The sequence below is a fragment of the Ovis canadensis genome, chromosome 2 (assembly GCF_042477335.2).
Source record: "Ovis canadensis isolate MfBH-ARS-UI-01 breed Bighorn chromosome 2, ARS-UI_OviCan_v2, whole genome shotgun sequence".
Lineage (NCBI taxonomy): Eukaryota > Metazoa > Chordata > Mammalia > Artiodactyla > Bovidae > Ovis > Ovis canadensis.
The window spans coordinates 222093855-222238033 of NC_091246.1; the positions used below are offsets into that span (position 1 = coordinate 222093855).

Sequence of the window (144179 nt, forward strand, 5' to 3'; positions counted from 1 at the left end):
TCCATCTAGTCAAGGCCATGGTTTTTCCAGTGGTCATGTATGGGTGTGAGAGTTGGACTATAAAGAAAGCTGAGTGTAGAAGAATTGATCCTTTTGAACTATGGTGTTGGAGAAGACTCTTGAGAGTCCCTTGGACTGCAAGGAGTACCAACCAGTCCATCCTAAAGGAAATCAGTCCTGAATATTCATTGGAAGGACTGATGTTGAAGCTGAAACTCCAATACTTTGGCCACCTGATGCAAAGAGTTGACTCACTGGGAAAGACCCTGATGCTGGCAAAGATTGAGGGCAGGAGGAGAAGGGGACAACAGAGGATAAGATGGTTGTATGGTGTCACCAACTCACAGGACATGGGTTTGGGTGGACTCCGGCAGTTGGTGATGGACAGGGAGGCCTGATGTGCTGCGGTTCATGGGGTCGCAGGGTTGGGCAGGACTGAGCGACTGAACTATACAGCTTTATCTGTAATAGTGAAGTGAAATGAAGTCACTCAGTCATGTCCCACTCTTTGCGACCCCATGGACTGTAGCCTACAAGGCTCCTCTGTCCATGGAATTTTCCAGGCAAGAGTACTGGAGTGGGCTGCCATTTCCTTCTCCAATCTCTGTAACAGAAATAACCCAAATATTCAATAGCATGAATTTGATAAAATTGTTAACACGTTTGTAGTAGGCAACTATACAAATAGGAAATTACATATAAAAATATTTAATCACATGGGAAAATATGGGAAGTACATTTAGGATTTAATTCCTTAGTTATAAAAGTTGTATGTGTGTGTGTGGTTGAATAGAAAAGAATGTTAATAACTGTGCTTCTGAGTTGTGGACTAACTCAATACTCCCAAGGTCCAAGAAGTGGAGAGGCAGGAGAGTAAGGAATGATGGAGGCTGTGGAAAACTGAAGCACTCAAGCCCTTTTAATAGCGTTCATTCTATTTTTTTTTCACATTATGAAAGCCAAAAACTAATTTGTCAGTTTGATTCCTGAATCTGGCTACTATTGTCTTCCTTGTGTTTTATACCTTGCAAATTTTCTACAGTAATTATGTAATATTTCTGTAAGAACTTAAAAACTTGAAGGTAGTACGTTGGTAAAATTCAGAAAAAGACCTATATATTTCACTGATGGAAGAATATTTTGGCACTATTATTTTAGCAGCAGGCAATGGGGAGTGATTTTGAAAATTCTGTAGTATTCATAATGAAAATATGATTTTCACAAATTATTTTACAAATTATTAACTAAAGGTAGAAAAAAAATCAACTTTCTTTATTTAAGCGATGTGTAAAGATTGGGCCAGGTGGTGCTAGTGGTAAAGAATCCACTTGCCAATGCAGGAGACACAAGAGACATGAGCTCGATCTCTGGATTGGGAAGATCCCCTGGAGGAGGAAATGGCAACCCACTCCAGTATTCTTCCCTGGAGAATCCTCATGGACTGGAGCCTGGCAGGCTCCAGTCCACGGGGTCACAAAGTTGGATGCGACTGAGCCCAGAAAGTAAGGTTATCCTAAAGTCATACAGCACAAAGACTGAAGTGCCCAGAAAGTACTGTGACACAAAGCCGACAGGAACGGTTTGGCCAGTGCTTTCTAAGGTGTACATAGTAAGGATAGAAGCCTAAGCAATCTTGGTAACCAAAGCATAATACACACAATTCAGGGAATGAAAGCTAAATAAAACCTTACCTGAATGGGCAGGAGAATCTACATAGCTGGGGAAGCTTCACTTAGCCGGGGAGAGAAGTCAGAGGAGAGAAATTAGCCAGAGAAGCCAGGTCCTGGACGCTGTTAAGGCTAACGTGAGTTAAGTGAAGACAGCACAGGCAGCATTTAAGCTAGAGCCGATGACGATGGCAAGAATGAATCAGGACCAAGACGATCAAGACCAGGACCGACCGACTTCTCAATGAGCTGCTTTTAGAGAAGTCTCTGATCCATCTGCTCACAGAGGAATGCAAAGTGATCCTGTGAGTGCCTGCACGGTGCTGTGCTTTCATCCACCTTGACATCCATGGGCGACAGACAGCATTTTCCCACCTTTTTAACTGTAGACACAGGTTAACTAAACTAGTAAAGATACAGTAAACAAGTCCAACTGACTTTAAAGCCTGTGCAGGAGGCATGCCCTTCCTGGGTCTTTAATCCAATCTTCATGCCTGCCATTAGGCTTACTGACCCTTCTCAGAATGGCATGCACAGGCAAACTGGAGCACTGTGGCCAAAGTAATCCTTCTCTAACCAGGTCAGAGTCTGAACAGTTAAGTGTTTTCCCCACTTCTCCCACATCACCATTCTAATAGAAACTTCCAGGTATCAAAAGTTGTGTTTCCATATACCAAAAACAAGGTACCAGGAATAGAAGAAAACAGTCTAATTTACAACTGTATAAGGAGAATAAAACACCTAGGAACAAATTTAACCAGGCGGTGAGACCTGTATTTTTAAGCAATTTGAAGACAACATAATTAAATGGGAAAATATACCTTGCTCATTGATTTGAAGAATTAACATTGTTAAAATGTTCATACTACCCCAGGCAATGTACAATCAATCCCTATCAAAATACCCATGGCATGTTTCACAGAACTAGAACAAAGAATCCTAAAATTTGTATGGAACCACAAAAGACCCAAATAGTCAAAACAACCTTCAGAAAGAACAAAGCTGGAGGGATCATACTCCCTGCTTTCAAAATATACTAGCTGAGAAATAACCATGTATATATGGTCAATGAATCTATGGCAAGAGAAGAGAATATGCAATGGTGAAAAGACAATTTCTTCAATAAAGATATTGGGCTCAGCATATCTTTATTACTCAAAATAGGAACCAGTAAAATCAACACATTTTTGCCAATGAGAAATGTTTGTTTATTCCTGTAACATAAAAAATTTGTGCTTTGGGATTCAACAAACTTTTGGGAAGCATTTTCTGCCTCCTGGTCATTGTGGAAGCATTTTCCCTGCAAAAAGTCATCAAGATGCTTGAAGAAGTGGTTGGTTAGTGGTCAGGTGAATATGGTGGATGAGGCAAAACATCACAGCCCAATTTGTTCAACTTTTGAAGTGATGGCTGTATAACATGTGGCCAGGCGTTGTCCTGAAGAATTAGGCCTATTCTGTTGACCAATGCTGGCTGCAGGCCTTGTAGTTTTTGGTGCACCTCATCAATTTGCTGAGCATACTTCTCAGATGCAATGTTTTCGCCAGGATTCAGAAAGCTGTAGTGAATCAGACCTGCAGCAGTCCACCAAACAGTGACCATGCCCTTTTCCTGGTGCAAGTTCAGCTTTGGGAAGTGCTTTGGAGCTTCTCCTCAGTCTAACCACCGATCTGGTCATCATCACTTGTATAAAATCCACTTTTCATTACGTATCACAATCTGAGAAATGGGTTCATTGTTGTTGTATAGCGTAAAAGACAACACTTTTAAATGACAATCTTTGATTTTCAGTCAGCTCATAAGGCACCTACTTATCAAGCTTTTTCATCTTTCTAATTTGCTTCAAATGCCAAATGACCTTAGAATGGTTGTTCTTTGACACCTTCTAGTATAGCTTTAAGAGTATAGCTTTGATGATTGCTCTCATTTGGTTCTTGTCAACTTCTGATGGCCAGCCACTACACTCATCTTCAAGGCTCTTGTCTCATTTGCAAAGCTTCTTGAACTACCACTGCACTGTACATTTGTTAGCAGTTTCTAGGCCAAATGCATTGTTGATATTGAGTTGTCTCCAATGCTTTGTGACTCATTTTGAACTCAAATAAGAAAATTGCTCCAATTTGCTTTTTTTCTAACATCATTTTTATAGTCTAAAATACATACAAAATATATAGCAAGTAATGTCATTAGCAAAAAAACATAAAGCAAGCAATGCTCATTAAAATGATGTATAACATTTAAGAATGTATTCTAGTATCAAACAGCAAGATTCAACAACTCAAAACCACAATTACTTTTGTACCAACCTAATTTTTTTTTTTTTTAAGTGTTGGAGAGAATGAGGAGAAAAAGGAATACTTGTGCTACATTGATGGGAATGTAACTGGTGAAAAGTGAACGTTGGTCAGTCATGTCAAACTCTTTGCGACCCCATGGACTGTAGTCCATGGAATTCTCCAGGCCAGAATACCAGAGGGGGTAGCCTTTCCCTTCTCTAGGGGATCTTCCCAGCCCAGGGATGGAATCCCACATTGCAGGTAGACTCTTTACCAGCTGAACCGCAACGCAAGCCCAAGAATACTGGAGTGGGTAGCCTGTGCCTTCTCCAGGGGAACTTCCCGATCCAGGAATTGAGCCAGGGTCTACCTGCATTGCAGGCGGATTCTTTACCAACACTATCAGGGAAGCCCTGTAATTGATGATGCCACTATAGAAAACACTACAAGTTAAAAAATAGAACTACCATTATGATCCAGCAATCCTACTTCTGGGTACTTATCTGAAGAAAACAAAAACATTAAACTTGAAAATATGCATGCACCCCAAAGTTCACTAAAGCATTATTTACAATAACCGAGATATAGAACCTAAGTGCCTATCGACAGATAATGGAAAAAGAAGTGACATATACGTACAATGTAAATGTATAATACTGACAAATTCAGCCATAAGGAAGAATAAAGTCTTGTCATTTATGACAACACGGAAGGCTCTAAAGGGTATTTTGCTAAGTGAAATAAGACAGAGAAATAACAACCATTCTATCATTTCACTTATACATGGAATCTAAAAAACAAAACAGAAAATGACTCACAGATACAGCAAACAAACCAGTGGCTGCCAGAGGGAAAAGGGGTGGGTGGGTTGGGAGTCAGGCAAAATCAGTGAAGGGGATTAAGAAGTAAAGACTTCTAGTTATAAAAGAAATTTAAGTCACTGGGATGTAATATGCAGTGTAGGAAATATAGTCAATAATATTGTAATAACTGTGGTGATAAACAGCAACTAGTTAACAAGGTGACCATCTGAAATGTATAAAGTACTGAATCACTATGATGCACACATGAAACTAATACAATACTCTGTCAATTACATTTCAATTAAAAAAAAACCACAATGGAATCACTGTGTAATAAATGACACTCTTAATCACGATTCCAAATTACCAACGTTACACTGTATTCAAAACATTTTATTTAAGTAATAAAGTACTTAATATACATTTGAAATATAGTACTCAAAAAGATTAAGCTTTTGTCAGCTGAAAGATTTCCTCACATGTCTTGCTGAGCCTCGTTCTTCAACAGTGCAGAATAGGCCCCTTCTATAGAAGAAACAGAGATATGCAAGCACAAACCACTGTAATGGTTTACGGTAATTAAGAAGGAAGCTTGAATCTCTGGCTGAAAAATGAAAATAATTACAAGTGTATCTATACAGAAAATATAAGAGCTTAACATCAATTAGCTGCTGTCAAAATAAACAGTTAAGGAAACCAAATATAAAAATGCTTAATAGTGGGGCACAAAGAGGGAGGACAAATCAAGAGAATGAACGAAGGAAGGCGAGATGTAAATATCAGAAGTGTTTTTACAAATAGGGATTCAGATCAGAGAAAACAAACACAAATTTGTCTAGGATATGACCAATGAGGCAATAGAAAGCAACCAAAAGTCAGTTATAAATCAAAAATGACAACCAAAATCCCAGAGAGTCTTAAATTATTTAATCCAGACATTATCTAACCCCTCAGAATGGCTTCCTGCTAAATATGTTCTTCATCTTTCTCCATTAGAATGAAATGCAAAACAAACACATTACTGGTTGAAGAGAGTGTTTCAGAGCTAATTCACCCTTTGAAGGTCAGGATCAGCAGTATTGTGTTCACATAATACATTTCTTAATATGGAAAAATAACATTGCAAAGAAGAAATTAAAGTAAACTTTATTTTGAAACAATCAGCCAAATTTCAAACTTCAAATAAATGGATCTTAAAATATTCATGAACTTCAGACTGTCCATATTCTAACCTAATGGTTACCAAAAGGGACAACGCTGGCAAGTCTCAACAGTAACACCCTTCCCATGTTTTCAATATTGTAAGTACATTAAATTTCTAGAAAGACTATTAAAGAATTCTACTTCTTAGAAAAATGTTTTAAATGGTCCAATCTACCTTGCTGATTCACAAATAAGAACACTCAGACCACAGCAACCTTCCCAGGTCTCCCCATTCTCAGAAGATGTCCTGTCCACTACTCTGCAGCCTTGGCAGTACTGGAATCATGAGTGAGCCCTTTTTGTTGCTATCATTAAACTGATTGTCACAACCATTTGTATCATCTGGACAAACTCTGTTCAAAATCAATTACCAACTTCTGCCCTCCCAGAAACCTAAACATGAAAAACAATTTATGAAGAAAGAAATTAAGATCCATGAAAAAATTATGTTAAGGATGTATGTTAAGGTCTACCAGAAAGACTGCATTCTAATTCACTTATACTTGACTAAAAATTTGTTAGTCTAGTGAGACCTCCTAAGAAATACTGAAATTAAAATGTTAAGAGAAAATGTTCTACACAGATAGATACATATACTATTAACACAGTTATAAGCTGATTATTAATAAGCAAGTATATACAATAAAATATCACGAGCCCAATGTTGATTTTCACCAAAAAGCAGTAATGTGAAGATTCAAATCATGATTTTCTGATTAAAAGACTTTTTTTTTAGAAAAGGGGGATAAAAATGTAGGAACAGACATCCAGGTAAATTGTAAGTAATTAAAACAGAACTGTAGAAAGCAAAAGAATTTTAACACCTATGGTGACACATTTAGACCAGGTAAACTATTTTCATTATAATAAAACCAAAATAAATTATTTGACAGTATTATCTGCTTACTAAACAAATGCAAATATTTTTGCTGGTGGCAAGTGTGGATTTTTTTTCATCAAAGAACATTAAAAGCGACAGACATGATGATACCACTTGTAGATGTAACCAACAGTTCTGATATTGTCTCATAAATCTTTGACATCTAATAACATGAATAGTGACTTCCCAGGTGGTGCTAGGGGTAAACAATTTGCCTATATGAGATGCAAGAGATGCGGGTTCTATCCTTGGGTCTGGAAGACCCCCTGGAGGAGGAAAATGGCAACCAACTCCAGTATTCTTGAGAGGCGAATCCCATGGACAGAGGAGTCTGGTGGGCACAGTCCATGGCGTTGCAAAAAGCAGGACATGACTGAGTATCTGAGCACAATGTGAATAGAAAGACATGATGAATCAATACATATGCTTGTTTTAAAAAGAAAAATTCTCTAAAGCAGTCTCAGCACTCAGTATGTGAATGTAAATGGTAAATACAGAACGAATTCCTACTCTGGCAAAGAATATATATATTTTTTTTAATTCAAGGGAAAAAACTATATGAATGAGTCTGCTACTGTTGCTGCTGCTAAGTCACTTCAGTAGTGTCCGACTCTGTGTGACCCCATAGATGGCAGCCCACCAGGCTCCTCTATCCCTGGGATTCTCCAGGCAAGAACACTGGAGTGGGTTGCCATTTCCTTCTCCAATGCATCAAAGTGAAAAGTGAAAGGGAAGTCACTCAGTCGTGTCTGACTCTTCGAGACCCCATGGACTGCAGCCTACCACGCTCCTCTGTCCATGGGATTTTCCAGGCAAGAGTACTGGAGTGGGGTGCCATCACCTTCTCCAATGAATGAGTCTACCTATTTGTAAAAATGTGACTGATGAAAACAGTGCAATCACAGGTTATCACACTGTGCGAGTTCAGTTGTCAAGAGGGAGCAACTCAAAGGACATCACACAATCTATAAACCAGCTGGAAGGAGCCATCCAGACTTTGCCCTGCCGAACCCTTTCTGGGCGATAATTAGACAAGTCCTCATAGATGATATACTGTGTGCAGAAGCGCTGATCAGAATCAGGTTTGGCATGGTACGCAACTGTATTGATGGTTTGAGTCACGTCACTGTCTGGCTTGGGCTTTCTAATGAGGATCTGGCCCCCACCGGCAGCAACAAGCTTAATAAGGTTGTCCTTTGGATGGTGTTTGAAGGTTCCCCCCAAATAGAAGTAACATCCATCAAACAGCTTTGGCAACTGAAAAAAAAAACAAACAAAAAAAGCTCATTAAAAGCAGACAAAAATATTTTAAAACACTGCACATGAAATAAGGGAAATAAAAGTCATAAGCAGTTAAGAAGCTATTTAATGAGGTGCAAGGACAAGACACACTTCAAGAACTCTTTGGGTTAAGTAACTCTTTGGGTTAAGAAAAATACTCATGAAAATAAAGGTTTCCTATAATTTTTTTCTCCTGAAGACTCTGGTCCTTTTCACTCTTCTCACATTTTAGGTGTGTTATGAATGTGTGTGTATATGTGTGTTTGGTACACATCCACGTTCCTCAAACTTCTTGTATCAGAATCTTTATTCATACTTGTTAGGACTTAAAGCCTCAAGAGTTCCTCCCTACTGTATCTAAAATATGCTTTGCGTATACCAAGCTAAACTTCACTGTAAGTGTGACAGCTTGTCCATGGATCTTTCCAACTCTGCCCATCCACATTCAGGTCCCTATATACTACCAACCCAGGTTCCCCCAGGGCAGCATGTGGGAGGGTGGCCTCCAGGGTTCTAGAAACATTTTCCTTACAGCACAACACATTAGAAAGCCACAGCCAGAGAGCCACTTAGCTATAAACACATTTCTGTGTTTACAAAAAAAGCTTCACAAGTCCCTTCTACAAAAATTCTTCTTCAACATTTTTAATACACTTGTTTGTCAACAGAAAAATGGAATTTTGTCCATTAAAATCTCAATATGTGGTAATAAAGACATGGTTAACTAAACCTGAGCAGCAGCTCTGTCTTCTCTCAAACTACTTGTATCTAAGACTCCTCAGGTTCTGAAAGGTTTATGGTAATGTTTGAAATGCCCAAACTGCAGTACCCATATGAAATTATTACCTTCTGGGTTTTACTGCTCATTGTTATCATCTCTCAGAATCAAGCACTCGAAATGAGCACAATTAATATTTTAACCAGGGGTTTCCCTGGTGGCTCAGTGGTAAAGAATCCGTCTGCCAGGGCAAGAGACATGGGTTCAATCGCTGATTGGGAAAGATCCCACACGCTGTGGAGCAAATTAGCCAGTGTGCCGCAACTATTGAGCCTGGGCTCTGGAGCCCGGGAACAGCAACTACCGAACCCCGCAGGCCCTACAGCCTGTGGTCCACACAAGAGAAGCCACCACAATGAGAAGCTGGAGCACAACTACAGAGTGTAGCCCCTGCTGGCTGCAACTAGAGAAAAACCTGCATAACAATGAAGAACCAACACAGCCAATAAATAAATAATTACAAAAATTTTTAATCAGTCACCTGTACTTGTTAAAAGGGCAGAAGTTTTTCCTGATGGTAATAACCGTATTAATTTATGATAAGAACAATGAAAGTAGAATCAAAAGGAAAATACCAGCTGTTCTCTGTTGAGCCTGCTTTTCTGTGGTCCTTCAGGAATTTCATACTTTTCTTCCTGTTCACATTCTTTGCTTTGTAGACATGCTTTCACCCCTGGCAAAAACCAAGGATAAAAGCAAAATAAATATCAAGTGAAAACTATTTCTTTCACAGTGAAATGAAGCCATTTACCTAAGCGATTTTTCTTCTTCATGGTTAAGTATTGCTCCGAAACAGAAAAAGAAACCTAACTTATGCCAAAACAAAAGGGAGTAAAACTGATCTTTCCTTCAGAAGAGTAAGCAATGAGGCAGTACTGAATACAAATTTGAGTTTTCTTTCTAAAAAACCTAACTCAATACATTATTCCATGTACAAAGTAAAAATCTAAATTTTAGTTTATGGCCATGATCAAAATTAGAGTGAATAAAAAGTCCCACGTTAAGTTCAGCTCACAATGATCTGACTCTGAGATCTAACCATCTGCCCCACTCATCCTGGCAATCCCATGTCTAACCTCCTGTTAGACTATAAGTGATCTGACATACAGGGGCTCTATAGCACTTGTTAAAGTAAACAGTAAAGCAGAGTCTGACATGTTTGGAATCAACAGGTACACACCGCAGTCACCAAGGGATGACTGGTGAGTATTTCAAATGCCTTAGAGCCGCTTCAAGGAAATCAGTCCTGAATGTTCATTGGAAGAGGACTGACTGATGCTGAAGCTGAAACTCCAATACTTTGGCCACCTGATGTGAAGAACTGACTCACTGGAAAAGACTCTGATGCTGGGAAAGATTGAAGGCAGGGGAAGAAGAGGATGACAGAGGATGAGATGGTTGGATGGCATCACTAACTCGATGGACATGAGTTTAGGCAAGCCTCAGGAGTTGGTGATGGACAGGGAAGCCTGAAGTGCTGCAGTCCATGGGGTCGCAAAGAGTCAGACATGACTGAGCAACTGAACTGAACTGAACTGACAGCTGCTTCAGTTGAGATGTTCCAAGATATTATATAGTATAACAAAAGTCAGAATATTTTAATGACTGAATACTCCATCTCTTCAAAAGCATATCTTTGTCAAGGGACTGAATTTTTCTTAACTTGGAGCTATGAATGTACATTACAATTCAGTGCTCAGCGCTAGCATAGCTGTACTTCTCTATCATGTGATTCTTAATTTTCTGCTAGTTTTGCCTGTGTTTTGAGGTCCCCTTCCCCCAATGTTTTCAATACAAGAATTCTATTTAGCTAAGTCTGCTATGCTGAATCCTATTCTGATCAATAACTTATAAATATGATAGTTTTATAAAAACTGTTTTTTTGTATGTACTTAAAAACTTTATTTTAAAAATATAATTTTAATAACCACTCACAGGGTATGAAAAACTATCTTTCCAATGAAGCTAACACTAAACTATCAATTTTACCATTTATTAAAAATGAATGTCAAAATAAAAATTATGACTAGGTCAAAATCATACCAGAAATTCTGACAGTGTGCTTACATGATATCCTATATTAAATATCAATACAAAAAACATTACCAATATAACCAAATAACTGAGTTACCTCAGACTTATTATTTCACATATAAATTACTCCTTTTACTTTATGTCACTTAAATATGTAGCCCCCTTCTCCTAATGACATTTGCAGAGCATTTATTTATACTGGTTTCTTTAGATGAACTGTACATGCCAGTACATAAAGCCAAGAACTGAACATTGAATACCCCTATGATATCTAACTGTAACAAGTAAACAGCTAATGTATAACTACAAAAATAAATAAATACACTGTGCCTGTGCTGGCTGCTTACCCACCTTATGGGTTTATAAGATTGGTTATTTAAACTATCAAAAAATCATACTAAAATTATTTTAATTGACCCAAGGGATATGCCAGCATTAGTCAATTAACAGAATATAGCCTTAACAGATAGCAGAATGAGACAAGCACGGCATCAAGAGAAATGAGACGGCAGACACCAAGAGGGCAGCTTTTTCAGTGTAAATATGCCTCAAATCATAAAACTTCCAGCTTTATTGTAATTGGTCAGTACATTTCTGTAAAGGTAGTCAGAAAAATCCAAGGCTCTAATTATAATTGTTGAGCTAAATGAAGAATGCATTCCTCTGATATTCTCTTATTACAAAAAGAAACATTTTGCCAACTCCCTCTGCCATTTAATATCAACTAAAGAAGGAGACTATATAGTTTCCCACACCCCCCTGCTGAAAACTAAGGAACAGTTTCCAGTTCTATGATAACATGATAGAATTACTGCTGCACGGAAAACATGGAGAAGTTTTTGAAGCCTGGGTGAGAATGATGCCTACAAGAGCCTTTCAAATGACGTAACCATGTTGGGTATCTCATGTTAACTGGGAGGAAGTTATAGAGCCTGTAATCATAATATGCACATCTTACTCAAAGACACAGAAATTAAATGATTATGATGAACTAAATCACATAAATTGTACCTGTTTTGGACTAAAGACTGCCAATTTGAAACTCCTGATGCTTCATCTAATCAAATTCTTCATTTCACAGGTAAAGGAAAGTTAAATTCTTTAAGTGACATAAGTGGGAAAAAAATTCAGATATCTTCCAACTCCTAGATCAGTTTTTTCCTATCTTTATTTTATTTAAAAAAATAAAGCATCTTAGGAAATGCCAGGTACTCTCTACTCAGATTTAATATATTATAGCTCTCTTAAAATAAATGACCTAACCACTAAACAGATGACTAAATAGGAGGATCCTTATTTTTAAGAGATTAGCCAAAAAGTGTATCAAAATGTCAAAAACTGCTGACTACCTGGGAGATTGGGAGCAGAGAGAATAGTGCATTTGGCTTTGTCTTTAGTGAATCAATGAGTTTGTTTAATTTGAAACCAAAGCTGCCACTCTCTCATTTGTACCCTTTGAGTTTCAGAATAGTAATACTTGTCAGTAGACATTTATAATTACACTTCATATCAACTTCCTAGTTGACTTCTTTTGCAATAAACTAATTGAACAGATTTACTACAACATGAAAAGAATACTTTAAACTTTCAGTAACTTAAATGGTGATATTTATCTAATCCAATTTCATTTATCCAAAGCAATGAAATGGATGAATCTACAAGCCAAAATACTATTTAAAGTTACTACTTTAACAAACCTAAATAGATAATCATTAAGGTAGTTATTATTAAGATTAAGATAATTATTAATAATAATCAGTTTTAATTACTCAATACTATAAATTAGTTAACTAAACTGCAGCAAGAATTATTAAATCTATTTTCCATATTAAACAATCAGAACTTTCAAAATATTCCTAGTCATAAACTCATCTAAAGTAATAATATATACTGTAATCATTAATCTCTATAAAGACTTTAAAACAGGCCATTTTCACCAACTTAATATTTCCTTACTGTATAGCAGAGAGACAATACTTAATATCCTATGATAAACCACAGTTCAAAAGAATATTTTTAAAAAGGATGCATATATACATATAACTGAATCACTTTGCTGAAAAGCAGTAATTAGCACAGTATAAACCAATTATACTGCAATAAAAATACTTTCTAAAACTGAAACAAATTACATTTTATATTTGTACTTAATAAAGTCCATATTATTTCATCATCTGCAATAGTTCAGCAGAAATAAAAATATATGCAAGATCACTGCTTAACTTTCTCAGCTAAATAGGAGGATCTGAATCCAAACTGAAATGACTTTACATGAGTAACTTAATATTGCTTATATAAACACAGATTTCTGAATATGCCAGAAAGATACATACTTTAAAATGTGTCAAGCCACTACTCTTGTAAAATGTATGCTTTATAACATCTTTACTTGTCACATGTTGTATTTTAAGACTGTGACTGAAGCTATCATTTTGCAGAGACATAGAAATGAACTAGCTATCTTATTAAAAGGAAGAGATTCTTTTCAGTTCAGATGTATTCTTGATCATGTGTACCATTTTAGGTAAGCTTTCCTTGTGCCCTGATTTTATTACTTTTTGATATAGAAGTAAGCAGCCCAATTCCCAAACTACTGCTTAACTCAAAGTCATTAACTCTAACTCATTAAGGCAGCTCCAGCTACCTAAGCAACGTCTGGAACCTGCATACTAATGCAGCTTATGAATTCTGGGATATGATGTTTTTTAAAAAGAGTCTTGTACCATCCAGAAATGTACTTCTTTATTCTAAATCTCCAGTAACCACTCTTGCCTCCTACTTCATAAAACCATACAAATCTATGGGTGTGTATTTTCATTTTAGCTACATGAACCACTGATGATGTTCATTAATTTCTATTAAGCTTAGTCACTTTTCCTAGTTTTAGAAGGAAAAAAAGGATTACACAAATGGGAGTAGGTTCCTGAATCCACAGCTATAGAATTCAATGAAGACAGAATAAAGCTTTAAAATGGAAATCTGTCAAATGCTCCAAATTCCAAATGTCCAAAGGGGAAATGATCCCTCAATGAAGCCACAGAACGTGCTCACTCTCTTCAAAAGCCAGAGCAATAAACAAACTCTTATTTTAAAGAACTGTTATTCTTCTGGAGCCAGTGGCTATTTGCATTGACAATTAGAATTAAATATTACTCTCAGCCAACGCTAAATGGTATCCTAAAAAAAAAATAAAAATACAGAATCAAAAATTTTATGTCAAAATCAAAAATCCTAATAAATATGTCATTAGATCCAAACTAGGCACTAATATAACTCAAGAAAACTGCATATTAGTAAATTTCCTTTCTATGAACACCCAAGTTGTAAAAACAAAACAAAAAATTATTTTTTAGGTTCTTTTCTAGTGGGCTTTTTAGTCAAATAGGCTATCATATCACTAAATTTTAGACAAAAGGAAATTGTTTTTAAGAGGAAACTTTCTACAACAATGACAAAAATGGGAAAACAACTTTTATTCTTACTGTTATTTTTAAAAAATTGGATGGCAAGTAAAAGCTAAAACCAATATTATGAAATTCCACAGTGAGGATGGAAGGCCAATAAAATGAAGGCTGAAAACATAAAAGGTAAATGCTCCTCTCATGACATCATAAACATTTGAATTTAGAAATCAACTGTCACAAATCACTAGATTTTGCATTTTCATATAAATATCATTGAACAATTGTTTATTTTTGGCTACATTTTAAGCCAATATTCTAATTACAAGCATATTTATACATAAAAATATGTTTCTTCATAAGACAGTGTGCTAAGTTTATTTATTTTACTTAATGCATACTGAGAAGCAGGTCAACTTCTATCACAAAAATATATTACTGTATCATAAAATTTGCTTAGGCAAAATTTGGTATCAATTCTAAATCCTTGTATTATGAATAATAATATTAAAACAATCCTTTTCTTTATAACTGTGGTTAACGAACAAAGTCATTCTAATGGCCAAAAGTTTTCCTAATAAAATACTTTAAAAACTCATACTTGGTGCTCTTTTCTTATCATATTTTTAACACAAATTATTTATGTAAGATTTCTATGTTCATTGGACAATAATCATATTAAAATGTATCTGGCTAGATCTACCTAACAGGTATAAACAATTCATTGTATCAGATTCAAGCAATATACACACATAGGTTCTAATTTCCCTGATTAAGAATGAAACCATTAACTCCTCAATAAATTTTGAGAAAAGATCAAAAAGAAGATCTAATTGTTATTAGAATTTAAGAATTTGAATTTCTTCCTAAAACATTTAAGAGACATATATTGATGTTAAAACTGTTATAAACAGACCTCTACCTAATCCAATCCATGACTGTTTACTTCTTTCGCCTGTACATACTCACACATTTATGTAATATTGATAGAAGAGACATAAATGTTTTATGCTCTTTAAAAAGTTTAAACAAATTTGCTTTTCATATTTCAGACCTAAGTTATCATATAAAAATATAAATTTTTTTCAGAAAATATCTTTAAGTATTTCAGAATTTTCTTAATTCTCTGAGAAATAACAATAGAAATCAGGTTTTTTTCCGTCTCTATTACTTGCTTGGGGTATATCTCAGAAATAGGACTATTATTATATTAACAGATGTTATTATTTTTTTTCTTAGACAATCTTTGGTAAAAGATTTCTGCAAGCATGAAGTTGCCTAACTAATCTTAGTTGATAGAAATGCTTTGGTATATTTATTTTTTGATAATTAGCAAAATATGAATAAAATTTTTCTTTATTTTAAAAATTCCACAGCACTCTTAATATCCATTTAAAGAAAATTTTAATTAAAAAGCATGTTCATTAATCTGATTATGAAGTTATTTATAAAATGATGTAGTGATTGCCTTTTAGGTTCCATCTTCCACATCTAAAACTAAAACAAAGCAATACTGTATCTGGCCCTTCCTTTCCTCACAGATAAAAGTCCAGAGTAAAATGTTTGGCACATTCCCACACCAATTTCCTTAGGTGCTAAGGTCTTTCAAAACTTCTACATTTTATTTCAACTCAGATGATAGTGGGGAAGACAAAGAGATTATGAAAGAAAAGATGACAGCCATCTGCTCTCCCCTCCACAATGAGATGAGAAGTGAAGAGGCAGAATTCAATTTAAAAAAAAAAAAAAAAGGTTAGACTAGAGGAGATTTGAAAGCAGTGTACTGAAAGAACAGTTCAGTAAAACACATTTTCTCTTTCTGAAGGTTAGTTTACACCTTTAGGATGCAGTTCCATCTTCTTCATTCTCTAAGAGATGAATACAATTTATTCATCTTCCATTTTTCATTCTAGCCACTTCTTTAATTACCAAAATCACCCTGTACAGGGATGGTTAGTAGCTTCCTGTGAGCAACTGTCACCAAAACTAGGACGAAAGTAGAATCTCAGGCACAAACTCAAATCTTGACAAAGGAATTTTCCTATCTATACCTCCTGTTTCTACAAAATAAATACCATCCAATAAAATATCTGTAAAATAAACATGATGAGAAAGAATGCCTGGTACAATAGCATAATTATGGCCTTTTCTTAGAATGTTCATGCACAGTTCATTAACTAAGACACTGCTCCATATGCTCCATATATATATGAAATAGAAAAATAAGAGATATTAACCAGTTAAGAGAAAAATACATTTAAACAGAAAACCTCCAGTTAAATTTGGATCCAAGGAATCCAGACTGTTTTATATTTTTGTTAATTTATTTAAATTTGTTTAATTTTTAAAGTAAGTCAATTCCCTACAGAGAAAGTTTACATGAAACTTCCTTTTCAGTCTACTTGGTTTATAGAAAATACTGAAAAAGCTAATACTAAACATTCTACAGAGTTCAGCCAGTAAAGATTTTGTCTTTCAGGCAAGTCAGTGAATATCTCAAACACAAAATCTAGTTTTAATAACTCACAGATCTTTGTGATTAGTTTTGAAAGCTTTGGCCCACCATATCATTCCTTAATATAGATGATTTTCAACTAATTTTGAATAGCTCTCAACATGTTTTTAAAAATCACACTAAGTTGCCTGACATTAAGAACAACACAAAACAATAGAAAAATATATTAGGAAAGAAAGTGTTCTTGCAACTATTTCTTGCAACTAAACCCAGCAACTATTTAAATTCATTGTCTCCAACCCTGAACCTATTCCTCTTTGCACTTTGAATTAGAAAATATGGGGATATGAAGTTCAGTAAGAGATTCCATCCACCTTTTATCCTAAAAGAACCATTGATATTAGAGTCTGTTATTCACTACTGTGACAATCACCAAATGGCACACTATTAAGTCAGCTTGAGTCCATTAGTGATTCTATAAAAATGACATGGCCAAGCCATTAAAGTGACAAAACCTCCATTTCTTAAGAAGGCAGATTTTATGGAAATGAATCATGTAGTCTGTATATGTAACAAGATGCAAGTTCAGCAAATTCACAACTAGACTTACAGGGTTAAGTGGTAAGTGCCTTAATATTTAAAATTTTACACAGCTTCTTTATTACTGAGATTCTTGTTACTATGAAAATCCATTTCTTTCTATAACCACTGGCAAGCTTTCTGGCAAAAGTTCAGTACAAAAACATCTATAATCATGGAAACATTTTAGGTCAATTTTTAAAATACTGAGGCCCAATAAGACTTGATACAGGTCTGAAAGGGAAACAAAGGACCAAAAATAAGGGACTAGAGAAAAAACTTTTTTTCTACATAAGTGGCCAATCAGTCCAACTCATTCTCATAGTTTTTAGCTTGGCTGACTGGCAGAGTGGAGTAACAGGCACAGACTAGAACAGACAAGAGTGGCACTGCAGTTATATATGTCACAGACCAAATCAGTGGAGACAACCATCAAAAGAAAAGTGGTAGCTGTACTTCACTGAGATGAATACCAACTGCTAAAAGAAAACTTCTTACCAACCAAGTTAATTTAAAACAACAGATTAAATTAGTAATATAATTAAGGCTTTGATTCAATCAAGCAACTCTACCATAAAACCTTGAAAGTACAAACCTTAAAAACAAAAGATTTTTCAAAACTAACTCTAACCCATCATTTGCTTCTTACAAAGAAAGTTTCATTAAAAACACTCACTATTCTTTAATTTTTAAATTTGAAATAATTATAGATTCACAGGTGATTGCAAAGACATGCACAGGAAAGCATCATGCACTCTTTTTCTAGTATCTAGTGTTAATATCTTACACAACAATAGCACAATTATCAGCACCAAGAATTTGACATTGATACAGTCTGAAGAACTTATTCAGATTTCACCAGTTATACATTCACCATCTGTGTGTGTGTGCACACACAGACTTGACATTTAATCATAGATGTAGACTACATAACACAACCACCTCTAAGATCAAGATATTCAACTGTATCATGACAGGACTTCTCAGGTCCCTCTTTAACAGACACTTTTCTTTTTACAAACAATCAGTTAGCAAAAAGGTCATTTCATTCTCCTATTTTAGTTGTCATATCAAAAGCAGAAGATACTTTAGTGATTGAGGAGTAGAAAATAACCTTGTACAAACTTTCTTTTTATTTTGTTAAGTCCTAGGTAAAACAAACAGGTGAGAGCTGGGAAGGTGAGAGGCAGCAGCAAAGGTGAAGGTGGTTGACTGCTAACTGGAAAGGAGTAACAGGAACACATTTTCATCAGAGGTTTTGAGAATTGCTAGTGTAATTGCCCCCAATCAGGTGGTACAATTGCCTGGAAGATCCCGGGGACCGGGGAGCCTGGTGGGCTGCCATCTATGGGGTTGCACAGAGTCGGACACGACTGAAGCGACTTAACAGCAGCAGCAGGTGGTACAAGGCACTCTCAATTTCCAAAGACCTTCCTAAAACAAACCATATTAGCAGAGAGAGCTAAAGAGAGTTATGCAGGTAAGTTTTTAGACATCACAAGGAAAAGCAATAAACTAATTTCATTTAATAGTCATATGTAAAACAAGCATTTATTGAGTTAAATATATCATACATTGGTAATACGGACTTCCCAGATAACTCAGTGGTAGAGAATTCATCTGCCAAGCAGGAGATATGGGTTTGATTCCTGGATCAGGAAGATGACTCGGAGAAGGAAATGGCAACCAACTCCAGTACTCTTGTCTGGAAAATCCCACTGACTGACAGAGGAGCCTGTCTGGCTACAGTCCATGGGGCCACAAACAGTCTGACATGACTGAGCGACTAAACAACAACAGCAACAATAATGGTAACACAGATTGCTTAAGCTTACAGGTCTATTACAGGATCCATTTACTCTGGATTAAAATAGTTGGTATTACAGGAAGGTTTTGAAATGAGAACATCCTTGTATACTTTTACCAAGAATACCTAAATGATACCATTAATATGAAAAGCTTTTTCAAATGTAGGAACTAAACAGAGGTAAAAAACATTAGCATAAGGTCCTTAAATAATTACTGGCAATACTGCAATTAAAAAATGAAATTAGTCTATTTAATTCCCTTTGTAATTCTCCCAAATCCAGTACTTACATTCAAATTTTAGGATCCAGCATCCACTGAGAATTCCAAGCATACATTTCAGGGTGCTTTGAACTGTATCACCAGGAACAATGACATGAGTTACTACAATACAAAAAAAGCAGTAAGAGAAACAGAAATATAAACCAAAACAATTATTTAACTAGTCCACTTACATGTGAATTTTCTTCAAAGGCAACAATTTTTATACTTCGGTAAAGACTTATTTAGTTTCATTCTCTATTATGGCTACCAACATGAAAAATTAGATCATAAATCATAAATCTTAATGCCACAGAGTGTATGTGTATGCTCACTCGTGTCTGGGTCTTTGTGATGCTATGAACTATAGCCTCCCAGGCTCCTCTGTCCACGGGATTCTCCAGGCAATACTAGAATGGGATGCCATTTCCTCCCCAAGGAGATATTCCCAACTCAGGAATCAAACCCACATCTCCTGCATTGGCAGGTGGATTTTTTTTAATAACTGAGCCACCTGAGAAGCCCAAAGCCACATTGGCCAAAGCAAATTTCTTTTCTATTTCCAATTACAACTAAGGAATTAAATAAAGCCATTACATTGTTTGACCATTTATCTGTCATTAGCAAACTCATAAAATTGCTCTTCTGACATATGCCCTAAAATAGGGGCAAAGCTTTAAACTTTATATTTCCTGATTAAATGAAGACTGTAAGTAATTTATAACTGTAGAAACATTTTAGAACTTATTACCAGATTCAAAGTATATAGTCAGATTCCAATGGGTAAAATGTATAAATTATCAAGGTGAGTTCTACAATGGAATTACCCATTTAAAATTCTCTTCTACCAAAACTAAATAAATCAATAATCCTCACCTGTACTGTCAAACTCAGCACATTTTTTAGCCTTAAGAATCGTTACAAGCTCACTGAGCATTTTCTGTTGTTCAGAAGAAAGTCCACTGCCTATAAGTGCAAGAGGCCCATCCCGACGCTGACCAGTGTTTACCTGTCAATAGAAGAGGCGATGCCATAGTGTCAAAAACATTTAAAGGCTAAAGATTAAACTGAGTTTCACTTGATATGAGCTTGGATTTCTCTACTTTATCTAGTAATTCCCAATAATTTCCATTGAACTGTCACTCAGAACCTTAAAGCTCAATGCATCTGGATAACTGTTTTTCTATTTCTTTACCCCTTGCCCCCAGTAAAACACCATTTGGGACACCTCTCTATAGCTAGGGTGTCTTGTTTCCTCGATTCTAAAGTGGATCTCTCTAGGATTTTCTAACTTCATTCTGTTACCAGTAAGCCCCACCTTTTTATAAAATAACCCCAAATACCAACTTAAAATGATCAATTCTCTACCCTCCCTAACTTATTCCAACAGAGCTAAATCCAGCCTGATGTGTTTAATTTAAACTGAGATTAAGTAAAAAAAAAAAAAAAACACCAAGGCTTCTAGAACAGCACTAATTTCAAAAACAGAAAACAAAATTTTAACAATGAAAGAATTATTTTTCAAAACCAACAAAGTAAAAACAGACAAGGGAATACTGAAGTTATTATATCGGATTTACCAACAGAAATAAGTCACTGCAGTTTATGAAAAGGAAAGTGCTCTAACAAAGAATAGTATTTTTACTTTAATAGAAAGAATTTACAGGAGACAAAAAAAGACAAGAAATTTAATTCCAAGAAACTGGGATGAGAGTTAGCCAAAAGCTACCTGATGAAAAAAAGCAATGATCCAACAGATGAGAAAGAAAGGGTAAATGAGCACTACTGTATTGCAAGATAAAAAGCAAGACATAATACTTTAATTTTCAAATACAACACAAAGGACCCTCCTACATGTATGAATGGGCTCTCAGAAGTTCCACAGAACATGAGTGAAACACTGCAGGTATAATTACCAGTATAGTTCAGCAACTAGATTAGAGAAAATTTATATTTAAATATTCACTTCACATATCTGAATAATGATAATTTATCTGGTCTGATGCCCTACAATATTACATGTAAATTGCTGGCTACATCTCTAAACAGACTGATCTCAATAATTCATTCACCCAAAATGCATTAAATAGGATTCTATTATATATTAAGCCAGTATGTATTCATGACATTTTAAAAAACATTTCTATACAGTTTTTTTTATGACAATATTCAGCACTTAAAGTTTCAGCTTCCTGAACTACTTTTCTCAAAGGTTCAAATTACAGAGATTTTACTGGACATGCTGTGCAGACACCACACACATACTGACATCACATTTCTGTCCATTTATCTTTCCTAGTCACTCAGTTATAACATGAGGTAACTATGTTTAACCTAAACACTGTAAACACTCCATAGCATGAAAATAGTTCAGTCTACTTTATCAATCAATTACTATATTACAATCATGTTAAAAAACAGTATTTCAAATATTCCTGTCAGTTTACAAATGAGCATCATAAAGTAGTTCTAAATGGAACACATTACTTTTCAATTTTTATAACTCCACTTCAGCTAAATGAGTTCTCTGCACAAAATAAAAAGTGAAAATATATCAATTGTAAATATAGCATATGGTACTACTTCCATCAAGCTCAGGAAAGCACCAAAGTGGGTCAAGCATTTTTCTATCTAGTTTCTAAGTTTGAATAAAAAATAGACACTGGCACTAATTTCTCATAATTAAGGAAAGCTATTAAAAATAAATAAACAAAATCAAGCAAAGAGCTGTCTGAGCCACATGTTTAATTTGGGGCAGGAGGTGGGAGTGTGGAGGCATTTGAGTTGAGTAAGCGGAGGTCTCAGAATCAGGAGATTCAAAAGCTGTTCAGAAAATAATCCAAAGGGTCAATAATCTGTTTTTAGAGATATTAGATACTATGTACACTGGCATTAAATAAACTTATCTAAGGAATAATTTGATATGAAACTTTTTCTTGGAAAAATTAGTTACTCTGAATTTATCAAAATTAATGAGTTTATAAAAAACAGTTTAAAAAACTACAACAAGAGCAAGAGGGAGTGAGGAAGCATGCCACGTGTACATCTGGCTTCCTACATTTGTTCCTGGTGGAGAAAACTGCTAGCACCAAGGACTTGAAATGGGGACGTGTCTGAGGGATTCAAGAAACAGCAAGGCAGCCTATGTGGCTGAAAGAGGTGAGTGAAAGGGAGACTGATGCTATTTGGCAAAGATTTTGTCTTTAGTGAGTATACACAAAGAAACAACTCTTTAAAACTTAAGGAATTGTTACCGTTCATGATCATTTCCTTAGCCAAGTATCTACCATTAAGAGAGTAAATAACGATACTCACTCACGGGCAGTGTCCATGTGACAGGCAGAAAGTGTAGGTTTCTTACATTTAACAAAAACACAAGAGTAACTGGAAGGCTAAATTAAGAGGAAGATTGCCACTCTCAGATTCCAATAATACCATTAACATATCTTTATTTTTGACACATCTAAAATAATCCTTTTCCCGTTTCTAACATAAAAGAAATATTGGCAAATGACAACTTAGTTACATTATGTTCTGCCAGCAGAATCCAAGTCCAAACGAATAGAGTAAGGATCAATTTATAGTTAAGTACAATAGGACCGAATCAATACTGACCTAAAATTTTCTTAATATTCTGAATTCACTCAACTTCTAATTGATCTATTGGGGGGAAAAATTGTGGGTTTTTTTTTTTTTTTTTCTCCTGTGGTGCGCTAACCCTGACCAAATCACACTACATATCAGTTTTCTCATTTATAAAACAAGGAAATTAAACTGCTGATTTCTAGGTTCTCTTCCAGGTCTATAGGTAGGGCACACTTCCAAGGCTGATGCCTGGAGCAAGAAGATTAAGAGTTTTCAAAGAATAAGGGCAACCAGCCTGTGATAGCATCTACTGTTCTTCAGTTGCTCAGTCATGTCCAGCACTTTGCGACCCCAGGGACTGACTGCAGCACGCCAGGCTTCCATGTCCTTCATTGTCACCTGGAGTCTGCACATACCCATGTCTACTGTGATGATGATGCCAGCCAGCTCTCTTATCCTCTGCTGCCCCCTTCTCGTCTTGTCCTCAATCTTTCTCAGCATCAGGGTCTTTTCCAATGAGTTGGCTCTTTGCATCACATGGCCAAGGTATTGCAGCTTCAGGATCAGTCCCTTCAGTGAATATTCAGGGTTGATTTCCTTTTAGTTTCAGTTCAGTCGCTCAGTCATGTCTGACTCTTAGTGACTCCACGGACTGCAGACTGACTGGTTTGTTCTCCTTGTTGTCTGAGACTCTCAGTCTTCTCCAGCACCACACTTCAAAAGCATCAATTCTTCGGTGCTCAGCCTTCTTCATGGTCCAACATTCACATCTGTACATGACTACTGTAAAAACTATAGCTTTGACTAGATGGACCTTTGTTGGTAAAGTGATGTCTCTGCTTTTTAATACACTGTCTAGGTTTATTACAGCTTTTCTTCCAAGGAGCAAGTGTCTTTTAATTTCATGGCTGCAGTCACCATTTGCAGTGATTCTGGAGCCCAAGAAACAACCACCTCAAAAAATAAACACCTTCAATTACCTCCTTATCTTAAACAATCAGGTCAATCACTACCCTGCTGCCCTTACTGGACAAGAAGCCTTCTCTGAACAGTTCTAGATCTCAGTTTACCCTTTTCTCTCATTCTCGCCCATCTGAGCAGTTAAGATACACTGAGTCCATCACCCCTCTCTCTTTAAAGCCTCTCATCTTCACTTCATACCCCCATCCCCAACACCACTTGTAGTTCCAATCCTCTCCACTTCACATGGACACACAACAGCCTCCTCACCAGTCTTCAGTCCCAGCCCACCCTCACTATCCCCCAGAGTCCCATTCTACTGAGGGTGCCTCACTAACTGGGGAATAAAGTCTCTGTTCCTCCACAGAGAGCTCAAGGTCTTTCACAATCTGATCCCAACCCAGGTCTTTACTTCCAATTTCTCTTTAATGCACCTCATGCTCCTCTCACACTAAATTCTAGTTTCTCAAATTTCTAAGGTCCTTTATGTCTCCTTGTCTCTGAGCAGCTGTTCCTTAGATCTAGGCTTCTATTTCTGCTTCGTGTACCTGACTGCAGTGGGCAATGAAAATCCATTCCTCACGCCCTCTAGACTCTAGTAGAGTCCCAATTCTGTTCAGATCTTCAAAGACTGACCCTACCTTCAACCACAATGTATGTCAAAAGTAATTATGTGACCAGTTCTGACCAATAAGACATCAGAGGAAGTTCATTGAAGGCTTCTGGGAAAGGTTTCAGTCCTAATGCTGGACACTGTTGTATCTGGAATTGTGGCAATCACCCTACAATCACCAGGAGGGAGATTAGTGAGGACACAGCCACCACACTGAAGATAGTGAAGCAGAAGAACAGAAAGAATTTAGATCTTTGGTGCAGCCTTGTAATTGCTAAGCCAAATTATAACAAGAGCTGTGGTATACTAAGATTATTTAAGAGAATACACTCTTTAAGTATTTGAATGAATGTTTTCTGTTATTTGCAGCCAATATAACACAGTATTATATATCTTGCTAAAACTTGTACCTTTAAAGGCTTACTTAGACATCATGTTACCTTCTCTTCCGATCCCTCCTAAAATCAGCTTCTTTCTTTAAGACTCTACTATATATTTGTATGGCATCTATTACAAATTCACTGCAGTGTATATTAATTTTTTTTACATCCATATTCCCGACTAAACTACAGGTTCCTAAGAAATAGGCATTCTTTCCACAAGGCAGCAAATGGCACCCACATCTCCTCCATTGCTAAAGTAAAAAGCAGAAGTGTTAGTCGCTCAGTGGGGTTTGACTCTTTGCGATCCTATGGACTATAACCCGCAGGCTCCTCTGTCCATGGAATTCTTCAGGTAAGAATACTGGACTGTGTTGCCATTTCCTACTCCAGGGGATCTTCCTGACCTAGGGACCAAACCTGGGTCTCCCATACTGCAGGTAGATTCTTTACCATCTGAGAAAACAGTGAAGCCTAAGTCATATTAATTCTACTCTTTCTCCACACTTCGCCTATAATCTATCCAAAAGTTCTGTTGGCACTAACTCAAAAATACATACCAATCTCATTACTTCTCACAGCTTCCATTGCTGTTCCCTTAATCCAGGTCATCATGGTCTCTCTCTCTTCTTTACCAAGAAAGAGTCCAAGTAATCTCCCTGCTGCCATTCTTGCTGCTGCCTCATCTTCTGATTAGAAGCTGCCAGAGTGAACTTTCTAAAGTATAAATCAGATTATACCATTCCTTGCTTTAAATTCTTTCAGTGGTTTTCCCATTACTCTTAGACATGCCCTGTGCCAGAGCCTTTGACTGTGTGGATCACAATAAACTGGAAAATTCTGAAAGAGATGGGAATACGAGACCACCGGACCTGCCTCTTGAGAAACCTATACGCAGGTCAGGAAGCAACAGTTAAAACCGGACATGGAACAACAGACTGGTTCCAAATAGGAAAAGGAGTACGTCAAGGCTGTATATTGTCACCCTGCTTATTTAACTTCTATGCAGAGTACATCATGAGAAACACTGGGCTGGAGGAAGCACAAGCTGGAATCAAGATTGCTGGGAAAAATTTCAATAACCTCAGGCATGCAGATGACACTACCTTTACGGCAGAAAGTGAAGAACAACTAAAGAGCCTCTTGATGAAAGTGAAAGAGGAGAGTGAAAATGTTGGCTTAACGCTCAACATTCAGAAAATGAAGATCATGGCATCTGGTCCCATCACTTCATGGCAAATAGACAGGGAAACAGTGGAAACAGTGTCAGACTTTATTTTTTTGGGCTCCAAAATCACTGCAGATGGTGATTGCAGCCATGAAATTAAAAGATGCTTACTCTTTGGAAGGAAAGTTATGACCAACCTAGACAGCATATTAAAAAGCAGAGACATTACTTTGCCAACAAAGGTCTGTCTAGTCAAGGCTATGGTTTATCCAGTGGTCATGTATGGATGTGTGAGTTGGACTGTGAAGAAAGCTGAGTGCTGAAGAATTGATGCTTTTGAACTGTGGTGTTGGAGAACACTCTTGAGAGTCCCTTGGACTGCAAGGAGATCCAATCAGTCCATCCTAAAGGAGATCAGTCCTGGGTGTTCACTGGAAGGACTGATGCTGAAGCTGAAACTCCAATTCTTTGGCCACCTGATGTAAAGAGCTGACCCACTGGAAAAGCCCCTGATGCTGGGAGGGATAGGGGGTAGGAGGAGAAGGGAACGACAGAGGATGAGATGGTTGGATGGGATCACCGACTCGATGGACATGGGTTTGGGTGGACTCTGGGAGTTAGTGATGGACAGGGAGGCCTGGCATGCCGCGGTACATGGGGTCGCAAAGAGTTGGACACGACTGAGCGACTGAACTGAACTGAGTCACCAGTAATAATGACTTTCTCTCTAACCTTCAAACACACCAAGGTCACCCACTGAGGGACCTACACACTTGCTGTTCCCCCTGCTAGAACACTTGTCCTCCAGACATTCACCTGGGTGCTCCCTTGACATCAATCAGGTTTCCGACCAAATATCAGATGTTTAAAGGCTCTCCTGGATGACCCAGGTAAAATGGTACCTTTCTTGAAGCCCACAACCTCCAGTCTAGTTACACTTTATAAAGTCTTCTTCAAAGAACTCATTTGTAAGTTTCAAAAATTATTTCATTTATATTAGTATATATATCAACAGTCTGTATCTTTCCTAGCTCTCATTAGAAAGTATACTTCTTGAGAATAAGAGTTCTATCAGTCATATTTACTGCTATATGAATGCTACCTAATATATGGAGGGGGGAAAACAATAAATATTTGTTGATTTATTCTGATTATGTCTTTGAAATCACAACAGCTACTTTATAGAAAGTGCTCAACTGGTGAATGAAAGCAGTTCACTAACTAGAAATTTTATAACCAATTTAAATAAAACACATAAATGTCCCAAGGCTACATCCATACTCACTACTGAGCAATGGCTGATTGATGAGGACGCCTTCTTCTCCGGTAGCAGCAACAGTGATTTCATATCTTTACTGTCTGCATAATCCACAGGCCGCAGACCAAATATGTTGCTGGTAAAATAAGTACAGATGGGTTTAAGTAAATAAAATGTGCGATCTGATTTTTAAATAAATGAATACACTAGCGGAACAATTTTTTCAACTTCCCTAATAAGACACAATTTTTTGAAAATAAATGACTAAAGAATTCATATAAGGCATAAGAATCAAGAACTACAATCTGCTGAAAAATAGAAAAAATATGTGAAAATAGAAAAAAAGATGTGAAATTTCAATTTAACACCAGACCATTATAGGAACTATTCTTAACTGAATATATTGTTACTTAAACATGATTTTTTTTTTTCACAACTCCGTACTGGTATTCAAATTCTTATTTGAAAATATAGCTTCATAATCATTAATCACTATGGGCTGATTACATGCTTCCAAATGCAAATAAAAATCACTTACTATAGCTGTTACAGGCTCTGTAGTCTATATAAACAAATACAAAAATTAGACAAATTCACAAGATAGGTATTTAGATTCACTAGAAGGAAAACTATGCCACATGACAATTTAATAAAGTAGTAAACAGGGCATTTTAAAATTAATTTTTAATGTGTATGTACACTACAATCTATAATAATTACAGCCATCACAGAATAAACTGATGGAGTTCAGAAAGCGACCCAGACTTCCCTGCTGCACTAATTTGAGAGTCACAGAACATTACAATGCAAGAGACCTCAGACACATGATATGGCTGTTACTTCACTGAAAGAAAGCTTCCACTGACTTGACAAAGGTCTCACTTTCCTTCTATTCTTTCTAACAATATTCCATATCGCCCATATTTCAATAAGGACACTGTTAAAATTACAGCACTTTGTCTAATAGTCTACTTCTTTACATACAGTTTCAAAATGATTTTAATGCATTATATCATGGCAGAAAACTTTTCTAAACTGAACCTGTCTTTTGAAACCTTCTCTGGTTTTCAGAGTACGGGATATCCATACAGCAGTCATTATTGTTCATGTAAAAAAAATGCAATGTGTTAAATAGGATATAAAATTATAAACTTGGTAAAATATGAGCTTTTAAATTTGTATCAAACATGCAGGAAAAGATCTGCATGGAAACAGGGAAACATTAAGAGGGAGAGAAATGAAGGTGTCAAATCTGAGAGCGCAGGGATGAGAGATACGAGCACCTACTGGGTTTAGAGTCAAGGTCATTAATGATCTTAGAGAAAGCTGTTTTGATGGTAGATTGGGAAAAGAAATGAACCACAGCAAATGTTTCTCTAATGACTGCTATTCACGACTATCAGGCTCAGTCACTCTTTCTCCTTGGGCAAGTGCTATGTAAACTCTGATCAACGTGTATTCTCAGATTCCCTTACATGCTCAAGTCTTATAGCATGTGTCTTTCTTCTGGCAATAGTTTTTCTCAAACCAAAGTATAATACAATCATCTGTATTTCAACTTTCTGACTACAAAAAGAATGACACCAGTTATTGCACTGGAAATTGGGTCCTCCCAAATTATTATACATTTAAAGCAGAAGCGGGAGCTTCCCTTGTGGCTCAGCTGGTAAAGAATCTGCCTGCAATGCGGGAGACCTGGGTTCGATCCCTGGGTTGGGAAGATCCCCTGGAGAAGGCAAAGGCTACCCACTCCAGTGTTCTGACCTAGAGAACTTCACGGACTGTATAGTCCATGGGGTTGCAAAGAGTCGGACAGGACTGAGCGACTTTCACTTTCACTCTCAAAGCAGATAAGTTCGTTTTCTTTCAAAAGAGAGCTGATCTCATCTATTACACTTGACATTTCTCAATTTTATTATCTGTTATGCCCATGTACCAAATACACAATCTCCTCACATACATACGTTGTAAGTATGACAATCAAAAAGGAATCAATATGCTAGATCTTCTATCCCCAGATGCAAAAATAAACAAAAAAAGTCACACTATATGCATTAAAAAAATCAATCAGTGCAGACATAGAGACTGTTTATCAAAGACAAATGTAGATTTCTCCAAGGAAATGAAATTTAAGAGCCCAATCAAGTGTACTTTAATGCACAGTAACTACAGCATAATTATTTTATACAAATACAAACTGAAGAGAACCATGACAACATTTAAAAATGTTAAATGAAAGTACTTTCCAAAGAACCAAATCAGCTTAAAAAGGCTTTAAATTAAAAAAAAAAAAAAAAAAGGTCTCTGAACAAGGAAGATGCTTTTACAATTTTTAAAAAACTGCTTCATAAAATGACTAGCAAGATTCTAGTCATTTAGAGTCCTTACTACACAAAGCATACTACCTCAATATTGTTTTTAAACATGTGATTTCTCTTCCTGGATTATCGATGGCTTCTGCTTATACACAATTTGCTAAACGCTTAGCCTTCCTGCATTGCTAATGAACTGGAGAATGGCACATTAAAAATGCTACTGAAATAATCAGTTAACCCTTAGTCCTGCATCATGGGAGATGCAGTCTATTAAATTCTGTCATGATACTGCTTTGCCATGGACCACTGAAATTTGGAATTAGGCACAAGTTTTTATGTGACACCTTCAAAAACCATAGCAAGAGAAGACAGAGCATATGTAAGATTTCTCCTTTATTATGTGGGCACAAAAAAGGCATAAAACTTTTTCCCCAGGATGATATATTTGAATGAATACTTTGCTTACATTTTATGTCAAAAATCAGTTTAAAATATACTTAGATTTACTCTTTTTAAAAAAAAATAGGTAATACATAGAGGAAAAGCCACAAGGGACTGTTGATGTGATCAAGTATTAACTGACGACATGATAAATCAATCGTTCCCCATCACTATATAAGGAAGAAGTGTTTTATGTTTGCTTTAGATTTACTGCAATATCATGGATGCAGAACAAGTATCAATAATTTGCTATTAGAATGGGTTACCAAGGGAGCTTATAGAACAATTTTTTTCCTAAATGTTCTTAAATATAGCATGTTCTTTATTTTCTGACATACTTTAATCTAAAACCTTAACCTTAAAACAGATTATTTTGGAGGAATACATAATACTTAGAAAACACTGTCTTTGCCTGTAATCCTACTGAGGACAAATACTCTTCCAATAGGTAAGTATAAAACTAAAAAGTATTAATCAAGGCACAAATAATGAGGTGAAATGTGAGATGGATTTTACAGGAGGTTAAAAACACACACACACACAAATAAAATGAATTCAAACTCAGGACTAGAAACTAGAATTTGGAAGATGAATGTGAAGGGCTTGTTGGGGGAATAAGCAATGTGATTTATGAAATGGATGGAATTAATGCAGGTTAAAGAGCCTAATTACTTTTTGCTCATGTGTCTAAGCCAAATAGAACATGGAAAATTGAAAACTGTATGCAGGTCAAGAAGCAAGAGTTAGAACCAGACGTGAAACAATGGGCTGGTTCCAAATAGGGAAAGGAGTACGTCAAGGCTGTACACTGTCACTCTGCTTACTTAACTTATATGCAAAGTACATCATGCAAAATGCTGGGGTGGATGAAGCATAAGGTGGAATCAAGGCTGTGAGGAGAAATATCAGTAACCTCAGATATGCAGATGACACCACCCTAATGGCAGAAGTGAAGGGGAAGTAAAGAGCCTCGTGATGAAGGTGAAAGAGGAGAGTGAAAAAGCTGGCTTAAAATTCAACATTCAAGAAATGAAGATCATGGCATCTGGTCCCATCACTTCACAGCAAACAAATATAGGGAAACAATTGAAACAGTGGCAGACTTTATTTTCTTGGGTGCTAAAATCACTGCAGAAGATGACTGCAGACATGAAATTAAAAGATGCCTGCTCCTTGGGAGAAAAGCTATCACCAACCTAGACAGTGTATTAAAAAGCAAAGACGTCACTTTGCTGACAAAGGTCTGTACAGTTAAAGCTATGGTTTTTCCAGTAGTCATGTCCAGACATGAGAGATGGACCATAAAGAAGACAGAGCTCCAAAGAATTGATGCTTTCGAACTGTGGTGCTGGAGAAGACTCTAGAGAATCCCTTGGATTGCAAGTTCATACCAGTCAATCCTAAAGGATGTCAACCCTGACTTCATTGCAAGGACTGACGCCGAAGCTCCAACACTCTGGCCACCTGATGCAGAGCCAACTCACTGGAAAGACCCTGATGCTGGGAAAGACTGAAGGCAAGAGGAAAAGCGGGTGACAGAGGATGATAGGGACATGAGTTTAAGCAAACTCCAGGAGATGATGAAGGACAGGGAACCCTGGAGTGCTGCAGGCTATGGGGCTGCAAAGAGTCAGACATGACTGAGCAACTGAATGTCACAAATAAGGCATAAAGCAACAGTCATCAGAGACAAAGACAGCATGGAGCTGTGAAAGCAGAAAAACATAAATGTCTACTGGCTAAACTATGGGTCAATGTAACACCAGTATAATTAAAACTATTTTCAGAATATAGGAACACATCAACATCTTCAGTGCTGAATTTACACGTAGTGCAGGACGGTATATTAACAACTTTCATATGCACCATTTTTGACAGTTCAGTTCTCTTACGACCTATCAAAGAAATCTCTTTATGATTCAGTGAATGGCAAATGACTACATATAGATAACATACTTTATCAATACTAAATCATAAAAACTGATAAGTAAAACATTTTATATAGTCACTAACCAGGGAAGTATCTTTCTGGTTCCAATTTTTTTTGGTTTCTTCACAACACGTTATATTAGCCAATTTGACCACCTTTTTTCCTCTGATATATTCCTGCTCTATTTCTTTAGTGCTGATTGTAAATAATTTTAAATATATTTCACATAAAAGTTTTGAAGGTACGACTGACGATTTTAAATTTCTCTTCAAAAATTTAGTTTAAAATCTTGACAATCTAAGTGTCCATAAATTACTGCTTTTTTACTACAGAAAAATTAATAAGAAATGTTGGAGGGTCATTGTTGCTGACCTGTAACTGACCGAGGTAAATAGATTCAACACAAAAGTGCATATATGTATTAGTATACATAATGTATATATATCACAACTGGTAATAATCATTTATTTATTTACTTATTTATTTAACACACATAGACTGAGTATATGTGCATGCAGCCTGCCCTCCATTTCCACAGGTTCCATATCCATGGATTCAACTAACAGTGAGTGGATCAAAAACATGAAAGAAGAGAAAGAAAATTTTTTTTAGGAAATTCCAGAAACAAAATGAATTTGTCATGTACTAGCAACTATTTACATAGCATTACACTGTATTAAGTATTATAAGTAATCTAGTGATGCTTTAAAGGACACTGGAGGAAGTGCATGGTGGCACTAGTGGTGAAGAATCTGACTGCCAATGCAGGAGATGCAGAAGACCTGGGTTCAATCCCTGGGTCAGGAAGATACCCTGGAGTAGGAAATGGCAACCCACTCCAGTATTCTTGCCGGGATGATCCCATGGACAGAGGAGCCCCTAGTGGGCTACAAGCTATGGGGTCGCAAAGAGCTGGACACGACTAAAGCAACTTGACACACAGGGGCACGCACATGTGTAAGTTATATGCAAATACCATGCCACTTTATTTAAGGGACCTGAGTACCAGATTTTGGTATCCATGGGGGGACGGTTCCAAGTCCTTTGTGGACACCAAGAGGCAATTCTGTCCACCTAGGGGAAAAGCTACAAACGTCATTTTGTGATCAGTTTGGCAAACAGTCATGCACTCAAGTACTTCTAAGTTCTCTTAGTCACTAAAGAACCAACGAGATAAAAGGGCCTCACAGAGCTCAGTGGGGCAAAAGCCAAGGAAAGAAAACAAGAAGAACTTTAAAGCTTGGTAAAGGTGCATAGACATGAGAAGAGAAACAATAAAAGGAGATACAGAAGTACAATAAGAATCTCCCGGGAGAGAGAAAAGCTTGTGTGAAGGCCTTGACATGAGCTAGTGTGGAAAATGAGAAACACCAAAAAATATAGAGAGAAGACCAAGAAAGAAGAAAAGAGGAAGAAAGACAGAGAAGACAAAGAATGCAGTGTTCTGGAAATGTAAACTGTGACCTGAAACGAAAAGGAAGGAGCTGAAGAGGTGGACTAAGGAACCTGAACAGCTCCCTGAACGGCTATCAGCAGGCGGGAGGCATCAACACAGCAGGACAGCTGAGAGCTGGGGTTATACAACCAGACAGCCTGAATTTAGAAAGCGTCCTGTCTACAATGCAGGAGAACCAAGTTCGATCCCTGGGTTGGCAAGATCCCCTGGAGAAGAAAATGGCAATCCATTCTAGTACTAAAGCCTGGAAAATCCCATGGACAGAGGAGTCTGGTAGGCTACAGTCCACAGGGTCGCAAAGAGTCGGACACAACTGAGCGACTTCACTTTCACTTTTCACTCTGCCACTCAATAGCTGTATGACTTTAGAGGTAGATGGGGAAACAGTGGAAACAGGGTCAGACTTTATTTTTTGGGGCTCCAAAATCACTGCAGATGGTGACTGCAGTCATGAAATTCAAAGACGCTTAATCCTTGGAAGAAAAGTTATGACCAACCTAGATAGTATATTCAGAAGCAGAGACATTACTTTACCGACTAAGGTCTGTCTAGTCAAGGCTATGGTTTTTTCTGTGGTCATGTGTGGATGTGACAGTTGGATTGTGAAGAAGGCTGAGTGCCGAAGAATTGATGCTTTTGAACTGTGGTGTTGGAGGAGACTCTTGAGAGTCCCTTGGACTGCAAGGAGATCCAAGCAGTCCATTCTGAAGGAGATCAACCCTGGGATTTCTTTGGAAGGAATGATGCTAAAGCTGAAGCGCCAGTACTTTGGCCACCTCATGTGAAGAGTTAACTCATTGGAAAAGACTGTGATGGTGGGAGGGATTGGGGGCAGGAGGAGAAGGGGACGACAGAGGATGAGATGGCTGGATGGCATCACGGACTCGATGGATGTGAGTCTGAGTGAACTCCAGGAGATGGTGATGGACAGGCAGGCCTGGCGTGCTGCGATTCATGGGGTCGCAGAGTTGGACACGACTGAGTGACTGAACTGAACTGAACTGAACTGAATCTCCTATGTCTCTTTTCTCATCTGTATGATGAGAATATAACTCACTTTGTAGGATTAATATATATAAGGACCAAATGAATTAATGTATCAAGAGCACTTAAGACAGCACCTGGAAAACAGTAAGAGCTCAATATTTGTTTGTTATTAATATTATCAGATTGGCATTTTTGAGGAGACAAAAACAAAATGAAGATTTGGGAATATAAGTTATATTTCAAGTATTGGCCTCTTCATTTTTCCCCAATTTTATGACATACTTCATGCATGTACAGTAATGACAATATGGATGTGCACTAAAGGGAAAGAAAGACAGAAGCCTGGTTTTTTAGCAACATTAAAACACGTGCAGATTTATGTTGTCCTACATGCTTCCCAGGTGGCTCAGTGGTAAAGAATCTGCCTGACAATGCAGTAGACACAGAAGACACAGGAGATGCAGCTTCAAACCCTGGGATGGGAAGACCCCCTGGATGAGGAAATGGCAACCCATTCTAGTATCCTTACCTGGAAAAGCCCATGGACAGAGGAGCCTGGTGGGCTATAGTCTATGGAGTCACAAAGAGTTGGACATGACTTAGTGACTAAGCACACACACATAGGATACAATACAAGGATAAAAAAAAATGAAAGACACAATCCTCACTCGGATTCTTTCTCATCACTAAGGCTAATAAAAAGAAAGTACTTATTGGAGTGTGTTTTAACATTTCAGCCTTTTTTTCAGGTGTTTAACATTTCAGTTTTACCCCAAAGGCAGAGATCAGAATATAGTATAGGCCTTCAATGTCCTCCCCCTCATGAATGACAGAATAATTAATAAGGACCTACTGTGTAACACAGGGAACTCTTCTCAATGGGAAAAAAATCTAAAAAGGAGTGGTTACATGTATATATTTTGAGCAAACTCTGAAATTCAGTGAAGGACAGAGGAACCTGGTGGGCTACACTTCATGGGGTAGCAAAGAGTCAGATATGACTTAGCCACTGAACAACAAGAAATATGTATATGTTTATTTGATTTACTTGGTTGTACAGCAGAAACTAACACAACATTTTATATCAACTATATTCCAATAAAAACTTAAAAGAAAAAAAGAATGATGAATAGACATGCACCTACAGCTGTCCCGGAGATGAACTTGACCACTAGTACAAGGGGAGAAGGAGAGATGGGCTAATTTAAACTTGCACTTGCACGTATAAATCAGTCTATCCCAAATAACACATGAAAGAGCACTTTTACTAATACTAAACCTATAACATATGACAGGATACCAAGACGGTGCACGATGAAATCCTTTATGAACAACTATGAAACTGCACACACACAGATTTTAATTTTTCAAGTCACTTAATTTGTGATGAAACAAGAAACGGCAGAGAAATTCAAAACAGCAACATGATTCCTAACAGCTATAAAATATAAATTATCTGTTATTGAAGATGAATATTTTAAAAATTAACAACAGTAGTGGAATAAGTCCAATGTATATACTATACTCTAAGAATTCTACATCTTTCAAATGAAAATTCTGTTAATAGCAGTTCAGTTCAGTTCAGGTGCTCAGTCATGTCCGACTCTTTGCGACCCCATGAATTGCAGCACACCAGGCCTCCCTGTCCATCACCAACTCCCAGAGTTCACTCAGGCTCACGTCCATCGAGTCTGTGATGCCATCCAACCATCTCATCCTCGGTCGTCCCCTTCTCCTCCTGCCCCCAATTCCTCCCAGCATCAGTCTTTTCCAATGAGTTAACTCTTCGAAAGAGGTGTCCAAAGTACTGGAGCTTCAGGTTTAGCATCATTCCTTCCAAAGAAATCCCAGGGCTGATCTTCAGAATGGACTGCTTGGATCTCCTTGCAGTCCAAGGGACTCTCAAGAGTCTTCTCCAACACCATAGTTCAAAAGCATCAATTCTTCGGCGCTCAGCCTTCTTCACAGTCCAACTCTCACATCCATACATGACCACAGCAAAAACCATAGCCTTGACTAGACGAACTTTAGTCAGCAAACTAATGTCTCTGTTTTTAAATATACTATCTAGGTTGGTCATAACTTTTCTTCCAAGGAGTAAGCGTCTTTTATTTTCATGGCTGCAATCACCATCTGCAGTGATTTTAGAGCCCAGAAAAATAAAGTCTGACACTGTTTCCCCATCTATTTCCCATGAAGTGATGGGACCGGATACCATGATCTTCGTTTTCTGAATGTTGAGCTTTAAGCCAACTTTTTCACTCTCCTCTTTCACTTCCATCAAGAGGCTTTTTAGTTCCTCTTCACCTTCTGCCATAAGGGTGGTGTCATCTGCATATCTGAGGTAATTGATATTTCTCCCAGCAACCTTGATTCCAGCTTGTGCTTCTTCCAGCCCAGCGTTTCTCATGATGTACACTGCATAGAAGTTAAATAAGCAGGGTGACATTATACAGCCTTGACGTACTCCTTTTCCTATTTGGAACCAGTCTGTTGTTCCATGTCCAGATCTAACTGTCGCATCCTGAGCTGCATACAGATTTCTCAAGAGGCAGGTCAGGTGGTCTGGTATTCCCATCTCTTTCAGAATTTTCCACAATTTATTGTGATCCACACAGTCAAACGCTTTGGCATAGTCAATAAAGCAGAAATAGATGTTTTTCTGGAACTCTCTTGCTTTCTCCATGATCCAGCAGATGTTGGCAATTTGATCTCTGGTTCCTCTGCCTTTTCTAAAACCAGCTTGAACATCAGGAAGTTCACGGTTCATGTATTGCTGAAGCCTGGCTTGGAGAATTTTGAGCATTACTTTACTAGCACGTAAGATGAGTGCAATTGTGCGGTAGTTTGAGCATCCTTTGGCATTGCCTTTCTTTGGGATTGGAAGGAAAACTGACCTTTTCCAGTCCTGTGGCCACTGCTGAGTTTTCCAAATTTGCTGGCATATTGAGTGCAGCACTTTCACAGCCTCATCTTTCAGGATTTGAAACAGCTCAACTGGAATTCTATCACCTCCACTAGCTTTGTTTGCAGTGATGCTTTCTAAGGCCCACTTGACTTCACATTCCAGGATGTCTGGCTCTAGATGAGTGATCACACCATCATGATTATCTGGGTCGTGAAGATCTCTTTGGTACAGTTCTTCTGTGTATTCTTGCCATCTCTTCTTAATATCTTCTGCTTCTGTTAGGTCCAGACCATTTCTGTCCTTTATTGAGCCCATCTTTGCATGAAATGGTCCCTTGGTATCTCTAATTTTCTTGAAGAGATCTCTAGTCTTTCCTATTCTGACCAAGTATCAAATCCTGAACTCTATCTATTTCTGTTAAAACAAACAAACAAACAAAAAACAGCATATGATATGCTCCAAACACTCAACATACTTCTCATGTTTCTGGAATAGTTCTGTTTTAGGTTCACTCTGAGACACATAGAAAGCCGTGGGAAAGGACAGTCTATGAGGTTTTAAACACTTATCAACATATTTCTAAGCAACAAAGAAACACAGAAGATATGAAATTTATTTTCATATATGAAGTTAAAACTAGAACAAATTTTCCCTCCTGGGTAACAATGGGTAAATGTCTCATGCAAAACACAGTAAATTCAGAGCTAAGCTAATTTATCAGTTCAGTTCAGTTCAGTTGCTCAGTTGTGTCAAACTCTTTGCGACCCCATGAACCGCAACACGCCAGGCCTCCCTGTCCATCACCAACTTCCGGAGTCCACCCAAACCCATGCCCATTGAGTCAGTGATGCCATCCAGCCATCTCACCCTCTGTCATTCCCTTCTCCTTCAGCCCTCAATCTTTCCCAGTATAAGTCAGCTCTCTGCATCAGGTGGCCACAGTATTGGAGTTTCAGCTTCAACATCAGTCCCTCCAATGAACAGCCAGGACTGATCTCCTTTAGGATGGACTGGCTGGATCTCCTTGCACTGCAAGGGACTCTCAAGAGTCTTCCCCAACACCACAGTTCAAAAGCATCAATTCTTCAGTGCTCAACTTTCTTTATAGTCCAACTTTCACATCCATACATGACTACTGGAAAAATCATACCCTTCACCAGATGGACCATTGTTGGCAAAGTAATGTCTCTGGTTTATAATATGCTATCTAGGTTGGTCATAACTTTCCTTTGAAGGAGTAGTTCAGTTCAGTAGCTCAGTCATGTCCGACTCTTTGCGACCCCATGAATTGCAGCACGACAGGCCTCCCTGTCCATCACCAACTCCCAGAGTTCACTCAAACTCATGTCCATCGACTCGGTAATGCCATCCAGCCATGTCATCCTCTGTCGTCCCCTTTTCTTCCTGCCCCTAATCCCTCCCAGCATCAGGGTCTTTTCCAATGAGTCGACTCTTTGCATGAGGTGGCCAAAGTACTGGAGTTTCAGTTTCAGTATCAGTCCTTCCAATGAACACCTGATGTCCTTTAGGATGGACTGGTTGGATCTCCTTGCAGTCCAAGGGACTCTCAAGAGTCTTCTCCAACACCACAGTTCAAAAGCATCAATTCTTCAGTGCTCAGCTTTCTTTATAGTCCAAATCTCACATCCATATATGACCACTGGAAAAACCACTGCCTTGACCAGATGGACCTTTGTTTCCAAATTTGCTGGCATATTGAGTGCAGCACTTTCACAGCATCATCTTTTAGGATTTGAAAAAGCAAATTAATACTATATTCAAATGCAAGAGCCATTTGAAAAATGCCAGTTTGCACAGCAAAAGCTCAAAGCACATTATGAAAGTATTCTAAGCAAAATGTGACTATAAGAAAACAGTAAAGAAATAGAATATTAAAATTAAATCAAAATCAAAGATAAAGTAAGAAGTATACATTTATATGGTCTCAGATTTAACTACAAAACAGATAACTTAGTTTCATAGTTCACAGGGACAATTTCAGGATAAATTAAAAGGATAAGAAAAAGTCCATCTTCTCTTTAGTACCTATATTAACCTAGTAGAATATAGGTTAATGTTAATACATTAGAATTTCATTAATTAATTTCATTAATTAATTCAATACATTAAATTCTAATGTTAATACATTAGAATTTCAGAGAGATAACTACTAGTAGTAACCAAATTGAGAGATATTTCCAAATATACTATATGAAAGTGATCAAAATAAATAATGTTATGTCAGGTTGGGGACAAAGGACAGGGAATGAGAAACAGGAAGTAGGGTGGGAATTATTTCTGTTAGATACTCTATTCACATACCCAAGACCAGAGAAGGTGGAAAGCATCCTGGTTATTTTTAAGAACTATAAGTATCATTTTAACATCGAAACCTGAAAGTAAAAAATGGAAGTTAAAAGAACAAATTATTCTAATTTATAGCTATAGATGCAAAATCTTAAATAAATCCTAGGAAACTAATACGAACTATTTGTGTAAAGATTAACACAATACACTAAGTTTATCCCAACAATGCAACATGGAGTAATATTTTTAAATGTGGTAGTAACATCAACAGGCAAAAAGTGCAAGATCATCTCAAAATCACTTAATAAAATAAAATCCAGTCTTGTTTAAAAATGGTAAAATAACCGGAAGGAAAATCTTTTTTTAAAATTGAAGTGTAGGTGACTTACAATGTGCTAGTTGCTGGTATATAGCAAAGTGATTCAGTTATACACACATACATACATTTATAAATACATACACATATACACACACACACACACACACACACATATATATATATATATATTCTTTTTCATATTCTTTTACCCTATGGTTAATTACAGGATATTGATTACAGGAGTTCCCTGTGCTACACAGTAGGACCTTGCTCTTTATTTTATATACAGTGGTTTGTATCTGCTAATCCCAAACTCCTGATTTATTCCTCTCTTACCCCCACTGCCCTTTGATAACCATAAGTTTGTTTTCTATGTCTGTCTGTTTCTGTTTCATAAATAAGTTCATTTGTATCATATTTTAGATTTCACATGTAAGTGATATCATATGCTATTTGTCTGTTTCCTTCTGATTTACTCAGTATGATAATCTCTGCTGTGATTACCTCTGATATGACAACCTAAGATAAATAGCTCAGTAGGATAGTACCAAAATCAGATTGTTTATATTCTTTGCAGCCAAAGAAGGAGAAGCTGTCTACAGTTAGCAAAAACAATACCAGGAGCTGACTGTGGTACAGATCATAAACTCCTTACTGCCAAATTCAGACTTAAATTGAAGGAAATAGGGAAAACCACTAGACCATTCAGATATAAACTAAATCAAATCTCTTACAATTTTACAGTGGAGTGAGAAATAAGATTCAAGGGATTAGATCTCATAGACAGAGTCCCTGAAGAACTATGGACAGAGGTTCCTGACATTGTATAGGAGGCAAGGATCAAGACCATCCCCAAGGAAAAGAAATGCAAAAAGGCCAAATGGTTGTCTGAGGAGGTCTTACAAATAGCTGTGAATAGAAGAGAAGCTAAAGGCAAAGGAGAAAAGGAAAAATACACTCATTTGACTGCAGAGTTCCAAATAAGAGCAAGAAGAGATAAGAAAGACTTCCTCAGTGATCAATGCAAAGAAATAGAGGAAAACAACAGAATGGGAAAGACTACAGATCTCTTCAAGAAAATCAGATACCAAGGGAACATTTCATGCAAAGATGGGCATAATAAAGGACAGAAATGGTATGGACCTAACAGAAGCAGAAGATATTAAGAAGAGGTGGCAAGAACACACAGAAGAACTATACAAAAAAGATCTTCACGACCAAGATAATCACAATAGTATGATCACTCACCTAGAGCCAGACATCCTGGAATGTGAACTAAGGGGGCCTTAGGAAGAATCACTATGAACAAAGCTAGCAGAGGTGATGGAATTCCAGTTGAGCTATTTCAAATCCTAAAAGATGATGCTGTGAAAGTGCTGCACTCAATATGCCAGCAACTTTGGAAACCCCAGCAGTGGTCACAGGAATGGAAAAGATCAGCTTTCATTCCAATGTCAAAGAAAGGCAACACCAAAGAATGCTCAAAGTACTGCACAATTGCAATCATCTCACACGCTAGTAAAGTAATGCTCAAAATCCTCCAAGCCAACAGTACATGAACTTCAACAGTACATGAACCATGAACTTCCACACCTTCAAGCTGGATTTAGAAAAGGCAGAAGAACCAGAGATCAAATTGCCAACAGCTGCTGGGATCATCAAAAAAGCAAGAAAGTCCCAGAAACACATCTACTTCTGCTTTACTGACTATGCCCAAGCCTTTGACTGTGAGGATCATGACAAACCATGGAAAATTCTTCAAGAGATGGAAATATCAGATCACCTGACCTCACTCTTGAGAAGGAAGCAACAATTAGAACTGGACATGGAACAAAAGACCAGTTCCAAATAGGGAAAGGAGTATGTCAAGGCTGTATATTCCCTGCTTATTTAACTTATATGCAGAGTACATCATGAGAAACGCTGGGCTGGATGAAGCACAAGCTAGAATCAAGATTGCCTGGAGAAAGATCAATAACCTCAGGTATGCAGATTACACCACCCTTATGGGAGAAAGCCAAGAAGAACTAAAGAGCCTCTTGATAAAAGTGAAAGAGAAGAGTGAAAAATTTGGCTTAGAACTCAACATTCAGAAAACTAATATCATGGCATCTTATCCCAACACTTCATGGACAAATAGATGGGGAAACAATGGAAATAATGACAGACTTTATTTTTTGGGGCTCCAAAATCACTGCAGATGATGACTATTGCCATGAAATTAAAAGACGTTTGCTCCTTGGAAGAAAAGTTATGACCAACCTAGACAGCATATTAAAAAGCAGAGATATTACTTTGCCAACAAAGACCTGATTAGTCAAGGCTACCGTTTTTCCAGTAGGCATGTATGGATGTGAGAGTTGGACTATAATGAAAGCTGAGAGCCAAAGAATTGATGCTTTTGAACTGTGGTGTTGGAGAAGACTCTTGAGAGTCCCTTGGACTCCAAGGAGATCCAACCAGTCCATCCTAAAGAAAATCAGTCCTGAATATTCATTGGAAGGACTGATATTGAAGCTGAAACTCCAATACTTTGGCCACCTGATGCGAAGAAATAACTCATTTGAAATGATCCTGATGCTGGGAGGGATTCGGGGCAAGAGGAGAAGGGGACAATAGGGGATGAGATGATTGGATGGCATCACCGACTCTATGGACATGAGTTTAAATAAACTCTGGGAGCTGGTGATGGACAAGGAGGCCTGGTGTGCTGCAGTCCATGGGGTCGAAAAGAGTTGGACAGGACTGAGCAACTGAACTGCACTGAAGAGAATCTCTAGGTCCATCCATGTTGCTGCATATGGTATTATTTCATTCTATTTTATTTTGGAGTAATGTTCCATTAGTATTCCAGCTTTTATTATTTCACTGTATACATATCCTACCTCTTCTTTATCCGTCTGTGTGGACGGACATTTAGGTTGCTGCCAAGTCTTGGCTACTGTAAATAGTTCTTTTATGAACACTTGTAGGCATGCATCTTTTCAATTAAAGTTTTCTCCAGATATATTCCTAGCAGTGGGATTCCTGGATCATATGGCAGCTCTAGTTTTATTTTTTTAAGGAATTTCCATATAGCTTTCCATAGTAGCTGTACCAATTTACAGTCCCATCAACAGTGTTTCCTCCACACCCTTCCAGCATTCACTATTTATAGACTTTTCTTATGGTGGCTATTCTGATTGGTGTGAGGTGGTATCTTATTATATTTTGATTTGTATTTCTCTAATAATTAGTGATTTTGAGTATTTTTTCATGTCTCTGTCAGCCATCTGTACGACAAGATCATTATTTTTAATACAACCTTAATATTGACCTGTAAACCTATGGCCAATATTTTTTCTAAAATGAGAATAAAGCAAGTATGCCAAGATTATCACTATTATTTTATAATATTGCTCTGGAAACTGTGACAAATGCAATACAAAATAAAAGCTAATATATGATCATTTGATCCTTCTCTTTACTTCTCCCCTTGATTATTGAACAGACCTTTTCAATTGGATTCCTTCCCAGTGTGGAGGTGAAAATTTTCAACTTCATATGTGAACTCTTTAGCACACAAGGCCTTTCACTGCCTCTGCCCACCTTCTCTGGCCTCTTGTCTCACCGTCCTCCCTCCCTTCATTCCAGTCTTGTATCAGCTCCTAGAAGTGAAACAAGTGCCTAGTACCTTAGCAACCATCATCCTCTTTCTGCAAAGTCCACCCTCTTATCCTTCTTCTTCAAATTCAGTTGAAGTGCTACATCCTCTAGGAAACCTTGCATGATTTCCTCTAGTCATTATTTCTAGCCCCTATCCTAGATACTCATGGAATCTTGGGGGCATTGAGCTATGAAGACATGTATCATACTATTCTGTAACCACTAACATAAATGTCTGTTCACATCTACTAGAATAAAAGTAGCAGATAAAACAATTGGGGAGAAGAAGATGTAAAGGATAAGAGAAAAATCTAACACGCATTCTGTTGGAAATTCAGGAAAAGAAAGCATCTAAATAGAAAGAAGCCTTTAGCTTTGAGATAATGAAGATTCCAAAATGTCTCTTCTAGAGCTAAAGAATGGTATTTAGAATAGGCAAAAGGACACTATTTATCTACAACTTCAATTAGCCAAAGCACCAAGGGCCAAAGAAGGAAGGATAAAAGAACAGTTTTTGCCCTTTCTCGTCTCTACCCTTCTTCTAGAGATGGAAAAAGTCTAGTCCTGGTTACTCTGAGACAAGATATATTAAGAGTAAAATACATGGTAAGCAGAGAAAAAAGTGGAAGCACACCTATCAACTCAGATTTCAGAGTCTGAGATATTAACAGCTTAAATGGAAAATGAACTTAAGGCGAAAAAAACACAAGAGTAGTAAAAACCCTACAAAGTCTCCACGAGCCCCTCCCCATGCTCTATTTCAGATATGGAGGAAAGCACAGGAACAAATTTCATCTGTTCTCACCTGTTAATACTTAACTCTAGAAAAACAATATATAGAACATTGGCAGAAAGAAAAATAGACCTTAAAAATGTCAAGGCTAGAATTACTTTGGGCGGCCTTGATCCCACAAAAGGGAATAGGAATGAACAATGGACAAGAGACTAACAATTCTGCCCAGGGAGCATACATCGTTTGTTCACGCCGATGAATACCGGGAACCAGTTCTACCATCCGAGATAAGGTGCAGCTTACGGAAACTTAGATTTACACATTCTCTTCATAGTTATAGTGAAGTTGGGAGCAGAGGGAGGCAATTCCTATTTTCACCTTGTCTGTCCCTTTAACCAAGAGATGAAAAAACATATCATCATTTTATGGATTCAGAAAAGTGCAAGTGTTAGTCGCTCAGTCATGTCCGGCTCTTTGTGATCCCATGGACTGTAGCCCACCAGTCTCTCCATGGGATATTCCAAGCAAGAATAATGGAGTGAGTTGCCATTCCCTTCTCCAGTGGATCTTCCCAACACAAGGAATGAACTGAACTTCCCAGGTCTCCTGCATTGCAGGTAGATTCTTTACCATCTGAGCCACCAGGGAAGCCCTTTATGCATTCAGAAAAATGAAAGTAAAAGTTGTTCAGTCATGTCCAACTCTTTGCACCCCCATGGACTATACAGTCCATGAAATTCTCCAGGCCAGAATACTAGAATGGGGAGCCTTTCCCTTCTCCAGATCTTTTCAACCTAAGGATCGAACCCAGGTCTTCCACATTGCAAGAAGATTCTTTACCAGCTGAGCCACAAGGGAAACTCTTTATGCATTCAAAGACTTACCAATTCACTCTACAAATAACTGTGGGTTCAGACTACCTGGCATGCTACAGTCCATGATGTCGCAGAGTTGGACACGACTTAGTGACGGAACAACAACAGACTACATCAGGCACTCAGGAGGGCCTTATAACCAGGAGGAAGCACCATATACGAAGGACTCGCAAAGGCCAGCGAAAAACAAACCATACCTCAGATGAAACCCAAAGGAAGAACATACCACACAGACCAAAAGCATATTTGATGGTTAGGAGACAAAACAGCTTTGCACATCTTAAGGAAATAAAAATTTAGAAAGGCTAGTGCAAAACCTGGCCAGAGTGCCCTGACCAGTAAGGAACAAGAGACTCTATTGCCCTCTCTCCCCTTCCCTCTCTCTTTCCTCTCCTTAACCCCTCCTGTCCTTCCCTGTTTTTCTAGTCTCCAGGTCCTGGACACAGGAATCTGGTCGAAGGGCCCTCAGCCTGAGCTGAGGATTGGAGACTGATCACCTCCTCTGGTTCTGGTCTGGTCTGATTTCTGGTAGGGCCGAGTTCCAGTCCTCCCTTCTCTGGAGGCCCAGGGAAAAGTCCCATAACACCTGGGTGTCTGTAGGTGGCAGGAGACGTCTGTAAGGCCAGACGGCCCCCCACTCCCACCTCCTCCCCCTCGTCTTTCAACCTGGCTTCCTTTCCTCCCTTGAAATCTTTGATGTTAGCACTTGAATCTGAAGTTCTGTGTCTCTATAGGAGGTTTTCTGAGAGACTATATTCTTGTATTTAAGGGCTTCCCTGGTGGTGCAGAGGTTAAAGTGTCTGCCTGCCATGTGGGAGACCTGGGTTCGATCCCTGGGTCAGGAATATCCCCTGGAGAAGGAAATGGCAATCCACTCCAGTACTCTTGCCTGGAGAATCCCATGGATGGAGGAGCTTGGTGGGCTACAGTCCACGGGTCGCAAAGAGTCGGACACAGCTGAGCGACTTCATTAGTGCAAAAAAAGTTGAAGAAGGGGGACAGGAGGGACTAGAGAGACAGAGCTGGAGAGACGAGGAAAGCTGGACCACATGAGGCTCTACAAATCAAGTTCTTAAGTCTGACTTCTGTTTTAAAAACGTTAAGAGTTACCGGGAAGAGTTTTAAGCAAATAAGTCATTTGGCCAGAACTGTATATTTTGAAAGCTCTTGGGCTGTGTAGTATGAAAAGTAATCTGAAAAGGAGATGGCGAGGCTAATCAGGTCAACAGCAATTATCACAAGATAAAACAGAAACCAAGAAATACAGAAAATACTTAAGTATGATGACCAACAGTCCAGAACAGAAGGAATAATGATGTTTAGAAATAGCTCCCGGTCTGTTACACCTTAAATTAAATCAACTCTTGCAATTGTCCTACAGTTCCCTTAGTAACCTCTACCCCAAATCATTCCTGACTTCAGTCACCAAATAAACCTGCCTTCCCTGCTATCCAAACGGTACCAACCAGCTCGCCAATGCAGTAACCATCTGGCGTATATGACTATTTAAATTAATTAAAATATATTTTAAAATGTATTTCCTCCGTAGCAACAGCTCCATTTCAAGTGCTGAATAATAAGAGATGTCCAGTGGCTACTGAGTGCCTGCACCTGTCACGGAGCGTTTCCATCAGTGCAGGAAGATCTACTGGACAGTAACGGGCTAGCGGTGTGCCGACACCTGCTGCTTCACCCCATAGCCCTGTTGGGAACAACACAGCCATGTGAGAAGGCACTTCTGAAAGCAGACCCGCTTACCGTTTTAGGCCCACACCCTGTGTATTAATGAGCTTCACAGTGTAGTGAAGAATCACGGTGTACAAACCATACAACTGACCCTGTGTTTTGGCTCATGAATCCCCACTATACTCTGAAGAAATAGAAAAGCAGCAGGCATCACCCATGTTTTATAGGTGAGGACACCAAGGCACAGAAACGACCCTGACTGAAGCCATAAAGGCAAAAATGGAGTCACAAATAAAAGCTGGAATCCCTAACACCCTGACCAGTGCTCCATTCGTTAGAGTAGTCATGGCTGATTTAAGCGCCCATGAACAGGAACTATTCTGCTTCACCTGAACAAAGCAACCACCTGCTCTACCAAATGGATCGCTATCCCAACAAGAGGGTCATACCTGTTACACATGTATATATGTACACATACACACAAACACACGGCCTAGTCTAATACACATGTATGTGACGTGTGTGTAAAAAATTTTTTTAAAAATTTAAGAAATAGAAGAGATGTATTTTCTGAGCTTGCCCCAACCACCTTATCACGTGATGAGAAATAAAGGACATTAAAAGCACCAAAACTAACAGCACCAAGGTATAGTAGATTCCTGCATTATTATCTTTCAACTATGTTTTATGATTACCTATTTTTTTATAAAATGAAACCTAGAAGATCTGCATTTTGTAATATTTATTCCCTTCTGTAAACAGAGCAAGTCCTGACTTCTGTGTGCTACTTCCAAACCTGCAGCAGTAATGGGTAAACAGAGAGGCAATGCTTGCATTTTCATTCCAACTACTTCATTAATTAAAAAGAGTAAAATAATATATAGGGAGACATGAACCAAGTTAGAGATTACAGATATAAAATCCACATGCAGCATTTACTTGTGACACTCCTGACAACAGCAACTTTAAAATGCAGCCGCCAGCATTCACTGATGTGTCTCTGTGCTCCAATACTGGGAAACAATTTACCTGTAGGTTCACTTGAATGATTTGAATAATCTAAGAAATAATTTGACTGCACTTCCCTAACATCTGAATTCTTACATATTTTAAATGGGGTTATACTAAATATTCAGGAAAAGAAAAGGAACAGAAGATTTACAACAATTCTAAAGTGCTAGGGAACATACAAAGTAGTTATTTACAGGCTTCTAACTCTTGCCTTACTAATAAGTATGAGTCAATCTATATAAAAACTGAATGACTTTTTCCAGAAACTCGAAGCTTCCAAAATTAATCTGAAAACTTTCTGAATTAAAAGAGTACACCTCCCTTCGACACGTAAGAATTATAAAGGAAAAGGGCATGAATGCTGATTTTAAGTCTAGAATATATTGGCCACATTTAAATATAGTTGTGAAAAAAAAAAAGAAACAGTCATCAACTTAGGTAGTAAAGTCTCTGCTTCATCAAAGACCTGGTTTCAATAAAAAGTCAGCAGAAAAAAAATGGGCTTTAAGGTGAACTACTTACACTGCCTCCCTGGAGGCTCCATAGGCGAGCAGCAGCTTGACAATGTCCACATGCCCATTCTTCACTGCGTCGTGAAGGGGTGAGTCGTTCTGATACCCAGTGGTGTTCACCAACGCCTTGTGCTGGAGCAGCAATTCCACTACCTTCAGGTGCCCGTGATTGCAGGCTTCATGCTGATTAAAGGAGAGTGAGAAGAGTAATGAGGAAGACCAATGAATAATAACAAAGCCCACACTTCAGAAAAACAATACGAACCTCGAATCAGAAAAGTGGTCCTTACCTAAATACTCACAGAGACCATAAGTTATTGACAGAGTGAAATCACTCTTAACAGTCTTAAAGGTAAGACAGGTCGCAACCAACACTTACGCAATTCATGAAAAAAGATTTTTCTCATTTAAGCCTTGGGTCAAACGCTCTTTACTTGGAAGAAAAAGTAGCTTTAGTCCAATTACAGCTCCTAAATTGCTCTATAGCAAGAAATTTAAAACAAGGGGCAAAAGAAAAAAAACCACAGAAAATATTTCAAAACCAGATCATGCATAAAATCTGAAATCCTTCAAGGCTGAACAGTATTCACTAAATCAACTGCTTAGTCATAAGCTAAGTGGCATATATATACGTAAGCACCCAGCAAAGTGAGTATCTTAGAATGAGAACTGACGAGACAAGCCTCTAGTTGTGGAAGCTACAGATATTGTACGGCTGGTGTCAGTGACAAAAGATATAACATAGAGGAGATGCTCAGAAGGAACTTAATGAATGACATAACTGGGAATGGTGGAATGTTCAAAGACGCTTCACACTGCAAATCTTCCTTATGTTTAATGATCTGCTAACGATGCCACTGTGTCGTATTCTAAGAAATCTCTGGCATACCACGCCTTTAAGTACATACCTTCAAATCTTAATAGGCAAAACACCACACTGAATGCTTCTGGTCTATTTCTATTTCCAAATTAGGTCTCATGTCCCCTAAATTATTCTCCAATTTTTATTAAAGTTTGCCTTAGTTGTTTAAAAGAAAAATCAACCTTTCTTTGAAAAGGTTAGCCAGACTGTGTGTGGAGTCCAAACAACAAAGTGACTCTAATCCAGAATAAACACTCCCAGCTTAAAACATTGCAGGGAGAAGTCAGTATAGACGAGTTTAAAACCTTTTTTGCACCTGGTCTAATGAGAATCTCTCCATTTCTTTGAATTTACAGTTCACAGAATAAGGGTATCCATCTCATCTCTTGACATTCTATGGTTGTATTCAAACCACATGCTAACTGTCCCAATGGTCCATAGAGCACTTGTTTCCATGTACTTGTGCCATCCTTTTTCCAGACTGTCCTTTACATTGTATTTTTAGCAATAAAAAGCAAAGACTTTAAAAATTATTTAATGTGAGCAAAGATTTCTACTACCTCTGTGTGTCTGTAATGGGACAGGCTATAACTGAGGCCAAGACAGATCCTCAGTAACAACCATTGCCTTGTGCTACATTCCTATACCCAGTTCTTGACTTCTTTTTCCCGAAAATTGTGGTTCCAATGACATGCAGTGCTGCAGAACAGAGCCTAATGTCTGTTGTAGCAGTTAGCTTTCCATACATGTGGTAAATTCAGCAATACAGTGGAACCAGACTCTTAAATCTAGAAGCAGTCAGTCAAAAGGTAGGCAATTTTTCACCTGGCACAACTGAAAAGCTCGATGAAACATGACATTTACCCTTATTTATTTAAAATATGAGTTCTTCAGATTAAAAAGAGACTATATATATGGGAGGGGGGATATATAGAAACCTACATAACTATGGTAACTATAAACCATAAACAGAAAGATAATAAAAAACAAACAAGAAGAAAACTACCATTGGTGTCCATCCAGCATGGTCTTTAACATTGGGGTCGCTTCCACTTTGTAAGAGGTATTCAACAGAAGGGATGTCACCCTAGTAGAACAATGAGAAAGTAAAATTAAAAATTGTAAAGGAAAGAAAAAAAAACTCACGATTTTGTATTTCTTCTTTAAGATTTCTGTCTTCTTCAAGATACAATTTAAACCTGTTCTATACCCATTGCTCATGAGTCAATAAATAATAAGTTACTCATTCATGGATTGTTCTGAGATACCAACTCAAACTCATGTAGTCCATCTCTGAACAGACTCCAATATCTCTGATATTAGCAACCTGTATCAAAATTCATGTCAAAATACCAAGGACAGTAGCCAAAGTTCATCTGATCATAATGAAGTTTTTAAAGTCACCATTTCATTTGTGAAAAACATCCTTTTTGAGCATATAAGAAAATGGTTTCTTATTATCATTTAAAACAAAATTAAAGCCAAGAGGACATCTTGGTGAAGCCAATGTTAAACCCAAAACTGGAGTCTTACTGGTAGTTAATCAACTTATCCTCAAAACACCAATTTAGTTTCAGTTCAGTTCAGTGGCTCAGTCGGGTCCGACTCTTTGCGACCCTATGAACTGCGGCACGCTAGGCTTCCCTGTCCATCACCAACTCCCGGAGTCCACCCAAACAGATATCCATTGAGTCGGTGATGCCATCCAACTGTCTCATTCTTTGTTGTCCCCTTCTCCTCCTGCCTTCAAACTTTCGCAGCATGAGGATCTTTTCAAATGAGTCAGCTCTTCGCATCAGGTGGCCAAAGAACTGGAGTTTCAGCTTCAACATCAGTCCTTCCAATGAACGCCCAAGACTAATCTCCTTTAGGATGGACTGATTAGATCTCCTTGCCATCCAAGGGACTCTCAAGAGTCTCCTCCAACACCACAGTTCAAAAGCATGAATTCTTCGGCGCTAACCTTTCTTTATAGTCCAACTCTCATATCCATACATGACCGCTGGAAAAACCATAACCTTGACTAGACGGACCTTTGTTGACAAAGTAATGTCTCTGCTTTTTAATATGCTGTCTAGGTTGGTCATAATTTTCCTTCCAAGGAGTAAGCATCTCTTAAGTTCATGGCTGCAATCACCATCTGCTGTGATTTTGGAGCCCCCCAAAAATAAAGTCAGCTATTGTTTCCCCATCTATTTGCCATGAAGTGATGGGAGCAGATGCCATGATTGTAGTTTTCTGAATGCTGAGCTTTAAGCCAACTTTTTCACTCTCCTCTTTCACTTTCATCAAGAGGCTCTTTAGTTCTTCTTAACTTTCTGCCATAAGGGTGGTGTCATCTGCATATCTGAGGTTATTGATATTTCTCCCAGCAATCTTGATTACAGCTTGTGCTTCCTCCAGCCCAGTGTTTCTCATGATGTACTCTGCATAGAAGTTATACAAACAGGGTGACAATATACAGCCTTGATGTACTCCTTTTCCTATTTGGAACCAGTCTGTTGTTCCATGTCCAGCTCTAACTGTTGCTTCCTGACTTGCATACAGGTTCCTCAAGAGGCAGAGCAGGTGGTCTAGTATTCCCATCTTGTTCAGAATTTTCCAGTTTATTGTGATCCACAGTCAAACCCTTTGGCATAGTCAATAAGGCAGAAATAGATGTTTTTCTGAAACTCTCTTGCTTTTTCGATGATGCAGCACATGTTGGCAATTTGATCTCTGGTTCCTCTGCCTTTTCTAAAACCAGCTTGAACATCAGGAAGTTCATGGTTCACGTATTGCTGAAGCCTGGCTTGGAGAATTTTGAGCATTACTTTACTAGTGTGTGAGATGACGGCAATTGTGTGGTAGTTTGAGCATTCTTTGGCATTGCTTTTCTTTGGGACTGGAATGAAAACTGACCTTTTCCAGTCCTGTGGCCACTGCTGAGTTTTCCAAATTTGCTGGCATATTGAGTGCAGCACTTTTACAGCATCGTCTTTTGGGATTTAAAATAGCCCAACTGGAATTCCATCACCTCCACTAGCTTTGTTCGTAGTGATGCTTCCTAAGGCCCACTTGACTTCACATTCCAGGATGTCTGACTCTAGGTGAGTGTGAGTGATCCTATTCACCTTATTTTCTCAAAGTTATTTTTCAGGCAAAGGAAAGGCTTATTTTCTCCAAAAAAAAAAAAAAAAAAAAAAAGACAGCTTACTCTGAAATGCTGAATAAATAAAAGTTACATGTGATAAAAATTACATACACCAATGTTGTGTTTTGAGAAGAGCTTCTTCGGGGAGAAGGAAATCTCTCTCCTACAATAAGCAGCCCCAACTCTATGAAATAAGCTATTCTGTAATGGTTGGAAAACGTAGAAGTCACTAAATCCCCTCAAGACAGTAACATTTGCTTTTACTGGGCTGTTTCAGACTACCTCGCAAATACAGCAAATCTAAGCTGGTAGCTTACTCAGTTTTCGAAAATACAAAAAAAACAAATCTTCATGCAATATATATTCTCAAATTCCTAGATTACCAAAAATACCTTAAATACTCAATGGGTCTAAAAAGCAAGCACTCCACATGTTTCAAATCAGTTGCACCACATCCAATAAAAAAAATTTTTCCCACAGTTCCTCAGAGGAGCAATTCTACACCTGTGGTGCAAGTTAGCGTACATTTAGCTACTGTTGCACTATGTTTAAGTCAGTTCCAAATGAGCTCAGGAACATCTGTCAAGATACAAATTTTATTTTTTAAAACAATCCCATGAATACAGAGGCAGATGAACTGCCAGAACCATACACATTCCCAATCTTCAAAATCAAAGTATACACAAAAAATACACAAAAACCTTCTCAAAAATATCCTCAGTCTAATTCTACACAGCAGTCACAAAAACATATTAAAGAAGCCTGTAAAATAATACAAACACAACTGTGGAACAAAGAGTCATATGGAAGTCACATAGACAATTAGAGCGACAATTTGGAAACTAAAAGGAGAATCTCTTAAAGTTGCTAGCTGGTGGCAGTTTTCTTTCAAGTCACCTCTTCATATTATCAAAGGTGTCTTATGTTAACATTTTACCCCTAGACTACCCTGAAATGTACAAACAAAGTTAGTGGCAGTGACGGAATTCCAGTTGAGCTGTTTCAAATCCTAAAAGATGATGCTGTGAAAGTGCTGTGAATATGCCAGCAAATTTGGAAAACTCAGCAGTGGCCACAGGACTGCAAAAGGTCAGTTTTCATTCTAATCCCAAAGAAAGGCAATGCAAAAGAATGCTCAAACTACTGCACAATTGCTCTCATCTCACACACTTGTAAAGAAATACTCAAAATTCTCCAAGCCAGGCTTAGGCAATACATGAACCATGAACTTCCAGATGTTCAAGCTGGTTTTAGAAAAGGTAGAGCAACCAGAGATCAAATTGCCAACATCCACTGGATCATCAAGAAAGCAAGAGAGAAAAACATCTATTTCCACTTTATTGACTATGCCAAAGTGTTTGACTGTGTGGATCACAATAAACTGTGAAAAATTCTGAAAGAGATGGGAATACCAGACCACCTGACCTGCCTCTTGAGGAACCTGTATGCAGGTCAGGAAGTGACAGTTAGAACCAGACATGGAACAATAGATTGGTTCCAAATAGGAAAAGGAGTATGTCAAGGCTGTATATTGTCACCCTGCTTATTTCAATTATATGCAGAGAACATCATGAGAAACACTGGGCTGGAGGAAGCACAAGCTGTAATCAAATCAAGACTGCCAGGAGAAATATCAATAACCTCAGATATGTAGATGACACACCCCTTTATGGCAGAAAGTTAAGAAGAACTAAAGAGCCTCTTGATGAAAGTGAAAAAGGAAAGTGAAAAAGTTGGCTTAAAGCTCAACATTCAGAAAACTAAGATCATGGCATCCAGTCTCATCACTTCATGTGAAATAGATGGGGAAACAATGGGAACAGTGGCTGACTTTATTTTGAGGGGCTCCAAAATCACTGCAGATGGTGACTGCAGCCATGAAATTAAAAGACGCTTACTCCTAAGAAGGAAAGTTATGACCAACCTAGACAGCATATTAAAAAGCAGAGACATTACTTTGTCAGCAAAGGTCCATCTAGTCAAGGCTATGGTTTTTCCAGTGGTCATGTATGGATGTGAGAGTTGGACTATTAAGAAGGCTGAGCGCCGAAGAATTGATGCTTTTGAACTGTGGTGTTGGAGAAGACTCTTGAGAGTCTTTTGGACTACAAGGAGATCCGAGCAGGCTATCCTAAAGGAATCAGTCCTGGGTGTTCATTGAAGGACTGATGTTGAAGCTGAAACTCCAACACTTTGGCCAACTGATGCAAACAGCTGACTCACCTGAAAAGACCCCGATGCTGGGAAAGATTGAGGGCAGGAGGAGAAGGGGACAACAGAAAATGAGATGGTTGGATGGCATCACCAACTAAATGGACATGAGTTTGGGTAAACTCCGAAAGTTGGTGATGGACAGGGAGGCCTGGCATGCTGTGGTTCATGGGGTCGCAAAGAGTCGGACACGACTGAGCAACTGAACTGAACCCTGAAATGTATAGCTGATTTGCAGATTGCTTCTTTTTCATACTCAATCTGTTTTTTCCTCCCTAATTCTGAAAAGTCTGTCATATTTTCTCCTTCTCCTTTATGTAGATGTAATGTCATGCGCATAAATAAAATTATGATAATTTGATAGCATCCACAGTAACAGGGTAAGCTTGGACCAATATATAGTTTCCAGGAAATAAATTCACTTCGGCTTCCGATTTCTTGGAATTACTTTAAAACAGAAATACTCTCAAACAGAATATTTTCTGAGTAATAAGAACTTCTAGGCTTCTTACAACTTACAAGAATTGAGATTCTCTTAAACCACAGAAGGAGGAAAAATCAGAGGAAACAGTATTTACCAAGGCTTATAAAAATTTTTAAACAGACTTGATGTTTTCAAATAATACCTTAAAGGGAACATGTGTCACACTGAATCTTCTTATTGCTAACCTTTCATTCAAAGGAAATATTCTTCACGTATTCATGCATATGGCATCAACATAAATTAACTTTTCAAAAACAAACACACTCACACACAAACAAAACTTTTTCCTTATAAAGGTAAGCGCTTTAGAATAAATATCTGTATAAAAATAATACAGGACAGTAAAGTACAACAATAATAATACCTACCCAAAGTGGCACTTGTTGTAAAGAAACTGCCTGCCATCGTGATAGATTCAAGAGATGTGGGTTCAATAACTGGGTCGGAAAAGTTCCCTGGAGTACGAAATGGCAAACCACTCCAGTATTTTTGCCTGGAGAATCCCATGGACAGAGAAGCCTGGTGGGCTAATGTCCATGGGGTCACAAAGAGTCAGACATGACTGAGTACTTACACACAGCAACACCCAAAACGGTTAAGTTTTTACACATAAATGAATTAACCAGGTACCTAACGTTTCTCCTTTTAGCAATTAAGTACTGTTGTTGCCAACTTGAAGACAAAGGAAAAGGGTCACATACCCAGGAATATGAGTCTCTAGAACCTGAGAACAGCTCTTAGCTATGAGCCAGCAAGAAAACAGGATCTCAGCACTATAACCACAAGGAAGTATACAGTTCCTGCAAATAAACCAGATAAGCAAGGAAATGGGTTCTCTCTTAATGCCTCCAGAAAATAACACAGCCGATGAACTGATTATAATCTGGTGAGACTCACACCAGACTCTGACCCAGAAAGCTGTAAGAAAACTAATTTGCTTGTTTAACTCACTAAATTTGTGGTTACTAGTTATGACAGCAACAGGAAGCTATTTCAAGTGGCTAGGGCAAGAAAACACAAGTAACTTCCACTAGGGTGATAGCTACGGCCAACAAAGATGCCCAAAGTAGGTATGGGGCAAGATATTAAAGAATTTTAGTAATGATGTGGCCAAGCTCAAAGGTCCTTCTATAAAGCCATCACTGTAGCAAGGGATGCTAACCAGCCCAACAGAAGAGTAGAACTCCTATGGGATTCTCAGACCTCAGCACATCCACCAGGTGTACACCGTGCAACGGTGCACTCTTAGCATCTGGGGGAAACAAGAATGTGGGTACTGCATGTTTACAAGATGTTTCTCGAGAAAATAACAACGACAACAAAATCTGTCTCTGACAGCAAAACACTGCATCTGTTCTGTCGACCTCCAATGCCATCAGATCCGTTTTCATCACGCGGCTGCTGTCACTCCTTCCTTTTCCCTGCGCTTTGTCCCACGTTATAGTATAGCTGACCCTTAAATAACACAGATTTGAACTGCATGGGTCCACTTAAACACACATTTTTTTCAATAAATATACTGGGAAAATTTTCAAAGTTTGTGACATTTTGAAACAACTTGCAGACACACCAGGTAGCACAGAACTGTCGAAAAGAATAAAGAAAAGTTAGGTATGTCATGAATGCATAAAATATATGTAGATAACAGTTGATCCTTACCCTGATCTATGCTGGCATTTAAATTAAATTAATAATGCATTAGTATTCTTACTCTTTTATAATTTTGCTCTCAAAGAACTACACTACCATTCAAGATGCCTCTCTGTACAGCATGCCTCTCTCTTGCAAATGGAGAAACTGCACATCAGTCTATCATCACAGGTAAGTCATTTTTTAAAAAATGTAACAATATTTCCAATAGTGTATTAAGAGTATGACACTGTGGGCCATAAAAATCTTATGATTCACTTACAGAGTATAGGCTGGGCTACAGTGATGCAACTGTATCAATTACACTAGTCTACCATAAAGCAATCACATTGCTGCTTCACTATCAATGCATGAATCATTATACCTGTTAATAAATATGAATTTCTTTTTCACAATATCTCATTTTTGATGTCTAGTGTTAGTATTCCATATACCAAGTACACTATTTTATATCGTACAAGACAACACTGATGTATGTACTGACTGACTATAACATAAACTAATGTTCTTTTGTATTGTATAAAAGCAGCACAGTATCATAAATGTTTTCCTTATGATTTTCTTAATTAACACTTATCTCTAGCTTCCTTGGGATTCTCTTGTGGTTCAGTTGGTAAAGAATCCACCTGCAATGCGGGAGACCTGGGTTTGATCCCTAGGTTGGGAAGATGCCCTGGAGAAGGGAATGGCTAACCACTCCAGTATTCTGGCCTGGAGAATTCCATGGACTACATGGTACCACGGGGTCACAAAGAATCAGACATGACTGAGCAACTTTCACTTCTAGCTTCCTTTATTGTAAGATTATAGTATATAATACTTATAGAAAATATGTATTCATTGACTGTTTATATTACCAGTAAGGGCTTCTAGTCAATAGATGGCTATTAACTTTTTAAAGAATCCAAAGTTATGCGTGGATTTTGACTGTGTGGAGGTCAGCCCTCCTAACCTCTGCCTTGTTCAAGGGTCAACTGCAATTTTAACTTTAGAGTCACCTCAAATCCTTTTCTGAAGTAGGTGGATAGAAAGCATAAACAAGACAGCAGTACCGCAGCAATCGGTTTTCAAGTACAAACGGATTATTCATTCTGGGTTGCAAACAAAAAAATCAAGATAGTAAGTGAAATGAATACTATTTATAAAAAGATAAATATACTGATAAATTTGTTGATTTTTCTTCAAGTATTTGTTTTGACTATTAAAATCAAGCTGAGATGGGAGCATACATTCTACTTATAAAAAATTTTTCAAAGAACATTACTGTTAAATAGGTATTTTAAAAACAATAGCAATCAATTAACTTTTCTTAAAGGTACTGTATCAGAATCTGCCAGTGAGTGACAAAACAGTATCTGATAAGTTGGAGAGAATCAAAATTCTAGTTCTGGCATTACAATTTCTAAGTAAAATGACAATCTGACAAAACTTGCATTGAAGCAATCTTGAACATTATCAATGGAGAAAATTCACCAAGACAGCATCATGCCACCATATTTTCCTGCCTTAGTATTCCCCTGGGCTTTTTTCCACGGCCCATGTTGAGCATCGATAAACTATGGCCTGAAGGCTCGACACCCGATTTTGTGTACAAAACTTTATTGGTTTACAATATTGTCTATGACTACTCTGGCACTAAAATAGAGTTGAATAGTTAAGACCATATTACTACAGAGCTGAAAATATTCACTATTATTCTCCTTTAATAAAGTGTTTGACAAACCACGGCCTGGACTCTAGGTCCTAGAGATCCCCACTAATAAAGATATATGATTCTTATGATTGAAAGAAAAATTCTCTACCAAAGTAAGTGGATGCTTAACTAGTGGTCAGAAAATAATTCCCAGAAAGCAGAATGTAGAAACTAGAGCAATCTACATTCATGTACTAGCTAGAAAAATGAACAAAAGACATTGATTACTATACTAACTACTTATATCTATAAAGCATTAATAACACTATAATGTTAATACTGTTATACCTACTGTAATACACACATGAACATACACACACACACACACACACACACACATATATATATAAAGAAGACACAAAATAAAGTCTGATTTTTTAAAACCATACCTTGCAAAAATCAGACTGAAATGGAACTAGAGCCAAGTCCAAAAATTCAAGTTGTTCAAAGTATATGGACGGCCTAGAAAATAGTCGTCTTACAGGGGAACCAGACAAAGAATATTCTACAATCATCATGTATTAGAAGAAAAGAAAAACATTAGAAGAAACTTACTTTTGTGTTTTTCCCTTTCTACCAGAAAGAATATATCTGGACTCGGCCTACTCCATGTTCCTCCCAAACATGTTATGATGCTCACCACCTTCATGCTCACGGGTCTCAAGGGGTTCTTTCCAGACCTCCCAAAGTTCTCTACCCATGCAAAAGACCTAAGTTTCCCAGTGAATTTAATGTACGATTAAAAAAAAGCTATCCTAATTCAGTGCTAATCTTCCCTATATTATCGTTTCATAATACCTGCATGAATTCACAAACCAAAGTCTATAAAGCTGTGTCACTAAGCGCTCCCTCTATGTCCAGCACTTGTGTCAATTTCAAAGAGTAACCACTGCAAGTACACCTCATGCTCAGCAAAAGAGGTAGCTTCCAAAAAACAAATATTGCCACTTCTGAGGTACAGAGGCAATAAACAGACATAACTCAAAGAATGGGCTATTGAAAGGAATAGGCTGGCTGTGGGGCCCAGAGAAGTCCCTCTGCGGTGAACCACAGGAGTCATTCATGACACTCAAATTTCCAGTCACTGGAGGAATGCCCAGGCCATGCAGTGAGACCTCCCGGACTCTGCACAGGCCCGCTAGGAGGGTCAAACATACAGAAGCTCATGCCTTCTCGAACTGCCCTGAGCTCAGAAGCTGGGTAAAAGACATGTTGCCAGCAGTAAACTTGGCAATGTTGTGTCTATATCCATAAAGCATAAGAAGAATGGGTTAAAAAAAAATGGTAAAAACTGAACAAACCATTGAAAGTGAAAGTTGCTCAGTCATGTCCAACTCTTTGTGACCCCATGGACTACACAGTCCATGGAATTCTCCAGGCCAGAATACTGGAGTGGGTACCCTTTCCCTTCCCCAGGGGATCTTCCCGACCCAGGAATCGAAGCAGGGTCTCTTGCATTTCAGGCAGATTCTTTACCAACTGAGCTATGAGGGAAGCCCAAACAAAACCATTATGGAATAGAAAAAAACAAAAGCACTTGGCAAAGTTGAAGCTGAAATATGGAAATGCTGGTTTTCTCCAGCAAGGTCATGCTCCTCTGGCCCAGGGACCCTGCTCTGAGGTAGGGTTCAAGTCCTTATCAATTCTTGCTTCCCCGGTTCACAGGAAGTACCACTTATGGTCAGGTTAATTAGCCTAGTAATCGTGTCATTTTTCACAAACTCCAAAGAAAACATTTTATACTGGGTCTCATTGTGAAGCTGTATTTCACAGTAAGCATCCTACCTTAATTGAAGCAATATGGAGCAAAGTCTCTCCTCGATGATTTCTCTTCACAGCTGTAAGGCTAACGGGCCACAGCTTTGTTGCTGAGGGACTACACATCATTCGTCTGTAACTTGGACTGTTCAGGGCAGAAGGCGGCGTACCTGGTGACAGGCTAATGGATTCATCCAATATAGTATGGCTTCTCCTCCTTAATGTGTCCCCAGCTTTTTTGTTTGAAGGTGGTGAAGAACATGCAGGCAATGGCATGTTTTCTGAGAGCACTGTTTGCTTAACAGAGTTTCCACCAGTGCTCCGACTGCTGCTTCTGCATCTCTTAGAAACAAGACTGGAAATTCTGTTGTGATGCCCACGCTGCCCATTACAACCTGATGGCAAAGATTTCTTGGACGGAGGACAGTTTGCAGAGACTGTCTTTTCAGGAGTCACTACTTCATTCTTGCTTTCAGTTTCTGGAGACTCTATATGCTCAGCCAATGGTAAAAAGACTTCAGCCACGCTTCCGAAACATTCAGATTCTGTTACGGACCCACTTGCTAATAAGTCTATTTCACCATTTATCTGCAGGTTAGGAATCACAGATGGTTGGCTACAGAAGGATACCAGCTTTTCCTTACTTTCCTCTTTGGAGTCAAGGTCACCATCTTCCTTTTCTGCCTCTAAATTCCATTTTTGGTTGACTTCAGCTAAGGTTTTCTTTTTCTGTTTTTTTCTAGATTTTGTGGAAGGCTTCTTAGGCCTCTCAGAAACCTCCACCGGAGGGGTCATAGAGACAAATTCATACATGGAGGTCTGCTGAGCATTTTCATCATTTTTCACAGAAGGGTGGGTTTGCACTGAAAGTTTACTCACAGTATATCTGACTTTCTTACTTCGAGGACTAAACCACATTTTTATTGAATTCTTCTTACTTTGTGCATCTTTAAATAAACGTTTCCTAGATGTTTCTTCTTTCATATCTGATAGGAAAAAGGAAAAGAAATTGTTACATGAACTTAATCTCTCCTATCTTGAACTCCCAAAGAATTGTGTTGATAGTTCTTCTAAGGTGTATCACCTTTTATTTGTGTACCTCTTCCTTCCTTCCTAGATTATGAAAGCAGATAGCCTCATTCAACAAATATTTACAGAGTCCTATCTGATTTTAGACCGTGTTCTAGAAACTTACAGTCCACTGGGAAAGACGAAATATACAAACAAATAATTAGAACATACAGTCTGCTGTATGGAAGTACAGCCATGGGGAAAAGCTATATTAAATAAACAGATTAACAGGTGAGACTTAATAAACAGTAGTCAAAAAAATTAAGACTTATTAGCTGGGGAGGGAATAAAGTCAAGAAAAAAAACAGACTCATTAGCTGATGCTTAATTTTAAAAGAGGACTTTTGAAAATTAATCAATATAACTCACTATAAAACAAACTAAAAAGAAAAATAGGTGGTTTTTCTCAACAGATATAGAAAAATATATACACTGGCCAAATCCAGTATCCATTCATTATTTTTAAAAAGGCTCAGCATTAGGGATAGAAGGAAACTTCATCAACCTGCTAAGGACATCTACAAAACTACACACCGCTAGTGCCATCCTTAATGAGAAAAACTGGACTACTATTTTGTTCCTATTATCTTGTTTCTGCCATCAAGACAAGGCAAAGATGTCCACTCTCATCATTCCTATTCAACATCACACTGAAAGTGTGATAGCACACCAAGGTTAAGAAAAAGATAAAAATCACACGAATTAGAAGATATAAAAATGTATCTGCTCAAAGCTAACTTGATTAGCTATACAGAATATCCCAAAGAATCTCTTAAAAAATCACTAATAAACCAAGTGACTGTTCAAGGTCACAGAATACAAAATCAATATACCAAGTTCAATTGCAACTGTATTCCTACACACTAAAAATGAACATATGTAAACTACCAGACAATGCAAATTCTTGTTGGCAATGTTAAAGACTTCAACACATATGCTAAGAGCAAAAGAAAACCACTAAAATGTTTTGTGTCAATCCGGTGGCATGACTATATCTGTGTTTTTAAAAGATCCCTCTTGGCTGGAGTGTGGGAGAACAGGTTGGAAGAGGGCAAGAACGGATGAAAGAATAATCGTCAAGAGGCAAAGTATTAATACAAGGAGAAGATAACATCCTAGAGAGGTGACAGTCGAGAAAGAAGTAGAATTACTTGAAAAATATTTAGGAGATAAGATTTACAGGATTTGGTGATGAAATGAATAAAGAAAAAGGTGAAAAAACAATTCATATGTTTCTGGCTTATAGCACTGGATGCACCTAGAGAAAAAACACTTATGCTGGCAGGGACAATCTGCTCAGGCTCCCGAGCACACTGACATGCTCTTGTGGGGTGTACCAAGAGGGTAAGGCCCTGGATGCTTTTTCCCAGGCCATTTCTCAGGACTGTGTGCAGCAAGCAAACCTGAGGGAGGAGCAGTGTTTCCCCAGGGAAAAAAAGCAGGTCCATTTCTGCTTTCTCTGTGCATGCTAAGGCACTGCAGTCGTGTCTGACTCTGTGCAGCCCTATGGAATCTAGCCCATCAGGCTCCTCTGTCCCTGGGATTCTCCAGGCAAGAGTACTAGTGTTATATAGTCAATTCCCCAAAGCTCTGAGTTCCTTTCCTGTATCGCAACCACCTGTATGTGTAGGAATCCATGATGGGCCCTTTGTCAAGTATCATCACAAATGCAAAGGTGCACTGAGGAATCTCAATGGGAATGTGATAAAATATTTGCAAATTTTTTTACGCATGTACTCTTTCACAAGGCAATTTTATCTCTAGTAACCTATCTTACAAAATATACAAAATATTCATACATGTGTCTGCAAATCTGGATGTGTGAATGCTAACTGCAGCAATATTTGTAATAGCCCAAATGAGGAAAAAAGTCAGTGTTTATCAACTGGAAATCAGTTAACTATGGAGCATTTATATTACAAAATCTTATGGAGCTGCTATACACATCAACTAACATGCAAAGATCCTCAAGACACTTTAAGAGTAGTACAATCCTATTTAAATTTTAAAAATTCTATTGTGTTTATATTCATATATTTTCATAAATTCATAAAGAAAGATTCAGTTCAGTCCAGTCGCTCAGTCGTGTCCGACTCTTTGCGACCCCATGAACCGCAGCATCCCTGTCCATCACCAACTCCCGGAGTTCACTCAGACTCACGTCCATCGAGTCAGTGATGCCCATCCAGCCATCTCATCCTCGGTCGTCCCCTTCTCCTCCTACCCCCAATCCCTCCCAGCATCAGAGTCTTCTCCAATGAGTCAACTCTTCGCATGAGGTGGCCAAAGTACTGGAGTTTCAGCTTTAGCATCATTCCTTCCAAAGAAATCCCAGGGCTGATCTCCTTCAGAACGGACTGGTTGGATCTCCCTGCAGTCCAAGGGACTCTCAAGAGTCTTCTCCAACACCACAGTTCAAAAGCATCAATTCTTCAGTGCTCAGCCTTCTTCACAGTCCAACTTCTCACATCCATACATGACCACAGGAAAAACCATAGCCTTGACTAGACGGACCTTAGTCGGCAAAGTAATGTCTCTGCTTTTGAATATGCTGTCTAGGTTGTTCATAACTTTTCTTCCAAGGAGTAAGCGTCTTTTAATTTCATGGCTACAGTCACGATCTGCAGTGATTTTGGAACCCAGAAAAATAAAGTCTGACACTGTTTCCACTGTTTCCCCATCTATTTCCCATAAAGTGATGGGACCGGATGCCATACTAATAGAGTTTTGCCAAGAAAATGCACTGGTCATAGCAAACACCCTCTTCCAACAACACAAGAGAAGACTCTACACATGGACATCACCAGATGGTCAACACCGAAATCAGATTGATTCTATTCTTTGCAGTCAAAGATGGAGAAACTCTATACAGTCAACAAAAACAAGACCAGGAGATGACTATGGCTCAGATCATGAACTCCTTATTTCCAAATTCAGACTTAAATTGAAGAAAGAAGGGAAAACCACTAGACCATTCAGGTATGACCTAAATCAAATCCCTTATGATTATACAGTGGAAGTGAGAAATAGATTTAAGGGCCTAGATCTGATAGACAGAGTGCCTGATGAACTATGGAATGAGTTTGTGACATTGTACAGGAGACAGGGATCAAGACCATCCCCATGGAAAAGAAATGCAAAAAAGCAAAATGGCTGTCTGAGGAGGCCTTACAAATAGCTGTGAAAAGAAGAGAGGTGAAAAGCAAAGGAGAAAAGGAAAGATATAAGCATCTGAATGCAGAGTTCCAGAGAATAGCAAGAAGAGATAAGAAAGCCTTCTTCAGTCATCAATGCAAAGAAATAGAGGAAAAGAACAGAATGGGAAAGCCTAGAGATCTCTTCAAGAAAATCAGAGATACCAAGGGAACATTTCATGCAAAGAAAGATTAGGAAGGTTAACTAAAAACAGTACCTCTGAAAAAGATTTTGTGTTTTTTGGTTGGGAATAAAGGGTAGAGGGGGACTTTCACATGTTACTCTACACACTTTCATACTGCTTACTCAGTTGCTAATAGAATGTTCTCTTATATTTCTTATGTAAATTAAACAAAAAGAAAATAAAACTTGTATAATACAAGTTATATACCTAATTGGTGACTGAGCTGGCACTTGAATTCCTAAGTTCTCACTATGTAAAAATTAAAACTTTTCACTAAATACATGCTATATGTAATACTGTGATTTATAAGAAATATACATTTGGTCTTTGTCCACCATTGTTGTTGCTGTTTAGTCACTAAATTGTGTCCAGCTCTTTTGCGACATCATGGACTACAGCCCGCCAGGCTCCTCTGTCCATGGGATTTCCCAGGCAAGAATACTGGAGGGTGTTTCCATTTCCTTCTCCAGGGGATCTTCCAAACCCATGAACTGAACCTGTGTCTCCTGCATTGGCAGGCAGATTATTTACTACTGAGCCACCAGGGAAGCCCAATGAACCAGGCACAGAGTTCCTAAAACCCTTGAAATTTCCTACATGAACCACAGGGGCTTCTTTTGTTACATTTAATTGTGTTCCTAGTTACCGAAACAGCTCCAGTAAAAAGATAAAATTGGTGTCTTTTATTATTCATAACAAGCCCTGGTTCAACCACACCTGAGTTTATGTTAATAAGATATCAGAAAGTCCCTAATGTTGGAGGCTGGTTGCCAAGAGAACCGACCTGGATTAGAGGGTTATAACTTTCAATCCCACCCCCTGACCTCCAGGAAGAGAGGGACAGAGGTTGAGCCCATCACCGAAGGCCAATGATTTAATCAATCAAAACTTTGATCAGGCTTCCCTGGTGGCTAAGACCAAAGAATCTGCCTGCAATGCAGGAGTTTAGTTCAGTTCAGTCGCTCAGTCACGTCGGACTCTTTGCAACCCCATGAATCGCATTCCAGCCATCTCATCCTCTGTCGTCCCCTTTTCCTCCTGTCCCCAATCCCTCCCAGCATCAGACTCTTTTCCAATGAGTCAACTCTTCTCATGAGGTGGCCAAAGGACTGGAGTTTCAGCCTCAGCATCAGTCCTTCCAATGAACACCCAGGCTGGTCTCCTTCAGAATGGACTGATTGGATTTCCTTGCAGTCCAAGGGACTCTCAAGAGTCTTCTCCAACACCACAGTTCAAAAGCATCAATTCTTTGGTGCTCAGCTTTCTTCACAGTCTAATTCTCACATCCATACATGACCACTGGAAAAACCATAGCCTTGACTAGACGGACCTTTTTTGGCAAAGTAATGTCTCTGCTTTTGAATATGCTATCTAGGTTGGTCATAACTTTCCTTCCTAGGAGTAAGTGTCTTTTAATTTCATGGCTGCAATCACCATCTGCAGTGATCTTGGAGCCTAAGAAAATAAAGTCAACCACTGTTTCCACTGTTTCCCCATCTGTTTGCCATGAAGTGACAGGACCGGATGCCATGATCTTTGTTTTCTGAATGTTGAGCTTTAAGCCAACTTTTTCACTCTCCTCTGTCACTTTCATCAAGAAGCTCCTTAGTTCTTCTTGGCTTTCTGCCATAAGGGTGGTGTCAATAAGGGTGGTGTCATCTGCATATCTGAGGTGATTGATATTTCTCCCGGCAGTCTTGATTCCAGCTTGTGCTTCTTCCAGCCCAGCATTTCTCATGATGTACTCTGCACAGAAGTTAAATAAGCAGGATGACAATATACAGCCTTGACATACTCCTTTTCCTATTTGGAACCAGTCTATTTTTCCATGTCCAGTTCTAACTGTTGCTTCCTGACCTGCATATAGGTTTCTCAAGAGGCACGTCAGGTTGTCTGGTATTCCCATCTCTTTCAGAATTTTCCAGTTTATTGTGATCCACACAGGTTCAATTCCTGTCTTGTGAAGATCCTCTGGAGAAGGAAATAGCAACTCACTCCAGTATTCTTACGCAGAGAATCCCAGGGACAGAGGAGCCTGGTGGGCTACAGTCCATGGTGTCACAAAGTCAGACACGACTGAGCGACTAACACACACACACACACAGACACGACTGAGAGACACACACACACACACACACACCCCTATATAAAGAAGTCTCCATTAAAAAAAAAACCCTCCAAAACACAGATGGTGAGTTTCCGGGCTGATGCACGTGTGTAGGTGCTGGGGAAGCTGCACACCCAGAAGGGACATGGAAGCCCTTTGCCCCTTCAACATACTTAGCCCTATGGACCTCCTCTTGCCTGGCTGTTCCTGTGGTATATCCTATTATAATAAACCAAGAATCTGATAAGTAACATGTATGCCTGGATTCTGTGAGACACTCTAGCAAATCATTTAAATTCGAGGTGTTGACAGGAGCCTACAATTTATAGCCAGTGGGTTCAGAAGCAGAAACTGGACCTGAGGGTGGCACCTAGGAGGAAGTGGGGGTGGTCTTACGGACTCCTAACCTGTAAGATTTGACACTATCTCCAGGTAGACAGCGTCAGAATTGGGTAAACTTGACACCCAGCTGATGTCACATAATGGCTTGACATGTGGAAACCCACACATCTGGTGTCAGAAGAGAAACAGTACTGTATGTAATAGTAGGGTGAGTGGTGGTGGTGGTGGTTTAGTCGCTAAGTCGTGTCCGACTCTTGCAACCTGTAGCCCACCAGGCTCCTCTGTCCTTGGGATTTCCCAGGCAAGAACACTGGAGCGGATTGCCACTTCCTTCTCCAGGGGATCTTCCCAACCCAGGAACCGAACCTGGGTTTCCTACACTGCAGGCAGATTCTTTACTGACTGAGCTGTGAGGGAAGCCCAGTCGGGTGAGCAGAGGACACATAAGGGGAAGAAAGCTTTTCTTTACACAACTTATAATATAATCTTTATGTGTATTTTATTCTTTCAGACCTACCAATCTTGCCTATTAACAGAGGCTCCAGAAATAGAGAATAACTGTACAGAATTTCACTTTCTGATTCTGGCAGTGGTCCCTCTTCAAGCTCTCTTGTTCTGTTTTTGCCCTTAAGCCCATTCAGTTCAGTTCAGTTCAGTTCAGTCACTCAGTCGTGTCCGACCCTTTACGACCCCATGAATCGCAGCACGCCAGGCCTCCCTGTCCATCACCAACTCCCGGAGTCCACCCAAACTTCTGTCCATCGAGCCGGTGATGCCATCCAGCCATCTCATCCTCTGTCATCCCTTTCTCCTCCGGCCCCCAATCCCTCCCAGCATCAGGATCTTTTCCAATGAGTCAACCATTATTCAAAAATATTCCCTTAACATTCTCTTTTCTCACTCCATATGGACAGGTAAAACCAATCCAGTCAGCCCAGCACAGTGGTGAGCACATAAACAGTGCTCAGAAAACACTGATGAATTGATGAATAAATTATTTGGAATGTTCTCTTAAATTCCCTGATGGCTCAGATGGTAAAGAGTCTGCCTGTAATGCAGGAGACCCAGGTTTAATCCCTGAGTCAGGAAGATCCCCAGAGAAGGAAATGGCAACCCTGTCCAGTATTCTTGCCTAGAAAATCCCACGGACTGAGGAGCCTAGCCAACTACAGTCCATGGGTCGCAAAGAGTCGGACACGACTGAGTGACTTCACTTTCACTTTCATGCTCTCTTAAATCTTGACTGGTATTTATTCAAGGGAGGTTAGAATTCAATTTAAGAGCCAGAGGAAAGTTGAGGAACTGTCCAATTCTCTCATTTTAAATATAAGGAATTCAAAGTTAAAAAGAAAGAACAGGAAGTCTCCCAGCTCCCAATCCAATACTCTTCTCTTCACACACAATTGATTATCAAGAAGCCACTTCAGTTATGAAGAAGAACACCAGAAAAGCAGAGAAACTGGGAAAAAACCACAATCACCAGGACCACCTGACCGGACTGACAATGACCAACAAGTAACTTCACATTTCCTAATGCTTACTCCCCGAATTAACATGGACTGAGTCTCCCATAACTAACTAGGACAGTAGAATAGGTTTTATTTGTCCTGTTTTAAAAAAGAATTAAGGAAGTCATTTGACTAATGTTTTTCTCTTGAAAGGTGTCACTCTTCATTCAAGCTGGAGCACTCACGAGTGCCCAGTTGTGTCTGGCTCTTTGCAACACGATGGACTGTAGCACGCCAGGCTCCCCTATCCACGGGATTCTCCAGGGAAGAATACTGGAGTAGGTTGTCATTTCCTCCTCCAGGGCACCTTCCGAGCCAGGGATGGAATCCGTGTCCCCTGCATTGCCAGGCAGACTCTTTTCCAAGAGTTCTATATAAAATCTTTCTTACATTATGGAATCTAGAGAAAAATTTTAATGAAGTTCTAACACTAAGTTGCTTTGAGAAGAAAACCTACCTATGCATCTTACTCCTGAGGACCGTAACAGCCACTGAGTAGGAAGTAAGCGTGTATGGATGTTACCACAGTGAAACTGTCAAGTGCATTATTCCTACAAAGCTTTCATACTTAAAGAGATACACAGTAATTTTAATTTCATTTTTCTATTGTTTCTGGGAATACATTTCAACATTTCTCATGTCTTAAAATATTAGCAAGAGAAAATGAAGTTATGAAATGTTATTTTTGAATTCCTTTTAGATACTCTTTATTCACAAAGAACAGTTTAAAATTATTTTAATACATGAGAGGATTAATAAACTCTCAGATCTTCCCTAAAGTTCAAAACCCCTTTGGTGTATTCTTTCACCTCATGTTTCTGAAGTACAAAATTCCTATCTTTATAAATAGATCTGCCAAGTAAAAAACAGCACTTTAGACAGATTAAGAAAAATGAAACACTGGATTTTAAAAATCAACTTGTATTTATCTCTGGAGAAATTTCAGAGATATGATCCCTGTCAAGCAAAAAAATTCCGTGAAACCCCCACTCACTCCAAAGAAGCTATTCCTTCCTCCTGGGAATGGAAAAGGAAGCCACTGCACTGAAAAGCCAGTTAACAATAAACCAGCTGGAAGGAGAAGAGGGTATCAGAGTGAAAGCAGACCCTCTAATACCCTTTTTCCATCCGAACTGAACTGATGCTCAGAAAAGTGAAATTAAGACAGGAACTTGGAAATAAAGGCAATCCAAATGAAGATCCATTCACACAGACTTTACATCTAAATTCAACATCTAAATGTCACTTTTCTCTGCAGTGACAAATAGATTTCAAAACTAAGTCCTTTCTAACATAATCTGGAGACGAGAGAAAAGGTCAAAATGTTATCAGGATTACTTTTTAAGAAAGACTCGGAATTACAAAGACTTAAAGGTTAATCCTTTGCTAGTCTGTAAAAACTCATACTTGATTTTTTAATTTAATATTAAACACAGGTGATGACATTTTCAATTAAAAACATTGAGTTCTGAAGTCCTTAACAGTTATAAAACTTACAAAATGTAGAATTAGGCATTTTAAAAGAAAATTAAGACTTGCAGGTAGTAATAACATAATTAACTAAAAAAAAATCTAAACCTAAAAAGACAACAGAACTTCAAACTGAAGAGCACATGTTTTCTTCAGTAACAACATAATCAACAACAGACTTTAAAATGCGGAACACAAATAATGGAGTAAATGAAGATAGCATATACTCATGCAATTTACATGTACACAATAATCTTACTAATCTCACTAATCATCCAGCAATAAATTTACTCAGGATGATTTTGATTATGCATCTCGTCCTAACTAAGCAAGAATGACTATAGCAAACACGATTTTAAGTTTTGGATTTTACACAGCATAACTAAGCTACACAGCATAACTAAGTTAAGAGTGTAAAAAGAGAAAACACCACTGCTGTTGGAACATAAATCAAACTATCAACAGCTACAACAGGCTTTATGGGTGAATGCCGTTAAGCATGAATTATCATATTCATTTCATGAAGAAAAATATTGGTTCTTCCTCTACATAGCAAATTTCTTAATGACATATAAAAGAATTCTATTCTCTGAATTTAAGTATTTCTGAGTACTCCACAAAACACCGAGGAACGGAGATGTACATGCTGCTAAGGAGCTGCTTAGCCAAGAGTTTTGTTAAAATTTAATAATAAACTATAGAAAAGGGAAGCAATTAACAAATGCGATTTAGCTATCATTAATCTACATCAAAGGATTATAATGATGTACATTGTATGCCTTTCAAATTATTCTCTATTATAGGTTTCACAACAGAAGTTGAGAAATCTCTTTGACAAACTAGCCCCTTATTAAAAATCAAAGGAAAGTACTTTGCTACCATCTGTGCAACATTAACGCCTTCACTAAAGAATGATTATTTTGTAAGTTAAGAAGTATTCAGCTCTATTTAAAACAAAGCAGCAGTGACACAGCTATTCAAATGCTCATCTTCATCTATTATAAAAAAGTCATAGCATATATGAAACACTATGCAATGCGCTACAGAAAGACCAGTATCTCTCCCAAAACCTTTCCTAACAGAAAGGAAAATTGAGACCCATGAAAGCATAATCAAAGTGTTGCTGTTTTTTTTTTTTTAAATGTCACCAATACCAACATATGCTTCACAAAACCTGACCAGCACCTGCAATGTCTGATTTAACAAGATGGGGGGCAAGAGAAAATAAAAACTTAAAAGTTTAATGCCACTCTTAGAAAGCAGATTATGTTTTAAAGAATAAGGTAAAATTACCCATAAATGGTTGTCAGAAAAATTTATGACAATCCCTTCTCTTTAAAGAACACTGAACCAAGAAAAATCTGTTCAAGTATTTAAAAGCTCATTTTAGAAAGGATTACTATAAATTAGGCTTCTTTGTCTCCAGTATGCCATATACCATGTCCATGATTTGACAAGTTCTTCCTAATTACCCATTTTAATTACAGTAATTATATATTTTATAGTAAATGAAAGTAACCAGGTTCATTCGGAAGATAAATTATGAATTACAGGTTTTTAAAAATTAGAGAAAATGTGGCTATGTCCAACCATTCCACTTAATTAATCATATTCAACAGATTACCATTTAATAGAACCATATGATTTTGGAGCTAGAACTCAGGAATCACTTAATCTAATACTTTTATCTTATAATGATATTATTTTCCAAGTTCCTCATTACAAAGAGGATGAACCATTATTTGTCACCAACTATTAGCTCCCTTTACATAGTCATCTAGTTTGCCTTATAATATTTTGGCTTTAGAAGTACTTGCTAGATAAAAAATATATGGAATAAACTATAAAGACACAAAGGGATATACCAAAAGAAACCACCTCAATTCCCTTCAAGACTAAATCTGTTTTGGGTGGCTAAACCTTGAGAGGAAAAGGTGATAATGATGCAACTTACAAGAAGTAGAAAATACTTTGCACCATGGAAATAACACATCCAGATAGAAATTTATACTTCAATATATTTATATTCTAGATACATTTCATCTTCTCTAAATATAGCAAAAGAGATGTTTACCATTATAAAATGGATTACTGAAACCAAAATGTAAGAATTTGTTTTAATATTGTTTTAATTAAGTTTAGTCTTTAGGATATGAATTAGTCTTAACACTGCCAATTTTTTTCTAACACAATTCAATGAACTACCCACACTTCTAACAAAAGTATTGTGCTAAATGATAAAACAATAGGCGAGACACTGACAATATTATCATCCTGCATAACCTAGGCCCTCAGTTTCCTCACCTATAGAATTAAAATCCTAAAATTGTGATATAGGTTAGGTAAACAGTGAAATTTCAATTCATTTTAAAGTAAGTAAAATGTTAAAGCCAGCACAGCTCAAGTCTGATAATGACTAATGTAGTCATCATTCATTATAAAAAGGAAAATAAACACAAAGTGGCCTTTGGAAAGTGAATCACTGTAATTCACTCCCCACGCTCCACCTCTGCTCTTAGACGAGAAAGACAGAATTCCAGAAGGCCTCAGGCTCCACACGAAAACTTGTTCTCTACTCAGCAATTTTCCTGCATCTCTTTTTTAATGATGAAATATCAAGGCATTTAATATTCCAAGGTCCATGAAATGTGAAAAACATACTGATAACTCAAACATCACTAACTAATAGTAAAATTTCTTGAGGAGCCCCCTGATTCCTCTTGGCATCACATGGCACACAGACCTCAGTGAGCCAGAAGTGACTACAAGCAACCCACTGAAGGTTATTCTGCTCCCTCGTTAGTATCATCAGAGTTGTCAGTGCTTCTTTTGGGCTAACCTGTGTCTCTCCCAAAATTCTCATTTTGAAGTCCTAATACCATTACCTTAGAACATGACCTTATTTGGAAACCAGGTCATTTGCACATATAATTAGTTAAGATGAGGAAGATGGGGCTCTAATGTAATATGAACCCTGATCAAACAAAAAAGGGAAATTTGACACAAACATGCGTATATGGAGAACACCACAAAACCACCTTCTACAAATCAAAGCGAGAAGCCTGGCACTCATCTTTTCCTCACAGACCTCAAAGTAACCAAACTTACCTACCCCTTGATTTCTAGCCTTCAGAACTATGAGACAATAAATTCTATTGTTAACCCATCCAGTCTGTGGGACTTTTTTACAGCAGTCCTAGCAAGCTAATATCTGACGATATAGAAGCTGAAGAAGAATCAGATCAGAATATTATGACAGCTACAAACAAAATAGCACCCAAATCTCAAGGCCTGGCCGACATTCCTAAAAGGCCACACATCTTTAAGAACCTGATGCAAGCTACTTTCACAGAGACATGACATTTTTCATATCATACACTTAAGAGAATCACTAATCCCCACCCTCAACACTGCTAAAGATGTGTGGACTCTTGATTAAGAATTCCTGACTAATCAACGGTATGGGGATGGGGAGGGAGCAGATCATACACCCATCTTTTCTAAATATAAAGTAAAACACTATCAGCACTGCCTCTGATAAAGAAGGAAAAGAACACAGATGAACTAATAAAACTTTTCCTCATTGTGCCTTTAAATAGGGTTATGCTATTTTTTAAAGGTAAGTACTTTTAAAAATATGTGCATATAAAATTATATCTGAAAATAAGAAAAACTTTATCACCATAGCACATTTTATCATGAAAGAATAGAATCTAATACAATAATCAGCAAACTAGATAAAGAAAACTTTTCTTTGGTAAACTATGGTTCAAAGTCTTCTCAAAAATATGGACCTGGTCAGTAAGACTCAAAGTAGTTGTCTTATTTCTTTATTTTGCTCAAACAACTTCGCCTTTAATAGTTGACAACAACGTTATCATGTTGGAAAATAAGATCATAAATATTAAAAAATAGAAATTCTACCATTTTATATGAGCCTAATCAATCATTCATAGCATCCTACCAGTCAAGAAAAGGTTCTCCCATAAACACAAGCTAACATGGTATTACCTGGTCAATAAAAAAACCAATTCCAATATCTGATTATGAAGATTTAAAATGCTTTACTTTCTTTCCACAGCTGATTAGCTCTCGGCAGAAAGCAAAATGGGAAGATACATAGTTAACACACAGAGCCTAAGAACAATTTTGAAAAACATTAACCTCTGTTTAAATATAAAAGAAAATGAATATTAGGTTTTGCTCTTTCAAAATATGCACATCTAATAAATCTGTAGGAAAATGATACACAGAAGGTTGCATTCTGTCTAGTGAAATGATATTTAAGTGAGTTTTAAGGACAAAATCATTATTACCAGGGACAGAAATCACTACTCCATATATATTATACAGAAATTATTTAACAGTAAAAAGCGGGCAGAAAGAGAAGGGGACAACAGAGGATGAGATGGTTGGATGGCATCACTGACTCCATGGACATGAGTCTGAGAAAACTCCAGGAGTTGGCGATGGACAGGGAAGCCTGGCGTGCTACAGTCCATGGGGTAGCAAAGACTCAGACACAACTAAGTGACTGAACTGAACTGAAAAAGCGGGTAGTATAGGTGAGGAAAAATCTCTGAACTGAGAATCAAAAGAAACAGGCTTTATTTCTCCTGCTCCTGGTACTAACTATGGGAGACTTCAGGCAAGATCATGTAACTTCTCTGGACTCTGGCTTCTCATCTATAAAATAAGGTAGTCAGACTTAATTACCTCTAAGGTAGCTATCACCTCTTGATTCATAACACTATAAACCTTCAAATCTGAAATAAGTCATTCATATTTTATATATTTATAAAATCAATATGAACCTCAGTTGTTTAAGAGAGACAGTGATACTTCCTTCTTACCTGAAAGATCAGTGTCGTGCAGCAAATTCCGAAGCTTACTACAGAGCTGGATCATGCTGTCCAGCTGTCTGTTTATCTTCACATCTTGTATCCAGGCTGGGGTATAACACACTGGACATTCGCTTCCAATGCAGTCACTTACACAATAACTTAAAAAGGATAAAAAAATATATAGATATCAACATACATTCAGCAGGATCTAAATTCAAAAAAATAAACAGTATGAACAGAAGTAAATGAAGCAGAGGCTGTTCTAATAAACATTGGGCAATCATAAAATATTAGTTAAAATAGTGTTTTTGAAAGAGTATATGACACTAATACAGACATCATGCAATCCACATCTAAAGTTGCTTATGTAACTGCTACGAAGAGACTATACCAGGCCAGACAAAAGTCTGCATAACTTTTCCCTGTAGATAATCTATAGCTTCTAAAGAGAGTACTGCTGCTGCTGCTGCTAAGTCGCCTCAGTCATGTCCGACTCTGTGCGGCCCCACAGATGGCAGCCCACCAGGCTCTGCTGTCCCTGGGATTCTCCAGACGAGAACACTGGAGTGGGTTGCCATTTCCTTCTTCAGTGCATTAAAGTGAAAAGTGAAAGTGAAGTCACTCAGTCGTGTCCGACTCCTAGCAAGCCCATGGACTGCAGCCTACCAGGCTCCTCCGTCTATGGGATTTGCCAGGCAAGAGTACTGGAGTGGGTTGCCATTGCCTTCTCCAAAAGAGAGTACAGTGGGAGATTAAAAAAAAAAAATTAGTCCCCAATGCGTATAAGCCATGCATATGAACCCTGCCTGTTCTAAACCTAACACTGTGCTTCATAGAAATTCCCAAAATTACTGCAAAGACAAAGGTAAAGGTATTTTTTCTTTTATTTGTGTACAAGTGTCTAAAGGCTTTTAAAGTAGTTTTTGAGAAAAGATTTTGGTTTTTTCAGGTACTTTTAATCTGTAGATTCAGTTAAACAACCTCAGATTATCTGTCCAAGAGTTATAATCTCATAATTAGAAAGGCTTTTATTAAATTTCTTGGTGGCTCAGACGGTAAAGAACCCGCCCATAATGCGAGAAACCTTGGTTTGATCCCTGGATTGGGAAGATGCCCTGGAGGAGGGTATGGCAACCCACTTCAGTATTCTTGCCTGAAGAATCCCCATGGATGGAGGGGCCTAGCAGGCTACAGTCCATGGGGTCACAAAGACTGAGCAACTAAACACAACACAACCCAACACAACAACACCATTTATGACTCCGATGAAGATGTGCACAAGCTTTTGTTTACAATTCCCCCCTGAAACCTATCTGTGAATCCCGAAACAAGAACCCTCTACACTGCATGGTGGGAGTTCCCTGGTGGCCAAGCAGTTAGGATTCCAGGCATTCACTGCCAGAGCGCAGGTTCAGTCCCTGGTTGGGGAACTGAGATTCTGCAAGCTGTACAGCACAGCTGAAAAAATGAATAAAAAAGCCTTCCACACCTTCTTTAGCTTCACCAGATGGGCTGCAGCAGGAAGGGGTAAAATAATAGCCATAGCAGCCACATCTTCTCCAAACACCACACCCCTTTTCCTGTGACCCTCTTGTCTGCAGGCAGAGGACTCCTCCCACAGGAGCCCCTTCAGTATATTTAACCTGACTTCTACTCAGCAAAGGAGAAGGAAATGGCAACCCACTCCAGGACTCTTGCCTGGAAAATCCCATGGACAGGAGCCTGGTAGGCTACACTCCATGGGGTCACAAAGAGTCGGACACAACTGAGTGACTTCACTTTCATGCATTGGAGAAGGAATTGGCAGCCCACTCCCGTGTTCTTGCCTGAAGAATCCCAGGGACAGCAGAGCCTGATAGGCTGCTGTCTATGGGGTCGCAAAGAGTTGGACTCGACTGAGGCAACTTAGTGGCAGCTACTCAGCAAAACAAAGAAATTTGCAAAAACGTAAAAACAGTGCCACCCTGCCATTTTTCCTTTGGTTTGCCAAAGTTATTTTCCCTTAAAAAGTGTTCTTTAATATTACTATGCAACGTGTTTATCCTCATTATTTTTAAGTGAATTAGTATTGTTTAAATGTCTAAGTTTTACATGGGAAAAACACACACCCATAAACAAAAGCTCTTAGCAGGGCTCAATTTTCAAGAATGCAAAGTGGTTTGAGCCCAAAATGTCTGGGTCCTCCTGCCACATATCTTGAAGACTTATATCTGAGAGTTCATGAACTACTTTTATCAGGGACTGGCACGAAAGTATGATATTCTGAAGCTGCCAGAATGTGTCAGTAAGATAAAGACCTGTGTTCCTGCTAACCTTCCCTTGACTCCAAGGCTTCAGCTGCACTGTGACATATTAAAGCCATCTTTTAAACCCACATGGCGGTCAGAGAGGGCAAGGGTAGGATGACTTGAGAACAGCACTGAAACATGTAAATGACCATATGTAAAACAGCTGGGCAATGCAAGTTCAATGCATGAAGCAGGGCACTCGAAGCCAGTGCTTCGGGACATCCCAGAGGGATGGGGTGGGGAGGGAGAAGGAAGCGGGGTTCAGGATCAGGGGACACATGTACACCCACAGCTGATTCACGTCAATGTATGGCAAAAACCACCACAATATTGTAAAGTAATTAGCCTCCAATTAAAATAAATTAATTAATTTTTTTAAAAACCTGCATGGCAGGAATTCCCTGGTGGCCTAGTGGTTAGGATTCCAGGCATTCACTGCCATGGCCCAGGTTCAATTCCTGGTTGGGAAACTGAGATTCCACAAGGATGCACAGCACAGCACCCCAAAATGAAAACAAAACTTCATGGCATTTACAGTGCTGGTCAACAGCTTTAATATCTCCAAATCACCAGGAAACACAAACAGCTACCCTAATTCTTGGCACCATAAAATGAAAATGAATCAAAACTACACTGAATCAGTTCTTTCTTCTGTTCACATACAGATGACCATTTTCTCTTTTAAGATGGTTCTCATGCCTCTCTTACTCTTTCATTGGTTGTTTTAAATTACAGATCCCTTCAGAATCCAATTAAAGGTATGGTCACACACACGCCTTACATATAGACCCCTTCAGAATCCAATTAAAGGTATGGAACACACACATATACACATGCTTTACATACAATTTCAAGTTTGTTATGCTCTAGATGTGTAACTGATTTATTATATACAGTGAGTACAACCCCGAAATGAAGTAAATCTGCTTATTCCAGAGTGGAGGCAGGGAGCAGACAAATTTTAGACAGGCATTATGAGAGGCCTTTTGGAGGAAGTAATATTTGAGCTGAAATGCAACTGATGAAAAGCTAGCCTCACAAAAATCTGGCAGAAGTACAGTTCAGATGGAAAAATCAGTGAGTGCCAAAGTCCTGGGGCAGGAGTGAGTTTGACATGTTTAATGAACCAAAAGGAGATGGTGGCTGAACAGTGTGGTCCGAGAGGCAGTCAGAGACTCTGCCCTGTGCAGAGTCTTGTGGACCCCAGCGCAGAGTATTCTGATTGTAAAAGGAAACCACTGAATGATTTTAAGAGTGGTAATGATATGAATGTGATTCAGATTTTCAAAAGGTCACTCACAAGAATGTAGAAAATGGAGAAGGGGACCTGTTCTGAACGTCTTACAATAGGCCAGGGAGAGATCATGGCTTGGACAAAAGCATAAACAGGAAATAGAAAAGTGGGAAAATGAAAGACTTAGGGTACATTTTCAGGTGAAACTGAGAACTTCATGATAAGGGATAAGCAAGAAAAACAGCAGCCAGGTATGCCTGGTTTCTGCTTTGAGCAACTTTGGTACCATTTATTCCAACGGCACGGTTTACTGATATGAAGATTACCGAGGCAGAACAGGGTAAAGGCAAGGACGAGCAGCAGATCTGCTCTCAACATACCAAGCCTGGAATCCCACTTCATCATCCAAATGGAGTTATCAGGTAGGCAAGAGATACTCTTTCCTACCCCATCCTCCTGCCGGATGTGCCCCATGGAGCAGACCTATGTTTCTACATAGGAACAAAATCTGGACCCTAACCATAGCCGCCTCCCACAGTCCCCAGCACACCCAAGTGACACTGTAAATTACTTTCATATGTGCTTAAACTTCATATTGCAGTTTGCTCATGCCAGATAATCACAGTCATAACTTGAAATAATTAAAAGGTTGATTCAAAGGAGGATATATTAACCCTGTCTCACAGACAATTAAACTAAGACATTCACTCCTTTAATTGATTTCCTCTTGACTAAGAAATAAGATGAAATGAAAATCTAACATTCTAACCTCTCAGACAGGGCTTTAGTAGATAATTTCATAGCAACTGTTATGGCCTGAATTGTGTCCCCCCACAAAAAGATGCTTAAGTCTTAAACCCCAGGACCTGTGATCTTATCTGGAAACAAGGTCTTCGTAAATGATCTAGTGTAGATGAGATCATTAGGGTGAGCACCCTAATCCAATATAACCAACTGGTATTTTAATCTTATAAAAAGTGGACATTTGGACACAAAGAGGCTACTCTGGCCACCTGATGTGGACAGCCCACTCATTGGAAAAGACTCTAATAATGGAAAAGATTGAAGGTGGAAGGAGAAGAGGGCGACAGAAGATGAGATGGCTGGATGGCATCACCAATGCAAAGGGCATGAACTTGGGCAAACGCTGGGAAAAGGTGAGGGACAGGGAGGCCTAGCCTACTGCAATCCATGAAATTGCAGAGTCGGATACAACTTGGTGACTCAGCAACGGCAAAAGGCACACAAGGGAGACTGCCATGTGAACTTGCAGGCTAAGAGCAGAGTGATGTATCTCTAACAGGATCACTGCCAGAAACCAAAGACTTTCTACCAGAAGGCAGGAGAGAGGCATGCTAGATACTCCCTTACCTCCCTCAGAAGGGGCCAACCTCACTAACACCTCGCTATCAGACTTCTAGGCTCCACAACTGTGAGACAATAAATTTCTGTTGTTCTCAAAGTCACCTGGTTTTTGGCACCCTGTTATGGCAGCCTTCCGAAACTAATACAGTAAATGAAAAGAACTTAGGTTTCACAGTTTGTAGAGGCCTAGATTTAACATTAACTGGAAGAGCAAGAGAGGCATATTTGAATTATATAATAATTAATTTTCTCCCCATACTTAGTAAAGCTATTTTCTAAGCTTTGTACCTGTCAGTAAGTTATCCTCTTTGACCTTTTAGCTTCTGATTAGTAAATTAAGACAGATAAAAGGATCAAAAGGAGATAATGTACAGTAAGTCATTTTGCAGTCCATGAGAATTATACAACAGAAAGTAATACCAGTATCAACATGATCACGTGACTATTACCTCAGTAAAAAATACACTTACATTAAATGTGTGTGTCTATCTATCATAAGCCATCATTACTTACCTACAGAAGATGTGCTCACATCCGCCTAAGCACACAGGCTCCCTCAGAATATTAGTGCTGTTTGAAGAAAGAAAAATAATCAAGACTTAGGTCACTGTTAAACATTTTTTACCCAACATTTCACAAGTCCAAGACCCAACACTACTGTACTTGTTTCTCAAAACATAAGATATTACGGTCATATTCATTTGAAAGGCTGTAACTCCCTGATTAAATATTGCATCATCACACATCTGCTGAATTCAAATAGCAACTACCAAACTCAGGACAAACTGTAACACTTTTTATAATGCATATGCTGTGAAATCATAGAAAGAAGCAACTTTGCTCAATATCTCTGAACCTCTTTCAAGTAAAACCAACCACTGGCCACTTCTTTCAATTCATGATTCAAAGTGTAGACCATAAATCTCAAAAGGAGACTCACAAATAGAATGACTATACAGTGTAATGTCCAAACGAAAATACTTCTGAGAGTAAAGGGGAGTGATAACTGGATAGAACAGCAGGTGTGAACCAAGACTGTCGTAGAAAAACAGGACATCTGCTCCCCTTGACCATAAAAATTTATGGTTTCCCATTAAAAAAAAAAAAAAAACTGCTTTCCAGTTGTTGTCAAGTAGCCATCTATTTTTCACAGATGTCTTTTCAGAAATGCAGCAATTCTTTCTATTTACAGGAAATTGTTTTATTCTTTAAAGCAACTGGGAATAGGAATCATCAGGTTGGCAGTCTGCAGAAAATTAAGTATCCCCAGCATTGTCCATCAAAAAACACCTGCTAAATTTGATAATCCAAAGAAGGTAAAGCTACTTAACTAATAAACACAGATCAAGTCATTAGTCAGACGGCGTAATGTGGCAAGAAAAAACAGAAGTAAAGCTTTTTAAAAATGAACTTTTTTTGGCTTATTATACTAACCCTAGGACCTTTAGGTATTTACATCATTATTATCCAATTATCTCTGCACACATCTCACATACCAATAAAAATAGTTTCCTGTTTCTCGAAAGATCAAATGCATCACACTGCACATTTTAGTAGATATGAACATTAAAGTGAAATTGAGTTTTCAGCAAGAGTGCTAAAAACAGAGCACACCCACAATGTTATTCTCAAGATATTGAAAATGGTGCTCACTGACATTATAAAACCCATCACTTTTTAAAAACTCAGAATATCTGATTTCTCTATCACACTACATAGAACATAGTGATAAAAATATGACTTGTGCTGGCAACTGCTGGCAATTCAGATGATTTCTGCTACAATGCTCATGCTAGCCCTATAATTTCTGTTCATTATTTGAGCTACCAAACCTAACCTCTGACCTCCGAATAAGTGTGTTAAATTCTACTTCATTATAAGCTCTGCTTCTGAGATCTCAAGAGTGGTGTGACCAAAAGTCCTCTTATCATAATATCCCCCCTCTCTTCTACCCCATCACCCTGACCAAACCTCCACATTCAGGTTGCTCTCCATCTGGAGAGACTTCCATTCAGTATTAGCTGCTTGGATTCCCTACCAGCCCAGGTCACAGAGTTTTACCTGCTTCAGCACCATCTTCACCATCACCTCAATTCTACTAACCTCTCAGACACTCAAGAATGCCAATCTACAATGCTAGACAGGCCCCCCAGTCAGCTCTTTCTATGCCTGCACTCAGGCTCTGAATAACCACCATAAAAAGACAGAAATATATACAAACTTGTCTCTAAAACTCATCAGGTAGTTTCCTCACCGTTGTATCTCTACCAAAATGATGTAGTAGATGTTCTGTGCGTAAACAAACAAACGAATAGAATAGCAATGCCCAAGCTCTAAATCCCATTAATCTTACTGAAGCCAAACAGTGTGAGCTTTGTCCCACCAGATTTATTCCTACTTCCCCACCCTCCAGGTTCAGACTTGTCCTTGGATCCCTTATCTTCTCTGCTTTCTAAAACAGTCTATTCACATGACTATAGCCACCTTTCATCTTCTAGCTGCATCTAAACATCCAAAGTTAATCTCTCCTGCAACATAAAAAAAAAAAAAAACCTTTAGACTCTACCCTCCACTCTACCTTCTGCCCTACCTCTTCCCTTTCTTGTATATTTAAGATCTTAAATAAGGAATCTCACCAGCAAATCCTTCCCTGGCTTCCCTGGTGGCTCAGAGGTAAAGTGTCTCCCTCCAATACAGGAGACCCGGGCTTGATCCCTGAGTCTGGAAGATACCCTGGAGAAGGAAATGGTAACCCACTCCAGTATTCTTGCTGGAGAATCCCATGGACAGAGAAGCCTGGTAGGCTACAGTCCATGGGGTTGCAAAGAGTCGGACAGGACTGAGCGACTTCATCTCCACTTTCACTTTCACCAGCAAATCCAGGGCCCTTTATAGCAGCAGGGACTAGTTTTGTAGAGGGCAATTTTTCCATGCGCTAACTGGGGAGTAGGTGGGGTTTGAGGATGGTTCAAGAGCATTACAGTTATTGTGCATTTCATTTCTATTGTTTATTACATCAGCTCCATCTCTGATCATCAGGCGTTAGATCCTGGAGGTTGGGGACCCCTTAGCTAATCTGCCTTTTCTTCCTAGCTTTAACTCCCATCACTCTGTTCACACTGCTCACCAAAACACGTTTCGGTCCTCACTCTCCCCGACATCCCTGTGAAATAACATCAACCTCACGTTCTTTCCTGAAACCTTCCCTGAGTTTTAATTTTCTTAATTTGCTGAGTTCAATACTTCCTTAGCTGCTTCTTTTCCTATTTCTCAATGGAGGTGTACCCTCAGGATGCAGCCCACAGCCTTCTGGCTCTCTCTGCCAATACCTGACTCAATGACTTGATTCTATTTATAAACTTAAATTTCCTTCCTAAAATGACTCTGAATTTCTTGATCTACAGTTCTTACCCTTCACCCCAGCAACAAGATACTACAGTGCAATTAGCAATGAATCTAGCACTATGAATAACTGGTCAACTATAGTAATTATTTTAATTAATGACCTTGAAAATATTTTTTATTGCTGTTAATAAATGACAAGAGACACTGGAAGAGTGAATGAAAAGTACGTGCATGTGTGAGTTAGGGGAAGAAGCAGGGAGAGGAGTGTTATAGCCAAAGCTGGGAGTAGTTCAAAAGAATTCTCATGGAAGAGCTCAAAGAATAGATTCGCTACACAGAGGGTGACACTGATTTCTGTCAATAGTGAGACTTTCTCAAATGTCTAGAGCTTCGCTGAGAAGATGCTCTGGAATAAAAGAATTCTTATTACAACCAGACAATACCTATCAAAATTTTAAATGTGCCAAACTTTAACTCAACTATTCTACTGCCAGCAATTTATTTTTCAGATAATCTCAGATGCTTGCAAAACTGAAACTTCAAAATAGTAAAGATGTCTATCTAAACAAGACACCAAAAGCTTCCAGAGACTAAGATAAAATGTTAGATATATATACACACATATTTTTTAAAGAATTCAGAATAGTATAAGTCATCTCAAGGGAGACAACAAGCATTAGGTCTTCAGAGTAATGACTAAAAATTATTTTGTACTTTGAATACGATACACAGTCATCTTCCACAGTAGAAAGTTGATCACTGGTAATCAGAAAAGTCATCTTTCAGAGTAGGAAGTTAGGGAATTAGCAAATAATGTCCAAAACAGAAAAAAAAAAATCTAGAACTAGCAATAGAAACACATTTGGTCACGTGGAAGTTAAAGAATTAACAGATGAAAGAGGCTGTACCTGGAGTATAGAACTCAAAGGTGATAGGAATGAGGTGAAAGAATGTTTCATTACAGTAGTACAGTCTTTGTCCCACTGATTTTGTCAACCGTGTTCAGGCATAATTTCAATTTAAAAATTTTTAATGTAAAGACACATGGACAAGGACATTTACTCTAGGCGAAGTCTTGTGTTTATATAGCACAAGACTGAAAACTAAATTTCTACCAAGGAAATGGTTAAATAAATCATGACACATCTACCTGGTCACTGTATCCTCTCATCTGAGGTACAAAGTGCTTATATAAATAGAGAACCACTTAAGGGACACACAAGTAATTGATCACAGTGGGTTCTTGAAGAAGGTTCAGACTTACTTGTCATTCACTTAACAAATATTAAATGACTATATACTGTGTTAATTCATATACATGTATTACTTTCAGGTTTTAAAACACAGTTTTAAACAGTTCTTCACAATTTGGTTACTCCAAAGCAAAAACTGCTCTTATCACACCAGTCAGTGTCTGTTAACATTTCTCGAACACTTTAAGTCCAATGCCAAGCCCAGGACTGCTCAGACTGTACCCAGTTCCTCCTCTTCCAACACATTTTCCAAATACTCTCCAGGATGACAGAATAAAATGACACTAAACAAAGAAGCATAGAAACACTTGGAATTTTGTTTCCATACCATTCACTTCTGCAGAATCTGTACCCCGCAGCAGACACACACTGGACGCAAAGCTGACTGCATTATACTCCTTCCTAAGGGGCTTACTGATCTAGTTAGGTAGCTTTATAAGCCAAGTTAACATGTGTCTTAAGTACAAAATCTAAAGTTTCACACAGGGCATCAAGCGGGGGCTCTGGAAACCAATGTTGAAAACTAAGTATTTTGTATTTTATCTTCCTCATTGCTTTTTAAGTCTCCATATAGATCATAGTCCTACGGACAAGAAATCTTGACTTTCACTTTTTCTGAGCTCCCCAACACACCATTACCTACCTAGCATGGTGCCATGTGATTTCAATAAATCCTTAGTGCATGAATCAAGTGGAAGACTACATATAAAAATGCATTTATATTAGCAATTCTATTTTATCCTCACCCTGTATTTTGTCTGATATACAGGGGAAAAAAGCCAGAGGAATAAGAAAATACATTTGCATGGTAACAGGATTTCTGCACCTTGAAAATTCAGCTACTTTACTTTTTTCCATCTGCCGTCATACTTTTGTTACTTTACATGTAGTTGATTTAGAAAGACCTGTAATCAGAGGATTAAAACTAAGTGAAGAAATAAGTAGGGAAAACAGACTTTTTTTTTTAAAGGTCTTACTGACAGAAAATTTTCTTTGCAGAGAAGAAAAAGAAAGTAAATTCAGTTGAGATCACAATACTGAGGCAGACCTATTTCTGAACTGAACTGGTCCCTAAATTTCCATGAGATATCAACTGCTATTTAGTATTAGGCAAGATAGCAGAAGGAAATGGCAACCCACTCCAGTACTCTTGCCTGGAAAATTTCATGGACAGAGGAGCCTTGTAGGCTACAGTCCATGGGGTCGCAAAGAGTCAGACACGACTGAGCAACTTCACTCACTCACTCACTCACTCAAGATAGCTACTGGGCTTCCCTGGTGGCTCAGTGGTAAAGAATCCGCCTGCCAAGTAGGAGACTTGGGTTCAATTCCTGGGTCTGGAAGATGCCCTGGAGGAGAAAATGGCAACCTACTCCAGCATTCTTGCCTGGGAAATTCCACGGACAGAGGAGCCTGGAGGGCTTCTGTCAATGGGGTTGCAAAAGAGCTAGACCTGATTTAGCTCATTTAGACAGCTACTACAGTGCTCAAGCATTTCAGAAAATCCCCATGCTCTTTTAAGCATGGACCAACACACTTACCAAAATGCAAAGGCTCACCAAGTGAACTATACAATCTGGGTTTTTTTCTTAAGGGGAAAAAAGCAAAATTGTTAGCAAATAAAGGAATATGGACAATGACAGGAAAGCATATTATTTTGCACAGTTATTCTGTATGTCAGATTCAAGTAAATCACAGGGAAAAATAATAATTCATGTCTAATTATTCAGTTCAGTCACTCAGTTGTCCGACTCTTTGTGACCCCATGGACTACAGCACACCAGGCCTCCAGGCCCATCACCAACTCCCGGAGCTTACTCAAACTCATGTCCATTGGGTCGGTCATGCCACCCAATCATCTCATCCTCTGTTGTCCCCTTCTCCTCCCGCCTTCAATCTTTCCCAGCATCAAGGTCTTTTCATTTTCTTTTTTTTTTTCATCAAGGTCTTTTCAAATGGGTCAGTTATTCGCATCAGGTGGCCACGGTATTGGAGTTTCAGCTTCAGCATCAGTCCTTCCAATAAATAATCAGGAATGATTTCCTTTAGGATGGACATGGACAGAATGGATCCCCTTGCAGTCCAAGGGACTCTCAAGAGTCTTCTCCAACACCACAATTGAAAAGCATCAATTCTTCGATGCTCAGCTTTCTTTACAGTCCAACTCTCACATCCATATATGACTACTGGAAAAACCACAGCTTCGACTAGATAAGACCTTTGCTGGCAAAGTAATGTCTCTGCTTTTTAATATACTGTCTAGGTTGGTCTTAACTTTTCTTCCAAGGAGCAAGCATCTTTTAATTTCATGGCTCCAGTCACCATCTGCAGTGATTTTGGAGCCCCCAAAAATAAAGTCTCTCACAGTTTCCACTGTTTCACCATCTATTTCCCATGAAGTGATGAGACCAGATGCCATGATCTTTGTTTACTGAATGCTGAGTTTCAAGCCAACTTTTTCACTCTCCTGTTTCACTTTCATCAAGAGGCTCTTTAGTTCTTCGCTTTCTGCCGTAAGTGTTGTCATCTGCATATCTAATTATTTAGTGTCAATAAATATTGAATAAATCAGTGAGTCAAACATGAAAGGGGTTAATAGAATTCTATACCCTAATGTCTAATAGAATAGAATCTACTATTAGGAGACAGATAAGCCACAGAGAATATTATGTATATCCAACTCAAATAGTTTCGGTTATTCTGTCTTCCGATATATTCCCTATCAAAGCAAAACAGTATCTAAGTAACCACTGATACTCCTGTTCTTAAAGCATCACTTTCCCTACCAGGTGGCTCAGACGGTAAGCATCTGTCTGCAATGCGGGAGACCCAGGTTCAATTCCTGGGTCAGGAAGATCTCCTGGAGAAGGAAATGGCTACCCCAGTATTCTTGCCTGGAAAATCCCACGGACAGAGGAACCTGGTAGGCTACAGTCCACGGGGTTGCAAAGAGTCGGACACAAGTCAAGTCAACTTCACTTCACTTCACTGCTTTCACCTACCTGATGTTCATATACTGAGTTTTAAGGCTTGCTGCTGCTGCTGCTGCTGCTAAGTCGCCTCAGTCGTGTCCGACTCTGTGCGACCCCATAGACAGCAGCCTACCAGGCTTCCCCGTCCCTGGGATTCTCCAGGCAAGAACACTGGAGTGGGTTGCCATTTCCTTCTGCAGTGCATGAAAGTGAAAAGTGAAAGGGAAAGCACTCAGTCGTGTCTGACTCTGTGCGACCCCATAGACGGCAGCCCACCAGGCTCCCCCATCCATGGGATTTTCCAGGCAAGAGTACTAGAGTGGGTTCTCTGGAGTTTTAAGGCTTAGACACAGGTATTCACCTTTGATAGATGAAGTATTCCAGCCACATCAGTAAACAAGGATCACAGTCATCAGTGATTTCAACCCTGAATGTCTGAGCCTGAAGGGCAATCAGGAAGGAAAACAATACCTCCAATCCAGCAGTTAGTAGCCTGCAGCCATTCCCTACAGGGAGCCCAGATGCTACTGGCCCCAAATAGCTGAGATGCCTCTGAAAGGAATGTCTTCTGTGAGCCCAGACCTGCATCTTCCCAAACACAGAAAAGTGCTAAATTCCTTAACCTGAGATATCTGATTTTAATTCACAAAAATGCTTTTGATATTCAGACTACCCACCTTTTGTTGCAAACTTCTATGTAAACTGACTCCTCCCAGCCCCCAAGCAATACCCTCAGGGTTACCTGACAAGCTGTCTCCAGTGCTTGAAGTCCTAAAAATTCCCACTGAATAAAACATAACTCAAATTCTAGGTTGTGACTATTTTTTAAGTCGACATTTTTATACCCTCTTTCCCACTTACTTCCGGGAGTATGCTTTCGATTGCCATGTATTTGCTGATAACTTTCAAATTTGCACTGAGCCTGAAACTCTCCTCAGCCTCAGACCTGCATAACAGTAACTTCACTTGCAAGACCATCTCCTCTGCTACAGAGGTCAGTAACTAAAAGATGCTCAATGTCTCTGGTAAGTTTCCCCAGCAGTCACAAGCCCTATATAACACCAGGTCTGTGTAGCCTGTAACAGGACTGTGCATGTCTTGGTTCTAGCTCTAAATCCACAGGGGAAAGACCTGCACCTTTACATCTGCCCTGAAGCCTTGTTGTTGTTTCGTTCAGTTGCTAACTCCTGTCCAGCTCTTTGCAACCCTATGGGACTGCAGCACGCCAGGCTTCCCTGTCCATCACTAACTCCCTCAAACCCATGTCCATCGAGTCTGTTATGCCATCCAACCATCTTATACTCTGTTGTCCTCTTCTCCTCCTGCCCTCAATCTTGCCCAGCATCAGGGTCTTTTCCAATGATTGGGCTCTTTGGATCAGATGGCCAAAGTATTGGAGCTTCAGCTTCAGCATCGGTCCTCCCAATGAATATTCAGGACTGACTTCCTTTAGGATTGACTGGTTTGATCTCCCTGCAGTCCAAGGGACTCTCAAGAGTCTTCTCCAGCACCACAGTTCAAAAGCATCAATTCTTCAGCTTTCAGCCTTCCTTATGGTCCAACTCTCACATCTGTACATGACCACTGGAAAAACCATAGCTTTGACTATACAGACCTTTGTCGGCAAAGTAATGTCTCTGCTTTTTAATGTGCTGTCTAGGTTTGTCACAGCTTTTCTTTCAAGGAGCAAGCATCTTTTAATTTCATAACTGCAGTCACTGTCTGCAGTGATTTGGGATGCCCAAGAAAATAAAGTCTGTCACTGTCTCCATTGTTTCTCCATCTATTTGCCATGAAATGATGGGACCGGATGTGATGATGAAGCCTTAGTCACTGTTTACTATGGGTAATTATCCCCCAGGAACCTATGGAGGATTCCTGGCATTTCAAATGAACTGACCAGGTCCTCTGGTACTCCCACCTGCAATGTAATCTTAACCTAGATGCTTTAATATCTTAATTTAACAAACACTAAGAAACTATATGTCCAACACTGTGGCAAATGTGGACCTACCCTTCTGAAATGTGTAGTATCAGTGAAAGAGAAAGGTGCCACATCAAAGAAACCAAAAGGCCACAGAAGTAAATAAATCCCACAATTTGGAGGACATGATACAATGGTCTGTGCCTTTTTCTATGTGTATATCTAACTTAACTAAAAAGTTTTAAATGATATTTTGCATCCAAAACATGCTAATAATTCCAGAATCTGAGAACAGGAAAGAGTTCGAAAAATCAAGTCATCCATTTTCCTCGTTTTACTTAGGAGGATGCCAGAGTCCAGGGAAAGTTACACAAGTGGCTCTCCTTAGGGAGTAACAATGCTTCTAATCTAGGATCTGACCTTGTCCTAACTGTGCCCACCTGACTCACTCCCTTCCTATTCTATATAATTTTCCGCATATTTTCATGTGCTATAATCTTCTATCTGGATCCACCTATAAAAATCTATCTAAACCCCAATTCAAAAGCAAAGGAAGCTTTCCTCCATTAGCCCTGCACAAGTATTCATTTCTGCATCCCCTAATTTACCCTGGATTGTGTGTTGCTGCTGCTGCTAAGTCACTTCAGTCCTGTCCGACTCTGTGTGACCCCATAGATGGCAGCCCACCAGGCTCCCCCGTCCCTGGGATTCTCCAGGCAAGAACAGTGGAATGGGTTGCCATTTCCTTCTCCAAAGCATGAAAGTGAAAAGTAAAAGTGAAGTCGCTCAGTCGTGTCCGACCCTCAGCGACCCCATGGACTACAGCCTACCAGGCTCCTCCGTCCATGGGATTTTCCAGGCAGGAGTACTGGAGTGGGGTGCCATTGCCTTCTCCTGGATTGTGTGTTAGGGTAACACATTTCACCTCTTACAGCTCAAGATACCCTCCTTGAGGGTGGAAAGCCTCAGGGCATCAGAACACACAGGTGCCTCCTGGTTGCTCATTGTCCTAACAAAGAAGGCAATAATCATCCCATCAAAGGATAGATGGCCTGTAAAAACGCCTCTGAACAATCAGAACTAATGAAGAAAGACAAATTCCTGATGCTGGCATCAGGAATTCTATCCTTTATTTTACAAGCATCCATATAGCAATTCAAACAGAATACACACTGCTCTGAGTACCTTATAAATATTAACTCATTTAATTCCCTTAACAAACTTACAAAGTAAAAACTACTAACTCATCTCACAGATGAAGAAAAGGAAATATATAAAGATGAAATAATTTGTCCAAAATCGCTGAGCCAGGATTTGAAGCTAGGATCCAAAATCCATTCTCTTAACCACTAAGCTATGCAACTTCAAAACAATGTCAATCACCTTTACTATTAATAAAATGACCAGAGATAATTTAGAAAAATAAAATCACCTATCTTAAAAAACACAAAACTACATTTTTACTTTTTACTAAAAGTTGACTTAAAAAAATCATTAGAATAAGGACCTAATAAAGACCTACAGTATAACACAGAGAATATTCAATATCAATAGTTTATGGTAATAAACCATAATGGAAAATATGAAAAAATGTACTTATATTTACTGAATCACTTTGCCGTACACCAGACAATAACACAACACGTTGTAAATCAACTACACTTCAATTTTTTTTAAAGTCACTAGAATTTCAAAAATTGTGGTAGATGCTAAACTCCAACCCCCACCAAAAAAATAGATCAAGAGGTATCTAATTATTTTATCTCACAAAACAGTGTCAAATGACACCTGGGCTTTCACACTACATTTCCTAATTCCTGCTTCCTTTAGGAACACATTATTCTCATGCTTTCTGTCAGCCTCTCAAACGACAGTCTTCCTGTTGCATTTTTGCAAATCTTTAAATAGCTACTATTTGGTTGTGAAGCACGCACTTAACACAAATGTCACATCTGGCCTCTTGAACAATTTCATCAGCTTCGCCTTGAAGTCATACTCCTGTTAAAGGTCAAGAAAGGATGCCCTGTAATGTAGCCAATCCACCCTCACCCACCAGTAATGCTTGCTCCAAAACAGATATAATGTTCTACACAGGACAGGTGACAGCTGGGAACGGGAGATGGATAACAGCTGCAAGCTGAATGTGAGGGTAATTGGGGTAATCACTAGCCCACTGAGTAAAACTGTGAAGCTCTATAAAAAGGACATACTGACACACAATTGCAGATAATATGACTTTGTTTTGAATGATGGGTAGCAAAAGCAAGAAACAGGGCATCCTGAGTTGCTCCTTTCAAGCTATGATACAGCCACTAAGCAAAGCATAAGTGGGAAGACTGGGCTGGTTTTCTTCCATACTTTACTCGCCACAGACAATGTCAAATGTGCAGTGACAGGAAGAGGAACACTAATCATTTCTAAACACTAAACCCTATCTGATGCTAAATTTTCCATCAAAAAGGATTTTTTAACCTTAAGATGTTTTAAAATAGTTTTGCAAACTATTGCCTATGCACCAAATCAAGCCTATTTTTGTACAGCCTTTGAGCTAAGAACTTTTTTATGTTTTTAATTGATGCTTTTGAAGTGTGGTGTTGGAGAAGACACTTGAGAGGCCCTTGGACTAAAGGAGATCCAACCAGTCCATTATAAAGGAGATCAGTCCTGGGTGTTCTTTCGAAGGAATGATGCTAAAGTTGAAACTCCAGTACTTTGGCCACCTCATGCGAATTGCTGACTCATTGGGAAAGACTCTGATGTTGGGAGGGATTGGGGGCAGGAGGAAAAGGGGATGACAGAGAATGAGATGGCTAGATGGCATCACTGACTCGATGGATGTGAGTTTGAGTGAACTCTGGGAGTTGGTGATGGATAGGGAGGCCTGGTGTGCTGCAATTCATGGAGTCGCAAAGAGTTGGACACAACTGAGCGACTGAACTGAGCTAAGAATTTTTTTACGTTTTTAAGGGTTGTAAAAAACAAAAGAACATTGTGTGGCCAGCAAAGCCTTAAATATATACCATATGACCCTTAGAGAGTTTGCAGAGCCCTATGTTAAAATAAGCACAAAAGGAATAGCTAAGATTTAGTTAATCCATCAGTGGTTCACATATTAATTTTGTGCTTTCAATCACTGGAGTTAAATATTATTAACCATGCGGGATGAGTTGTATTAAAAATCTAGACCTAGTTACCGATGTCTACTTTCAGTTTTTTTTGGCTCTTATTGTTTGCTCACTTTAATAAAACTGGAAAAATACTGGTAGGGGATAAAACTGAAACTGGCCTTATTAGATTTTAGGACAATCTATAGATTATTCCTATAGATTACCTCTTTTGTCCACCTTCCTCCCACACCATTCAGCAAGCAGACTGTATTTTTGTATGTTTAAGACACTTGTTGTAGGACTTCCCTGATGTCCAGTGGTTAAGAATCTGCCTTGCAATGCAGGGAATGTGGTTCCGTCCCTGGTTGGATAGCTAATATCCCATAAGTTTTGCAGAAACTAAGCCCACAAGTGACTCAGCTACTGACCCCATGTGCCGCCAAGGAAAGATCTCTCACATAACAAAACGAAAAAAGAAAAAGGTCCCACATGAAGCAACTAAGACCGAGTGTAGCCAAAAAAAAAAAAAAAGACAACTATTGTCAATCACTTGTTCTATGATAATCACAATGACCACCCCAACAGTTGAACTCTACTATCTAATGAAGCAACATGTTGCTACCCTCGCGCCTTCCATACTGAAATGTACCATCTTAATGTCTAACTTTCATTGACTTTTAAAGGTGTTACTACAGTTGCCTCTGTTTTAACAGCTGGAAGAGCCAGTTTGTTTGAAATTTTTTATTCTCAGATGGATGACCTGTGAGCTATGGGAAAACACACACAATCAGAATGTCTTCATATACAAACACGCCACTTTTCTAGTGTCACGATGTCATTTCATCACAAGTTTTAAAGTTTTTGAAAACAAAATATAAGTACAAAATTCTGACAGTTAAGTCCTTTCAGTTTGAAAAAGTTGCTATATTACTTATGCTTTCTGTACAACTAAGTTCTGCAAGTTGGAAATCACAGTGAGAAAACAAAGTCCAAAAAAGAAATATGATAGAACAGTCACAAGCAGGGAGAAAAGCTGCCAAAGTGATAGTGATGCAGAAATACTGAGCTGTGCACACAGCAGGGGCTCAATAAATGATTTTTGAGCAGGAAAAGTGAGATAAACCCTTTTCTGGTTTTATAAACCTTCTTGACCTCTATATTAGGAGAAGCTACAGGAAAAGGAGAAGCAAGGAGTACCAGTCATAAAAATGATGGAATGAAAACCTTGAAAGTATTCCCATGGTGTCTAACAGTATGAAGGAAAACAAGCAAAAGTTAATAACACACAGCATCTCTAGGAGCTGGAATCCCAAGCCACACAGTCTTTGATCAAACCAAGGAAATGTGGAATTGAATGCGCAATTGGCAGTGTCCATTACACTGGCATCTTCAATCGCCAACAAGGGTACCCAAAACTCCCCCTCCCCAAACAAGGCTGCGACGGAGAACTGATCAAAGGAGCCAGTTCAGCAAAGCGACTGCTGCTTTATATTTAGGGGGCCTCTTCAAACCTTACAGCCCTGGGCCTAAGGTTTTGAAATTACCCTGGACACAAGAACCAGGGGCAAGGTGAACAGTGCAGATGCCTCAGCCCTACCGATTCAAACTGTGCAGGCGGGAACTGGGATCCTCCTCTTTAGCCACACCTCTAGACTCTTTTGCCCGCTAAAGTTCAAAAACTACCATCTTAGATGGTGTTTGGTGCAACTGAAAGGCAGAAAGTCGCCCGAAAAGGATTGAATGGGGGCCAGAAAGAACGAACACCAGATCCCTGTTGCTGTTCAGTCGTAAGTCGTGTGGAACTCTTTGAGACCCCCTAGACTGCAGCAGGCCAGATCCCTGGGCATGTATTAACACTACTCGCCCGCCCAAATAGGGGGCGGGAAGGGAAGCGGGAATTAAAGGAGGAAATCGGAGGTTTGAGGAGACCCCTGGCCGCGCTGCGGCCCTCCCGGAAGCCCCCTCGAGAATCGGTCTTTACCAGCGTGAGCAGCGCAGCAGCTTCTCCAGCCGGTCAAGCGCGGCTCGGCTGTGGGCCCAGGCCCCGAGACCTGCCGGCTTCATGGCGGGCGCAGGATGAGACTGGTTCCCAGAGCGGACCCTCGGCTGCCGGTTCCCCTGCATCGCCCCGCCCTCGCGGAGTAGGCTCCTCCGAAGGCGGGAGGCTGAGAGAACTCGGGCAACCTCCGAAACACCGGAGACCGGCGACCCGACTCCTCGCCCCCAGCCCAAGCAGTTCCTAGGTCTGGGCCAGCGGGACGCCAAGGGGGCGGGGCGCGCGGGATGGGCGGGGCGCGCGGGGTGGGCGGAGCAAGGCCGAAACGCGCCAAAAGTAGGGGCACGCTAGCTGGTGGGGCGGGGCCTAGACAGGGGGAGCGGCCGCCGCAGAACCCTTGTGTTGGAGGGAAAGGGGGCGGGGCCACAGGCTGTCTGGAGGGATAAATGCAAAAAACTGACGATTCTAAGGAACTTTCACTGAATTTAATCAATGGAAAGTCACAAGCCGAGAAGTTTTAAGTATTATCTATGTTGCTCGTTCAGTCGTGTCTGACTCTTTGCAACCCCTGTGGACTGTAGCCCGCCAGGCTCCTCTGTCCATGGGATTTTCCAGGCAAGATAACTGGAGTGCGTTGCCATGCCCTCCTCCAGGGAATCTTCCGGACCCAGGGATGGAACCTGGGTCTCCTTATTGGCAGGCGAATTCTTTACCGTCTGAGCCACCAGGGAAGCCCTATAAGGAGTGCTATTTCGACAGCTGCTTTGTTTGGAAAAGCTTTGCTGTGACACTGAAGATGCCACTCTTGATTCCTAAGAAAGTATCTTTATTTTCTTTCCCTACTTCCTCTTTCACCCCCACCCTCACGCTTTTCTGTGATCGCCATATATATAGACAGACTCCCCCGGTGGCTCAGAGGGTAAAGCGTCCACCTGCAATGCGAGAGACCTGGGTTCCATCCCCGGGTCGGGAAAATCCCTGGAGAAGGAACTCCACTACTGTTGCCTGGAAAATTCCACGGACAGAGGAGCCTGTTAGGCTACAGCCCATGGGATTGTAAAGAATCGCACACGACTGAGCAACTTCACTTAGATATACCCAGACACTAACTACTACTCACCCCTTCAACCCGCCCCCATCCACTCCACTGCCAAATCTTTGCATTTTTCCCCCCTAACTTACTCGCAAATTTTCCCATTTCTATCGTCACAACAGGTCCAGTTGTATCATTTTGTATCATAGCCTAGATTTTCCCCATCACCTTCTAGCTGATTCCCCAGTGTCCCCCCAAGTCCCCTTCAATTTTTAAGCTACACTGCAACTGTCTAAAACATTTCCAAATAAACCCATGGTTAGTAGAAGTGGAAGGAGAAAACTAAAGATTTTAACCGACCTACGATAGCACGAGAAACTAAGCACACACACACACACATATGTATGTATATAAATTATGTGCTTAGTCACTCAGTCCTGTCGGACTCTTTGCGTCCCCATGGATTGTAGCCCACCAGGCTCCTCTGTCCATAGGATTCTCCAGGCAAGAATACTGGAGTGGGTAGCCAGGCTCTCCCCCAGGGGAATCTTCCCAACCCAGGGATCGGACCCAGGTCTCCCACATTGAAGGTGGATTCTTTACAGTCTGAACCACCAGGGAAGCCATATAAATTATATTGAAATATATATTATTCATATGTTTCTATTTATATAAAAGTATATATTTACATTTTTATATGTTATAAATTTCAAAAATTTTATAAGGATATTCTTTTTACAGTAATTTTTTCCATTGTGGCCTAAAACATTTATTAATATACCCTGGAAGAGCATATGGCAACCCATTCCAGTTTTCTTGCTGGGATAATCCCATAGGCAGAGGAGCCTGGTGGGCTGCAGTCCACGAGGGTGCACAATCAAGCACAAGTGAGCAATTGAGCATGCATTTATTAATACATTTAAGTTCAGGGGTAGCCAAGAAGTTAATCCTTGATTTTTAACCCTGTTAAGCCATTGTTTACAATTTGCAGACAAAACAAGCTTTCAGTTCAGTTCAGTCGCTCAGTCGTGTCCAACTCTTTGCAACCCCATGAATCACAGCATGCCAGGCCTCCCTGTCCATCTCCAACTCCCAGAGTCCACCCAAACCCATGTCCATCGAGTTGGTGATGCCATCCAACCATCTAATCCTCTGGTCTTCCCCTTCTCCTCCTGCCCCCAATCCCTCACAGCATCAGGGTCTTTTCAAATGCGTCAGCTCTCTGCATCAGGTAACGGAAGTACTGGAGTTTCAGCTTCAACATCAGTCCCTCCAATGAATACCCAGGATTGATCTTCTTTAGGATGGACTGGGTGGATCTCCTTGCAATCCACAGGACTCTCAAAAGTCTTCTCCAACACCACAGTTCAAAAGCATCAATTCTTCAGTGCTCAGCTTTCTTCACAGTCCAACTCTCACATCCATACATGACTACTGGAAAAACCATAGATGGACCTTTGTGGGCAAGGTAATGTCTCTGCTTTTTAATATGCTGTCTAGGTTGGTCATAACTTTCCTTCCAAAGAGCAAGCATCTTCTTTTAATTTCATGGCTGCAATCACCATCTGCAGTGATTTTGGAGCCCCCAAAAATAAAGTCAGCCACTGCGTCCACTGTTTTCCCTGTCTATCTGCCATGACCTTAGTTTTCTGAATGTTGAGCTTTAAGCCAACTTTTTCACTCTCCTCTTTCACTTTCATCAAGAGGCTCTTTAGTTCTTCTTGGCTTTCTCCCATAAGGGTGGTGTCATCTGCATATCTGAGGTTATTGATATTTCTCCCTGCAATCTTGATTCCAGCTTGTGCTTCCTCCAGCCCAGTGTTTCTCGTGATGTACTCTGCATAGAAGTTAAATAAGCAAGGTGACAATATACAGCCTTGACGTACTCCTTTTCCTATTTGGAACCAGTCTGTTGTTCCATGTCTGGTTCTAACTGTTGCTTCCTGACCTGCATACAGGTTTCTCAAGAGGCAGGTCAGGTGGTCTCATATTCCCATCTCTTTCAGAATTTTCCACAGTTTATTGTTTAGCAAACTTAAAATGTTAAATGAACTTAGAGAATTAGTTGGCAATTTCAGGAGCCAGTCTTTTTTTATCATAATTTTAAAAATTTTAATGAAGTATAGTTGATTTACAATGTTGTATTAATTTCATCTGTGGCTTCCCTGGTGACTCAGAAGATAAAGCTCTGCCTGTCATTCAGGAGACCCAGGTTTGAACCCTGGGTCAGGAACATCCCCTGGAGAAGGGAATGGCTATCCACTCCAGTATTCTTGCCTGGAGACTTCCATGGACAGAGGAACTTGGCAGCTCCAGTCCATGAGGTGGAAAAGAGTTGGACACAACTGTGGAACACAGTTGGAAAGACAATGACACTTTCCACACTTTTCATAATATATATATGTATATATTCTTTTTTATGTTCTTTTCCATTATGGTTTATCACAGGATACTGAATATAATGCCCTGTGCCATGAAGTAGGACCTTATTGTTTATTCATTCTATATGTAATAGTTTGGAAAAGTCTCAGTCCCTCCCCGCAAACCCCCTCCCCCTTGGGATCCACAAGTCTGTTTTTAATGTCTGTTTCTGTTTCATTTATGTTGTACTTTAGATTACAGAAAGTGTTATCATATGATATTTGTCTCTTTCTGACTTCACTTAGTTGATAATCTCTAGATCTTTCCATGCTGCTGCTAATGGTGTTATTGCTTTTTTATGGCTGAATGGTATTCCATTGTAGATACATACAAGGCTGTCTTTTTCCATGCATCTCAGACAGCCCTACTTCTAATCCCACTTCCTCTACTGAATAATTGTGTGATTTACACTAAGTCTTAAGTTCTCTGAGCATTTGTTTCCTTACTCGCAAAATAGGGATTTATCCTGTAGATTTGCCAGATTATTAAATACAATAAATGTAAAATCGCCTACATCATAAGTACCCAAAACCAATGTGAAGATGACTGGTACTGTGAATGCTTTACTTATCCTAAAACACATTGAATACTTTTATCAGATGCCTTTTATTTTTTATCAGGGCATACTTTACTTTGTGATCAGCGTAAATGAAAATTTCACATTTTGGTCAAATGCTTTGAGAACCAAATAATTGTTACTGGTCTACTCATAGTGCTATTAAGTAAATTATGATGCAGGTGCAATGAGTTCTTTCTCCTATTTGTTTCCTTTTTCCTTCCCTCTACCACTGCTTCATAGGTCTTCCCCAGTGGCTCAGTCAGGAAAGAATCTTCCAGGAATGCAGGAGATTACCTGCAATGTAAGAGGTTCAATCTCTGAGTCAGGAAGATCCCCAGGAGAAGGAAGACAACCCACTCCGGTATTCTTGCTTGGGAAATCCCATGGACAGAGGAGTCTGGAGGGCTACAGTCCATGTGATCACAAGAGTTGGACACAACTTAGTGACTAAACCACCACCACTGCTCCAATACCTCCCACCCCCTAACCTCACAAAATTCTTGGCAGCTGTTTTGTGGTGGCCACAGTTAACTGGTCAAAAGAATAGGCAGTTATTCTTCCATCAGCCACTTCCCCTTCCATTCCCTTACTCCCAACCCCGCAGTGCTGCAGTTCAGCTGGCTGATGCTTAGCTTTTAGTTGAGATGGGATATGTGTTTTTAAACCAACTCTTCCTCCCAGCCCTGGATCCTGAATTTCAAGAGCCGGTTCTTTCTCACACGTCCACTGGGCGTGCAGGTAAAAAGATGAGCAACATTTCAGGATTAGGTCCATGAACAATGTGTGAAATCCTGAAATTCTGCTCCTAAAGAAAACCTCCCCTGGGAAATCTAGTCCACATATAGGATTCCAGTGGAGTTTTAGCTTAGGGCATTAACAATATCCCTTCTCTGCTTTAAAAGGGCAAAATGGTATCTTCACATCACTTCATGGCAAATAGACAGAGAAATAAAGGAAACAGTGACAGATTTTATTTTCTTGGGCTTCAAAATCACTGCAGACTCTGACTGCAGCCATGAAATTAAAAGATGCTTGCTCCTTGGAAGAAAAGCTATGACAAACCTAAATGAAACCTGCTGCTGCTGCTGCTAAGTCACTTCAGTCGTGTCTGACTCTGTGTGACCCCATAGACTGCAGCCCACCAGGCTCCCCCGTCCCAGGGATTCTCCAGGCAAGAACAATGGAGTGGGTTGCCATTTCCTTCTCCAATGCATGAAAATGAAAAGTGAAAGTGAAGTCGTTCAGTCGTGTCCGACTCTTAGTGGCCCCATGGACTACAGCCTACCAGGCTCCTTTGGCCATGGGATTCTCCAGGCAAGAGTACTGTAGCAGGGTGCCATTGCCTTCTCCGAAATGAAAACCTAAATGGCCTATTAATGGAGAAGGCAATGGCACTCCACTCCAGTACTCTTGCCTGGAGCCTGGTGGGCTGCAGTCCATGGGGTCCACAGAGTCAGACACAACTGAAGCAACTTAGCAGCAGCAGCAGCAGCAGATGGCGTATTAAACAGCAGAGACATCACTTTGCTGACAAAGGTCTGTATAGCCAAAGCTATGGTTTTCCCAGTAGTCATGCACAGATGTAAAATTTGGACCATAGAGAAATCTGAGTGGCAAATAATTGAAGTTTTTTAGTTGTGGTGCTAGAAAAGACAAGGAGTCCCTTGGACGCAAAGAGATCAAACCAGTCAATCCAAAAGGAAATCAACCCTGAATATTCATTGGAAGGACTGATGCTGAAGCTGAAACTCTAATACTTTGGCCACTTGATGCGAAGAGGCAACTCATTACAAAAGACCCTGATGCTGGGAAAGACTGAGGGCAGGAGGAGAAAGGGACGACAGAAGATGAGATGGTTGGAGGGCATCACCAACTCAATGGACCCGAGTTTGAGCAAACTCCGGGAGATGTGAAGGACAGGGGAGCCTAGCATGCTGCAGGCCATGGAATCACAGAGTCAGACACAACTTAGCAACTGAACAACAAAATAGTATCTTATGTCCCTTTCTGTTTCCCTGCAAGGACCTCCTGAATCCTTGAGTTCAGGTTTGCTGCTTCATTTCACTCCTAGTCTTTGGTTCTCTTCTTCCAATTAAGCATTATTTCCCAGAACATTAGACTCTTCCAAAATTATTCATCCTACCCCAGTGTAACACTCTGGTACCAGTAGAGGTAATCTGAATGATACAAATTGGCTTGCTCTAGCCTACTTACCCATTCTGCTCTCTCCATGCCCACCCCCTCCTCACTGTGACTATCATCTATAATTCTACTTTGGGCTTCCCAAGTGGCACAGTGCCAAGGAACCTGCCTGCCAACATAGGAGACACGAGAGACATAGGTTTCATCCCTAGGTTGGGAAGATCCCCTGGAGTAAGAAATGGCAACCCACTTCAGTATTCTTGCCTAGAGAATCCTATGGACAGAGAAGCCTCAAAGAGTGAGACTGAGCACAAGCATGAATTCTACTTTATTCCAAATAGGCTTCCCCTGTGGCTCACCTGGTAAAGAATCTTCCTGCAATGTGGGAGACCTGGGTTCAATCCTTGGGCTGGAAGATCCCCTGGAGAAGGGAAAGGCTACCCACTCCAGTATTCTGGCCTGGGGAATTCCATGAACTGTAGAGTCCATGGGCTCACAAAGTGTCGGACATGACTGAACCACTTTTACTTATTCCAAAGGCATCTTGTGGCTGGACCTCTTTCCCAATATTCAGGCTCAGTATAACCATTTGTTGAAAACAGTCTAAATGCTAATTTGTTTGTTGTGTTTGCAGTATTTTACAAATAGTAAATTCCCCATATTCATTCAGATGAACATATATAACAAGCAAAATGGGAGAAGCATAATACCCAGACTCTCAGCCCATGGAATGTAAGCTATCCCACAAATTTAGCACGTACACTAGTTCTTCTCTGGCCTTTAATTATGATGTCATGCAGTGAACTCACCACCTCAGTTCTTTTGAGCACTTTCTCCTTGACAGATATAAATTTTGTTTTCAAGGACCTCTATGAAACCTTGAGCTCCCCCCAGAAAATGCAGTTTGAAAACAATTGACAAAGAACAATTGAATGTGGTAACTGATGGAGTAGAACAAACCTCCCCCGCATCTAGGAGGGTGGTGTCTTCTCTCTACCTATAACTGAGCCAGCCTTCCTATGATGTGAAAATGCCATTAACCCAAGTTAAAGTCATAAGTTCTGTGCCATTTTTTCTGGAAACAAGTGTGGCATAATGATTAAGTACCTTGGAGCTCTGGAGTCAAGCAGAACTGGGTTAAAAACCAAGCCCTGTCATTTCCTAGAATTGTGTCCATGGGCTCATTGTTTAACCTATCCTGGAACTTAGTTTAATCTTTTGCAGACCTCAGATTAATGTATACCAGCCTCACATTCGTAGGGTTGTTGTGAGAAAGGAATGACAAACTGAAACTCTTCTAAACCAAGAAGGCAGCACAACCATTGCAAATCCCTTCACAATGGGCTGTCCTAAACCTTAATGCATATATTAAAGCTTATGTCACAGAAAGTGCACAACACATTTTCCCATTCTTAGAACCAGTTTTAGCATTGTTGATTTACACTAAGCCAGTTACGCTTGCTTTAAAATTCTCTTACGAAAGAGTACCTCTTCTGAACGAGAAGGAGCCACTCAATTCCGTGCCTATGGAACCGAGGTACTGGCTGTAGCAATTCCTTTGCAAATATGATGTCATAACTCTGAAAAGAAACTTGAATTCTGTTTAATGCCCATAATCTCTCTTAGTATCTTCGCAGATGCAGTATCTACTGAATTCCTAACATCATTCTTGGCATGGTGTTAGGACTTGATAATAAAATCCTTATAGTTTTTGTTCAGTTAACTTGGAGATCTTTTATTTACAATGTTTTGTTCCTCCTTTAAGAGCAAGAACACCTCAGCAGTTAAAAACAGTAATTTGGGGGACTTTCATATGGCAGTCTAGTGGTTAAGACTCTGTGCTTCCAATGCAAAGGGCACAAATTTGATCCCTGGTCAGGGAACTAACATCACATATGCTGTGCAGTGCAGCCAAAAAAAAAAAAAACCAATAATTTTGTTCTCTGTACATTATGCATTATGAAACAAACCAAACAGTATGGCCAAAACTAATCAGTACCCACCCCCTACAGAACCATGTGATGAAGGTGGATCCCCTCTTGATTAGTACGGTTGTGCATACCTGTATTGATCAAGTTAGTGGCTGCAGCCTCTTTGTGTTGCATGTATAGACACAGTCGCAAGGTCACGTAGACCTTGGCATTTACTGAAAAACTGCCTACGTCTCTAGAAGCATGTAGATAGTTTGAAATGGTTTCTGATAGGATGTTAACCCCATTCTTGTGGGTACCTACCAAATTTCTGTCACTGGACCAGAAGTAACTAGTCTAAAGGCACGGGTATATTAGTAAGTCCCTTCAGCGGAGAATTTAAAGGTTTTCGTGTCTTCTATATTTCCTGATCACTTATCAAATTCAGTCTGACACAGATATTTCACTGGTCATTGTTTTTTGTTCAACAGACTTCAGAGTTCAGCCCATTCCACTGCCTTTTATGGCTTGCTATTTTTAAGGAGATACCTCAGTAGAAACCTTCTTTTTCTGTGCAGTGTAATTATTGAAGCACATAAAGTAGTTATAGCAGGAATTTATCACTTTCAGGTGGAAATACTCCCAGCCAAATAAAAGATAGAGTAGGAATGCCAGACGCAATTTATAACAGGCTCACTGACATTTTGTGTCGAGAAGCTCTACCAATGAATAAGCATCAAGTCATAAATCTCTGTAATCGTGATTAAAGCAAGCAAGTTATTCTTTGAGAGGACACCATAATAAAAGAATGTTGTGATGCAAAGCAGAAAAATTCTGTTGACGAAAATCACCAAAAACAGCTGTCAGTAAAATTTACAAACAGCTTGTTTTAAATTCTGTCGAATTCCAGCAGCTGTTTGTTTGCACATAAAGTGTTCATTTAGGAAACAAGAATTGGACCTAGTTTGGGTTCCACTGTGTTTCAAAATTTTGTTATCAGTTTAATCAAAATTCATACAATAATTTAAATTTCTTTCCAAGGCCAAGTGAGAGGTAATCAGTATATTTAAGTACACCTTAGACACAGTACATGTTTAATAGTGAAATAAATGAGTGAATTACTGTATACCACTGTCCCTGAAATTACAAAGTGCATTTCAGCTTTTTTCCATTTACATATACTGTTTTGAAAATTATGGTTTATACATATTGAACTCATTTTGCTAGTGTTGGTAATAACCCTTAGTAGCCCTTCAAAAATAGATTTTAGAGTTTAGAACATTGAATTAAAATTTAGTTACAATGTAAAGTCACTCTATGAGAGAAAGTTTATCAAATCTCTCAATATTTTGCATATGCCTTCATTTAGTTGCTTTTCTCACTATTTCAAAGATAGTTTAAATATTTCTTCATCTGTGAAGCAGGGATAATAGAAAATACTTCATTGCTATTGTACGAATAAAGTAAACTAATACCCTGAGCAAAGTCCTTGACTGATACATTGTAAACTCTTAATACTATCACTTATTACTGCACAAAACTCTAGGTCCAAGAATAATAAAGTGATAAGAAATTTATTCTTAAGTAATAAGAATGACAATATACTCTTTGATGCTCAGATTGGAATCCAGTATGTTTCAACTTTTAAAAATATACGTTCCCTCAGCCTCTTTCTCTGTGTCTGTGTATATATGTGTGTGTCTCTGTGTGTGTGTGTGTATGTATGTATGTATGTATGTATGTATGTATGTATGTGGCACTAGTGGTAAAGAATCTACCTCCCAAAGCAGGAGACTCAAGAGACACAGGTTCAATTCCTGGGTCAGGAAGATCCCCTGGAGAAGGAAATGGCAACCCACTCCAGTATTCTTGCCTGGGAAATTCCATGGACAGAGGAGCCTGGCAGGTTACAGTCCATCTGGTGCCAAAGAGTCGGATACGGCTAAGTGATTGAGAACACACATGCAATTTTTAGATGTTAATTGGGAGATTGGGAAGTGGCCTCAAATGATAAAAGCTTATCTTAAAAATAACTCTACCAACACTTTTCACTGTTAAGCCAGACATAACACAAAGATAATCTTTACAAGAAGTATTCAAATCATTGAGAAAAATATACAGTCATTTCTCATTATGGGGCAGGAGTCATAGGGTAGGGAGGGGGAGATTGGTTCCAGGAACTGCCATGGATACCAAAATCCGAGGTTGCTCAAGTGTCATGTAAGCCTTCTGCATGTGCGGGTTCCATATCCAAGGATAAGCCAACCTTGGACCATGTACCAAGTTTGGGACCCACAGTTGGTTGAATCTGAGGATAAAGAAGCCACAGATAAGAGGGTCCAACTACACACTTACTAAGAGAATTCTAGGTATAAGTGGACCTGCACAGTTCAAACCCGTTATTCAACAGTCAACTCTATCGGTTTTTAATTTCCAAAAACAGTCTATCAAATGCAGACTTACCATATAATCTTAACAATCACCTAATGGTACAGGTGTCATTATCTCTTCAATAGACAGAAAAGAGGCTTCAGATTGTTTAGTAACCATCCCAAGGACACACAGTTTATAAATGGCAGAGGTGGGAAATAGATCCAGGTCTGCCTGTCTTCAAAACCCAAGTTTTAAGCACCTGCATAACCTACTTTTAATTAAATTTAACTTCCAAGGATTTTTAATTCCAAATTAAAAACCAGCGCGCATACTGACTTTCAGCACAATTCCTCATTATAAAATTATAGAAGAAGTTTAATTCATAGTCTTTTCTCCCAAGAAAATTTTCTGTCTACAGATAAGACTAATATAAGAAACAATACAAATTATATGAGACAGGTTATAATTAAATGTTTCATTATGCAGCGCATCTGTAAGTATCACAAAATGTCAAAGGATAGAGTGTTTAACATTGCTTATAGAAGACTGGGGTGATGGTGGATGTTTTTATGGGAGAGGTGAAAGTGGGAGTTTAGTCTTGGAAGATAAAAGTTTGAAGTAGTAGAAAAGCAGAGGAAGATTATTTCAAACCGGCAGAATCATATAACAAAGAGACACATGATAGGGGAACGGCACCAATTTGACTAGAAGAAAACATTAGACTGAAGCATATGAAATGACTGTTTTTGTAGGTCAGAATTGGTCAGGTAACAGCAATTTCAGCTGGCTCGAGCTGCTGCTCCTGCTGCTGCTGCTAAGTCGCTTCAGTCGTGTCCGACTCTGAATACATATTAAATAGTAGTGATTATCTAGAGTGCATGAAAGTGAAAGTTGTTCAGTTGTGTCTGACTCTTTTCAACCCAATGGACTTTACAATCCATGAAATTCTCCAGGCTAGAATTCTAGAATGGGTCAGTTCATTTCAGTCGCTCAGTCGTGTCTGACTCTTTGCGACCCCATGAATCGCAGCACGCCAGGCCTCCCTGTCCATCACCAACTCCCGGAGTTCACTCAGACCCGCGTCCATCGAGTCGGTGATGCCATCCAGCCATCTCATCCTCTGTCGTCCCCTTTTCCTCCTGCCCCCAATCCCTCCCAGCATCAGAGTCTTTTCCAATGAGTCAACTCTTCACATGAGGTGGCCAAAGTACTGGAGTTTCAGCTTTAGCATCATTCCTTCCAAAGAAATCCCAGGGCTGATCTCCTTCAGAATGCACTGTGATCTCCTTGCAGTCCAAGGGACTTTCAAGAGTCTTCTCCAACATCACAGTTCAAAAGCATCAATTCTTTGGCTCTCAGCCTTTTTCACAGTCCAACTCTCACATCCATACATGACCACAGGAAAAACCATAGCCTTGACTAGACGGACCTTAGTGGCAAAGTAATGTCTCTGCTTTTGAATATGCTATCTAGATTGGTCATAACTTTTCTTCCAAGGAGTAAGCGTCTTTTAATTTCATGGCTGCAATCACCATGGTTATCCTTTCCCTTTTCCAGGGGATCTTCCCAACTCAGGAATTGAACTCAGGTTTCCCACATTGAGGGCAGATTCTTTACCAGCTGAGCCACAAGGGAAGCCCATGTATAATACATAGCTGAGTGCAATAAAGAATTTTAGGAATTTGGGAGAGGAGTCCATGAAAATCCACTTTCTTGAGAGGGAAGCAAGCAGGAATGAACTAATAATTGCTGAGATTATTATTTGCTCATTTATGCACTGTAAGAGAGATTTGGAAATAGGTTGCTTAGATATTCAAATAAAAGCCCTGGTTCAATTAAAGCAAATTGAATAAAATTAAAGGACTGAATTTTTTTTTAACTTGCCTTTTCAAGGCAACTTGAGCATGAGAATAAAAATTAACTCACATTATTAAAAACAACAATTCACATATATGTGGTTTGGGCATCTATCAGTGATGTGGGGTAGTTGGTTTATACAGGTTCAAAAGATTCAACACTAACTTTGTAGGAATTTTACTAGCTATTTGTTAAACATATCCATTATCAAAAAACATATTATGTAAGCTTAGAATTAAATAAATTGTTCCTTAAAAGTAGTAAATATTTAAAACTCATCACATCCTAAATGTTTTCCTACATTTTAAAAATTATCTATCTTCTTAGTGTGAATTATATTTTTTAGAAATTTCTATGATGAACATTCTACAGTACATAAAGGTGTGGCCCTGCACATTTCTTGCCAATTTCATGATCAGTAACCTCCTCTTGGTGGCTTGAAATCTATGTTCAGTTCAGTTCAGTTCAGCTGTTCAGTTGTGTCCGACTCTTTGCGACCCCATGAATCACAGCACGCCAGGCTTCCCTGTCCATCACCAACTCCCGGAGTTCACTCAGACTCGCGTCCATTGAGTCAGTGATGACATCCAGCCATCTCATCCTTGGTCAACCCTTCTCCTCCTGCCCCCAATCCCTCCCAGCATCAGAGTCTTTTCCAGTGAGTCAACTCTTCGCATGAGGTGGCCGAAGTACTGGAGTTTCAGCTTTAGCATCATTCCTTCCAAAGAAATCCCAGGGCTGATCTCCTTCAGAATGGACTGGTTGGATCTCCTTGCAGTCCAAGGGACTCTCAAGAGTCTTCTCCGACACCACACTTCAAAAGCATCAATTCTTCGACGCTCAGCTTTCTTCACAGTCCAACTCTCACATCCATACATGACTACTGGAAAAACCATAGCCTTGACTAGACAGACCTTTGTTGGAAAAGTAATGTCTCTGCTTTTGAATATGCTGTCTCGGTTGGTCATAACTTTTCTTTCAAGGAGTATGCGTCTTTTAATTTCATGGCTGCAGTCACCATCTGCAGTGATTTTGGAGCCCCCCAAAATAAAGTCTGACACTGTTTCCACTGTTTCCCCATCTATTTCCCATGAAATGATGGGACCAGATGCAATGATCTTCATTTTCTGAATGTTGAGCTTTAATCTATGTTAGTTACAGATAATATATCATGTCTGTAATTCTTATATCATGAATTGGCACAAAAAATTGATGATTTGTTTTTCCAGTATTCAAAACTAAGTCAGCAAACAATTCACTCACATCACTGATAAACAGGTTTCACTTTATCTTATTCATGAATTTAACACGAATATCATCCAATATGTGTGGGAATTATGCTCATAAAGTCAGTTATTCAACGTTTACCAGCAGAACAGTGCATCTTCCCATCTGGTGTCTCCCTTGTCATCCCCAACATCCCACCCCCCATACACACCCACACCCTCCCACCCCACCCCCCATACACACCCCCACTTCCCTGCCATGAATGTCTTCAGGCTACATTTCACGTTCATTCACAGACCTGGTACTGTTGGCTATAGTACTGGCATCTAGCTTTCCCCTCTTCCCAGGCTTTGACTCAGAGTCCCACAGTGATTCCTGCTGCCATATGCTCTGAGATCCTTAGATTCTTACTCCTTTGGGTTCCACAACCGCAGTCCAAAACTGTCTCTAGTGGCTACCTTTGAAAAGTTTTCTGGGTCAACACTGCTTTATTAAAATAGGGAGATTTCCTTTTCTGCAATATTGTACCTGGGAGCTTCCCTGATAGCTCAGTTGGTAAAGAATTCTCCTGCAATGCAGAAGACCCAGGTTAAATTCCTGGTTGGAAAGTTTCCCTGGAGAAGGGGTAGGCTACCCACTCCAGTATTCTTTGCTTCCTTTGTGGCTCAGCTGGTAAAGAATCTGCCTGCAGTGCTGGAGACATGCATTCAATCCCTGAGTTGGGAAGATCCTCTGGAGAAGGGAAAGGCTACCCAGTCGAGTATTCTGGCCTGGAGAATTCTACCAACTGTGTAGTCCATGGAGTCACAAAGAGTCAAACAAGATTGAGTGACTTTCACTTTCACTTCTGACTTCCCTGGTGGCTCAGATGGTAAAGCGTCTGTCTACAATGCGGGAGACCTAGGTTCGATCCCTGGGTTGGGAAGATCCGCTGGAGAAGGAAATGGCAATCCACTCCAGTGCTATTGCCTGGAAAATCCCATGGACAGAGGAGCCTGATAGGTTACAGTCCATGGGGTCGCAAAGAGTCAGACACGACTGAGCGACTTCACTTTCACTCACTTCAATATTGTACCTATTCTGAACTAATTATGTTGCCTCGTGCCTTAGTTCAGTTCAGTTCAGTTCAGTCTCTCAGTCATGTCCGACTCTTTGCGACCCCATGAATCGCAGCACGTCAGGCCTCCCTGTCCATTACCAACTCCCGAAGTTCACTCAGATTCACGTCCATCGAGTCAGTGATGCCATCCAGCCATCTCATCCTCTATCGTCCCCTTCTCCTCTTGCCTCTAATCCCTCCCAGCATAAAAGTCTTTTCCAATGAGTCAACTCTTCACAAGAGGTGGCCAAAGGACTGGAGTTTCAGCTTTAGCATCATTCCTTCCAAAGAAATCCCAGGGCTGATTTCCTTCAGAATGGACTGCTTGGATCTCCTTGCAGTCCAAGGGACTCTCAAGAGTCTTCTCCAACATCACAGTTCAGAAGCATCAATTCTTCGATGCTCAGCCTTCTTCACAGTCCAACTCTCACATCCATACATGACCACAGCAAAAACCATAGCCTTGACTAGACGGACCTTAGTCGGCAAAGTAATGTCTATGCTTTTGAATATGCTATCTAGGTTGCTCATAACTTTTCTTCCAAGGAGTAAGCGTCTCTTAATTTCATGGCTGTAGTCACCATCTGCAGTGATTTTGGAGCCTAAAAAAATAAAGTCTAACACTGTTTCCACTGGTTCCCCATCTATTTTCCATGAAGTGATGGGACCGGATGCCATGATCTTCATTTTCTGAATGTTGAGCTTTATGCCAACTTTTTCACTCTCCTCTTTCACTTTCATCAAGAGGCTTTTTAGTTCCTCTTCACTTTCTGCCATAAAGATGGTGTCATCTGCATATCTGAGGTTATTGATATTTCTCCCAGCAATCTTGATTCCAGCTTGTGTTTCTTCCAGTCCAGCGTTTCTCATGATGTACTCTGCATAGAAGTTGAATAAGCAGGGTGGCAATATACAGCCTTGATATACTCCTTTTCCTATTTGGAACCAGTCTGTTGTTCCATGTCCAGTTCTAACTGTTGCTTCCTTACATGCATACAGATTTCTCAAGAGGCAGGTCAGATAATCTGGTATTCCCATCTCTTTCAGAATTTTCCACAGTTTATTGTGATCCACACAGTCAAAGGCTTTGGCCTAGTCAATAAAGCAGAAATAGACGTTTTTCTGGAACTCTCTTGCTTTTTCGATGATCCAGCAGATATTAGCAATTTGATCTCTGGTTCCTCTGCCTTTTCTAAAACCAGCTGGGACATCTGGAAGTTCACGGTTCACATATTGCTGAAACCTGAATTGGAGAATTTTGACCATTACTTTAGCAGCATGTGAAGTGAAGTCGCTCAGTCATGTCCGACTCTTTGCAACCCCATAGACTGTAGCCCGCCAGGCTCCTCTGTCCATGGAATTCTCCAGGCAAGAATACTGGAGTGGGTTGCCATTTCCTTCTCCAAGCAGCATGTGAGATGAGTGCAATTGTGTGGTAGTTTGAGCATTCTTTGGCATTGCCTTTCTTTGGGATTGGAATGAAAACGGACCTTTTCCATTCCTGTGGCCACTGCTGAGTTTTCCAAATTTGCTGGCATATTCAGTGCAGCACTTTCACAGCATCATCTTTCAGGATTTGAAATAGCTCAACTGGAATTCCGTCACCTCCACTAGCTTTGTTCATAGCGATGCTTTCTAAGGCCCACTTGACTTCACATTCCAAGATGTCTGGCTCTAGATGAGTGATCACACCATCGTGATTATCTGGGTCATGAAGATTTTTTTGTACAGTTCTTCTGTGTATTCTTGCCACCTCTTCTTAATATCTTCTGCTTCTGTTTGGTCTATATCATTTCTGTCCTTTATCAAGCCCATCTTTGCATGAAATGTTCCCTTGGTATCTCCAATTTTCTTGAAGAGATCTCTCATCCTTCCCATTCTGTTCTTTAACTGTCTGAAGAGAAATAAAACCTATGAGTGTGTAAAATCAGAATAACCCCCCAAATGTTTTAAAAAAATGATTTCCTTAATGGTTCAAATCAGAATTTCTTTTGTGAGATGGTTTGGTAAAATTCTTGATAAGATGTTTGGCTGAGAAGGGTATTCATAAAAGCTAAAGCAGCAACAGGCAGTGTTTAAACTACTATGGACAAGGAGAAAAAAAATTAGCTTTGGGGCCTGGGAAAGAGGAAATGGGGGAGGGGGGAGCAGAAAGAAGAGCCAACAAGACTGTCAAGGGATAGGACTTACAACATAAAAGGCAGCCAATGAAGAGTCCCAGGAGTTGGATGGTGAGAACTTTAAGAACAAGTCCTTAATAATGGAACTCTTTTAGCCGGCTATAGGATTACTATGGAAACAAATCTGAATTCCATGTATTTATGGGGCCTGGCTCCCTGAAAAATGCTATGGATGCTCCCTATGTACACTGAGGTAGAGATAATGGTATTTCATGTCTCTTATGCCAGTGAAGTAGCTGAATATATTTTTGCTTATATTTTTGCTTAGATCAGAGCACATCATCATATGCAGCCCAGCCCCTGACACCAAAAAAAAAAAAAAATACAGATAGGAGCTGGCTGGCAATCTGGGACCTTGAAATGATGAGGAAAGTATGAAATTGTTAGCAAAAATGGTGAGAACCCAGTTTGAGCAAGTCTGCTTTGAAATCTAATCTTTTGTTTTATCTCAGTAGGGCCACTGGGTAAGAAGATTCTGGGTTTTTTGTTGTTTCATTATTACTTTTTAAACATCAGATACTTTCTGCCCCCAAGGCGAAAACTTTTGCTCACAGAACAAGAAGGACAAAGACTGTGGTGTTGGAAGCTGTTTCAGGCTCCTAGCATTTCACCCTCAAAACCATCCAAACAGCCCACCAAATGTGTGCTTATTCTGCAAGAGGCAAGAGATGAGAGTCTGTGTGGGTAAAAACATTACCTGAAATTTCTTTCTGATCATATTATCTTCTCAATAGAGTTCTATTTTCACATTCAGTGACATGATGTCCAAGATTTTCGCACCTTTCTGGCTTATTACTTTTGGTGAATGTAGGTGCTATGAGAGCAGTAATTATCAAAACCCAGAAAGAACAAGAAAAGGAAAAAGACCCTTTGTTTTCCAACTATTTTTAATGGCTAAGGCTACTTATAACAAAAAGGAGAAATATACTTCAAATGTATACATATATTTAAAAGGATTCATGTGCATCTTTTGGGGTAGGAGTAGGGAGATAAAAAAAAATAGGAGAGATGGAATAACGACTAATGAATGGGCTAAGAATCAAAAACAAACCAAAAATGAAAACAGGACATTGTACTTGAGACTTGGTCCAGAGCAGAGGGTGCAGGGACCCTCTAGTCAGGGAACTAAGTCAATATCTAGTCAGGGAACTAAGATTCCACATGTTGCCTGGCACAGCCAAAAAATTATATATATAAAAAAAAGATACATGGTCAAGCCCTTGCCTTGCCATTTGCTAGTACTGCTGACTTTAGTTAAGTCATTTAACGCATCTCATGCATCACATGGTTCTTGAGCGTGTACATGCCATCACTCTATTAGGTGCTGGAAAACCAATCTCTCTCCCACTCCCGTCACAGATTTTATAATCTCTGCTTCCCTTGTATTAACTCTATAATAGGAAAAAATAATAATTACCTTCTCATAGCGTTGCTGTGAGAATCAAATGAGAATATCTTATGTAAAAACACTATGAAAGCTATACACACTAATGATTATTATAAAGCTATGACAAACCTAAACAGCATATTAAAAAGCAAAGACATCACCTTGCTGATAGTCAAAGCTATGGTTTTTCCAGTAGTCATGTACAGATGTGAGAGCAGGACCATAAAGAAAGCTGAGTGCCAAAGAATTGATGCTTTCAAATTGTGGTGCTGGAGAAGACTGTTGAAACTCTCTTGGACTGCAAGGAGATCAGACCAAATACTTCTCCTTACTTGAACTCAAAATAAGAGGTACTCAGCCAACCCTACATTTGTTAAAATTGAAACAAATTTTTTAAACTTCAGTTGTCAGTGCGCAATGGCTTCTGCTGAAGAAAATACCTTCTTTTAAAAAAAGAAAATCTATCAAGATTTTGTGCAACTCCCATTATGATCAATAGACAATGTGGCTTGCTTTGAAATTTCTCATCTGGATTTCATTTCCAAACGGGAATAAAATTTCCTTTCTTGAATTGTAGGGTGCCAGAATAAATGGTTGAAGCATTGGGGGAGAATCACAAAATCACACTCATTCTGTTCTAATACTAGAACCACAGACAAAATAACCCCCTATAATTTAAATAGAGATATCCTCAGACCTAGTTAGTTTTTAATTACATAACATCATTACAGCATAGTTAAAAGAAAAGTATATCTAAAGATAATTTTTTAAATATTGAATTAAAATAACAAAAAATAAATAAAAACAAACAAAATAGCAATTTAATATGCCTACTCAGGGACTAAATTTAATATCAAGTCAAACAGAACCATAACCCCATATCCTCCCTTATTCTCATTCATATGCTATATTTCTTTAAATAAAATTCTAGCACTAACATATTTGTAGCTCAAGCAATCTGGACAAGCTCTGCTCTGGTAAATGTTCTATAATTAATCAAAAATTGTTAAGTATTACTGGAAATGAGTATTTCTTTTAAGTATTACTTGCTGACAAACACACCAGTTTTGAAGTAGTGGTAGTACCTATTTTAGATAGTATTTGATCCATGGATCTTCTAAATAAAGTTGCCACTAACTTTTGAAAATAAAAGTTACCATAAGACATCATTTTCTTTCTTACAAACTGAAATATGCCTGCAGACTTGTGAATAAATTGGTTTGTGTATGCATTTCTATATTGGGCTTTACTTAAATTTACAACGAAGTAAACATAGAACAAACCACTACATAATACAACCAAGATCAAAGGCACATAAAAGTAATAGTATGTGCATACATATATTATTGTAGTAGTATATAAGATTTAACTGACTCATTCTTAAATTCACAAGGTTGAAGAGTTACAGACTTTAGAAATACAGGAAAGAGTTTTTTCTGCAGTAAATTATTGCAGACAGTTGAATATTTCAAAGTGTGAACAACTGGGCCTATACAAGCATAAAGAATAAACAGATCACTGAATTTGGTTTATGTAGTGTTTAAGCGTAGTGTGATATATGTGATAGCTTAGTTCTGTGTGAACATGAATCAAGACGTCCACATCCTGTCAAAGTAACAATGGACCCAACCTTGCTAAGAGAGTGATATGATTTCCAAGCAACGCACTTCTTAAAGAACAAATTTAAAGAGAAAAATAGCACTTTGGAAGAGAATTACAATCATATTCCAAATAGATTGTACTACAGCCTCTGTATTTAAAGTAGCTCCACTTATCATCTTTATGTACTACTTAATACAAATAGTTTATTTATTAAAATGCCTAATGAAAATTTGAATACAAATATGGTACTCACTATTTTACAAGGTTTGGTATGTTTTTTAATATAGTAAAAGTTAAAAATATTCATCTTTGTGAAAATCAATATTTTAACTCACTGAAATAAGTACAGGGAGAGCAATTTCACAATTGTAACTATATTTTTAAAATAATGAACCTTTTATTGCTTTCCAACATGACTTTAGAAAGGATTGCAGCTCTTTTTTCTATTATTCATATTCTGCATAAACAGAATATGAAACAAAGAATGTCATGAAACAATTTATAAAAGCATATAATCACAGTCAATGAACCACATTTTACTTAATATTTAAGTGAAATATAATAAAATCCTGTATAAATTATGTTTTTATGAGGAATAATCATTTCACATCTTATACTGAAGCTACATCCATCACTGGTGAGATTTTCTTTAAAATACTCCATTAAGATTAATTGTAAGGTACTGAAGAAAATAAACTGCAAATATGGATCTCTTCTTAAGATGCAAATTCAACCTATAATTTATGTTTAATATTTCTATTGGGCATCTATATTAGAACTAGGGGTGAACAAAAAACCCAGTATTAATGACCCAGGGTTCCTTAGAAAGTACTAGAAGGGTAGGTTCCAATAGTTTTTATTCCTCACTTGTATGGATGATCTTGACTGAATCACAATGAGCAAAGCTGTTTAGTCAGTCATATCCTCCTTTCCAATTACTTAAGTCTGGAAGAGACTGAAAATTTATTCTGGTGATGATTTTCTCTGATATTTAGAATTAACGAAAAGAATACATCAAATAGAAAGAGATTCCATTTCAAGTCCAGAATTAAAAGGTAGGATATGAGAGATTTATTTCCACATGTTGCAGAATAGCAATGCAACAAGAATGGCTTCCTCCATGTAGTACCTGTTCAGTTTGTTAAAACTTGACTTTCATGTAGAAAAAAATGTTTTTGGTCAAATAAGTATCAATATTTAGAAAGCTCTTTTCAGGGAAATCAACCCTGAATACTCTTGGAAGGACTGATGCTGAAGCTGAAACTCCAGTATTTTGGTCATCTGATGCCAACAGCCAACTCACTGGAAAAGCCCCTGATGCTGGGAAAGATTGAGGGCAGAGGGAGAAGCGGTCATCAGAGGATGAGATGGCTGGATGGCATCACTGATGCAATACACAAACTGGGGACTAATACCAAATAGTGTCAGATCCTGGAGACCCTCTTGGGGTGGCGGGGAACAGAAACAGGAATGAGCCAGAGCTATTTCAAATCTCAGTATTCTGAAAGGGGTAGGTCCACTTGGGGTAAAGTATCCACCTGCCAACCCAGGAGCCACAGGAGATATGGGTTCGATTCCTGGGTCAGGAAGATTCTCTGGAGGTAGAAATGGCAACCCACTCCAGTATTCTTGCCTGGGAAATCCCTTGGACAGAGTGAGGTAGGCTATAGTCCATGAGGTCTCAAAAGAGACTTGGCTAAGGTACTAAACAATAACAAAAACGGTCTACTTGAGGTGGGTCCTCTTAACTCCAGGGCAGAATTTCATAATAAATACTAATGTAGGAGAATGGAAAAAAAAAAGATAGAAGAGGAGAAGGAGAAAGAAGAAGAGGGGGATAAAAGAGGTATGATGGTTCTTTAACTTAAAAATGAAATCAAAATTGTGAAAATAAATTATTTAACAACAGGTTATAACTGCAATTACGTGTTCATCTTTAGAATGAACAAAGTATGAAACAAAACTTCACTGCTTTGGGGTGTAACATGGCAAAGAAATGTTTTTGATAGTCAGACATGGCATTCTTAATTCATGTTTTAATCCATGTATGGGCCTCTCTTAATCCTTTGATAGTCAAATAGTTCTTTTTTGAAGCTCCTCCCTTGTCTTCATGCCTCCTACTTTTTTTGCTCCTCTCCAGTGGTTGGGTAGTGAAATTGCCATTTGCTCAAGTTTCTAGCAGTTATCTATTATCACTTTCAGTGACTTCAAGAAAGTTTGCATTTTATGCAATATTTGTATTTTCACTTTGAATTTGATTTGCTGTTGCATTTATATCATATTCTCCAGATGCTGATGTTTTAAGCACTGGGCAAAATAGAATCTAGTGTTAAGTGTACAGAATTCTGTTCCCTTTGAGTGAGTACTAATTTTCCAAAGGCCAGTTTTGTAATATGTATTTGTAAGTATTTTGTATTTTCTTTCCTATACAATCCTGTATACATCCAGGAATTTGATTATGAAAACTCAAGAGAAATACCTCTTTGATCTCTAAATAATCAAGAATGGCCTGTCTTTCTGAACATTCTATAAATGACTAGATTTTTATATAGATGAAACATAATCATTGAGAAGTATGTTTCTATTTCATCCTCAGAAATTTTTTATGCTATTCTCATGTCATAATAGTGTATCTTTGCAATATATGTCTAGTCTTTAGCAAGTTAGTTGTTTATCTCAAAATTTAACTAAAAAAAAAATGGCAGAAAAATATTTGCTTATCCACTATCTGACTGGTGAGTTGTCAACAAACAAACAAAAGATTCTCTATTTTAATTGCTTTTCTTTGTGGAAGTTTAAATTGGTAAAAAAAATGATTAGTCAGATTGTCAACTTTGTTGTTTGTACAAATATACGTAGGGAAAGGGTAACTATAAATTATGACAATTTGAAATGCAATTATAATCTGATGATACAATGCGTATTCACAGTCAGAAAAATATAACATTGGCAAGAAACTTGTTGCTAGGAAATAAAGCTCTCACTACCAATTAGTATTCCTGGAAGTTTTCTATTAAATGAATGTATTATTTCATTTTGAAAGTTTCTCTGGATTAATTTGGATTTTCAAATGGGGTTTACATAAGAACCAAGGTGATAAAAAAAATTATAAATCAAAGTTAAATCTATCCAGTGCTTTTCAAAAATAATTAAGAATGGGTAGTCTGACAAAATCCCACTTATAATATCAAATTTCCACATTCCATTTGTACCAGTGATGCAGGAAAAATCATCATAATGCATCATAAAATTGACTTGTTTGATTTTACTGGGAAAAAAGAAAAAGGTTTACTTTTGGAAGAAGTACCTTCATTGCCCAAATTGTTTTGCATTTGGATCACTAGAAAACAAGCCATTATTGGCCAAAAGATAATCAGTAGATGAAAAGATGTAATAGAGATGCACTCTTTTCTGCCACCTTTAATGCCTAAGTTCTAATAATTTGGTTCATAACCTGCCAATTTTGAAGCAATCTATATTTTTCAGTCATTTCTTTATTTAGAATCCTGTGAACCTTCTCATTGCTTTAAACAGTGGGGAACACTTCAGACAATGCACTACTGGCTTCACTTTTCCCTGTCAGCCACAAACATGCTCTAGTAACTTTGAGAAATGACTAATCACTTTCCCTAGAACAATGGCCAGAAGATTTTCTGTTAGAATTTGATAAATTAATTCAGGTCAGTCTCAATCGCATCCAACTCTTTGTGACGCCGTGGACTGAAGCATGCCCTGTCCATCACCAACTCCCGGAGCTTACACAAACTCATGTCCATTGAGTCGGTGATGCCATCCAACCATCTCATCCTCTGTCATCCCCTTCTCCTCCTGCCTTCAATCTTTCTCAGCATCAGGATCTTTTCTATAGAGTCAGTTCTTTGTATCGTGTGGCCAAAGTATTGGAGTTTCAGTTTTAGCATCAGCCCTTCCAATGAATATTCAGGACTGATTTCCTTTAGGAATGATTAGTTTGATCTCCTTACAGTTCAAGGGATTCTCAAGAGTTTTCTCCAACACCACAGTTCAAAAGCATCAATTCTTCAGTGCTCAGCTTTCTTTATAGTCCACCTCTCACATTCATACATGACTACTGAAAAAAACATAGCTTTGACAAGATGGGCTTTTGTCAGCAATGTAGTGTCTCTGGTTTCTAATGTGTTGTCTACATTAGTCATAGCTTTTCTTCCAAGGAGCAAGCATCTTTTAATATCATGGCTGCAGTCACTTTCTGCAGTGATTTTGGAGCCCAAGAAAATAAAGTCTATCACTGTTTCCATTGTTTGCCATTTGATCCATGGCAGGTGCAAAAAGCTCTGTCTCATACACACTATTCCTCTCACTTTCCAATGAGTAACAAAGAAGTGGCCTCACATTAGGAAAGGCCAGGGAGATAATAGAAACAGTAGTGATATTTTAGGATGATTCTTGATTATTGTTAGTCTTGCTTTGAATTAAATGTTTCAATAAACTCAATCAGTTATTTTAGTTCATGGATATCAAAACGTAGCAAGTTCCTAGAAACTTAGCAGTACATAAAAAATTACCAAATGATTTAAATTTCCCAAGAAGGTTTAAATTACTAAATTTCCAAAGAAGGAAGTATCACTAAGAACAAAGCTAGTGGAGGTGATGGGATTCCAGTTGAGCTGTTTCAAATCCTAAAATATGATGCTGTGAAAGTGCTGTACTCAATATGCCAGCAAATTTAGAAAACTCATCACTGGCCACAGGATTGGAAAAGGTCAGTTTTCATTCCAATCCCAAAGAAAGGCAATGCCAAAGAATGCTCAAACTACTGCACAATTGCACTCATCTCACACTCTAGTAAACTAATGCTCAAAATTATCCAAGACAGGCTTCAGCAATACATGAACCGTGAAATTCCAGATGTTCAAGCTGGTTTTAGAAAAGGCAAAGGAATCAGAGACCAAATTGCCAACATCCGCTGGATCATCGAAAAAGCAAGAGAGTTCCAGAAAAACATCTATTTCTGCTTTATTGACTATGCCAAAGCCTTTGACTGTGTGGATCACAATAAATTGTGGAAAATTCTGAAAGAGATGGGAATACCAGACCACCTAACCTGCCTCCTGAGAAATCTATACGCAGGTCAGGAAGCAACAGTTAGAACCGGACACGGAACAACAGACTAGTTCCAAATAGGTAAAGGAGTACGTCAAGGCTGTATATTGTCACCCTGCTTATTTAACTTATATGCAGAATACATCATGAGAAACGCCAGGCTAGAGGAAGCACAAGCTGGAATCATGATTGCTGGGAAAAATATCAATAACCTCAGATATGCAGATGACACCACCCTTATGGCAGAAAGCCAAGAAGAACTAAAGAACCTTTTGATGAAAGTGAAAGAGGAGAGTGGAAAAGTTAGCTTAAAGCTCAACTTTCAGAAAACAAAGATCATGGCATCTGGCCTGATCACTTCATGGCAAATAGATGGGGTAACAGTGGAAACAGTGACAGACTTTATTTTCTTAGGCTCCAAAATCATTGCAGATGGTGACTGCAGCCATGAAATTAAAAGACACTTGCTCCTTGGAAGAAAAACTATGACCAACCTAGATAGCGTATTAAAAAGTAGAGACATTATTTTGCCAACAAAGGTCCGTCTAGTAAAGGCTATGATTGTTCCAGTAGTCATGTATGGATGTGAGAGGTGGACTATAAAGAAAGCTGAGCGCTGAAGAATTGATGCTTTTGAACTGTGGTGTTGGAAAAGACTCTTGAGAGTCCCTTGGACTGCAAGTAGATCAAAGCAGTCCATCCTAATGGAGATCAGTCCTGGGTGTTCATTGGAAGGACTGATGTTAAAGCTGAAACTCCGATATTTTGGCCACCTGATGCGAAAAACTGACTCTTTTGAAAAGACCCTGATGCTGGGAAAGATTGAAGACAGGAGAAGAGGACGACAGAGGATAAGATGGTTGGATGGCATCACCGACTCAATGGACATAAGTTTGATTAAGCTCCGGGAGTTGGTGATGGACAGGGAGGCCTGGTGTGCTGCAGTCCATGGGGTTGCAAAGAGTCAGACATGACTGAGCGACTGAATTGAACCAAACTGAAGGAGGTTTAAAAAATTATATATTACTATGAGAGATGCCTGAGAAAAAATAGGTTGTAAAACCACTAGACCATGGTAACAGCTATGTCTTTCTTCCAAACAATCTCTATGGAAACTGCAAACATCCTCTGTCCATTTACTCTCCCTCTCTGAAGCTTTCAAATTCATGACAAAATAAATGACAGACATCAAATTATGGTAGAAGAATCCTGAATTGTTGGAGAAGGAAATGGCAACCCACTCCAGTATTCTTGCCTGGAGAAACCCATGGACAGAGGAGCCTGGTGGGCTATAGTCCACAGGGTCGCAAAGAGTCAGACACAACTGAGTGACTTCACTTGTTCACTATCCTGAACTGTGGGTCTCTCCTTCACTAAGGAAGTCACAATACTGATAAATTTAAGTTTCTCTTGCATCCCCTCACCTGCTTTGCTCCAACTTAACTTGTCTGCTGAAATCAGACAAATTTCATCTTGATGTTTCTTTTGTGTTCTCTCACTTTTACTTGCTTCTGTATTTATTCCTATACCGAAATTATTTTTCCCTTCCTTTCTTCCAAAGAGAAGAAACTTTCTCATGTGAGAAATCAATAAAGATATAACAATGCTTGGACAGTTTTCTCAAATTTAACCCACCTTCCTCTTCACCTTCAGTATTTAGCAATCCTTTTAGTCTTGTATACAGTTGTAACTGATAATGAAAAAGATTTCATAAATGTGGGTATTCTTCCTCAAATTTATCATATTCCTCAAATGTAGCAATTTAGTAAACTTCATAGTCAAAACTATTGTTTTTCCAGTGATCATATATGGATGTGGGGGTTGGACCATAAAGAAGGCTGAGTACCAAAGAATTGATGCTTTCAAATTGTGGTGCTGGAGAAGAATCTCAAGCGTCCCTTAGACTGCAAGGAGATCAAATCAGTCAGTCCTAAAGGAAATCAACCCAAATATCCATTGAAAGTACTGATACTGAAGCTGAAACTCCAATACTTTGGTCACGTGATGCAAAGAGTCGACTCACTGGAAAAGACCCTGATGCTGGGGAAGATTGAAGGCGGGAGAAGGGGATGACGGAGGATGAGATGGTTGGATGGCATCACCAACTCAATGGACATGGATTTGAGTAAACTCTGGGAGTTGGTGATGGACAGGGAGGCCTGGTGTGCTGCAGTCCATGGGGTTGCAAAGAGTTGGACATGACGGTGTGACTAAACAACAAATAGAATAAGAGATACACATGAAAAAGTTTTTCTTTTCCCTCCTCACCGATAACTCAAGTTATGTACCTAATTAATGCAAATTTCAATAAATTGGCAATCATGGGTTTCTCTGGTCAAAATTTAGTTAGGTACAAAATCTAATTACTTTCAACTAGAAAGCAACCCCATGAAATTGTCAATACTAACGTGAACTAGTATTATTTGTATTAGTATTACTGTGTTAAAAATATGAATACATACATTACATGAGGTTGAAATAATACTGTAAGAAGTAGCAGGTAAAGATGATAGAAAAGAGAAAAATAGAATAAATGTCCTTAATTGTCACAGTGGTAAAAAATATATATACACTTAATATAAGAGTCTGGCTGAGTCTATATTTTTCAAATCTTTGTATTATTTAATCTATTCATTATTTTGTTTTTTATTTAAATTTACCAAAATAGTAGCATGAGACATAGTTAATGTTTTCAATTTAAATTGAATTATATTAATACATTAATTTATATTTAATTTGTAATTTTGTTGATTTTATATTTTATTTACATATTTATTTTAGTTTATAAGCGCTATTAGCTTAAGAAATTAGACTTAGTCTTACCTTTGTATGTATATATATAAGCAAACCTCAGTATAAGAAACATTTTTTTCCATTTAAAAGCTACTATTTTAAAATATATTGTAAAAGCTACTTGACTCAGAAACATTATTTGAAGTCTCTATAAGGCTTAGCTAGTCAATAGCTTTCTATTCTTCCCTACTTCCCCAACAAACTTCCAGGAATAGAGTTTATCTCTCAAAGCCTGAGAAACTACAGCACCCATGCACATGTTCACCTTATGGTTAAAGATATTCCCTGATATATTTGCTCTGGGATGTCATTTGCTAATGCAATCTTTATGAGTTAACCATAGTTTTCAGAATAAGTGCATACCCACTCTGATTGGAACTCTCATGGTTTGAATATACAAAGTTTCGGTTAAGACCAATATTGGTTTTCAGATGAAAATTTACATGACATAAATTTCTCAAGTAAAAAACAAACAGTTAATAGACGGTGATGATAGATGTCAGAAATGTAAACTCCTGAGGTCTTACTCATCTCTGAAAACTCAGCTACTTTGTCATTTCCTCCAGGAAGACTTCCTGGGCCCCCAGGCTCCAACGGTGGGCCTGGTGCTGCTCCTCTAGACTCTCAGAGTACCAGTCCTTATTGTGTTCTTTCCTATTAATCAGATGGAAAAGGAAAGGGTATAGGTGTTGGTCTTTTAACCTCTATATCAGATAAAAGGCTTGTCTCAAAGTATCATACCCAATGCCTAGTGTTTATTAGACCCTCAATGTTTATTGAATGGGTCTAGCTCCTGCAAATCTTATTTTCCAGGAGGAAGAACACTTTTAAGAAGAGGCTCATTTCAGCAAATGTCAAGTCTTTTAAACTATTGCCTAGGAAAATCTTGCACTGGAAACTTTAACCTTTAGAAGCCATATTAGCATTTACTTGAATGCTATGTTGTGCAATGAATAACTGGCTACATCTAAAGTTAGCTAACTTGTACTCCAATAACACAGATTTAATAAAAATGTAAAGTGGATAGTGAAATTATCAGAAACCGTAAACTCCCAGCTTATTACTCTCTAGCAAAGAACATATTCTCTAGTTAATCTTCTATTTCCTAATGATCTATGGCCACTTAGTCATTCTTAGAATCCAGTCAAATCAATTACAACATCAGTTCTTACAGCTTTCAGGCAGGAATAGCCTTCATTTGCCCACATCTGCATGTTTCCCTGTGGATGAAGATTTCGTTGTATGCCAGGTGAAAGCATAGCTCAGTCGGTAAAGAATCCGCCTGCAATGCAAGAGACCCAGGTTCGATTCCTGGGTTGGGAAGATCTCCTGGGGAAGGAAATGGCAATCCACTCCAGTATTCTTACCTGGAAAATCCCATGGACAGAGGAGCCTGGTGGGCTGCAGTCCATGGACTCATAAGAGTCGGACACGACTTAGCGACTAAACCACCACCATCACAGGTGAAAGCTGATTTTTAAAATAACATGTTCTTTGAGTAATTTTCCCTATTTGAAAAAAAAAAAATACTGAAAAGATCGAGGCTTTGGAATAAGCAACAGTACGATTGCACTTAATGTGTGTCCACTCAGGCTTTCTCTATGCTCACCAATTTACTTTTTGTTGTTCAGTCACTCAGTTGTGTCCGACTTTTTGTGACCCCTTGGAGAGCAGCACACCAGGCTTCCCTGTCCTTCACCATTTTCTGGAGCTTGCTCAAAGTTATGTCCATTGAGCCAGTGATGCCATCCAACCACCTCTTCCTCTGTTGTTCCCTTCTCCTCCCGCCTTCAATCTTTCCCAGCATCAGGGTCTTTTCCAATTAGTCAGTTCTTCTCATCATGGAGAGAAGCTCCAAAATATTGGCGCTTCAGCTTCAGTATCAGTACTTTCAAGGAATATTCAGGTTTGATTTCCTTTAGGATTGGCTGGTTTGAGCTCCTTGCAGCAAGGGATTCTCAAGAGTCTTCTCCAACACTACAGCTCAAAAGCATCAATTATTTCAGTTTTCTTTATGGTCTGGCTCTCACATCCATACATGACTACTGGAAAAACCATAGCTTTGACTATACTGGCCTTTGTTGACAGAGTGATGTCTCTGCTTTTTAATACACTGCCTAGGTTTGCCATAGCTTTTCTAAATGCATCTATAAATAGTTTATGATTCTTCCTCTAGTTTTCCATGAGCACATGTACTCATAATTATTTTATATTTTATATGTGTTTGCATTCATTCCACAAATATTTCTTGAGCATGTATTATACATCAGGCACCTGTATAGTTCTATAATATATGTATATTTCTTATAGCAAAATATTTCTAACTTATATGAGGATATATCAGTGTTTGTAAAACTGTGAATCTATGTATTCTGCACCTAAGCACAACTACAGCTCTCTCAAGCTAGAACCCATGAAATTATTTGCGCCCGTCAGTTAGTCTTCAAAGCATAAGAAAGAGACCATGTTTGGAAGAACCGTGTGTCATTCCCCTCTAATTGTAGTTCTGCTACTGTTGACTGATTTGTTTTTGGTCTCAGTCAGTCCAGTTCAGTCGCTCAGTCATGTCTGACTCTTTGCGAGTCCATGGACTATAGCATGCCAGGCTTCCCTGTCCATCACCAACTCCCAGAGTTCACTCAAACTCATGTCCATTGAGTCGGTGATGCCATCCAACCATCTCATCCTCTGTTGTCTGCTTCTCCTCATTTCCTGGTATGTTATCATCTCCTCCCAGGTTTCATACTCTTCCTGGAACTCTTGATATTCTATCAAAAAACTTATCCCTCCCCTAGACTTTCTATCTCAGTAAATGGCATGGTCATTGACACTGTGCCTTATATCAAAAATTTAGGAGTTAACCTTGATTTCTCTCATCCCCTCCTCAGTATCTAATCTAATGTTTTGATAACCATTGGCTTTATCTTTAAAGGTACCACAAACCCATTAATTTATCTCCATCTCCTCTGTTCTTACCTGGTCCACCACCATGTCTCACCTAGTCCACTGAAATCACTTTGCTATTAGCTTTCCCATTTCAACTCTTGGAATTTTGCTGTTCATTCTCTGCACAGAAGTCAGAGTGATGCTGTAAATCTAAACAGACCCTGTAACTCCAGTGCTTAAAGCTCTCCTGTGGCTTCTTTTTCCACGTGGAAGTTTTACCACTCAAATCCCTTTCTGTGATCTTCATGAGTTTCATGATGCTCCCTGCCACCCGCCCCCCCCCCCCCCCCCCCCATCTAACTTCCTTTCCTACACTCTCTCCTCTTCTCACTAAGCTGCAGTCACTTTGGCTTCTTGCTGAAATACCAAAAAGGCAAAAAGCCTTCTCCTTCTTCAGGGCCTTTGCATTTCTATTCCCAGAAACATTTTACTCCAGTTCTTTGTGGTTTAAGTGTGTGCGTGCTCAGTCATGTCCTACTCCTTGTGACCCTGTGGACTGCAGTCTACCAGGCTCTTCTGTCCATGGGATTCTCCAGACAAGAATACTGCAATGGGTTGCCATGCCCTGCTCCAATCTAAATAACTCATCTTCACTTCATTCACTTATCAGTTTCCCTCATTACAGCTCTTTGTGATCTTGTTTTATGTATTTTTTATGGTCTACTTCTATCCACCTAATCATTATCTTCATGAAAGCAAGAGACTCTATTATTCATCTGAATGCCTGGATCAGGCACTTGTTCACCTAAATGTGTGCCTCGAACATATTTGGCCAAAAGTATTTGTTGGATGAATAAGCAAATGAATACTTGAATGAATTTTCATTTTTAAAAGTCAATATGCTTAGAGTATAAACGTAACTCATGACATTGCAGTTCACTCAGACACTCAGAGCTAAGTGACTACATGCTGCTGCTGCTGAGTCACTTCAGTCGTGTCTGACTCTGTGTGACCCCATAGACGGCAGCCCACCAGGCTCCCCCGTCCCTGGGATTCTCCAGGCAAGAACACTGGAGTGGGTTGTCATTTCCTTCTCCAATGCATGAAAGTGAAAAGTGAAAAGTGAAAGTGAAGTCACTCAGTCGTGTCTGACTCCTAGCAACCCCATGGACTGCAGCCTACCAGGCTCCTCCATCTATGGGATTTGCCAGGCAAGAGTACTAGAGTGGGTTGCCATACATAAATGATCCTTAAACGGGAGAGAAGAGGGCAGGACACGACTTGAAAGAATGACATGTCCCAGAGGACAAAACATAAACCAAGCAGAATCAAATGGGCCCAAGATGGCAGACAAGTCAACTTTGACTAGACCTTGATCCTCATTCAGCAAGCTAAATGACATACCCAGAGGCATCATGACATTTCCAAGGCACTATCAAAAGACCAAAAAGTGGGCAGTGGCCCAATTCCTGGAAATCTCCACCCCTTCCCCAAAATAGTTGGAATAATCCCTCCACTCATTAGCCTATGAAATTACCCATGAAAGCTAACCACACCACATTTTGAGGCCACTGCACTTGCCCTCTGTGACGGCCAACAATCTGTCTGTGGAGTGTGTTTCTCTTGAATAAATCCACTTCTCACCTATCACTTTGTCTCTCACTGAATTCTTTCTGCAATGAGACATCAAGAACCTGAGCTTCAATAGGTCCTGAAACCCAGTCTGTGATCTTAGTGGAAAGACCATGGGTTTTGGCTGGGTTCAGGTCCCAGCCACATGGATTTGAGTCCCAAACTGGGTTTTGGCTGGGTTTGAGTCCCAGCTCATGGATTCAAATCTCAGCCTGAGGTAAATGGCTTCAATCCCATGATGTAGGTACTTGAGCTTGAGGTTAAATAACAGATTCTTTTGTTTCATAATTTGCTGCCTGTTTTCTGAAACAATTTTCTGGCTTCAGAGAAAAACATTCTCAAACAAATACCACTTCAAACAAACGCCAATCTTTAAACAAATAGACAATGATCATTTTTAGTTATGTAAATGTACAACATTTGATTAAAGGAAAATTTTAGTACCTTAGTGATATGCAGGAAATATGAAATATATGCTAATGTTTGAATTGTACACATTTGGTAGGAAGAAAAAAAATAGTTCTTTAAAAGATAAGGTTCTATAACTCTGCAATTTGCTTATAAGATATAATAAATGTAATATTTTTCCTATTAACCAGGAGTAAATAGAGGATATAATACATTTTTATCAAAAATGAAAAAATGAGTTTTTATATTTTAATATATTAATATATTTATCATATTATATTTATATATTAAATTATACATTTAATATATAATTTTATATTTAAATTATACTGTTTTAATGTATTTTAAAATATTTATTATATTTTACTGAATATTGAAGTTCAGCTCTTGGATCAGACAGAAAAAAATATTCAAGTCACATAGGAAAATAAAATTCTCTTATGAGATAAAATAAGGAAGGCTGGGACAATTCTCATGGAGACAAAAGACAGAATTAAAAAAGATTTTAAAAAATTATTGCAAGACAGATGTATCAGTTTATTCTTAAACAAAAATGCTTTCTTGCTTTATGACAATATTCAGAACCTCTCCCTAAATGTACATGGAATTACAGATTCTACTGAATGCAGAAAAGAATACAGCAAGTGTGTCTGAGATCTGGCAGTCATGAATAAAGAATTTTTAGACTCGCCTTGAATGCCAATGAATGTCAAATTCATGAAACTTACTAATAATAGCACTAACATTTGTGTAATACTTTATAGTTTATGGACACTTTCAAATACATTATCTCATTTGGTTTTCAAAATGACCCTTGGGAAAATCAGAATATATTTGATGATATTTAACTGATGGCAGAAGTTAGGTCAGGCCTGAAGTCACTTAATGGCTTCCCAGATGGCTCAGTAGCAATAAAAATCTGTTTGCCAGTGCAGGACTCATAGGAGATGCAGGTTCAATCCCTGGGTCTGAAAGATCCCTTGGAGGAGGAAACGGCAACCCACCGCAGTATTTTTGTTTGAAAAATGCTATGGAAAGAGGAGCCTGGTGGGCTACAGTCCATTGAGTCACAAAGAGCCAGCCAGACACAACTGAGTAACTCAGCACACACACACACAGTTACTTAATTGTTGTTTTTGTTCAGTTGCTCAGTATGTCCAACTCTTGTGACTCTATGGACAGCAGCACACCAGGCTTCCCTTCTCTTCACCATCTCCCAGAGCTTGCTCAAACTCTTGTCCACTGAGTCGGTGATGCCATCCAACCATCTCATCCTCTGTCATCACCTTCTCCTCCTGCCTTCAATCTTTCCCAGCATCAAGGTTTTTTCCAATGAGTCAGTTGTTCTCATCATGTAGCCAAAGTATTGGAGTTTCAGCATCAGTCCTTCAGGGTTGATTTCTTTTGGGATTGACTGTTCCTTGCAGTCCAAGGGACTCTTAAGAGTCTTCTCCAACACCACAACTCAAAGGCATCAATTTTTCAGTGCTCAGCTTTCTTTAAGATCCAACTCTTACATCCATACATGACTACTAGAAAAACCATTGCTTTCACTAGACAGACCTTTGTCAGTGTAGTGATGTCTCTGCTTTTTAATACACTGTCTAAGGGCTTCCCTGATAGCTCAGTTGGTAAAGAATCCTCCTGCAATGCAGGAGACACCAGTTTGATTCTTGGGTCAGGAAGATCTGCTGGAGAATGGATGGACTACCAACTCCAGTGTTCTTGGGCTTCTCTTGTGGCTCAGCTGTAAAGAATCTGCCTGCAGTGCTGGAGACCTGGATTCGATCATTGGGTTGGGATGATCCCCTGGAGAAGGGAGTGGCTACCCACTGCAGTATTCTGGCCAGGAGAATTCCCTGGACTGTATAGTCCATGGGGACACGACTGAGAGACTTTCACTGTCACTTATCACAGGTCTTCTTCCAAGGAGCAAGGGTCTTTTAATTTCATGGCTGCAGTCACCATCCGCAGTGAATTTGGAGCCCAAGAAAATAAAGTCTGTCATTGTTTCCAATGTTTCCCTATCTATTTGCCATGAAATGATGGGACCGGATGCCATGATCTTGATGTTTTGAATGTTGAGTTTTAAGCAAGCTTTTTCATTCTCCTCTTTCACCTTCATCAAGAGACTCTTTGGTTCCTCTTTGCTTTCTACCATAAGGGTGGTGCTATCTGAATATCTGAAGTTATTGATATTTCTCCCGGCAATCTTTGATTTCAGCTTGTGCTTCATCCAGCCCAGCATTTTGCATGGTGTACTCTGCATGCAAGTTAACTGAGCAGGGTGAAAATATACAGCCTTGACGTACTCCTTTCCCAGTTTTGAACCAGTCATTTAATACTGTATTCAGTTCAGTTCAGTCACTCAGTCGTGTCCAGCTCTTTGCAACCCCATGAATTGCAGCATGCCAGGCCTCCCTGTCCATCACCAACTCCCAGAGTCCACCCAAACCCATGTCCATCAAGTTGGTGATGCCATCCAACCATCTCATCTTCTGTCGTCCCCTTTTCCTGTATTGTCCTGTATTGAAATAAGCAAAATCTACTCTGCAGCTTAACCTTATTTTACTTGGGAATAAAGCTTTGCATTGCACAAGAGTACATAGGTTGAACCTGCAGCAGCCCTGGGACACTCAAGGCAGCAATTTACATTTCCACTAAGATGCAAATAGATGATTACAGATCCTTTTCTGTCAGAAGATTTGGGGAAAAAATGAAAGAAAGAGCCTGCAAGCACTCTACTTCTGAAAACGTGGACCTCCTCCAGTGAGGAGTTTGCATAAGCAGGAGCCCTGGAAGAGAAACCTGGCCTTATCCACAGGCCAGCTGGGGCCACCCTATCCTCACTTTAAGCTGTGCTAGAGAAGGAAATGGCAACCCACTCCAGTGTTCTTGCTTGGAGAATCCCAGGGACGGGGGAGCCTGGTGGGCTGCCATCCATGGGGTTGCACAGAGTCAGACATGACTGAAGCGACTTAGCAGCAGAAGCAGCAGTGAACATCATGTGTGACAGTGTATTAATGTTCTGGAAAATGTTCATCTGTGCCAATTTTTAAGATAATGAGTCAAGGCATAGTTTAAATTTGTTAAGTGATGGGCTTCCCTGGTGGCCTAGATGGTAAAGAATCTGCCTACAATGTTGGGTTCAAGCCCTGGGTCGGGAAGATCCCTTGGAGAACCCCTGGAGAAGGGAATGGCTACCCATTCCAATATTCTTGCCTGGAGAATTTAATGGACAGAGGAACCTGTTGGGCTATAATCCATGCAGTCTCAGAGTTGTACATGACTGAGTGACTAACATTTCACTTCACTTCAAGGAGGGTTTAGACTAAGATGTGCAGAGTGAGTAGGAGCTAGCCAGGGAAGGAAGAAGGAAGAAGGAAGGGCAAGCAGCAGTATTCCATGCAGAGAAAGTGGCATGAGTGAAAGTCAGAGGCAAGAGATGGTACAGCCCACTTTACTACTATGTGCCAGAATTCTTCACTGAGGAATTAATGTGTGTTTTCTTTACATAGCTATAGATGAATCAGAAGCACAAGCACTAATTTTTTTTTACTTCTTCAAATCTCTGTCTCAGTTACACTTTCAATTGATAGAGTCCTGGACCCTGATTTGCAGAGTTAAGAAAATTTGGGGGACTTACCTGGTGGTCCAGTGGGTAAGAATCTGCCTTGCAATGCAGAGGACATAGGTTGGATACCTGTGGGTAACTAAGATCCAACGTGCTATGGAGCAACTAAGCCTGTGTGCCCCAACTACTGAGCCTCACCACAACTAGAGTCCATGCCCCACAAGGAAAGATCCTGCATGAAGCAATAAAGATCCTTCATGATGCAATTAAGACCTGATGCCACCAAATAGAAAAATAGTTTTAAAAAGAAAATTTTCTTTTGTAAGAGAAAATAGTCCAAGAAAGCAGATATGCTTTGAGGTCATAAGATCAGGAACCAGACATGACAAAATTGAAAGAGGCTCCTAGGAGGGTTGATGATGAGGGGTCCTGAGAGTAGCAGATCTGCACTCCACCTCTTCACTGTATCCTGGGGAGTTGTCAGGAGCTTGAAGAATGGCTGGGCCCAATCACCAAAGCTCCTAGTTTCTGCAAGGGTCTCAGTACTCATGTTACCAATGATGCCTCTTTACAAAGAAAATCCAGGCTTGGACAATAAACAGGGACCTATTTGGGCCAAAGAGAACACCTACTAAATCTGAGATATGGTGGGGTTGGCCAAGGGATAGATGTATTAGTTTCCTTTTAGTTCAGTTCAGTTCAGTTGCTCAGTCGTGTCAGACTCTTTGCGACCCCACAAATTGCAGCATGCCAGGCCTCCATGTCCATCACCAACTCCCGGAGTTCACTCAGACTCACGTCCATCGAGTCAGTGATGCCATCCAGCCATTTCATCCTCTGTTGTCCCCTTATCCTCCTGCTCCCAATCCCTCCCAGCATCAGAGTCTTTTCCAATAAGTCAACTCTTCATATGAGGTGGCCAAAGTACTGGAGTTTCAGCTTTAGCATCATTCCTTCAAAGAACACCCAGGACTGATCTCCTTTAGAATAGACTGGTTGGATCTCTTTGCAGTCCAAGGGACTCTCAAGAGTCTTCTCCAACACCACAGTTCAAAAGCATCAATTCTTCAGTGCTCAGTTTTCTTCACAGTCCAACTCTCACATCCATACATAACTACTGGAAAAACCATAGCCTTGACTAGACAGACCTTTGTTGGCAAAGTAATGTCTCTGTTTTTGAATATGCTACCCAGGTTGGTCATAACTTTCCTAGTTTCCTTTAGAAGTATGTAATTGCTGTAAATACTCATTTAGAATATGTTGACTGCTTATCTCAGACTCAAAAACCTTAAGATTCTGAGCTCTGATCCAGGCCTTTGGAATATGAGTGGCTCATATTTACTTCTGTCTCCAGAATTAGTAGGGTTTCCAAAGGTCTCAGGATCATCAATTTTTACACATTTATACATTCAGAATATGTGTGTGTGCTCAGCCACCTATGATTCTTTGTGACACCATGAACTGTAGCCTGCCAGGCTCCTCTATCCATGGGATTTTTTAGGCAACAATACTGGAGTGGGTTGCCATTCCTACTCCAGGGAATCTTCCCAACCCAGGGATTGAACCCATGTATCTTGTATCTCCTGCATTATCAGGCAGATTCTTTACTATTGTATCACCTGGGAAGCCTACATTTAGAATTATAAGTATTCATTTTCATAATGATTTGGCAAACTCTATATATTATAATTGTCATGATCACGAAGGCCAGAAACCAATACGAACACAGGCAATGCAAAGGTAAAACATTTACCACATAAGAGTTAAAATAACAGGAAACATATACACAGCACCACTTTTTCTAGGTACTGTTTTAAGTGATTGAGCTGGATTAAGTTGCATGATACTCTTAACAGCTCTATAGAGAGATGCTACTTTTATCTTAAGTGTATACTGCCAAGAGAAGGATAGTGGATGAAGAAATGCAAATCCTGTGTAGGTAACACTTTCCAACAGGAAAGAAGATGACATTAGGCACCAGTGAAGTAAAGCTAAATGTAATTCTTGGATTAAAGTCAAATACGATCATAAGGAAAAACTAATCCATTATTTGTACCAACATTAAAACCAGACACAGAACAACTTTTTGCCACATAGAGAATGGGTGACATGATTATATGAACTTATTTTGCCCTCTCTTTTTTGGGAGTCTGTTGCTTATTGTATATAAGGCTTTTTGGCATTATCTCTCTTGGGTTTTCATTGAACAACAAAGGCTTACTGTCAAGTGATTTCCAGCATTATTATCAGGCAGCTGTACCATCCTATTTTTAATCATCATTTCCAAAGTATCTGGGAGCCTCTCATTGATTGTAATAAGTCAAAATACTCTGCAATCGGAAATTTTATATACTATTGTTCAATAGAACCTACTATCCAGTTTATTCAATTTATTTTATAGTAAAATCTATCAGAAATCATTGCGTTAATTATCTGGCTCGACTGCCAGGAAATTCTAGTGCTACAGTTTTTCCCCAGAGCACCCAAGGGGAATTTACTCATTTGTCGTTTATATTATATCCAATGTTTTATTGTCAATGACATGGCTGACCCTAAGCAAAACTGAAAGGCAGCCAAAGTTCATTTTAAGAGTCCTTTTTTTCATGCATTTTCTCTTCAGCTTTTTGATAAAACATGGATTGTTTTTAGTCCCAGGAATGCTCTGATATCCACTGACATTCACTGGATTTATGAAGTGCTTTAAACACCCAACATTTGTCATTAGGCTTGAACTGATCTTTCCATTGCTAAATTCTCTTATAAATGCTTAGTCCTTATGTAATCTAACTTATCTTCAGCATTTGCTACTTCTTCCTTGATTTATCATTTTTCTTTGCCACTTTGGCCTCCCATTTGGACATCTCATTTCCTGGATTTTCCTCCTATTACACTGCTAACTTCTTTCTGATCTCCCTTGTTTCTTCTCTTCTCTCTAGTCTTTTAACATTGGAGGGATGCAGTGCTCAGAGTTTGGTTGTCTTCTCTTTCTCCCTATAATCACTCTCTTGATGATCTCATTGCTGGAAACATCATCTATATACCCATGACTATCATTGTATCCCTTCAGTGGGTCTTCCTCCTGAACTCCATACTCATGTTTCCAACTAGTTACTTGAAAGCCTCTCAGGGATATGTAGTAGGCTGACAAAAACTGAGTTCTGTATGTTCCCCAGAAAATCTGCTCCTCCTGAAATCTTTTCTGTCTCACTTGGAAGAAACTCAATTTTTCCAATTAATCCAGGCAAAATCTTTGGAAACATCCTGGACTCCTTCATTAGCTCATATCACACATCCAACTTTATGCATCTAACTTGAAAATATATCCAGAATTCAACCTCTCCTGACTATAGTAATACCACCCTGAATGAACCATCATCATCATCTCCTATTGTATTATTGCAATAACTTTGTAGCTGCTTTCCCTGTCTCTGTCCTATAAAGTGTCTTGGTTTAGGTGCCTCCAATAACAGATCCTGAGTGAGAATGCGGATATAATTTATGTAGAAGATGTTCCTAAGAACCATTGTAGGATGAGGTGCAAAGAGAAGAGTAAGAAGAAAAGCCAATAAAAGATTTAATGTTAATAAGAAGGTCAGCATGTGGATAACTGGGGCTCAGTCTTGCTGTTGATCCTCTGAGAAACCAAGCAAAACATATTTCTGAATTTTACCACCAAGGAGCAAGGAATGTCAGATAGTTAACCCTACCAATAGGATATCTCCCAAATTCAAGGAGAGCTACAGTGCTGTGCCTCTTTTTTTAAGGTAAGAGGTGTAATAACTTGTCCTTTAGCATAGAAGGAATATCCTGGCATTCCTCAAGACATTGGACCATAAAAATATCACTGATGTACCATGAATATTTGTGGGGTTTATGTACTTTCCAGTTGACATATGACTCATCAGAGCATCCAGAGCATTTGCCACTTCATGGTCACTAGTTCAATGAATGTCATTCACCTACAGGACCAGTGTGAAGTTCTGTGGAGTTCTGCTTTAGAGTCTACTGCAATAGGAAGCAGGGAAGTTTACAAAGACCTGGGGCAGGACTCTAAATGTGTATGGCTCTCTACCCATAATCCAGACATCCTGGAGTGTGAAGTTAAGTGGGCCTTAGGAAGCATTACTACAAACAAAGCTAGTAGAGGTGATGGAATTCCAGCTGAGCTATTTCAAATCTGAAAAGATGAGGCTGTGAAAGTGCTGCACTGAGTATGCCAGCAAATTTGGAAAACTCAGCAACGACCACAGGACTGGAAAAGGTCAGTTTTCATTCCAATCCCAAAGAAAGGCAATGCCAAAGAATGCTCAAACTACCACACAATTTCACTCATTTCACATGCTAGCAAGGTCATGCTCAAACTTATTCAAGGTAGGCTTCAAAAGTATGTGAACTGAGAACTTCCAGATGGTCAAGCTGGATTTCGAAAAGGCAGAGGAACCAGAGATCAAATTGCCAATATCCCCTGGGTCCCAGAAAAAGAAAGAGAATTCCAGGAAAACATCTACTTCTGCTTCCCTGACTATGCTAAAGTCTTTGATTATGTGGATCACAACAAACTGTGGAAAGTTCTTTAAGAGATGGAAATACCAGACCATCTAACCTGCCTCCTAAGAAACCTGTATGCAGGTCAAGAAGCAACAGTTAGAACCAGACATAGAACAACAGAAAGGAGTATGTCAAGGCTGTGCACTGTCACCCTGCTTATTTAACTTATATGCAGAGTACATTATGCAAAATGTTGAGCTGGATGAAGCACAAGCTGCAATCAAGATTACTTGGAGAAACATCAATAAACTCAGATATGCACATGACATCACCCTTATGGCAGAAAGTGAAGAGGAACTGGCAGAATGCAAAGAGGAACTAAAAGCCTCTTGCTGATGATGAAAGAGAAGAGTGAAAAGCTGCCTTAAAAAACTCAACGTTCAAAAAACTAAGATCATGGCATCCGGTCCCATCACTTCATGGCAAATAGATGGGGAAACAGTGGAAACGGTGGAAACAGTGGCTGACTTTATTTTCTTGGGCTCCAAAATCACTGCAAATGGTGACTGCAGCCATGAATTAAAAGATGCTTGCTCCTTGGAAGAAAAGCTATGACAAACTGAGGCAGCATATTAAAAAGCAGAGACATCACTTTGCCAACAAATGTTCATCTAGTTAAATCTATGGTTTTTCCAGTAATCATGTAGAATGTGAGAGTTGGACCATAAAAACTGAGTGCCAAATAACTGATGCTTTTAAATTGTGGTGTTAGAGAAAACTCCTGAGAGTCCCTTGGAATTAGTTTCTTTAGTCAATTCTAAAGAAAATCAATGCTGAATATTCATTCGAAGGACTGATGCTGAAGCTTCAATACTTTGGTCACCTGATATGAAGAGTTGACTCATTAGAAAAGACCCTGGTCCTGGGAAAGATTGAGGGCAGGAAGAGACACAGGATGAGATGATTGGATGGCATCATTGACTCAATGGACATGAGTTTGAGCAAACTCTGGGATATAGTGAAGGACAGGTAAGCCTGGCATGCTGCAGTCCATGGGGTCACAAAGAGTCAGACATGAATTAGCGACTGAATAACCACAAGTCCGTCCGCATGGATGCAAAATGCTTTTGATTCTCTTTCCTGGTAATGAATTTTAAAAATTCATTTTTCAGGTCAAGAGCAGCTGTGTTGATTTGTTCTAGTAGCAGTACCACATATGACAGCAGCTGTGAATAAGGTCTGTATTGTGGTAGTCCACTATCATGTGTCATCAATCTGGTTTTTATAGGGGCTATACCAATGATTTAAATGAGAACACAATGAAGTCCATCTTTTAAGACTTTGAGGATGGTACACATCTCTGGCATTCCAACTGATAAGGACTGATATTGAGTTACTGTTTTGGCCAGGTGGCAGGGTCAGTTTCAGAGACTTCTTGCCTTTCCCTACCACCATGGCTCTTACTTATCAAGTCAAGGAGTAAATGGAGGTTTCTGCTATCTGCAAAATATATCCAGTTTTGCATTTATAATGGGGAAATGATCAATTACCTGGGGACTTCATGGACTCACTGTGAGATAGACATGGACAGGACCTCTATTTGTCTTATGGCCTCAGTGTATTCCAAATTGAACAGGGGCTCTGAAGCCATTTTGTGTCCCTCAGCATCACAGTCATCTTTGACGCTAAATCCTTGAAAGTTCTGGGTATTACCATCTGTCTAGTGGACTATTCATGTGATAAAAGCCCTGAGGTTCTTTTGGAGATTTGGTGAAATATTTCTACTATATACTTGCTATGACATTGCAAGCCCCTTTTTGAAGAGAACCTGGCCTTCTTCTTGATCAGTGAGCCTTGGGTCTGAGAATAGACTCAGATGTGAACACAAGGTAAGTGAGCATGATTTGCTGTTTCAATGACTGACATCAAACATTTGCTTTCCAGCTTTTGATTGTTTTTGCTTATACAAATGAATCAACAATTATTATTGATTGCCTGCTTATCTAGTCCAAGGCACACCCTGGTTAATTCACCATCACCACAGATCTTTGTGGGTTGGGTTTCCTTGGTTCCCACTATGGTCTCTGCCTGTTGTAGTAATAATGTTATAGTAATTACCTGTGTTAGTTAAATGATCCCACTATAATTATTCCAAAATTTTTTCATCTCCAGCATCATTAGGAAGCTCAGACTCCTCTATTGTCAATCCTGATCTAGAGATGACATCCATCACTTTGTTTTTCAATGATACCAGTATCCCTTCACTAATGCATCCTTTAGTTTTCTTAAAGAGTGTCTGCCCGGGTCCTTCTACATACCAGAGTCAGCTAATGGGTTCCTTTGACTTAAGTAATACGCCTATCTTTTTGAGTATCAGGACCCCTTTCTCAAAACACTCCTGAGCCTGTGCTTTCATCTCCATCCCCACTGTAGACAGTCCTTGTTTTTCAAGCTTCAAGGCATCATTCCGGCAGCATACTGAGACTGACTCCAGGCATCCTTGTCAAGGCGTTGCCTTCTAAGTCACAGGAGAATAGCCCATATCGATAAAATCTTCACTAGTAAATTAATATTCTGTCCCCACCTTACCCCCAGTCCCCCTCAAATACACATGATACGAATCTCCTGGTTCTTGACAACACATACTAGCAGGTTCTGAAGAACTTTGGGGAAACTGTTTCCTTCAAAACAGGGACAGCATTTCCCTACTTGATTCATGCTGAGACCTGACTCCAGTCATTGGCCTAGAAGCAAAGAAGGGTTCAGTTCAGTTCAGTTGCTCAGTCATGTCCAACTGTGACCCCATGGACTGCAACACGGCAGGCTTCTCTGTCCATCAATTCCCAGAGCTTACTCAAACTCATGTGCATCGAGTCACTGATGCCATCCATCTCATGCTCTGTCGTCCCCTTCTCCTCCCACCTTCAATCTTTTTCAGCATCAGGGTCTTTTCCACTGAGTCAGTTCTTAGCATTAGGTGGCCAAAGTATTGGCATTTCAGCTTCAGCATCAGTCCTTCTAATGAATATTCAGGACTTATTTCCTTTAGGGTGGACTGGTTGGATCTCCTTGTGATCAATAGACTCTCTAGAGTCTTCTCCAACACCACAGTTCAAAAGCATCAATTCTTTGGTACTCAGCTCTCCTTATAGTCCAACTCTCACATCCATACATGACTACTGGAAAAATCACAGCTTTGACTAGATGGACCTTTGTCAGCAAAGTAATGTCTCTGCTTTTTAATATGCTGTCTAGGATGGACATAGCTTTTCTTCCAAGGAGCAAGTGTCTTCTAATTTAGTGGCTGCAGTGACCATCTGCAGTGATTTTGGAGCCCCCTCCCCAATAAAGTCTCTCACTGTTTCCATTGTTTCCCCATCTATTTGCCATGAAGTGATGGGACTGGATGCCATTATCTTAGTTTTGTGAATGTTGAGATTTAAGCCAACATTTTCCTTCTCCTCTTTCACTTTCATCAAGAGGCTCTTTAGTTCTTCTTCACTTTCTGCCATAAGGGTGGTGTCATCTGCATATCTGAGAATATTTCTCTTGGCAATCTTGATACCATCTTGGGCTTCGTCCAGCCTGGCATTTCACATGAGGTACTCTGAATGTAAGTTAAATAAGCAGGGTGACAATATACAGCCTTGATGTACTCCTTTCTCAATTTGGAACCAGTCTGTTGTTCCATGTCCAGCTCTAACTGTTGCTTCTTGACCTGCATACAGATTTCTTGGGGGCAGGTCAGGTGGCCTGGTATTCTCATCTCTTGAAGAATTTTCCACAGATTGTTGTGATCCACACAGTCAAAAGCTTTGGTGTAGTCAATAAAGCAGAAGTCGATGTTTTTCTGGAACTCTCTTGCTTTTTTCATGATCCACCGGATGTTGGCAGTTTGATCTCTGGTTCCTCTGCCTTTTCTATATCCAGTATTCTCCCCACTTGATCCATGCTGAGATCTGACCCCAGTCATTGGTCTAGAAGCAAAGAGGGGAGGTGAAGACAGATCTTGAGGAGGAGAAACACCATTTTTTGAGGCATCTACCTTGGGAGAGGTCTTTGCATGAGCCCCAGGCAATGGAAAGAAAAGGGGAACGAGGTACTCATGCCTCCCAGAGATGCTAGAGGTTTAATATCAGTAGTAGTGACTCAATTCTCAACAAAGAAGGGAAGGGCCTTGCCTGGAATGCAGTGGTACAGTTCTGAAGCATATTTCACACTCTCTTAAAAAGTCTATAGCAGGAGGCAGTCCTAAGATGGCAGAGGAATAGGATGGGGAGGCCATTTTCTCCCCTACAAATTCATCAAAAGATCATCTGAACCCTGAACAACTTCCACAGAACAAATTCTGAATGCTGGCAGAGGACACCAGCATCCAGAAAGGCAGCCCATTCTCTTTGAAAGGAGGTAGGACAAAATATAAAAGACAAAAAAAAAGAGACAGAAGAGTTAGGGATAGAGACCTGTCCCAGGGAGGGAGTCATGAAGGAGAAGTTTCCAAACAGCAGGAAACCCTCTCACCAGTGGGTCTGTGGGGAGTTTTGGAACCTCAGAGGGCAACATAACCAGGAGAAAAGAAAAAAAAAAAAACCCACAGAATATGTGCCTAACCACAACTCTCACTGGAGAAGTAGCCCAGATTCTCACATCCACCACCAGCAAGCAGGGGCTGGACAGGGAGGGACTGGTTGCATGCTTAGGGTGAGGACCGGGCCTGAATGCCCTGAGGACAATCTGAGGGAGCTAATGTGAGTTAGCAGCCCAAACTATGGGATAGCCAGAGACAGGGAAAAAAAGAGAGAGAGAGAGAACTTTCCAGTGAAAAGCTCTAACCTAAGCACAGCCTGGCCTGCTCACAGAACAAAGGACTGAGCAAATACCAAAGGAAAGCTAGCTGGCTGTAGACTGGCCCATCCCCCTGCCAGAGGCAGGGAGGCAAAGAGGCAGGTGGGCAACAGCCAGAGCCAGAATGCAAGGGCAATCTCAGCCCCAGAGACTGGCATCCTCCACCAAACTATAAACAGGCTCCCAGTTGCCAACCAAGTCTTCCTGGGATCCTGGATGGTTGACATCTTCCAGGAGGGTCACAGCCAGAGATCAGCTCCCCAGAGGAGACACATGGCACACCTGAGACAGTCCTCCAGCAATGCACCCAGGAAACTGAGTGGCTGGGACAAGGGAGGTGATTAAGATGCACAGCTCATCCAGGACTGTGCGCTCACCAAGTGCCTGGTTGCCTGAGCTGCTCAGACCTGGGAAGGACACAAAACACACGCCCAACTGAGTCTGTGCCTTTGTGGAGTACCTGAGAACCTGAACCTGAATAGCTTAGACCTGGGAAGTGCATGAAATGCAGGGCCCCCTTTGGACAGTTCCCCTGCAGAGCACCCTGGAGCCTCAGCAGTGTAGACCCAGAAAGCACATGCCTCTATGAGCTGGGGCAAACCTAGTGTGGTCCATACACTGCGAGCACTCCCCACACACCAGTGATATTTGTTTGCAATGTTCCTCCCTCCCCACAGCACAACTGAACAAGTGAGCCTAAATAAGTGATCACCTTCGCTCCCCTGTGTCAGGGTGGAAATTAGACACTGAAGAGACTTGCAAACAGAGGAAGCCAAAATGAACAAAGAAGAGGGAACTGCTCTGGAAGTGACAGGTGCAACAGATTAAAGCCCATTGGTTAGCATCAACTAAGCATTGGAAGGGGCCTATAGACTTTTAGAAGAAGTATAAGCTGGGTCAAGGAACTATCTGAAGCTGAATTGAGCCCAAACTGCCCTCAACAGCTCCAGAGAAATTCCTAGATGTATTTTTACTATTATCACTTTTTAATTTTTTTATTTCTAAGTTCTTTATTACTCTTTAAATTTTCATTTTTATAACCTATTACCTTGGAAAAATACCTTATTTTTAAAGCAAATTTCATATATATATATATATATATATATATATATTTTATAATTTTTGTGATTGATTTAGTTTTGTACTTTTGAGAGTCTAAACTTTACTCTAGATTTTTAATCTTTGCTTTCTGGTATTTGTTATCTGTTTTGTACGTTTAAGAATCCAATCTTCAGTACCCATTTTTACTTAGGGGTGTGATTACTGACTTGATTGCTCTCTTCCCTTTGACTCTCCTTTTTCTCCCCCAGGTCACCTCTATCTCCTCCCTGCCCCTTCTCTTCTCTACTTAACTCTGAGAATCTCTCTGGATGCTCTGGGCTGTGGAGAACACTTAGGGAACTGATTACTGGCTAGATTGGTCTCTCCCCTTTTGACTCCCCCTCTTCTCCTCCTGGTGACCTCTATCTCCCTCCTCCTATTTCCCTTCTGTATGTAACTCTGTCAACCTCTGGGTGTTCCAGACTGTGGAGAGCACATAGGAAATCGATTACTGGCTAGATTGCTTTCTCCCCTTTAGATTCCCCCTCTGTTCCTCCTGGTCACCTCTATATCCCTCCTCCCTCTTCTCTTCTCCATGTAATTCTGTGAACCTCTCTGGGCGTCCCTCACTGTGGAGAATCATTTCACCATTAACCTAGATATTTTATCATCTGTGATATATGGATGGGGAAGTCTTGAGGCTATTGTAAGAATAAGACTGAAAGCCAGAGGAAGGAGGCTTAAATCCAAAACTTGAGAACACCAGGAAACTCCTGACTCCAGGGAACATTAATTGATGAGGGCTCATCCAAAAGCCTCCATACCTACACTGACACCAAGCTCCACCTAAGAGCCAACAAGTTCCAGAGTAAGACATACCATGCTAATTCTCTAGCAATGCAGGAACACAGCCCTGAGCATTAAAGCTTCCCAAAGTCAGACCAAGTCCATAGACACCTCAAAACTCATTACTGGACACTTCATTGCATTCCAGAGAGAAGAGATCCAGCTCCACACACCAGAACACATGTGCAAGCTTGCCTAACCAGGAAACCTTGACGAGCTACTAGTCCAACCCCACCCACAGGGAGCAAGCTCCACAATAAATAGAAACCACAAACTTCCAGCCTACAGAAAGGCCAACCCAAATACAGCAATCTAAACAAAATGAAAAGGTAGAGAAATATTCAGCAGGTAAAGAACATGATAAATGCCTACCAAACCAAACAAAAGAGGAGGAGATAGGGAGTGTACCTGGAAAAGAATTCAGAATAATGATAGTAAAGATGATCCAAAATCTTGAAAACAAAATGGAGTGACAAATAAATAGACTAGAGACAAGGATTGAGAAGATGCAAGATATGTTTAAAAAGGACCTAGAAGAAAAAAAGAAAAGAGTCAATCAAATCAATAATAAATAATACAATAACTGAGATCAAAAGCACTCTGGAGGGAACCAGCAGTAGAATAACTGAGACAGAAGATATGATAAGTGAGGTGGAAGATAGAATGGTGGAAATAAATGCAAAAGAGAGGAAAAAAGCAAAAAGAATTAGAAGAAATGAGGACAACCTCAGAGACCTCTGGGACAATGTTAAATGCCCTGACATTCAAATCATAGGAGTCCCAGAAGAAGACAGGAAGGCCATGAGAAAACACTTGAGGAGACAATAGTTGAAAACTTCCCTAAAAGGGGGAAGGAAATAGCCACCCAAGTCCAAGAACCCAGAGAGTCCCAAACAGGATAAACCAAGAGAGAAACACCCTACAAAACATAATAATCAAATTAATGAAGAATAAACACAAAGAGCAAATATTAAAGCAAAGGGAAAACAACAAATAACACACAAGAGGATTCACATAAGGCTAACTGCTGATCTTTCAATAAAACTCTTCAGGCCAGAAGGGAATGGAAGAACATACTTAAAGTGATGAAAAAGAAAAGCCTACAACCCAGATGACTGTACCCAGCAAGGATCTCATTCAAATATGAAGGAGAAATCAAAAGCTTGACAGACAAGCAAAAGCTGAGAGAATTCAGCACCACCAAACCAGCTCTTTAACAAATGCTAAAGGATTTCTCTAGACAGGAGACACAGAAAAAGTATATAAACTCGAACCCAAAACAACAAAGTAAATGGCAATGGGATCATACTAATCAATATTACCTTAAATGTAAATGGGTTGAATGCCCCAACCAAAAGACAAAGACTGGCTGAGTGGATACGAAAACAAGACCCCTATATATGCTGTCTACAAGAGACCACCTCAAAACAAGGGACACATACAGACTGAAAGTGAAGGGCTGGAAAAAGGTATTTCACACAAATGGAGACTAAAAGAAAGCAGCAGTAAGCAATACTCATATCAGATAAAATAGGCTTTGAAATAAAGGTTGTGAAAAGAGACAGAGAAGGACACTACATAATGATCAAAGGATCAATCCAAGAAGAAGATATAACAATTATTAATACATATGCACCCAACATAGGAGCACCACAATATGTAAGGCAAATGCTAGCAAGTATGAAAGGGAAAATTAACAGTAACACAATAATAGTGGGAGACTTTAATACCCCACTCACACCTATGGATAGATTAACTAAACAGAAAATTAGCAAGAAAACACACACTTTAAATTATACAATGGACCAGTTAGACCTAATTGATGTCTATAGGACATCTCACCCCCCAAAAATAAATTTGACCTTTTTCTCAAGTGCATATAGAACATTTTCCAGGATAGATCACATCCTGGGCCATAGATATAGACTTGATAAATTCAAAAAACTGAAATAATTTCAAGCATCTTTTCTGATCACAGTGTGGTAAGATTAGATGTCAACTACAGGAAAAAAAACTATCCAAAATTCAAACATCCGGGGGCTAAGCAACATGTTTCTGAATAACCAAGAAATCACAGAAGAAATCAAAAAAGAAATCAAAATATGCATAGAAACAAATGAAAATGATCACAACCTAAAACCTATGTGATTCAGTAAAAGCAGTGTTAAGGGGAAGGTTCATAGCAATACAAGCTTACCTCAAGAAGCAAGAGAAAAATCAAATAAATAACCTAACTCTGCACCTAAAGAAATGAGAAAAAGAAGAAATGAAGAACCCCATGGTTA

At 39.2% G+C, this 144179-nt stretch overlaps 1 protein-coding gene across 3 annotated transcripts; it reads right to left on the reverse strand.

The window, feature by feature from the left end:
* Window positions 1-5876: 5876 nt before the first annotated feature.
* Window positions 5877-94870, reverse strand: BARD1 (BRCA1 associated RING domain 1). 3 transcript variants are annotated; one of them, XR_011254674.1, is made up of 12 exons: window positions 94495-94870; window positions 80426-80482; window positions 75035-75183; window positions 60332-61290; window positions 50382-50462; window positions 48524-48696; window positions 27416-27524; window positions 20301-20433; window positions 19455-19547; window positions 9464-9561; window positions 7652-8086; window positions 5877-7160 (listed from the first exon to the last, which is right to left on the reverse strand). XR_011254674.1 is itself a non-coding variant. In XM_069578279.1 (11 exons), exons 1-11 carry the CDS (start codon window positions 94635-94637, stop codon window positions 7754-7756), a joined length of 2328 nt encoding a protein of 775 aa, XP_069434380.1. In that variant the 5' UTR covers window positions 94638-94870; the 3' UTR covers window positions 5877-7753. The 3 variants fall into 3 exon arrangements, 2 of the variants coding, with proteins under 2 accessions (XP_069434380.1, XP_069434381.1); XM_069578279.1 differs by having other exon boundaries at window positions 5877-8086; XM_069578280.1 differs by lacking the exons at window positions 5877-7160; window positions 7652-8086; window positions 9464-9561 and adding an exon at window positions 17638-18791.
* Between the last annotated feature and the right edge of the window lie 49309 nt (window positions 94871-144179).

What these genes read in the sequence shown, in the direction of transcription:
- BARD1 (XM_069578279.1), bottom strand. Translation starts at nt 94,637, where the DNA reads ATGCAGGGGAACCGGCAGCCGAGGGTCCGCTCTGGGAACCAGTCTCAT. An exon ending in CAATCAGCCATTGCTCAGTA is followed by an intron (nt 20,434 to 27,415) that starts GTGAGTATGGAT and finishes TTCTATTGACAG; the next exon opens with GTAAACACTGGTCAGCGTCG. An exon ending in CTGGATCCTAAAATTTGAAT is followed by an intron (nt 9,562 to 19,454) that starts GTAAGTACTGGA and finishes GGTTTTTGCCAG; the next exon opens with GGGTGAAAGCATGTCTACAA.